Source organism: Pseudochaenichthys georgianus, chromosome 9 (assembly GCF_902827115.2).
Source record: "Pseudochaenichthys georgianus chromosome 9, fPseGeo1.2, whole genome shotgun sequence".
Classification (NCBI taxonomy): Eukaryota; Metazoa; Chordata; class Actinopteri; order Perciformes; family Channichthyidae; genus Pseudochaenichthys; species Pseudochaenichthys georgianus.
In genome coordinates, this window is record NC_047511.1 from 29,740,054 (window position 1) to 29,880,646 (window position 140,593).

At 40.1% G+C, this 140,593-nt stretch overlaps 4 protein-coding genes and 2 long non-coding RNA genes across 15 annotated transcripts in view; 4 read left to right on the top strand and 2 right to left on the bottom strand.

The window, feature by feature from the left end:
• Positions 1-4,745: 4,745 nt before the first annotated feature.
• On the top strand, positions 4,746-60,369 carry LOC117453084 (uncharacterized). Of its 5 annotated transcripts, XM_034091941.1 has the most exons (19): positions 4,746-4,999; positions 11,604-11,705; positions 14,842-15,044; positions 15,531-15,697; positions 17,567-17,701; positions 18,293-18,381; positions 26,497-26,646; positions 27,947-28,278; positions 28,400-31,990; positions 53,996-54,084; positions 54,358-54,579; positions 54,698-54,877; positions 55,069-55,168; positions 55,445-55,576; positions 56,255-56,341; positions 56,666-56,764; positions 57,097-57,138; positions 58,437-58,469; positions 59,731-60,369. In XM_034091941.1, the coding sequence occupies exons 1-19, from the start codon at positions 4,961-4,963 to the stop codon at positions 59,759-59,761; spliced, it is 5,823 nt and encodes a 1,940-aa protein (XP_033947832.1). In that variant the 5' UTR covers positions 4,746-4,960; the 3' UTR covers positions 59,762-60,369. The 5 variants fall into 5 exon arrangements, with proteins under 5 accessions (XP_033947832.1, XP_033947833.1, XP_033947834.1 ...); XM_034091942.1 differs by lacking the exon at positions 58,437-58,469; XM_034091943.1 differs by lacking the exon at positions 57,097-57,138.
• On the top strand, positions 36,742-38,339 carry LOC139434424 (uncharacterized). Its single transcript, XR_011643775.1, has 3 exons — positions 36,742-37,459; positions 37,701-37,751; positions 38,065-38,339. It is a non-coding gene; the product is annotated as an uncharacterized lncRNA (long non-coding RNA).
• Positions 41,081-43,882, bottom strand: LOC139434425 (THAP domain-containing protein 3-like). 2 transcript variants are annotated; one of them, XM_071204270.1, is made up of 4 exons: positions 43,705-43,882; positions 42,792-42,924; positions 41,882-41,968; positions 41,081-41,517 (listed from the first exon to the last, which is right to left on the bottom strand). In XM_071204270.1, exons 1-4 carry the CDS (start codon positions 43,767-43,769, stop codon positions 41,509-41,511), a joined length of 294 nt encoding a protein of 97 aa, XP_071060371.1. In that variant the 5' UTR covers positions 43,770-43,882; the 3' UTR covers positions 41,081-41,508. The 2 variants fall into 2 exon arrangements, with proteins under 2 accessions (XP_071060371.1, XP_071060370.1); XM_071204269.1 differs by having other exon boundaries at positions 41,864-41,968.
• Positions 60,370-65,991: 5,622 nt separating the features above from the next.
• On the top strand, positions 65,992-71,509 carry rfk (riboflavin kinase). The gene is made up of 4 exons (XM_034091209.2): positions 65,992-66,557; positions 67,477-67,628; positions 69,352-69,454; positions 69,778-71,509. The coding sequence occupies exons 1-4, from the start codon at positions 66,476-66,478 to the stop codon at positions 69,948-69,950; spliced, it is 510 nt and encodes a 169-aa protein (XP_033947100.1). The 5' UTR covers positions 65,992-66,475; the 3' UTR covers positions 69,951-71,509.
• Positions 71,510-72,621: 1,112 nt separating this feature from the next.
• pcsk5b (proprotein convertase subtilisin/kexin type 5b) overlaps positions 72,622-140,593 on the bottom strand; it is an 85,874-nt gene continuing 17,902 nt past the window's right edge. The window contains exons 6-37 of one of the 5 annotated variants that reach the window (XM_034090517.1): positions 138,483-138,571; positions 137,670-137,842; positions 134,162-134,374; positions 132,549-132,649; positions 128,570-128,673; positions 128,054-128,171; positions 123,633-123,821; positions 122,938-123,074; positions 122,308-122,436; positions 121,942-122,044; positions 118,494-118,687; positions 116,214-116,298; positions 113,272-113,375; positions 113,018-113,156; positions 111,583-111,698; positions 104,954-105,056; positions 104,409-104,545; positions 97,072-97,272; positions 94,407-94,475; positions 90,453-90,513; positions 90,214-90,359; positions 89,902-90,108; positions 89,555-89,638; positions 79,579-79,765; positions 79,272-79,486; positions 78,311-78,553; positions 76,397-76,630; positions 76,129-76,309; positions 75,821-76,038; positions 74,870-74,970; positions 74,478-74,691; positions 72,622-74,082 (exon numbers count right to left, since the gene is read on the bottom strand). In XM_034090517.1, coding sequence (XP_033946408.1) covers positions 73,661-74,082; positions 74,478-74,691; positions 74,870-74,970; positions 75,821-76,038; positions 76,129-76,309; positions 76,397-76,630; positions 78,311-78,553; positions 79,272-79,486; positions 79,579-79,765; positions 89,555-89,638; positions 89,902-90,108; positions 90,214-90,359; positions 90,453-90,513; positions 94,407-94,475; positions 97,072-97,272; positions 104,409-104,545; positions 104,954-105,056; positions 111,583-111,698; positions 113,018-113,156; positions 113,272-113,375; positions 116,214-116,298; positions 118,494-118,687; positions 121,942-122,044; positions 122,308-122,436; positions 122,938-123,074; positions 123,633-123,821; positions 128,054-128,171; positions 128,570-128,673; positions 132,549-132,649; positions 134,162-134,374; positions 137,670-137,842; positions 138,483-138,571 — 5,017 coding nt within the window. In that variant the 3' untranslated portion in view covers positions 72,622-73,660. Of the gene's footprint in view, positions 74,083-74,477; positions 74,692-74,869; positions 74,971-75,820; positions 76,039-76,128; positions 76,310-76,396; positions 76,631-78,310; positions 78,554-79,271; positions 79,487-79,578; positions 79,766-89,554; positions 89,639-89,901; positions 90,109-90,213; positions 90,360-90,452; positions 90,514-94,406; positions 94,476-97,071; positions 97,273-104,408; positions 104,546-104,953; positions 105,057-108,071; positions 110,270-111,582; positions 111,699-113,017; positions 113,157-113,271; positions 113,376-116,213; positions 116,299-118,493; positions 118,688-121,941; positions 122,045-122,307; positions 122,437-122,937; positions 123,075-123,632; positions 123,822-128,053; positions 128,172-128,569; positions 128,674-132,548; positions 132,650-134,161; positions 134,375-137,669; positions 137,843-138,482; positions 138,572-140,593 lie in introns of those variants that run through there. The other 4 variants (XM_071204379.1, XM_034090516.2, XM_071204380.1 and 1 more) reach the window with 4 other exon arrangements.
• On the top strand, positions 82,064-83,231 carry LOC139434492 (uncharacterized). Its single transcript, XR_011643843.1, has 3 exons — positions 82,064-82,173; positions 82,524-82,615; positions 82,997-83,231. It is a non-coding gene; the product is annotated as an uncharacterized lncRNA (long non-coding RNA).

The following is a 140,593-nucleotide window of genomic DNA, read 5'->3' on the forward strand; positions in this document are numbered from 1 at the left end:
ACGCTCCAGAAGATAGTTAGGTAAAGTTTGGGGCAGGATCTGGGGAAGTTTGTAAATAAATAAATAATAATATTTGTAAGTAGCCGTTGCTAAAGATGGCCTTTGTGTTGGAGCAGTTTGTGGCCAGTCCTACTGTGGGTCAGCTAGACGGGTGCAGGAAGGTTGATTTGCGGTTAGTTGCTGACCATTATCATGTTTCTGTCTCTTCGGCTCTGGTAAAAAGTGAACTCAAGGCTACTTTGATAACTGGACTAGTTGAACAGGGGTTTTGAGGCGGCCTGCTTTAGTGGGATCTCCTGGCACGGTGGTTCAGAGTGCTACGAAACAGGCAAACATTTTCACCACACCTCAGTTTGACTCGTTTTCGGCAGGATCCTCACCTACGGGGTCTAAAGTAGATGCCAGGGTAAAAGTATGTATGGCTCGTCTCCAGTGTGAGAGGGAGGAGCGTGAGCGAGAGTTTCAGCTCAGGAGGGAGCTGCAGATCAGGAAGCAGGAGCTGGAGATCAGGAAGTTGGAGGCAGACACTGCTGTCCGGATGCGTCAGCTAGAGCTCCAAGCAGCTGTGGTGGGTGATTCTGCAGTTACACCTTCTGGTCCTGCTGCCTCCTTTGATGTGAGCAGGCATATTTATTTGGTCCCTGTGTTTCGGGAATCAGAGGTGGAAGTCTATTTTGGTGCATTTGAGCGCATTGCTGCTGCACTGCACTGGTCAGAAGACGTGTGGGCTATTCTATTACAGTGCAAGCTAGTCGGCAAGGCTCAAGCGGCTTGCTCTTCTCTTTCTGTCGAGGATAGTTTGGAGTATGACAAGGTGAAAGGTGCTATTCTCAGGGCATATGAGCTTGTGCCTGAGGCCTACAGGCAGCGTTTTCGCGGCATGAAGAAAGCTGCTGGCCAAACATACGTGGACTTCGCGAGGGAGAAGAAAGTCCTCTTTGACAGGTGGTGTAGAGCATGTAAAGCGGATGACATCGCTTCAGTATGTGAGCTGATGATGGTAGAGGAGTTTAAAAACTGTGTACCGGAGCGTACGGTAGTCTACCTGAATGAGCAGAAAGTGACTACCCTTCAGCAGGCTGCCACTCTGGCAGACGAGTCTGCGCTGATACACAAGAGCGGTTTTTTTCAGCGGGACACTTATCGGAGAGCTCCTGATAATTATGTTCCCTGTGCCAGTGTTCCATTGTTAGGTCCCAGGATAGACAGAGCTTGTTATTTTTGTCTTGACCCAGGTCATATGATAGCAAACTGTGCAGCTTGGAAGCGAAAGCAGGCCACCACTATGGCGGATGAGGAAGGGCTTGAGCTATCACACAGTGGTGTTTTGGCTCAGAGCGATTCTCCTCATCGTGTTGGTTTCCGGAAAGCTCGTAACAGGCGTGCCACACATGCTCATTCTGCTTCTCTTCCAGGACCCAAGAAAAAGAGATTGTGTTTCTTTTGTCTTGATCCTGGTCATCTAGAGGCAGAGTGTGTAGCTCGGAAGGAGCAGGTGGCAGCTGCTCTGGAAAAGCCAAAAGACCGGCACCCGGTTGCGATGCGACAGAGTGGTGAGTTGCAGTTAAGTTCTGCATCCATCTGTGACAGTGCTGCGGGTGTGGGTGTTTCCGTCTCTGAAGCGGTGGGTGTGGACCTAGCTCAGAGCGATGTGGATCTGTGTTCAGTGAGTGGTGTGTGTGTTGTGTGTGTTCCATGTGTTGCTCCGGTGTTGGCTGCTGGTGAGCAGTATAAGGTGTGTTTTATGGGGGGAAGTGTTACATGCCGTAGTGTGTGTGTGTGGTTATGTGTGTGTGTTTTCCTCTCTCTCCCTCTGATTTGTCCCCAGGTGCAGCCTCTCCCCAGGTGATCCTAATTGACAATCAGGGCTTCCATATAGGACCGGAGGAGGACGGCAGTGAGGCCCCTTCTTTCTCTCCTTCTCGTCTGGCTGCATGTGTGCAGCCTGTCTCTGTGTGCGACCCAGCATAGTTGTGTGTTGTTTATTGTACGTTTGTTTTGTAATTTGGCTGGTGAGCCGCCTTACTTATTGACGGATTAAAACCTCACTTAAACTCCTTCAGCATTCAGTTTCCTCTCCTCTTTCTCTCGTCCGGCTATCTTGTGTGTCGCTACTTCCCTTGGTACCCCTAGCTCTACAAGGGAACGTAACATGTAATATAAAAACAGTGATCGAAACCTACATAAAAATAGAAATGCATGAAGTGCTGTAAAAAAGTGTTACAGTAGCTTACCTATTTTCGTTCCTGAAGATCCTAATAATGGATGCCACTGTTGATCTCCGTATATTGGCCTGACCCCTTTGGCCAGCCTCACTGAGGGACATGCCATGGTTTATGACGGGGTCCACAATAGTTGCACAGGTGTTGTCCGAAACTACTGTTCGCATTGGTCCCCTTTCAACTCTTCCACCACGCATACGTACAGCCCTCCCTCTTCCTCTGTGAACATCAGGGTTCCCTCTTCCTCTGTGAACATCAGGGTTCCCTCTTCCTCTGTGAACATCAGGGTTCCCTCTTCCTCTCTGAACATCAGGGTTCCCTCTTCCTCTGTGAACATCAGGGTTCCCTCTTCCTCTGTGAACATCAGGGTTCCCTCTTCCTCTGTGAACATCAGGGTTCCCTCTTCCTCTGTGAACATCAGGGTTCCCTCTTCCTCTCTGAACAACAGGGTTCCCTCTTCCTCTGTGAACATCAGGGTTCCCTCTTCCCCTCTGAACATCAGCCCTCCCTCTTCCTCTGTGAACATCAGGGTTCCCTCTTCCTCTCTGAACATCAGCACTCCCTCTTCCTCTCTGAACAACAGGGTTCCCTCTTCCTCTGTGAACATCAGGGTTCCCTCTTCCTCTCTGAACAACAGGGTTCCCTCTTCCTCTGTGAACATCAGGGTTCCCTCTTCCCCTCTGAACATCAGCCCTCCCTCTTCCTCTGTGAACATCAGGGTTCCCTCTTCCTCTCTGAACATCAGCACTCCCTCTTCCTCTCTGAACAACAGGGTTCCCTCTTCCTCTGTGAACATCAGGGTTCCCTCTTCCTCTCTGAACAACATGGTTCCCTCTTCCTCTCTGAACAACAGGGTTCCCTCTTCCTCTCTGAACAACAGGGTTCCCTCTTCCTCTCTGAACAACAGGGTTCCTTCTTCCTCTCTGAACAACAGGGTTCCCTCTTCCTCTCTGAACATCAGCCCTCCCTCTTCCTCGCTGAACAACAGGGTTCCTTCTTCCTCTCAGAGCTCCTCTACCTACTTGATCAGCCATTTTGTTCACACAAACATCTTACTGAAATGAGGGAGGTCTTTTATAGGATTCTCACTAATTACAATTACTATAGGAAAGTCATTGATATCAGCTAACAGTAACATCATTACTGTAAGGTATACAGTACATTCCATGCAGTTACCTTTTTCAATGTGATTGACTGATAACAAGTGTTAATATTTTGCACATCAAGTGTCAATTAGTGTAGCTATGGTCTAAGTTTATGAGGAGTAAATGTTATCCACTGTGAGAAGATTATTTTGTTTTGTAGACATGAGTTACACAAAAGATTTTTGATGTTTGTGTAGAGAATTGTAACTTCAGTTAGAGAATTGTGTGATCTGTTTTGCAAAACACTGCTTAGCATCTGCATTTTGTGTGATATCAATGATACATGGTATACTGTTGTAGAGAAATGGTTTTCTGTTTCGATGGCTGTGCTGTTGGTTTGATGAAAGGAATTTTGATTCTAATTAGTGGGTTTAGCGATTGAGAAAAACTGTATTATTGAAAGGTTGAACTTGTAGTTTAACCAGCCTACATGTCCTATCTTGCTGGTACTTCAACAACGTTCCTATATCCATTGTAGGTACATTAGTTGAATCATTGTGTTGTGTTCATGTTTGTGTAGTAACCTTTCAAACTACTAACAATTTTGGAATTTAATTTAGGATTTAGGAATTGCATGTATAAATATTTCTACCTAATTTAGTAAATGTTGCTGTAATTAAATGTATTAAAGTCTGAAGTAAAGAGAGAGGGAGGCATAAAGAAAAATGTAAATCCAGAGACACCCTGACCAAATGATAAATGCCTTGTCCATTTTAAATATTAAAGTAAAGTTTTAGGGCCAGCTGTCATAGTGTGTACACAGTATGCCTGTGTGTCTGTGTGTGACACAGAAATAGAGAGAGCTTCTCTGTTCGTGTGTTTTCTCTGGTTGTTACTCACAGGTCATCTTTCAGATTAATTAAAGTGCTTCCTGTCACACACACTCCCAACACTAGGATATTGCAGTGCACTCTGGTTCTGACAGTGGTTTTGATATTGCGGCAAAAAGGGAAAAAAGTGTGAAAATGGCTTCAAATCTTATAATAAATACGCATTTCAGTAATATATTCACCAGGAGTGTGATGGTGCTGAAATCAACACTCAGGCCACTGGCAATGAACGGGTGCTGTCCGTAGTGCTGAAGCGCTACTATTTAACATTCACTACGTTTTCTTCATTGATGGACGCTGTGTGTGTGTGTGTGTGTGTGTGTGTGTGTGTGTGTGTGTGTGTGTGTGTGTGTGTGTGTGTGTGTGTGTGTGTGTGTGTGTGTGTGCGTGTGTGTGTGCGTGCGTGCGTGCGTGCGTGCGTGTGTGCGCGTGCGTGCGTGCGTGCGTGGATACGTGGCGGCGATTGGGGGGTGCTCGGCTGTATCACCGAGCGCGCCACCGTCGGATCTCCTCTTCCTGCCGTCACACCCACTGCTCGGTGTTGTGGGTTCACCCCGTAGAGAAGGGGAGGACCGACGGCACACACAGCAGCAGAGAGTGCTGCAGTGCGAGCGCAGCGGGGGACTCGGAAGCGGAGGGGGGGAAACACACACACACATACACACACATACACACACGCATACACACACACACGCATCCAGCCGATTGCCGAAACTTGGTCTATGGCGAGATCTGCAGCGACGCTGTAGCGACGCAGACCGAGATGGACGAGTATTTGTGGAGGGTCCAGAGCAGACTCGGGGTGAGTTGAGCCATCAGCGGCGTTAACACCAGGTTGTGGGTGAAATGGATGAGACCATGACGGGAAGGCTGACGCTGGTGTGCTACGGGCTGCGTTCCTGTTGCTGAAAAAGCGCACAGCAAAAGCCTCTCACGTCCCATCGGTCCCCCAAGCACCTGTAGATCGACATTTAAGCAGTAAAGGGGAAAACGTAAGGCGTGTTTGGCCCCATACAATAACCTCGTTGTGTTTACGGGAACAGCAGTGTGTGACGAGCTGATTTCTAATGAGGAGGAGGCGTGACATCAACAAGTGTAGCCAGAGGCTGTCCGTCCCTGCTATCTGGCTGCTCTGCAGATACTGACTCGTGATTTGCATTTGATCAAGGAATGTGTCTGATAACACTTGAAAAAAGCCTTATGCAAATACTAACAACCACATTGATATAGACTAAATGGTGAGCCTATGGGGCACACATATTTGCATATTGGTATAGATCATATATGAGTTGTATAATTATATAATATATTGTTTTTGTATGTACCATCCATTGGCTTGTGTAGTCTGTTAGGAGTGTCCTGCGACCCTTGAACATGTTTGCATCACCCTTTAATGCCTTTAATGGATGATGCACATGCCTTGAGGCCTTTAGGGCCCATAGCAGTAATACTGCTCTTTCTACTGTATATATTCTTGTTTCAGGGGCATGACCATAATATCAGTTACAGTGCATGGCCATGAAGTATAATATTTCAAGAGAATTGTTCATGATGGCATGATTGTTGCCGATAATACATGACTTGTATTATTTATTTTATTTCTGAGATTAATATAGGAAATATCCCTGCACACACACCATTGATCAGTGACTTAATAAAAGTATATTACTCAAACAAATGCAACATATTTATTTACGTGTGTTTGTACCTTCACAAACCTGCACACTTGTTTTATTTATGTTTTCTTACCATCAGATCGATTCCTTAGAATACAATTCTCTCCCATTCCCTTCATCCCAGTTAGCAAATCCCACTCTCTGCAGGCATCTAGCTGCATGGTGTTTACCATAGTTTACCTAAGTCATTGTTGTAAAATAACATACATTCTCACATATCCTCTTTATTTGTACTTCAAAGTAGAACTGGCAATATAGCAAAAAAAAAATCAATATTGTGATATGAGAATAGATATCTTCTTAGGTTTTGGATATTTGAATTTGGCATTGCTGTCTTTTTCTTGTTTGAAAGACTTGAGTGTGCTAACCAGACTGTTGTAGTTGCTTTAATATTCTCAATACATCCACATTACTGATGAATGTTTTTCAAAACTCTCAGTGAAGGCACCAACCCTATTATATTATCACAATATCGTCTTTGGGGGATTTGATTTAAACATTTTGTGATGTGCAATTATTCTCCATAAACCCGTAGTTTGAGACTGAGCTTTAGCTTTCCTTCTCACCGTAATATCACATTAGGTGGCTTTTATAGGCGCTTTCATATCACATGACCTTCATCAGGCAATCAATTCATAGTAAATAATAGCAAATCTTGCTTTTGAAGTTTGTAAATGCTAATGTTAGAAAATGGAGAGTAATATAATGTTACTACAGTTCACACATTGTTGATATTATCCACAAAGACATGCATCTACTTTTTTCTCCTAATTTATACAATGTTCAACCATACTACATTCTTTAGAGTATTCAGTTTATTCATGTTAGCAGGTGTCTGTCGGCACAATACAAACATGCATAAGGACCGCCTGTTTGGAATTCAATTTAAAGAGCTTTTATCTGGTGTGTACTTCACATAAACGTAGGGGAAGGCTGAAGAGAAGAGAAGATCAAAGAAGCAAATCCACAGTTCAGAGCACAGCAGGGCAATTGAGTGATAAGGAGGGCAACTGATGAGTGTCATGGAGGTTGCAGATAAAGTGTAACACATATCAAGATTATCAACCATGTCTCTAACATACACAAACACATATTCTCGCACACATTCGTGTATGTCTCTTTCCCAGCTCTCTATTATGAACGTTGATGGTTCGCTATTCTGCTGACCACTCCCTGTCATTCCCCCCCCCCCCCCTCTCTACTCTCTGTATGGCCACCGTCCAGAACATCCATACCTCTAATTGGCCTGGCACTTAGCGCTTACCGAATCTTTCTTTCTTCCTCACTTTTTCTCTGTGTGTGTAACTCTCCCTCCTTCACTCTCCCATCATTTGGCATAGAGCTGTAGCAATGTGCGGAGTGAACTTCCACCATCTGTCCTTCTCAGTCACACACACACACACACACACACACACACACACACACACACACACACACACACACACACACACACACACACACACACACACACACACACACACACACACACACACACACACACACACACACACACACACACACACACACACACACAAAGACCAATCTTAGTACCACAATTACATACAGCACAACAAATAATGTTTGACACGTAAAACAAGTTGGCAGAATGCGAGAAAGAAGTCCATCCATCACTGCCTTTCGAGACACTCCTGCTGTGAAAAGGAAGGTTGGCTATAAAAGTGCAATAACTTTAAAAGCACAAGTTGGCATGACTGTACCGAATGGAATATTACAAAAAGAAAACACAGGCAACTTTGACTGACATGTCCTTAATCCGAATAATGATACCATCTTTAACAAGTTACTGCGTTGGAGTCCCCTAAACTTCCTGAAAACATTTACTGTTCTCTTTGTGTGAAGAACATAGGGAGTTGTTCACTGAGCATATTCGACACACATCACTGTTGTCTTCCTAATATAAAGAGTGTACACCCTACTGCAAGGCAGACATTAGACGTCATGACCAATTCACAAAAAGTGTAAATAGTTTGTTGTAAATAGTGGTATTGTGGTTCGGTGTCAAACACAGTCACCACACAGCAAAATAACTTGCCTCTCATTCTCAGTCCGTGTCCTTCCTGTGTATTCTTGCTTTCTGCCTTGTTAAGAGGGTTTCCTTTGGGTGCTTCACTTTTGTGCATTTTTGATGAAATTGAGACTACCATAGTTGAGATGTCTGTTTGTGATAGACTGGTGACATGTTTTCTTGACTTCAATATATAATACTTGGACAAGCTCTAGTTGCTCCAATGGTTGCAAACACCAGATCATGTAAACATTTACTGTTTGACAATTAATTTAAAGGTGGTATTTGAACAGCTCCACGGCTCCTATGCATAGAGCAGTTACTGTAGGCGAGTACATCTTATCATCGTAGAGAGTAAATTGGCTTGGATAGAATCGGAGGATGAAACCCTCTTTATTGGTCACACATACATGCACACAGCACACACAGTGACATTTGGTCTCTGCTTTTTACCCATCCTAGTACTAGGAGCAGTGGGCTTAAATACAAACTGAGGAAGCAGCGCATTTAATACAGATTCACAATATATTCCAAACCTGGCCTAAGATAAGGAGAGAGGAGCGGAGAGGAGAGGAGATATATGGTGAGAGAGGGTGATAGAGCTCAGAGGGAGAGAGCACTTAGATTGAAGGGTATCAGATGGTCAATGCTACTTGTGCACACACACACACACAGTCACGTACATACACACACATACACACCTACAGTATGTTCTCTTGCTGCAGTAAAACAGACACTGAGTGGCCTTTTCTCCTGCTAATGCATCTCTTCCTTTCTCTGGCTAGTATTGATCTATTCTCTTCTCTCCCTCCTATAAAGGAACTGGCTGCAGACCACCCCCTCTCCTTCCCTCTCTCGCACACCATCTCCTCTTTCCTCTCCACAGTGCTCTCTCCCTCCATTCCCACTCATTGCCTCTCGTCTTCACTCCCTGTTATCTAATTTCTACCTCCTTCCTTCTCTTTTTTCTTTCTTATCATGTTTTCCCACCCGTCTATGCCACATTTTCTCCTCTTCCTTTCCCCACCATCCCCTTTACATGTCTGACTTATCGAACACATTCCAACACCTATATTTCAGTCTCTGTATTCATAAGCCTCTTAGAAGAACTTTACCATCCTTCATCCAATTTCACTTCCTGTCTCTTTCTCAGCCTCCCTCTCTGTGCTTTGGTCTGTAATTTCTTCTCCACTAATTTCATTTATCCATCTGGCCATATGAATCTGGTAAGGCCCTATGAACAGAAACAAGACACCACCTCCATTCTGTATGCATTACTACCGGTACTTTATTTCTGCTATCCATAGCATAAAGCTCCCTTAAATCACCGGACTCCATTATCTATTTTACCTGTCAAATGTACTCAGCATCAAGGTGATATTTGAGAATGTATCAACCACTTGAAAGTAAGTAACTGTAAGTTATTGCAGTCTGGGGAGCTTAGCTACACATTTATATTCCTGCTGACCTTCTCCAAAGCACACCATATGTTGCTAGACTGATTTTCTACTTTCAATGCAGCGATTTACTTTCATTGATTGTGTCAATATAGTCAATCTATCGCAGTTAAAGGTGGGGTAGGTAATTTTTGGAGAAACCAGCTAAAGTGCGCTAGAATTTGAAAATACACAACCGGAAAAAATCTGCCACTTCCTTACAGAGCCCCTCCTCCAACACACACGAACGCGCACATGACCAATGAGGGAACGAGATAAGTTTGTGCACAGATGGAAGGCTGACAGGCAGGTCGGCCATCCAGTTATTTTAGCCGGGCCGACTCAGATGATTGGTCGTGCTTTTCACAGTACTACGGCTTCCACAGATGATATTTTTGTATGGATTTTTTGTCAAAGCATTATTCATTGCTATTGTGATGTTAAGAGAATTCCATGGAATATAACAAAAAATGTATCTTGAGCCGGTTTCTCAAACTTACCTACCCCACCTTTAACATTTAGTCATCTTTGTTTTTGGATGAAAAGCGTATAATGGAACTGGTTTTTAAGTCATTACTGTTTGAATTCTCATGCAATAAAATCTGGAGATTGTCCACAACGGAAAAACATGTCTACCTGTTATCTGTAACATGTATAGGACATGGAAGTTATAGCAGCAGATTACATTAGGCCTGAGTTTTTTGTATTCCTCTTCAAATTTATAAAAATATTTTCACAACTTTGTTTGATATCCAGGGCTCATCCATACAACAACATTGCTTGAATATGATAAATCTCCACTGTTCTGCAGGAATTACCTGTTGTGTAAATCTTTGCAACTGCATTTACTTACAATGATGATGTTCTTAATTTAAAAAAAGAAGAAATGAAAAAAAACGTTGATGGAATGTTTAGCAAATAGACAAAACTATGGCTAAGGTGACGACAAGAACACAGAATTATAAAAGTGGAACCCCTTCAAATACACATTTGATGGACTTCTAGGAGGTTTTTTGGTCGAGGACAGCAAGACTAATGTTGGGAGATGCTAAAATACAAACTCTGCTTGTGACTTGTGGGTTGCCAGTCTGGGCATAAAAATGCCAGGAAACACGAATAATCAAAGCTTTCTATCAGCGTTCGTAACGTGCTTCCTCCCTTCCACCGTGCCATCCTCTCCCATCAAAGCATCCTACAAGCCCATTAAGATGAGCTATGATAGACGGGATATTCATTGTATCCACATTTTGCTTCTTGATTAATGGTGCAGGCTGCAGGGCAGGCTTGTACTATGGTGAGTCAGCTTATCTGTGTGAGATAAAACATTTCTGATTGATGCAGAACACCCAGTGCATTGTGGGGATGTGGGTGAGCGTCATTTGATCCCAATTATCCAAAATGATAACTTTCAGTAAGCATATGAATTAGGATGTCAATAACAGAAAGCCTTAGCAAATACTTTATTATTATGGTTCAAATTCCATAAAAATATGTACTTTTCACATTCTCACAAGCAGCTGTTGAAGGGCCAGACACTTGACTTTTGGATGTGTGCTTCAATGTAACTCTATGTGCATATCTGTATTTAAAAACCAAGGCTGGAATGCCATGTTCAATTCTAATACAAAGAGTCCCAGTCAACAAACGTTGGGAGAAACTTAATTTTCTGCCTTTTTTACCTAATCTCTGTGATGGAGTTGTCATTACAGTAATGTCCACCTAACCTAAATGTGGAGTGTCTGTCTGCATTGTTTAGTGAAATTAATGGAACACATCAGTGACGCTGGAGTGACGCTCTGAGTCAGCAGTGAAAACGTTTATCATTATTATTTCGAACATTGCATCACCATTACAACTGATTTGGTCTCCAGTGTATTGCATATTGACTACTTTCTCTTCTAAAAATGAGCATAACCTTGCAGTATCATGATTTTATTATTAATAAATACTGTTGGTTTCTAAATGCTGCAGTAGTCATATGCTGGTTCAAGGAGTTTCAAGTGACAGTTATATCAGCCATCCAATCAAACAATGACGTACAGTACTGTGTGTGTGTGTGTGTGTGTGTCTGTGTGTGTGTGTGTGTGTGTGTGTGTGTGTGTGTGTGTGTGTGTGTGTGTGTGTGTGTGTGTGTGTGTGTGTGTGTGTGTGTGTGTGTGTGTGTGTGTGTGTGTGTGTGTGTGTGTGTGTGTGTGTGTGTGTGTGTGTGTGTGTGTGTGTGTGTGTGTGTGTGTGTGTGTGTGTGTGTGTGTGTGTGTGTGTTTCCAGTCAGATGCATCAGAAGATACCATCCATGCTGTTTTAGGCGGACCAGACCCAGATGTTGATACTGTGGCTGCAACACTGTGCATAGCACTGCATCTCAGCCAGGTAACACAAAATACGTCTGTTTGTGAGAATGTGTCTCTTTTTCTACTTAAATATATATGCTAGTCATCATAGGATACTGTTTTAGTTAATATACAATTAATCAACATATAAACCATTTTATTTCCACAGGAAATTAATCAATACCTGCAAGATTAGATGTCAAGGAAATTGTGACTTTTGAACAGCCGATTACACTTCACAAATAGACATCAAAATATTTTTCTTACACTTATTCTATTTTTCCTGGATCTGAGTGGAACTGTTTCATCCTTAATTTATTTTAGTTGTATTGCAACTGTGAGCAGCTCCTCCATTTTCCATATTTAAAATGCATCCTCCATTATTTGAAATTATTTAAATAGTTATCAAATGTGCAAACAAAATTGTACTCATGCATTGTTGTATGATTTGTGTTATTGTTTCCTGTATAGTTCCTGTATAGTTGAGCTTTTTTAATTTATTCTTTTGGTCTCATTCAGTCCGTGGCTGGCCAACACACGAAAAAGGACACACTTTAGATTTAGTATTATCGTTTGGACTGCCTGTCTCTGTGGATGAAATATGTGCAGCAACGCGTATCTCAGACCATTTACCGGTTCTGTATACAACTTCGATCCCTTCCGCAGGAGTCGTATCACGTGCCCCTGCGCATCGTCTGCGTTCGATTAACCCCTTGACTGCCTCACAGTTTTCTGATGTTTTTAATGCTTCCCTGATCTGTAAATTAGAGGTGAACTGTGCTCTTAGTAGGGATGGGTACCGAGCCCCGGTATTAAACGGGCCCCGGGGCTGAATTATTAAAGACCGTGGTACCGTTAAGCTCCGACGTTAGCGGCCTTTTTATCGGTACTGGAGACATGTAAAAAATATATGTCGTAGGTATTATTGCTACACAAACATTATATTGCAGTTTTAGTGTCGCCAACTCCGTTTCTAATACGCAAAAAGACTGCAAAATGAGTCTATGATTATCTTTAGTATTTTCGATCTCTCTCCCGTCTGTGTGCGAGGGGGCGGGGCAGTATACACACACGCAGTTTACACACACGCAGCTGCTACATGCAGCAACACGCACGCACACACACACACACACACACACACACACACACACACACACACACACATGGAGGAGATGGCGGAGAGAACGCGCTCCGAGGTGTGGTTAAACTTTACCCGTCTCGATGTGGACAATGCTCGTTGCCTAAAGTGCAATAAGAGTTTAGCATGTAAGGGCGGAAACACGAGCAATTTGTTGAAACATTTAGCAAAAGTGCTCCACATCCAGACGGAGGAATGCACCGGGTTCGACTGTCTTTCTAGCAGCTCTGTAGCCCCATCCACGAGGAACGTTTCCACGTCAGGTGTTGTGTATGCTAGCAGCAACATACAGAGTTAACTACATTATACAAACACGGGTTAATGATTAGAGGTAACAGAGTTATTTATTTTGTTAAAGTTTCAGCTATTCTGTTTACAGTTCTGTCATCAGACTATTTAATATGATTTGTTAAAACGTTGTTGTTTCTTTTGATGTGAAATATTATGTATTAATTTAAATAAAAAGCAATGTTAGTTTTGTTCACAATTTGTTAAGTTAGTTTACCTTGTTTTTTTCTCCAAAAGAACCGATAAGTAGCCTACCATTAAAAGACCGGACCGATAAGCGGTATCGATAAAAGTAGTACCGTTAAAACCTTAACGATAGCCATCCCGAGCTCTTAGTGCGGATGAGCTGATCTCCATGTTTGACTCGACATGTACACTAATATTGAATTCTGTTGCTCTTTTTACGCTTAGACACACCAAAGTTCTCTCAGAGCCGTGGCTCAATGACTGTACTCGTGCTCTCAGACGCACTTGCAGGTGTGCAGAGAGAAAATGGAAAAATGATAAACTCCATGTCTCCCTAGAAATCCTTCGTGCTTGCCTTTCCGACTACCAGACGGCAGTCAAAGCAGCCAAAACAGAGCACATTTCTCTGTTAATCTCCAAAAACAGCTTACATTTTTTATTGAAAAAGTATCTGCTCTTAGGCTAGCCCACACTAGCTACCCCAGATCCTGCTCCTTTTCTGTGCCCTGCTGTCCTCGACCACTTTGAGCCTGTATCCCTCTCTTCTCTCTCGGATGCAGTCAAGCACCTGCAGCCAAGCCCGCCTTAACCTGCCATCAGGCCCTGGGGCTGAGGTTTTGTAGGCCCCCTATTTATACAACAAATCAAACTCATCAGAACTCCTCCATCGCTACACCCAAGCCAGAGCTTTAAGGTCTGCTGACCAGCTATTGCTGATAGTGCCCAAGACCAGGCTCAAAACCCGAGGTCACCGAGCCTTCGCAGCAGCTGGCCCTCTCTGGAACACTCTGCCCCTCCATGTGAGGTCGGCCCACACCCTAGGGTTTTTTAAATCAACACTAAAAATTCACTTCTACTCCCTGGCCTTCTAGTCAGAGCGGAGCACGACTCATGACAGTTCCCTGTGTTTGATTTTTATATTTGCTGTTGTAATTTATTGTCTTCTGTTTGCGATTGCAGTAATGTGTTTTTTATTTGCATGTACAGCACTTTGGCTCGACCCAAAACTTCATCTGAATCATTTGAGAACTAGCAAGATTGTTATGGTTTATCACAATGTTACAATAATAAAACAGATAACCCTGTTGCTTTGGCAAATATAAAAATATGCTTAAATTGTGCAGTGGCACCATGGCAGAAAATGCCCACAAATCAGTCAGAATTCATTAACTACAAAAATGGCTTTCAGTTTGGTTTCAAGAGAGAGAGAGATCAATCTGTCCCACTTAAATGCTCCTTACTTTGATTCACTTGCCTTTGTTTGCCATATAGAAACATACACTTTGTTATAGTACAACAACTTAGTTTAGGTTTCAGGAATCTTAAATATTAAGATACAATTTTTTGAAAACTATTCAATCAATGTTGTAAAATATTGACCAAATTATTCAGATTTTAACACTTTTTCGTGCTCTCATAACATACTGGACTTACATTTAAAATGTTTATTTTATAAAATCAAACTTAAAAATTGCTTAATTTAGTTGGTAATTGGGTTCTAATATGTTTATTTTTTTCATTTTTACATCTGGCTTGATTTTCTCTGTGTGTCTGTGTGTTCCAGAAGGAAACATCAGGTGGGGTGTGTGTGCCGGTGCTGTGCCGCCCGCACTGTGACGCTGCGTTGCCCGAGGAGACGGTGAGGTATCTGCGGAGGGTGAAAATCTCTCAGAGCTCGCTGGTGTGGAGGGAGGATGTAGACCTCGTAAAGCTCCAGCACACCGGAAAACTCTCACTCACACTGCTGCGAGATGGACTGCTAGATAGGTAAACACACATTTATATATGCAGACACATTGCGTCAAAACACACACACCAGGTCGGTTTTACTTCAACTGATCTTTAACTGCTTTAAAGATGAGACTCTCGGGGAGTCGTTAAAATCTTACCTGAAAGGGGGTTTAGTGAATTAAAATGAGGTTTATGTATCAATGGAGCAACAATTATTGGCACACACACACACACACACACACACACACACACACACACACACACACACACACACACACACACACACATACGTTCCCATTTAGCTCACAAACATATCCGGACACAGGGGGTTCTGGCTCAGAAGACTGTATTTGTTGATGGAAAAATAAAATGGAGAATGTGTTTGGAGTGCATTTCAGGCCTGCGTGTGTTCATCACTCATGACCCAAAGGGGAGTTTTATTTATGCAAATGCCTCACAATCATGGCTCCTTCCCCTGCAGCCATGCACATCGCCTTCACCCCCATGTTCTCACTCTTCCAGCTCTGAGTACCACACCTTGGAGTCCAGCATCCTGCGAGTGGTCCATCATGGCGGGCAGCAGGACGCAGGGGATAATCGGGCATCGTCCGCGGTGTCGACAGTCGCAGGAGAGATTCTTCAAGAGGCATCAGAGCACATTGGAGCAGCGCTGGGGGAGACTCTCGGAGGTGAGGGAGGCGCAGGCGCCCCCCAGGGGGAGTAATGGGGCGATGAAGGAGGACACACACAAATCCCCTGACATGACTCGCTTAACACCCACCAGGAGAGATGGAGAAAGAGAGAGATGAGGGGTGGTGAGTGTGAGTAAGGAAGAGTGCCCAAAGACACACAGACACAGTCCTGTAATGTGACTCTTTTTTTATTCAGGTTAGTGTCAGTTGCGTTGTTTCTGTTTTATCAGGCAGTCACATTTCTTACACTTAAGAAAGAAAAGTTGTTGCAGGAAATCAAAGAGAAATCAATGAATGTTTGAAACTAATAGAAAGCCAATTAAAAAACTGTAGAAAGAGAGGAGGTGAGAACAACGTATGAGAGTCTTGCAACGTAGTACATAGAGTGTCTCTGTGTGGGCTTGGGTACAATGATATTAACAAGTAACAATATAGGTACTAGTTTACTGCATCGTATCATATTAGTGTAACCAGTTAGAGCTGCTTTCAAATACATGTGAGTGATTTGGCAGAACAGAGACAGGGTAGTACCTTTTGGTGTGTGTGTGTGTGTGTGTGTGTGTGTGTGTGTGTGTGTGTGTGTGTGTGTGTGTGTGTGTGTGTGTGTGTGTGTGTGTGTGTGTGTGTGTGTGTGTGTGTGTGTGTGTGTGTGTGTGTGTGTGTGTGTGTGTGTGTGTGTGTGTGTGTGTGTGTGTGTGTGTGTGTGTGTGTGTGTGTGTGTGTGTGTGTGTGTGTGTGTGTGTGTGTGTGTGTGTGTGTGTGTGTTGTTAAGTCAGTTACAGCCTGCCAAGCATGTACTCACGTTGTCAGTGGTAAGCAGCTGTGTAAAGGTCGGTCAGGAGACATGACTGATCCTTGTTCAATAACGCTCTGCTGCTTCTCTTCTCTGTCGGATATCACGATTATTTACAGAAAGATGGACAGGCTAAGGTGGATAAAGTGAAGGGAAAAGAGCTAGGTTAAGCTCAGGGAAACAGATAGAGTTATGTGTGTGGTTTAGTTCTTGTATTTCTCTCTGAGAGCTCTTTGGACACAGGCTCATTGATTCCTAAAGAGGCAGTGGACCAGCTGTATTCCTGATTCTTATAAACGTCTTCTTAAGAAAGATGTTACCAGAGGGGCATGTAATAGTTTTTATTGGTTCATAAATAGAACTGACGGTTAACAAGCAACTTTCTTTTTATTTTTTTCATTCTCTTAATAGTACAGTAAATGTTAATGTATAATTGTACTGCAGCTTTTTCTATAAACTGCATATTTGGAATTTTTCTTGATTAAAATTATTAAGACCAATTGGAAATATGTAGTGTTGCATGCAAAGCAAAACATATTTTAAACCAGAAATAGTACAAAGAAATATTCCAAAAAGATTGTTGTTGCCATTCATAAAATACTGCAGAATACTAATACTTCTAGTGTGGCACCTCAGTGATAGCCCTGTGCACATACAGTACAAGAACAACCTTTCCTTGGAGTTTTGAGATGACACATTTTGGTCAGAAGTTTTCTCCCTGGTCGTGATGGCTTGAGTGTGGTTGAAAGATTACATTGTCAATCTGTCATCGTTTATTAAATCCTGTACAAAAGGTTAAAAGGGCATTCAGTAATCCATGACTTTTATCGATTCAGTATTATCAATCAAGGATTTGCTTTTACCAATCTCTTGAACATCAACATAAAAGTGCTGGTAAGTTGCCTTACAGTAGAAGTTCAGACAAGTTTCTGAAAGGCAGAAATGTATCATGAACCCGATAACTTCTATTGATCATCATCACTCACGCTGTTATTGAGCCATGATTTAATATACATTAAGTCATCCTGGACTCACCCACATTTGTTTGTGTGTTTGTGTGTGTGTGTCTACAGAGGCCTTACAGCTGCAAAGTGAAGCTTTGTGGATCAAACACGGCCGTCGTTCAGCTCAACTAGAGGAGCTCATGAGATCCTGGGAGCAATGGAGTGATGTCACTGCCGCTCAACATGATGTGGCAAAGCTGCAAGGTGCATATTTGAACACACAGAGATATTTAGGCTTTAATTGTAACAGAAGAGTTATACATAGAAGAAAGAGAGATGGGGCTTACAACTGATCTCTCTTGCATTTTGGGACTGTGTCTTAACTTGTGATTTGCAGTCCTTCATGCAACTCAATAATTACAAATAAAAATGGTAAAGTTCTCTATCATTCTTGTCATCATAGCTAGCAACAGGTGAAAGATAGGCCTTTTTAAAACACCTTTTAAATATTTATTAAAGAGCTTTTTTTACAGCAGATATTTTGAGTTGTCATAATAAGCATTAAACTAATTATGGCCCCATTCACTTGTAATGCCAACTGTCCTGAATTTGATTGCAAGTTCATTATTATCCAAAATGTTGAAAATGTGGGATAATCTATTCATCTATCTATCTAATCGTAACATTTAGCTTGATGGCACATTTTCCAAGTATTTCAACAACCTTTCAATTACTTCTCACATCTGGAGAGGGCATTCATGCTTGTGTTTCTTTCTGTCTGTTGTGAACTTGTTTTGTATTTTTTGTGTGTGTTTTATATAACTGTCAGTCTGTTTGTGTGCTGACTGGATGTAGACTTGGAGCATCTGCTGACTCTGGAGCTGAAGGAGTTTTCTGATGGAGAGATGACCATAGCACTCACTTCAGTGACTACAGATAAGGAGGTACGTTTTTATTGTAAAACTGAAAAAATGTTGGATTCCAATTACTTTACCATTTGTCAAATCAAAACATTAATACAAACCAATTAACAAACAATATTATGGATAATCTTTCTTTTGAAGCATGGTAAAAATCGTTCTTAATATTGGAAATTTGAGGGTAGTTCAATACTGGCATCCTTTAATTAAGGGAATAATGAACCCTGCTCTGCAAGACAGAAATCCCAATAAAGATGAAGTTATCTGAAGCTCAGTCGAACATGTTAACTGCGAGAGTATTAGTTTAAATAACCATTTCATGTCAATAACATTTAAAGACAATTTACAACTCCATTAAATACATTTCAAATGTGTCCATTTCACGCCATGATTACATGGAGACTCTTCTAAGTATATATCTTATGTGATAATAGGCTTGTGTGCAGACATATACATATTTGTTAATTAACACCCTTATTACTTACATTAATGGCCTCATTACCCTGACTGGTTCTTTTTAATATATCATGGTGATTAAAGTTGGATATAATGTAGTCCACTTCCCTCTGTTCGTTGTTTTTAAAACATGATAACATGCATAGTCTTTTGAAATAGAGAAGTGTGAGAAACATGTAGACATGTTGCCAAAAGTAATGTATAAATGAATAGACAATGTCTCCTTAAAAAAAGAAAAAGTTACTTTTGATGGCTTTTTGTTTTGGATACATCACTCTAGCGCTGTTGCATTTTTGGGAAGTATTGTTATGCATGTAGAGGAGCCCCTCTGATGTAATGATGTTCTGCATTTGGATGAGATGCAGATGCATCCTGAGCCTCACACACAACCAGGTATCACCTGGCTCCCCACTGATATACTAGAGTCCAACACACACACACACACACACACACACACACACACACACACACACACACACACACACACACACACACACACACACACACACACACACACACACACACACACACACACACACACACGCGCACGCACGCACGCACAAATACACATGCGCACTGAAACACACATATTTTAATACACAATAGTAGGATGATTATGTTCACTTTTCTCTTTCTATCTCTGTTGTTCTATTGTTCTTCCTCTTCATATTTGCATTCACACGGACACACACACACACACACACACACACACACACACACACACACACACACACACACACACACACACACACACACAGAGGGTGCTTTAAGCCCTGTAAGCCCCTTGCTTTTCTCCCTGCTGTAACTTCTAATGTGTTCACCCCCCTCCCATCACCAACACTACACCCGTCAAAAAATCATTCATTATTTCTTTTATATCTCCTTTTCACTTCCAAAGCCCATTTTTCTCAGCGGCTGCCTAGCGTGCGGTATTAGGCTATGTGTAAAATAAATGATGTCTGTAGCCGTAGGGGTATGGCTCTGCCTCCCCCAGAAAACTACCTAACGTCCAAGGAACATTAAACACCCAGATCCTCGTTTAGCGAATAAATAACCATTCATTTGAATGGCTTTGTCTGTGTGTGAGCACTGGACTCTCTGTGCATATTTTACCAGTGCTGTGCCTGCATGCTGTGTGTCAGGAGAGAGAGGGAGGAAGAGAGGGAGAGGGAGTGTGTGTGAGAGAGGGCCCATTAGAGACTTAATATAGAATAAATGGCCAGGGGCCTGTGTGTCGCCAGCGGACCCTCCAACTCCACAGCGTCATGGTGGGTTACTAATGACCTGAGATCGGGCTCAAAAATGAACTCCTTATATGCATGTCATTTGCAGTGTGTATATATTTATATATTATTTTTTAATTGTGTTTGAAAAGAGAGTAAAACGGTATGAGTGTCATTTATTGAGGGGGCTTAGGGAAGTTCTGCCTTAAATGATTCTTTCCAGAAAACTAAATAAATTAGATTCAATTAGTCTTTAATGGTTTATGTGTTATGTGTTTGTCAACGTGTGTTTTTTGTCTGTGTGTGTGTTTGATCGCCGTTAAAGAGGACAGTGTTGGATTTCGGGTTTGAAAAAATGTGTCTGTGATTGCCTAGTTAGAGGAAGAAAAAGCTTCAGTTTGGTGCAACGACAAGGACACATCGTATACTGACTAATGTATTTTTGTATACTGTACAAACATACATTAGTCAGTCTGTGTGCTCCTTTATTATGGAAGAGAAAAGTGGAAATGAATGGAGTTTCATTCTTTTAGAAGCACAGCGCCTGTCTGGATGTTTCTGTGTGTCATTTGTATCTGCTCATCAATGTGCGCTACATTTGAAGCCGTAAAGGCAAATATTTCCGTTCCTCAAACAATATTTTCATGTTTTGCAACGGCACAAAATACTGCTTAAGAACTATCATGAGAAAATGCTTTTTGTAATTCAGTATAAGCATAGTTGTATTGAAGGTGTCACATTGCATAATTGAGTGGAGTGTATAAAGCTGTGAAAGCCATAAGTAACACATTTGCAATGCAACCTTGTCAGCTTTGCTTCATTGCATATTGTAAATAATGTTGCTTTAGTTTACCAATTCTCAGTCTGTACCAGAAAAATAAGACTTTTCTAGTTGTCAGCTAAGAGCATTTGCTTGTTTGTCTGACCTTTTTAATTATTATTATTTCGGGATATAAGAACAAAACTGTGATTTCAATGTTGTGTCATAGGAGCCCAGACCTTTTATTTCTAATGTTGCCTCACAAACTATTTAGTGGCAATGACCAAGAGACTGATTTGGTAACTTAGTAAATAAATAAGTACCATAACCATTATGGAGATCAAACTTTATGTCTAATTTGCAGTGCTCAATAAATCCAATAAATATTGCATAATCTGTATACATTTGGAGAATACCGGCAAATACATACTGTAGGTTAGTCATTTGATTTATTGAGCAGATTTGAAAGTATTTCTAGAAAAAATTAAATTGTTTTTATACAGAATAAAAAATTATCAGCAGCTAGTCATTTCTAGTAATGTCCTAGTTTTACATTATTTTTGCGTGGCTGTTTCTCGTGTTGTGAAAGACATGTGTGTCTAATGCATTATTTAAGTGTCAATATTTGCTGTTGCTTCTGCCCACACAGAGGGGTGTGAACTTGTATGTGGTCAAGCTATTTTATTAGGGTCAACAATTTGTCCCTGTGTACAGTGTTTGTTATATTGTCTAACAGGCTGGTAGCAGCACTGTATCAGCTATGGAAGATTCACCAGTCAAGACCCTTGCTCAAGGGCACACAGTGTTTGTGCAGCAGCACCTGTGGATTTGGGAGACATGACAGCCAATAGCTAGATTGACTCAAGGTAACAGAGGAGTTTCAAATCTCTTCTTCTAATGTTTTTAAAAAGACTTACATGGAGCTCAAATGAATAAACACACTCAAAACACATTATTCACATGTTCATGCCAGCGAGTGTGTGTTTGTGTATCAGAGGTTGTCATGGCTCAGTAATTAGCGCTGGCAGATGAAACATTGGTCGGATAAATAGTTGTCATGCTGTGGAGTTGATGAACTGTGGGAAGGACAGGAGCCCACACACACACACAAACACACCCACACACAAATGCATGAATATGTGAATGATGTGTTTTTTGCATGTTAACATGGTCATTTAGTTAAAGAATATGTTTTGATGTTCTTTGCTTTCTCTCTTTTAAAATCTATTTGCACTTTTAAAGATTGAACAGGAAGAGCGATGAGAAAGTAGTTAAACTTTGTTATTTTTGTATGAGCTGGCAATACAAGGATTAGGCTAATCCAATGTTCAAACCTGACATCTGAATAATTGTGTTTTACGTTTTTTATTGTCGAAGGTTAAACACATCTGCTTATAGGATAATGCATCTATGACTTAAGACATTACTGTGGATTTGTATTCTTCCATTTATGTTTTATGTTGTTGATGTGCTTTTTCTATTCTTTCTGTGACCGTGTGTGTGTGTGTTTGTGTGTCCATCTCTCCATCTGAAGTATGCTTTAGGTTTCATATCGGAAACGTTGATTGTCTCTAATGTCTTGTTTGCTCACAGTCCTCCGGCCCTTCTGTTTGTTTATGCGGGGCCAGTTTTGCCCTACGCCACTTGCACAAATAATTATGCTCACTAATGAAGGGCCCCGCAGCCACAGCACTCTGTAAATGCCTTTCTGATGAGAGGCAGTAGGAGACAGCAGGTGCAGGGTGGGCCTCCCAGGGACTAAGATTGAAGACCAGGAAGTCAGGGGGGTCCGTGCCTCCACCCCTCTATTTTTCTATTCCTCTCTGACTTCCTGGTTATCTTTATTCTGGCTCTTCAGTGACTGTCTTTGGTGAGTGTCCTGATTTAGCCACTGTATAGTCCTTCTTATTCTAAATCTACATAAACATGACATCCTATGTACCGTAGTCTGAGATGAGCTAATTCCATGAACACAATAAAGCACATAATATACACATTTAATATATATGTGTAGTATTCTATATCTTAATAAGGGAATACATTCAGAATAATGTAACCAAAGATTAATCACTTTTCTCTGTTTCACTGTTGACTGTAACAGACATAAAGTTATGAAAAAAATCATATACATATTTGAACAAGTTTGGAAAACCACTTTACAAGTCGTTCATTGTTCTGTAGCTTAATTTAAACAAAAAATAACTTGCACTGATGTTGTTTCCTAATCATCTCCTCTGCAACCTCTCATTCTTTCTCTTCCCACATTTCATTCTCCCCCTGTGGCTTCCTTGGGCTATGAGGGCAAACAAATAAACAAAACAAAACATTTATAGACTCAGTGCTTGCATCTTGGCCCCAAAATCCCTGCACTTAGAGCTGAGCGAATGAAGCATGCGGAGAAGGCCCATATGAGAAAGGCAGACAGAAAGACATTTGGGCTCCTTTCTCTGCAAACTTTTACCCCCCTCCCCTTCTCCCTCTGTCTCTCCAAAAACTTCATAAGCAGTAATAGTCTTGTGTACGTGTGTGTGCACGAGAGCGTTTGACTGTTACTTTGTAGGCACATGCGTGAGTTTGGCTGTGTGTGTGTGTGTGTGTGTGTGTGTGTGTGTGTGTGTGTGTGTGTGTGTGTGTGTGTGTGTGTGTGTGTGTGTGTGTGTGTGTGTGTGTGTGTGTGTGTGTGTGTGTGTGTGTGTGTGTGTGTGTGTGTGTGTGTGTGTGGGGGAAGTAGTATATGTTGCACGTGTGTGCGCACATTTGCATGTGTGTATTTGAGCAGGGTGGTGTCAGCTCGCTCCTTGCCACCCCATTTGCTGTAGCTGTACCGCTGTGATCACAGACAGATGTATAAATCAAACCTCGCTTGATGGATTCATCAGGGTGGCGAAACGATCGCCTGAGAAGAACTCGCAAGTCTCTTAGCGTTCTGTGTTCTGACGGAAAGGGTATGCAAAGAGCCTAAATGGATGAACGCTTGATTAATTCTTTGCCGGAGATGTTGGCGACAGCAGGAAATGTGTTTTTGCTTTGACTGTGTTTGCACGGGAACCTACGCGCGCGGGGCGTGAGTTATGAGGCCTGAGTTTTGTACCTAAGGCTATTGTGCATAATGATGGCAGGTTGGGAGAACTGCAAGCAGCCGCTAAAGACTTGCTACCTGTGGAGCAAAGACAACCAAGAGACAGACAGACAGACAGACAGGGAGTGTGTGTGTGTGTGTGTGTGTGTGTGTGTGTGTGTGTGTGTGTGTGTGTGTGTGTGTGTGTGTGTGTGTGTGTGTGTGTGTGTGTGTGTGTGTGTGTGTGTGTGTGTGTGTGTGTGTGTGTGTGTGTGTGTGTGTGTGTGTGTGTGTGTGTGTGTGTGTGTGTGAGCAAAATATATGAAATAAAGTAATATAAGGGCTAAGTGTGAAGGAATCAAGAGACACGGGTGAGGGGGAAACGAATCAAATGAACTGTAAGGATTTGGTTAAAAAAAATATAAGATAAAGGAAATTATGCAATTAGAAAATAGATACACCCAAAGTTCAGTTAAAGGTAGAATAATTCCCCTTTGATTCACAAATTATCGGCATGTACATGAGTTCTGACTGTTTTGACCATTGACATTGGTGAGTGACTGATTCCACAAAGTCCAAAGTTGGATTTATCTGTCATTCATTGGGTCAATGTTCTTCTGCTGATTCACTCATCAGAGGCCATAAAGATCTGGTTGGCTTATGTTGCACTATCACCATCATCACAACAGATTATCTTTCCTTTCATTGTGTTTGTTAAGAAATATTTTGAAACCTACTGTAGAGATATTGCTTAAAGGTTTTCAGGGTTTTATGTGGTATTTTCCCTTACTTATATTACTATCTTTATGTTATGTTGCACGTTTTCTTTTCTTTAGTATTGCTATTGCAACATTTATTTTAGGTGTTTTTCGCTTTACTGTTATTGATGTTGAACATTTTCCAGAAAAATTAGCTTTTAAATAAAAAAGGACGTTTCTGAAAATTAAGAGTTTAAAAGGAAACTGTTGGGTTTTGATATCTCAGCTTACTAAAAGCTCAACAAATGATAAACAGGTTTCTTTGTCCGGATCCTAAGGTTCTTGGAGACAGTTAGCAAGTGGATTTTTATCGCTAACATGTTGGTAATTTATAAGAAAAAGCAATCTGTGTATCTGGGGGTGGCAGAAAGAGGGTGAACGAGGAGGGGCAGGCAATATGAGTAGTAATTTACTAAGTTAAGAGCCAAATGGCAGACAGACTGTCGCTCTGCGTGTTATCTCAGAGATTTGCACTCTGCTCGCTTTCTGACTATTTCCCTGCCTGTGTGTGTGTGTGAGAATGTGTTGTGCAGTTTGGTGTGCATATGCACGCAGTTGGGTAGTAGCTTTAGAATATCAGCATAATTTGAGCATTGCTTTGTTGTATTGCAAATCATGAAGGCTTTATTGCTTTAGCAGCGCTCATATGTGTATGTAATGGTACATATTTGTTCATACACTGAGATTACAGTAGACGACTGCAGGCGGATTCATGTGTGTATCTGCATGTGTCAGGGTTACATGTGCATTTTCTTGTGTGTTTGTACTTATGTGAGTGAATATGTGTGTTTTAACAAATCTTGGGAAGCGTCATTGCACTCATCAGGATATCAGTGTTGAGAAATGGCAGTGTCAGTGAAGTGACAGTTGTGTGTGTGTTAGGATTGATGGGCCTTAGTCTGACAGCAGCCATATTGTGAAGAGGGAAAAGGATGGAGGGAGGAACTGAGGGAGGAGTATTGTAGCCCCCTCATCCTCACAGGTTAATATTGACACAGCCTGGGCAGATACAGTGCCTGCAGCGATCATCAATCACTTTCACTGGACCCAAACACACACATACACACATTCAAGCAGAGAGAAGCACCACATACACTGTAAGATACAGCACACAGAAAAGAATACAAACTTTTAAAGTCAGGCTGAATCATTCTATTTAGACACGCATTAATGTAATGTTTTTGCCTCTATTAGCTTTACTAAAACGACATTATCTCTTTTGTTTAAAAGTTCTACTTAAATAAGCACAAACACAATTTTGACAACTTTACAAAACAAACAGTTGTACAACAAATCTAGATTAATCAAGCAAATATGTTTTCAAAAGTATCACTTTGTGTGTAACCCAGCGTTTCAAATTATGGTTTCCATAAGATTGTTGTTAATCATTTCAGAAAGAAAGAAAAAGCAAGTTTCCTTGACAAGCAAAACAATTAATTAATGCAACTTTCCATCCATCAATCATTGTGTGTGTCACTGAATTACCATAATCTGTGCATGGTGGCTGTTTTAAGAGCAAACAGTTAATTTCAAAACAATAAATCACAAAGTGTCTCTACCCCTCTGTGCATTTTGACAGCTTCGTCTCTCATTGCTACAGATGAAGCCTTACTTCAAACCATTTCAGTTTTCCTAAAATGTTTTAATCATATGCGCAATGAAAGGCAGGGGTCTAACAAAGTTTCCCATACAGCTGTAACCAAAATGTCTATTAATCACTTTGGGAATATTCAAATAAAATGTAATAGATGCTTTTTTTCATAATGAGTTCATTAATACTATATTTTTTAAAAAGTTGCATTGGCCTAGTAATTACACATTTAAGATATTGATTCTTGCCCCTTCTTTCTGCTTATTTTTGTCTTTTTTTATATAATCTCCCAGGACTGGCATGGTTATGTGGACGGGCTGGAATCATTCAGCCATCGCCATGGCTATGATGCTCTGGTGGGTCTCCTATCCACCAATGATACAGTTCACCATCCCCGCCAGCAGGTGGCTGTCTACTCTAACAACACAGATCTCCTAAACAAGGTAAATCACATTTACAACCACCAACACAGCCACGCACACACATGTCAAGAATAATGGTGCTTCTTTTATAAACACACCCCTATGAATAACGTTGAGGAATTAAAATGTGCATTGTGATGTGTTTTATTTCTTTTTCAATTTAATTAATCCTTTTTGGAACCCTAAGTGGAGCATAGTACAACCTGAAAATATTTTCAGGGGACTTATACCTATAACTTTTACGAGAGTTTTTGTCTACGTTTAAATTGTAAGATGAAAACACAGGAAAACCCCAGGCATTACAACGCTGTGGTAGCAAACTTTCCATCAAAAAGTAGTCACTTCCAAAGCATACTCTTCTTAGCATTGTTTAACTGTAAATGGGTCCATCATTTAAAAAATGAACATAATGTTTACAACGTTTAATAATTTAATAAATCAAGTGGGATTTCCTATCAATATTCCCATAGATTTATATACTATCAAAAATGGTTTGCAACCAGAAGAGCAGCGTCCACGCGTGCGTTGAAGTTTGCCGGTGAGCTTGTCTGAAACTCGACCAACAACCAATCACATGAATCTCCCGCCCCGGACACACAAGCACGCGGTTTGATTGGCTAGAGCATAATTTTAGAAAGCATGCATATTTACGGCTCGTCCACACGGCGGCGTGTGTTGAAGCTTCAACGCTTCTGCCCATTCACTTTAAATGGGGTGACGTCACGCTTTGCAGAACTGCATTATGGGAGCGTTGCTTCGCTTTGCTCGCGTTGCTCGCTTCAAAGGTTGAGCAATGTTCAACTTTTGAAGCTTCGGCTGAAGCATCAGCCAATCAAATCATATGCCAGTACAAACTCTAGCCAATCAAACCGCGTGCTTGTGTGTCCGGGGCGGGAGATTCATGTGATTGGTTGTTGGTCGAGTTTCAGACAAGCTCACAAGCTTCAACACACGCCGCTGTGTGGACGCTGCATTAAGGCTTTTCTGTATTGGCTTCACTTTTCAAAACCAGAGGTATAGCTAGCAAAAAAGCAAACAAGTTATTTTCTCTCGAATAGTTAGTTTTTGAGGTACTGGTAGGCAGATTGTGTTACTTCTACTGTAAGTGGAGTTTTGTAAGCTTCTCCCCTTGTTTATTACTGTTAATCTTAGTTTACCAGCTGCCTGTTGAAGCCTCATTTACTGAACAGTTATTAGAGGGGTCGTCCACAGTTTTATTTCTCCTAACCCTGGGAAGGAAAACAAATAAGCTAACTATTGTTTTGAAGAAAATACATTTAGAATAAACCAAAAAGTAAAACATAATGGCTTTATATTGCAGATCTGCTGTGAGTTGGAAGAGTCTTCCAGCTGGTCTCTTTCTGGTGAAATGGAGGCCAGGGGGGGTCTCCAGGTCTATCACATTCCTATAAACACCTGCTTAACTTCCGGTACTCCTCCTTTGCTGGTAGAAGAAATAGAGGGCCTCCTCAGGGACTTTGTCGATCGGCGGAGCTCTGTATTAGCCTGCCACCCCAGCAGTAGGACCTCTTCCACAGAGGGAGTGGCAGGCAGTGTCGAGTTCTCCCAGGGATCATCTGGTATCAATGACATGGATGGCTCTGACATTGAGAGAACCGAGGGAGGCAGTGGAGATGTGGTGCCAATAGCAAGGTACTTAGATGCATTGCTGTATCATCCAGTATTGGTTCAAATCTCATATATATCTTGAAAAAACGTATGGATAGAAATCGACACAATTCAGTGATGGTGTTTGTTTTATCTTTGCACATAGAGTGATGACTGATGGAGAAGAAGTCACAGGAGGGGTAGGTGCTGGTGCTGGTGGGGAGCTTGTGAGCCCCGACAGTGGTATGACCACCATCCGGAGCAGCCGCTCCTCCAAAGAGAGTTCGGTGTTCCTCAGTGATGACAGCCCAGTCGGGGAAGTTATAGCAGGAGGAGGGCCAGCTGCAGGACCAGGAGGACTCTTCCTGAGAAACCCTTCTCCCCTTGGAATGTTATCCCTCTCACCTCCTGTTCCACCTGAGAGGAGGAAGAACCACTCCGGCAGAAATAAGAATGAAAACTTAGACCTGTTTAGTTTTGACCCACTAAATAGCAGTGACCAGTCAATGAAAACAAGAGGAGAATCAGCAACTTCTGGAGCGAGAGTAGATGAAGTAGAAACAAGAGAAGGTAACTCTAGCTTATCAGAACTTGATGAGCTCAGCTTGTTGGATTTCTCTGCTTCATTAGGTGGGCTTGACAGTAGACATTTTTCAATTGACGACCATGGTCAAATCCATGGTAGTGACATGACTGACACTGTGGTTCCTCCAACTCCAGTCAACAGCTTGGTAGGTAGCCGTCCACCCAGCAGTTGTGGGGTCCGGTTCTTTCCAGAAGATGTAGTTGAAAGGATTAATGGCCTGCAGCACAAGGACAGTGTGTCATCATCATTGTCAGAGACCTGGGATGAACTTGGCTTTGAAACACAAGGAGCAATGTCCTTGAGTGACAGTAATGCCTGGAATAGGACCAAAGGATCTGAGAGCCCGCTGAATATCATAGAGGAAGATTCACTTGATGATATGACTGAACAAAACAGCAAAGCAGAGATCTTAAAATCCGAAAATGCCCTACAGAGGGGAAAGAACCTTGAGCCCCAGCTTAGTCTGATCACTGAGCAGACTGAATCATACGACACCTGGAACCCAGAGTCTGTAGGTCACGATAAGTGGAACCCCATTACCTTACATAGTCTGCAATTGACACCACCAGAGGAGGAATATATTGGAACATGCAGGGCTGGTATCATTGGAGTGAAAGAAAAAACATCCTCATTGTTGAGAAAGAAAGCAATCCTAAACACTCTAACACCAGACACATCTAAAGAAGATGACGAAGGGGTCCAAGGGAAAAAAGGAGACAGGCAAATGGAGCTCCTAGATTTCTGGACATACTCAGCTCAGAAGGGATTTCTCAAATCAGATAGCGGAACCACCACGTCTTACCCTGAATCCCTAGATTTGTGGAATTTGACAATCAGGGATGACAGTCTATCGCCTCTCACGACCCCTGACAACTTGTCTGGAAACTCAGGTTCTTTCTGTGGGGTGATCCCAAACGTTAAGACTGGTGCATCTGTGGAAAGTCCAGAAGGATTCCCTGATGGTGGAATGGTTATGTGGAATACTACCATACAGGAAGACAGCTCTTCCACAGTAACAAGCCCGGAAGGACCTGAAAATGGAAAGAACCTTAGTCACATGGGATACCTGGACACCAGTGATTCTCCAGAGACACATGTAAACAAACAGGTAGAACAAGAAACCGCTAAAGGGGAGGAGAGAGGTATGAATAAACTACTTACTCAATCACCTGAAGAAGTGGGATGGAAAGGTTACGAACACAATGTGAAAATAGTTATAGAGGCCGCAGAAGGTACAACACAGTGTGAAGAAACAGGCGACGATGAGTTCCAGAGTTTTCAGAGCCAAGAGTGTGTCTTGCAGGACTTAGCATCTGAACGTTCAGAATATGAGACTACCCCCCACCAAGGGACTGACATGTGGGACCTACCTGTGCCTGGCATGGTCACCTCTACTTCAGAATATGAAAATGTAGGAGCTGGCCCTTGGAGCCTTCCATCCTCCCCTGAGGCTCATTCTAGCCCCGCAGTAGACATGATACAGCTTGAGGAGCAGTCTAGCCCTTTCATAGCTGTGACGAGACCTAATCAGATAGAGGAGCCCAATCAATACCAGAAGGCTGACCCTCTGGGAAACACTAAATCCAGAGCAGATCTTTCAGACAAAGAACAGACGACCAACCAAGTGTTCCATTTTGAGGTAGCTAGTGAGTTGGATCACATGATTAGCAGTGAAGTAAGTTCAAATGAGAGTAATGAGGACCAAACAACATCAAAGGAAGCTGATTGGATTGAGCAACATAGTGATCATTCCCCATTTGTCCTGGTGGACTACTCCACTGTCACTCAGACCACTTCACCTAAACATCATTCATGTCCAGGAGAAGCTGCTGATACTCAAGTGCAGTGTGACCAATCATTAGCCCCAAGTCTTGTTGACAATCCTGTTTCGAAAGATCATGCCACTGAAAGTGAAAGTGGTCATGACAATGAGAGCAATGGAAATGCAGTGGGAAAAACTACAGAAACCATGTCCTTAAGCTCCAGCTCTGGGGGGGATAGAGACACGCTGAAATATAGCCCCGACAGCCTTCACCCAGGTAGTCGAGACGAGCTCCGATCCAATTCAGATGGAGATTCATCATCAGGCCTAGAAATGGATTACATCATTGTGTCTGGCACAGTAAAAGAAGCTGAGAGAGAATGGCACGATAGGCCTAAACAGTGTGTCAGTCAATCAAAAGGTACAAGAAAGTCCATGGAGACATTTAGCATGCTTTCTTATGCTGCCACTGTTCTACAAGCCCAAGCCAAAGCTGCAAACAGAGAGCACCAGGAGAACCCAGAACAAAGTATACAAAACCAAATTATCAGAGGTACTGACAGCACACTAAGCAAAGTAACAGAGCAAAGTCAAGCTGTCTCATGCCCACAATACCAAGCAAGTCTTGATATTACCACTGAGCATCACATGGTGCCACAAATAATCAGTCCTAGCCAGTCAAAAACTAACTCTGAATCTTTTCATCAGTCAGATTCAAGATCAACAGAATGCAGTCCAACACAGGTAGAAGAGGGCAACTATGACGATAAGTCAAGCTTTGTGGCCAGAAGTGTGTCCCCGTCACTTAGATATCCATCAGACCACTTCCTGAAGACCAGAGAGGAAGTTTATGTCCATTCACAGATTTCAATGGAAGATTCAGACGAGGGTGGGCAGTCACCCTCTGCACCTGCACAGTGCCCCACTTCTTTGGGAGACCTTCAAGGCTGGGGGTCCCAGTTAGTGGGACAGGATGCACCGCAAACCACATGTGAACCACAATCACCTATACTTACCAACAGTTCAGTCTCACACACCAGCTCTTTGCTTGGCACCCCTTTAAGTGAATCTGGCTATTCTACTCAAAGAGGACTTGGATTACCATTTTCTGGAGATTTGATGGAGGATGAGAATGATGAGGAAGAGCTGGAGGAGATAACTGATAAAGAGAGCACAGAAAGACAACACTCAGGATCTTGCGATCTGCTAAGTTTCACTGAGGAGCTGGTTGGAGCTTCATCATTTCAACAAACGGGTTTACTAACTCTTGAGCTACAGAGGCTCCTACCAAATACAGTGGATTACTATAATGGCCAACCTGTAAGGACTGTTGATTGTGATGAATGGTTGACTGAACAACACGTTGGAGATCATCAATCTTCTCAAGATCGCTTTTCACCTGTTTCAAGGTAAGCAACGTCTTAAGCTCTGTTCTATTCTACCTTGGACACACTTATAATTATTCAAAAGTAAGAACAATTATGTCATACCAAAAAAAAATGAAGATAGATATTCAAGTTGAAAGACAACATACTCACCCTTAAAATATTTGTTAAACCAAACTACATTAAAAAAACACAACATCATTTTGTCATATACATCTGCTGTAGCCTTGCAAATGGTTATTGTTTGATTTCCAATTTTTTTAGATATCCGTACTGAGACTTCTAACTCTACACTAGAGAATAAATATGCCTGTGCACATGTATTGGTTCTGCTCACACACACACACACACACACACACACACACACACACACACACACACACACACACACACACACACACACACACACACACACACACACACACACACACGTGCCGTGCCAACCACCCCTTCCCTCACGCTCCTTTAGTTCTCTGTTCAGTGTTTTAGTCTCTACAGCTTTCACAATGGTGTGAATGTCAGAGGAATATGGGAATCACTGAACAGACGGTCGGAATTGAGCTAGAAGGCCCTCGTGAGGAAATTAGTGTGTGTGTGTGTGTGTGTGTGTGTGTGTGTGTGTGTGTGTGTGTGTGTGTGTGTGTGTGTGTGTGTGTGTGTGTGTGTGTGTGTGTGTGTGTGTGTGTGTGTGTGTGTGTGTGTGTGTGTGTGTGTGTGTGTGTGTGTGTGTGTGTGTGTGTGTGTGTGTGTGTGTGTGTGTGTGTGTGTGTGTGTGTGTGTGTGTGTGTGTGTGTGTGTGTGTGTGTGTGTGTGTGTGTGTGTGTGTGTGTGTGTGTGTGTGTGTGTGTGTGTGTGTGTGTGTGTGTGTGTGTGTGACTAAGATTGACAGTGAGGATGTGAAAATGAATGGTGGTGTGAGTGGTGTGACAGAAACTGATGTTGTGTCCGTCTGTGTGTATGTGTATTGTTAGCGCAAAACAAACTGCATTTGTATAAGTATTTCATGTGATTGTCAGCAAGCTTTGATCTGCAGCTCTGTGTGTGTTTATAAATCTGTTTACGCCTCATTAAATATGCATTACCTGCCTCATTACAGCTGGAGCCCCACCACAGCTAATGGAAACATCTCCCCTAGCTCTGTTAGAAGGTGTGGGTGTGAGTGCATGTGTACAGGACTGTGTTTGAATGTGTGATTAGGTAATACCCAATGTATCAGTCAATAATAGTTTGTCCGTGTAGTTTCAATTTTACATTATCAATGATTGAATACAATAGCCTCTTTGTGTTTTTGTTTGCTTTTGTTGAATTGTTTTTGATACTGTATGTGAAGTGGACTCATTGCTTCAATGTTTGTTATTCTGGACAAGGGTTTCCGGGAAGTAAGTTAGCATATTTAGCACTTCGTCAAAAAGCAATGCATTTTCTCCATAGGGTTTTGGAAAATAGCTCGAAATAAGGTCTGTGGTTGACACAAATTTAAGAGATAAATCACGTTTTGTTCTACGACATTAAATACATCAGCAGTGACCCCACTGGTGATTTTTGAAGAGTTTACGTGTCTGAAAAACGATGGTTGTTACCGAGTGGCTGAATAGGACTACAGAAATTGTCGAGGCCGTTGTACGTCATTACGCCTAACACGTAAACACTCCCGCTAAATTTGTTTTCCCCTGTGTTCTGCTTGAAAGCAAGTACCTGGCTATCTTTAGTATCTGTATATCTGACCATTAGAATCTGTATTTTTGAAATTGTCGTTTTTAACACCGTAGTTTTACAAATTATAGAATAATTAATTACCAGTGTTTTCCAATTTTACTCGGCAGTTCGTTTCGTTAGCTAACGTTAGCTAAAGCTAGCGCTACTAGTTATTTCCGCAATGGTTTTTTGCTTTGCTCCGGGTTGCAGCCACAGGTCTTTGCATGAAACGTGCTCGTTCTATCGTTTCCCAGCCAATGTTTTCCAAAGGAGAGTCTGGATTCGTGCTATGAGGTAAGCTGGCGTTACATTTTTGTCCATGTCACGGTGAAATGTAAATGATGGGTAGTGACTGTATATCGCCGTTTTAGAGATGGCGCTGCTGAAAAGACCGCAACATAAGTAAAGATAATGAATACATCCTATTAAAACCTGTGTGGCTTATATGATCAGTCTAATTAGTACAAGCAGCATAACGTTTCACCATGTAACTAAAGATTGTAGTCAGGGAAATCAGTTTGACATATTGAACCAGTGATTCCCGCAGAAATGAAATATACTTTGGGGGAACGACTCGGGGGGGAAAAAAATCTCAACATTTTTTTTCTCAATTCCTGCATTCTAGTGAGGATTGGCGAACCCGTTGGCAAACTCGTCTAAAGACGACCTAGTAGTAGTAGTCCTTGATTGGCTCAAATTCACACCTTTTTAGGGGCGGGGCTAGTGATGTTGTCCCGGGGATGCTTAGGAGTTGATAAAGGAGATAATCCCACTGACGTCATCATTTGATTCCAAAAGTGGGTCTGGACTCGCGCCCATAGAGGCTGTTTACCAGTATAATTAATGGCTCCCCACAAAGTATAATTGATGGGTGGCTCCCCCCAAAGTATAATTTATGATTTTTTAAGTTTTTTTTACTCACTGAGCACTCATTGCCACCAATGCAAATGCAAATGAGTGCTCACTGAGTAAAAAAAAACAAAAAAAAACACACAAATTATACTTTGGGGGGAGCCATTATACTTTGGGGGCCCCCCAAAGTATTAACATGCTGTGGGAATCACTGTGAACTAATAACAAATCACCTCTGGCTGGCAGAGAACTCTCTGCTCCATAGCTTCTCTTGGACGTAAAATCACATGTACATTTATATTCAATTTAATATTCCATCCCTCACATACTTTTGTATATATAATAACTTATATTTAGTTTTTCTTGTTATGCTGCTGCAACACAAACATTTCCCAAATTGGGATCAATACAGTAATATCCTATCTTAATTAATTAAGAAATATAACTATTATAATTAGTGTAGCAGCTGACACCTATTTTCAATATGGATTAATCTACCATTTATTTCTTTAGTTCAATTTTCATCTATAAAAATGTCAAAATAGTGAAAATGTTCACGAGACAAAGTGCAAGGTTATATCTTTAGATGTTTTGTTTTAGCCTATGTACTGTATGTCTTAATGCTCTTATATGTGACGGTGTGACTTCCATGAAACTAATATTTTATATCTTCCCAACAGACGAGCTGACAGGAAGCCTAACACTCTAACAACCACAACATTGCAAAGGCGAGTAAATGTAAATTAAAAACGATTCACAATTTTTTAATTTCTTCTTCTTTCTTGCAGTGAGGTGAAGCTGACCTTACACTTGGTGCCAGTAAGGATGTTCCTCACGCAGGCTGAATGTTTCTCCCTCCTTACTGACACAGAAGCTCTTGATTTGCAATGCTTCACTAATTGTCATTTCTCTGGCTCCGTAGGGACACTTTACCTCCAGCACAGCGGAAGACCCTACCAGACCATCTGGAGATGCCCCCAACACTCCTGATTGGGAGAGCCACAAACCTGACTCATGGACCTGCATCTGGGTTGCAGTGGTGAATGCCCTGACACCCTCACATTCATTCATAGTCCCCCACTGTACAGACAAAACACCATCAAGGGCCTGTTGTTGCCCTAGCACCCTGGCACTAAGGGAAGCAGTCACACGCTTTGACCTCAGGACAGCTCCAAAGTTGCTGGCAGTCAACCTTCCTTTCCTGAACAAATGCCAGTTTGGGTTGGTTCGCTGACCAGTGGTAGCCACCTGAATTGCCCTCTGTTGCTCCTCAGACAATGCCATGCTTGCCACAATTGCCTCAGGTCCCTGATGCCCAACAGATTTGAGAATTTCAGGAACAATAAGTGTTTCCAAGCTGTAGTGTTCCTCTTCTGGCTCGGGGGAGAGAAGCCAAGATATTCCTGAGAACCTGCCCCCGAGTCTGTCCCTCAGCCAGTCACGATCTTCGGAGGTGGGCTCTCTTGTCAGCGGGTTGAATGAGTTATTGGTTTGAGGAAATAGCTCCTCCACTGAATGCGTACGTTTAGCTGCCTTTGGCTTCTTCCACTGACAGGGGGTGTCAGTGCAGCTGAAATTGTGGATGGCAAAGATGGCTAATGCAGCCGCATGACTGCATTTCCATTCTCCACATGGGCATTCACATTTTGTGGAGAGAATTCCCTCTTCTCCTGTAGATACCTGTGGTGGTGGGATTGTTTTATTATTTAAAATATATTTACATTTGTAATGCCTTCCGAATTATCCCTTTAATTGTTTATAGCCTATACTGTATGTTTATTTCATGGATATTTCTGGTGTGTAATATTTGTAATCTTGGGGCCTCTTCTCTTTAACGTCTACATCAGTGACCACCAACTGGCGGCCCGCGAGCCACATCCGGCCCGCCAGACATTCTCATCCGGCCCGCACGACGGGGGTGACTGTGGCGTTGGCGGAGTGGTTACTGCGGCCCAATCCCAAACCACTCCCTCGACCCTACCCCTCCGTGATGGAGTGAACTCCGTCTGTAGCCACACTCGCAGCTCAACGAGGCTCCCTCCTGTCAGATGGAGGGAGTAAACACAGCAGCAAGCTTTGGGACGGCCTCCCCTCTCTCCGGCAGAAACAGGAAATGCCGAAACTGTATCTAACAACGGTTTAAAATCAGCATCTCTTAGACAAAAAGTTTAAATGAATAACTCAAATAAAACTCCAAACATCTTTCATTGTGTTTCAAAGCTCTTTTAGTTTTAAACCTGATGTTTATAAGCTTCTTAATTTTTGCAACGGTCTGTAAATATACACAACTTTATAATAAAATGCACACATTTACCTTTTTCTAGACTAAACACAGGTTTGATCCTAAGTTAAAAACATATGAGGTCATCATGAGGTTGTTAACATAGCAGTTTATCAGTGGATATTTGCTGGAACTACTTGTACACAGCGTGTTTCCTGACGGACACACACAGCGTGACTCCGGTCAGGTAGAGACCTGTCTCCAGTCAGCACCGATGCAGACTCGCTGTTTGAGGGATTGATAGCCCACTCCCCCTCCACACCGCTCCACACTCGTTGCTTTGGAACAGCCCTCAATATGGCGGAGCCTCCGCGTGAACCATAGACTGTATATATAAATGGACGTAGGGTCCGTGACGTCACCCATAGGATTCTGCAGAGTTGCCGTGAAGCCCTTAGTAGGCGGAGTCGGCCACTAACGGCTCGACAGCGACGTCAGAGTCTAACTCCCGCCTTCTCCCGCCTGCTCCAAATAAGGGCAAAGAGGCGGTGCTGAGGCGGAGCCGAGGTTGGACAGGGCGGGACCTGCTGCCACCGAGCGTGACGTTCCAGACCTAGCTCAGGCTAAGAAGCTAAGCTAACATGCTCTATTCAGTATTAAGCTAACAACCTATGCTAACAACACAGGTTGCGGTCACTGCTCCTCGTTCCCGGCATATTCTGAAGGTAAGATACCCTGTAACTTTACAAAACTTGTTCTTTTGATTTAAATGTTCTTGAACCTACACAATACAATTGTTTTTTAAGTGCTTCACCGTTTTTCAAATATAAATGTCATTTGTAACTAAACTTTGTAAACTAGCAGAGATATGGCCAGTGTTGCGTGAATTAAATGTGATTAATGAAATATGACTGTAGAAAAAGAAAGGTGCTTTTATATTGATTAAACCATTTTTATTTATTTCAGCATTAAGAAAAATGAAGATGGCAACCTCCTCCACGCCAAACTGCACAACCTGTAAGTTGATGGTCCTGGCTTACTTTACATGACTTCAGATGGTTGACATTACACACAAACATACTATACATATACATGTGTGCACAATTGTAGATAAACAGCACACAGTATATAAATATATATATATAAACTGTGTGCTGTTAATCTGTTTTTTGAGGTTTTGCTCTCTTGTTACTTTTAACCATACAGGTGTGATTTCATAGTTATTTTGCATGTTATTGTCAAAGGAACAAAATGAGAAACCCTTTATAATTGATTTGATATTCCTCATGATCTGAAGCATTTGTTGCTCTCATTTATTTTCCTCCCATAGTGACTGTATGGATAATCGGAGACAGCTATGTCCGGCATGGAGCCCAGAGAGCTACAGAGACCATCGGCAGCAACCTTGGCCTCGACCTGAGGGTGTGCTGGTTCGGTTGGGGTGGACTGCGCTGGAGAGGTGTCCTCCCTTTCTTTTCCTACTCCCTGCGAGGAAGAGCAGTCCCGGATGTCCTCCTCATCCACTGTGGCGGCAATGACTTGGGGGATGTGCCCAGTGTTCAGTTGCTGAACCAGATGAAGGAGGACCTGCACCAGCTTCACCATCGGCACCCTGGCATGAAGATCATGCTCTCCCAGATGAACCAGAGGCGCCGGTGGAGGGCTGGTGCAAATCCTGTCAAAATGGACAAGGCCCGGAAGTTTGTTAACAGTGTTATGGCTACTTTTGTTCATAGCCTAAATGGTGCCATTGTTGACCACTCCAACATTAGACATGACAGTCCTGGGCTGTTTTTGCGAGATGGAGTTAATTTCACCCCTAGGGGAAATGATATTTTTTGTAAAGTCACTAGCCAATTGCCTGAAAGACCACCTCCAAAGACTGTGAACTGCTAAAATGTCAGAATCACTGTTTTTGGATTTGGCCTTTAGAGTATGTATTCTAAGGCCCTTGCTAAGCCCAGACTGTCATGGCTAATGTTGAGTTAGATATTACATCTGTAGCCATAACACTGTTAACATGGCTGCTCTTCCTCTTCCCCACATCCCACCCCCCCCTCTTCCCCCAATGGACTCTGCAGCTCTCCACGCCCATGCTGGGCATGGCTGTCTGTCAAACCTTTTATTTTGTATTTGTTATGATGTTTTTTGTTATTTTATTTGTTAAAATAATTATGTATTTATGTAAATATTGAAAATAAATTACATTCATATTTTCACTTCTTTTGTCTACTGCTTACTGAAAATGTTAGCTATCACATCCAAATGGGACTATCAAATGAAAGGATAAGCTTACCATACAATACAGAAAACATTACACATTAAGGCTCAAATCTTTTCCCAAGCCGGAGCAGTCTGAAAAGAGTCCCAAGTTTAAAAACACAAAATCTTGACAATGAATACTGCACTGTCATTTGTCAGTGACAATGCAAACAACAGGAAGGTCTCCCCTAGTCCCATGTATGTTGGCATCAATGTCATAAGCATACCATAGAATGTAATTATGAAGTGCAACACCCACAATCCCTACAGGGTCGTACCGTCACAGAAGATAATACCTTTTAGAGAGTTTCTAAATTGTTCAGTATGCAGATAAATATTTGTTTTACAATAGAACATTTTTTCTCTATAAATGTTCCCACATGTTGTGAGCATCTACTTTAAATCTTTTGTCAACAAATAAAAAACATCTTAATTTCCTTTAGGACAACATTTTGTTCATAACACCACTACATTAACAATAAGCATAGGAAAATGATAACTGTCAACATTTAAGATTGTGCTTTTACTCTTTATTTAATCAGATCTATTTACATTGAAAATGTGATAAATACACAAGCCACATTGAAAGTTACATCTTGCATTTTATGAAAAGTAAAGGTTTCGAATCATTGTATGACTTAAAGGCATAGTGGAAATCTGCGAATTTTGGGTTTAACTTATGTATTTTTATTAAAAATAGTGCGCCTAGTTTCATTTTATTTTCAATTTTACTGCTCCCGACCACGCCCTCTCAATGAAACGAAATACTTCGGGAATCTTCGGGTGATGACGAAAACAAAGGAAGACGGGCACAAACATTGGACGAGGCACGAGTATTTTATTATGTTTTCTGGCTGATTTAATGCATCATTAGCCTGTACCATTGTGTACAACGCCATTTATTGCCTGTCGATTAGGCGACCGGAGGCCTCGTCATCCGATAATCCGGTACACAGTGTCGAATGTGTACACTACAGTCATCATATAGACATGATAGACTAACAGTACTGTGAGTACAGCCTACACTTGACAGGCAGCCTGGCTAGCCTAGGATTAGGACCCTACTACGTCAAAAGACCGATTGGCTCTAGCTGTATATCATGCTAGTATACAATTCATTTAAATGTATTCATGTAATTAATGCCCATAAGGCTGTTACATATACAATAATAAATGTGACAAGATAATTTATGTGAACCTGACCCTGGTATGTTATGAAATGTACCCTACATGCAGTCATCCTCGGGCATAGCCATAGGCCTACAGTGCATGCATGCCAACTTTTGCAATATATAATATAGCGCCTAGCGTGAGCTATGCTTAGGGACCTACCAGTCAAGATTATTTGTGCGTAGGGGTGCATCATCTGGCGCCTGGTCCTGGTCATCCTCGCCATTGCCCATGCCGTGAACTAACTCCATCACCTCGGGCTCGAACAAATAAGGACGTAATGGTCCATCGTCTGGCTCAATATTCTCACCATCGTCGCTTACTGAACCGGATTCAGATTCAGTTCCTAAAACTACATTTTCGCAGGAAAGCCGAGAGGATGTTTCTGACTCGCTATCATCACTGGATACCTCGTACAATCCTTCTTCTTTGTCTGGTATATTTGCCCTTCCACGTTCATTCTGCATAGACGCCATGGTTTGTTGTTTCGTCTTCCTGAGTTTTCCTCACTTCCGGTTTGGCTGACTCGATCATTTCGTTTCTAAAAAAGTTCGGGGAAGCTGCAATAAAGTGCTTCTAACATGCGTAAGGCAATTATTATATTTTTTTAATCAGGTGTGATTGTTTTGGTACGTAATTATGTTTGTATATAAGTTAAAACGAAACTATTTGGGGTTCAATTTCCACTATCCCTTTAAGTACACTACAAAATAAATTAAAGATGTGCAACAACTGTATCAGTAATTAAAATGATATAACTTATGCACAGGCTTGGGAGGGCTACTTGCCAAAAACACAACCAGTAACTTCATGTGAGTATCAAGATATAAAAGTAATGTAAGGTGATAACTTTCTTTTGGTTTTGGATTACTTCAATATCAAATGTAATGCAAATAAACACAGGATAGAAGAAATATGAATATGATTTTTTTACTTAAAATGTATAATATAATACCATAAAGCAGATTCAGGCAGTAGGTGTAGAGATTCACAATTAAAGTATTATCCTCCAGAACAGTACGGCTTCCAGAGAAGAGATACCATTTGATCATTTTACAACAACCACTATCTGCTCTTTTTAGGTTTTGAATAAGATTGTAATCCTGAGTTTCCCTATTATTAAAAAAAAGTAAAACTAATCCGATTACATCTCTTCCTATGTAACTAAGGATTACACTTTCATTTTTTTCTATACGATCTTGATTCGTGTTCGATGTAATCCATTACTATCTAAGCCAATACAAGTCATAACTTTTGGAAAATTGTCTCAAGTTATAAATGATGCCTTCAATCTCTTTCACGTGGAGAAGACATCCCATTGGCCGAGGCGTTGCAACTTCCCTCAAGCGTCCTACATGAAAGAAAGATCACATGTTAGAAATGTGTGCACAAACTATTCAGTATGACCCGTCTTGGTTTAAAGCCCAAGTGTAAGAGTGAACAGAGGCGGAGTCTGTGTGTTTTCCAATTTGTTTTGTTTGTTGGCTGCTGCTACCCAAACCAACACCCTCCTCACAAGCATTGACTGTTGGAATGTCATTATGCTCCACATGTGGAACAACAAAGGCTTCTTCAGGCGTGCCTTGTATCATAATGATATTGCTCTGATCAGCAGCAAGACTGTTTTCACCACTACCATGGTCGACATCTGCAACCTCCTCCTTGCTGTCAACAGTCGAACTAGGAGTGTCACTTACCTCGTCATTGTTACTCACCCTGCTTTTCCTTCCAGGCTGTTGTTCTTTGCCATTGGTGAAATAGAAAATGGTGGGCACTGCAGTGTTTTTCAGGCATCTCCTTCCCTAATAAAAATAATAAACAAAAACACATAAAATAACTTTTTGAGGTCTGTAGATATTCAACTTTCTTTTGAATAATGTTGTTTTAAATGTAAGAGTGCATTATAAAAGACAATAGAGGGCCAACATGTTAACTATGCAGTTAATCCATTCAACAATTACGTGTTTCCAAGATTCAGATTCAAAGGATTTATGTCATAGCACATAGGCTACAGTGTGGGAATGGCAATGAAAATCATCTGTCCCGAGCTCCTCCAACAATGCAACAGTTTTATAAGACATAAAACAATAAAAGAAATTCAAAATTAAATTAAGAATAATAAATTAGTGCAGGCAGAAATCTATATACACGTAAATATAATAAGACATATGCAAGAACAGAATGTAAAGATAAATATTGTATAGTAAAATTAAATCTTTTTTTTTTTACAGTGATAGCTGTTAAGATAAATAAGTTATAAGATGACAACAGATGAATGAATGTTGCTATTAAAATAATGTAAAAAAAAAGGTAATATAATTCATCTGTTTTTAACATAGAGTATGTGGGGGAAATGGCAATTCTCTATCTATGATAAAGAGTCTTTGCATAAATTGAAGAGAAATGTGATGGTTTGCAAACAAATCGATTTCTATTTTTCTTTACTTAACTGGCAAAATCTTAATTTGGCCTTTAATAAAAAGAACATTACTCATCACTGATGTGCAAGCTGTGCCATAGCAATTATTTAGCATTGTATAATGTATAACATGTATTTAATTAGTAACAACAATTTACACTCACAAATGGAACCAAGTTATTTTGTTTTAAAAAAAGGATCTGTACCCATGAGTCCGTGCTGAAGGGATGACTCTCAAAGTGTGCACTGCACAGGCGAGAAGAAACGTTGGGGGTCCATGTATTCCTCCGGATGTTCAGCACCCACTGGTCCAGCCTGTCTGGATCACCGAAAGGAAACCTTTATTCAAAAATACATGAAAACCGACCCAAAGACAACAGGAGGGTTAATGCCATATTCACTTGGTAACGCATGAACAACTTTTACAAATAGTTCTATATAGTCTGTGTTGGTAAATGTAATCTAGGTTGCACATTTCCTGCTGAAATACATGCATGGGCCTACCAAGTTACTGCGTGGCACTTTGGTTTTGATAAAACAGTGTAGTTCCACTATATAAACGTTAAATTCATAATCAAACGAGACAATATGCAAGATAAATAGCTATTTGTTGTTATTCTTAATGCTTGTCATTCACACGTTAATAAAATAAAATAAGTACCGATACATAGCAGAACAATTGTGGCGATGTTCAGCTTAATAAGCCTTGTTCAACATCATTTCTTTAGCTAATACTATAGCGGGCTGCAGGCGAACCAAGTCCGCGTTTCGCTGCATTCCTTGATCTCAGTTATAACGCCGGGCTCCGCTGCTGGCCGAAGCTAACGGAGCCGCAAAGGGTGAGCTACGGCTCCGGATAGCTTCGGCGGCGGACTCCGGCGGCCACCACTGGGATAATTGGGTCCCCTTTTAACATTTGCTCCCATTTAGCATTATGGGCGTCATAGCCATAGACTATAAAAGTCTTACCCAAGGCTGAATCATAAACTAAACTGTATATATATATATACACATGCATAAAGGGTTACGTCCTTAGCTAGCTACATAACAAGCTAAGCTAACAAGCACACAAACACCTGCTAACGGGGTTAACATGTATAATATTATCATTTTACTCACCGAAAAAAGCTGTGAGTAGACTTCTTGGAAGTTCTGTTAGTACATTCAAGCGCACAGCACGACATCTTAATTGTCTGGTATATCACCACGAACACGGCTAAAGCTAAAGGGTCAAGTACAGTACTATGACTAACTAACGTTGTAGCCTCTATGGTTGTAGCCTAGCAGAGTGGACAAGTTGCTGTTAGCTGACAGTGAGGCACGTATCTGTCAATCAAAGTGACCACGCCCTAATGCATGCACAAACTTTAAGACCTAATATAAATAAAAGGGTCGCGTTAGAAAACAATTCACTCACAGATCCATAATCATGAAGGTGGAATCTAACTATATCGATAATAAAATGTATGGAGCCAGGGAGAGAAACATGTTTTTTTCCGCTATAAAGTTGGGCATTTTAACATGGGGGTCTATGGAAATTGCTCCTTTCTGCAGCCATCGCCTATGGGCCAATATATGAACTGCAGTGTGTGGCACTTCCGTATTGGCTTCCCGGCTCTTCCCCAGAGTTTGCCGCTTGGCGTGAACGCGCAAACGGAGGGGTAGGGTCAGGGCCGGCCCTGACCAATTTGCCGCCCTAGGCAAGATTTTAGCTGGCCTCTCTCAGTCTTTCAGGAGAGAGCTCTCTAAAGCTCTACCCCCCCCCCACCCCGCGGCCGCTTACACAGTAAATTCCAATGTTAATAAAAGCACCGAAAAGCACACAGAAGCTGTGTACGTTTTTTGGGAGTTTGATTTATTTTAAATGAATACAAATACAAAATTAAAACCTATAATTGCATTCTAAAACCATTATTTCAAAAAAAGAACAATTTCACATAAACCTCTGGTTTTTACTGGGACTGGGGCAGTTCAACTTGATTTTGGGGGGGGGGTGTGCCATAGTTTATGGGCGCTGTACGCAACATATACGTAGTTCTGTTAGTATAAGATAATAAGATGTACTTTGTTGATCCAAAATCGGGAAATTGTGTTGTTATGAAATAAAAAAAATATATATTTTTTCTATTTCTAACTTTATTTTTTTTAATTTTTTTTATTTTATTTTTTTTGGCGCCCCCTATGGGTTGATGCGCCCTTAGCATTCGCCTATACTGCCTATGCCGAGGGCCGGCCCTGGGTAGGGTGTAGGGGTAGGGTGTAGGGGGCGGTTTGGGAATGGGCCTGCGTTCGCCCTCCACCCATTTCTTTGTTTACAACGTCTCGTGAGTAAGGTGCAGTACCGGAGTCCAACAGAGAGGCAGCAGCTGCGGGACAGTAGACTGCGTACTGCGAAACCTTCCCTCCCCTGAAGAAGAAGTGATCCTTTGTTGTGAAGAGTGGTTAATGCGCTCCGCACCACAGTAGTAGCCCTGCTGCGACAGAGTCCAACAGAGAGGCTGGAGCTGCGGGACCGTAGCCTCGAAGCAGGGTTGGGTTGTAACGGAAAACATAACGGCGTTACGTAATCAGAATACAAAAATCAAGTAGGCGAACTGTATTCAGCTGGCGTTACATTTGAAAAAACGAGTAATCTGAGTACAGTTACTTTCGTAAACTTGAAGTGAATACATTTTGGAATACTTATTGGAATTATTGGTGGAAAAGTTTCCTCACAAAATGTAATATTCATTACCGGCAGAACTGTGTGCACACAGCGAGCGAGAGAGATGCAGCGTGTCTGTGAGGCCCCGCCCCCGCACTGCGGTCAAGCCAGCCTCCACTTGGGAAAACACAGTCAAGCCAGCCCGCACGTGATATTGGGGTGCGCGAATATTAGAAGCATTACGGTAAAATCCCAGCGCTTACTCGGTCAATAACAAAAGCACCTATAAAAACAAACCAAACCTATTAAATTAAGAAATATGTACTATATAATGTGATCAATAATTATTTAAAACAAACTACGTATAACTACCACGAGTAAATGTAAAATGTAAGGAGTTTCAAAATAAAAGTCCTTTGAAATCTCATATTGAAATCTCATATATGAGCTATCAGCCCTGTGTTTAGATAAGAATAAAACGAAATCTCTCCCTGATGCAAGACTCATCTCACTGCAGGGTGATAGAAGGACAGCCCATCTACTCACCCAGAAAAAATCAGGACATTCTGATGTGGAGTTTCAAAATAAAAGACCTTTGAAATCCCATATATGAGCTATCAGCCCTGTGTTTAGATAAGAATACAACGAAATCTCTCCCTGATGCAAGACTCAACTCACTGCAGGGTGATAGAAGGACAGCCCATCTACTCACCCAGAAAGAATCAGGACATTCTGATGTGGAGTTTCAAAATAAAAGACCTTTGAAATCCCATATATGAGCTATCAGCCCTGTGTTTAGATAAGAATAAAACGAAATCTCTCCCTGATCCAAGACTCATCTCACTGCAGGGTGATAGAAGGACACCCCATCTACTCACCCAGAAAAAAATAAGGACATTCTGATGTGGAGTTTCAAAATAAAAGACCTTTGAAATCCCATATATGAGCTATCAGCCCTGTGTTTAGATAAGAATAAAACGAAATCTCTCCCTGGTGCAAGACTCATCTCACTGCAGGATGATAGAAGGACAGCCCATCTACTCACCCAGAAAAAATCAGGACATTCTGATGTGGAGTTTCAAAATAAAAGACCTTTGAAATCCCATATATGAGCTATCAGCCCTGTGTTTAGATAAGAATAAAACGAAATCTCTCCCTGATGCAAGACTCATCTCACTGCAGGGTGATAGAAGGACACCCCATCTACTCACCCAGAGAAAATCAGGACATTCTGATTTGGAGTTTCAAAATAAAAGACCTTTGAAATCCCATATATGAGCTATCAGCCCCGTGTTTAGATAAGAATAAAACTAAATCTCTCCCTGATCCAAGACTCATCTCACTGCAGGGTGATAGGACACCCCATCTACTCATCCAGAAAAAATCAGGACATTCTGATGTTGAGTTCTGGGTGAGTAGATGGGCTGTCCTTCTATCACCCTGCAGTGAGTTGAGTCTTGCATCAGGGAGAGATTTCGTTTTATTGTTATCTAAACACGGGGCTGATAGCTCATATATGGGATTTCAAAGGTCTTTTATTTTGAAACTCCACATCAGAATGTCCTGATTTTTTCTGGGTGAGTAGATGGGGTGTCCTTCTATCACCCTGCAGTGAGATGAGTCTTTCATCAGGGAGAGATTTCGTTTTATTCTTATCTAAACACAGGGCTGATAGCTCATATATGGGATTTCAAAGGTCTTTTATTTTGAAACTCCACATCAGAATGTCCTGATTTTTTCTGGGTGAGTAGATGGGGTGTCCTTATATCACCCTGCAGTGAGATGAGTCTTGGATCAGGGAGAGATTTCGTTGTATTCTTATCTAAACACAGGGCTGATAGCTCATATATGGGATTTCAAAGGTCTTTTATTTTGAAACTCCACATCAGAATGTCCTGATATTTTCTGGGTGAGTAGATGGGCTGTCCTTCTATCACCCTGCAGTGAGATGAGTCTTGGATCAGGGAGAGATTTCGTTTTATTCTTATCTAAACACAGGGCTGATATCTCATATATGGGATTTCAAAGGTCTTTTATTTTGAAACTCCACATCAGAATGTCCTGATCTTTTCTGGGTGAGTAGATGGGGTGTCCTTCTATCACCCTGCAGTGAGATGAGTCCTGCATCAGGGAGAGATTTCGTTTTATTCTTATCTAAACACAGGGCTGATAGCTCATCTATGGGATTTCAAAGGTCTTTTATTTTGAAACTCCACATCAGAATGTCCTGATTTTTTCTGGGTGAGTAGATGGGGTGTCCTTATATCACCCTGCAGTGAGATGAGTCTTGGATTAGGGAGAGATTTCGTTGTATTCTTATCTAAACACAGGGCTGATAGCTCATATATGGGATTTCAAAGGTCTTTTATTTTGAAACTCCACATCAGAATGTCCTGATATTTTCTGGGTGAGTAGATGGGCTGTCCTTCTATCACCCTGCAGTGAGATGAGTCTTGCATCAGGGAGAGATTTTGTTTTATTCTTATCTAAACACAGGGCTGGTAGCTCATATATGGGATTTCAAAGGTCTTTTATTTTGAAACTCCACATCAGAATGTCCTGATTTTTTCTGGGTGAGTAGATGGGGACTCCTTCTATCACCCTGCAGTGAGATGAGTCTTGGATCAGGGAGAGATTTCGTTTTATTGTTATCTAAACACGGGGCTGATAGCTCATATATGAGATTTCAATATGAGATTTCAAAGGACTTTTATTTTGAAACTCCTTACATTTTACATTTACTCGTGGTAGTTATACGTAGTTTGTTTTAAATAATTATTGATCACATTATATAGTACATATTTCTTAATTTAATAGGTTTGGTTTGTTGTTATAGGTGATTTTGTTATTGACCGAGTAAGCGCTGGGATTTTACCGTAATGCTTCTAATATTCGCGCACCCCAATATCACGTGCGGGCTGGCTTGACTGTGTTTTCCCAAGTGGAGGCTGGCTTGACCGCAGTGCCCCCGCACGCAGATGAGAGAGAGAGAGATCTCTTTTAAAATATATTGAAAGTTAGAAACGGAGATGGTTAGATAAAATGTGCAAGATAACGTCTATGTAGCATTTCTTTATTGTCGAAATGATGACATTTATAACGGGATGAAATCAAAGTGAATGGCCTGCTGCTGCTGAAGGCATGGGGCAAGTGACTGGAAACAGTTTTAAAAGTTATTACATCGTTTCAGATAATAAATAATAATGATAATTCATTCTATTTAGGCGCACCTTTCAAAGCACCCAAGGACACCTTACAATTCATAACATATTCAAAGGAAAGGTTTTAAGACAGTACAAAGAATGCAGTCCGGGTGATGTTTTTTATGTGGGGTGCAGATGAGAGAGCTGTTCAGAATGACACCAAGATGTTGTATTTGTGCTCTTGATAAGCCATTAAAACAGTAAAATACGTGTCTCCTGTGCACCAAAACATACCCATCTGTTATGGAAAAAGAAAGTATTCCAAAAGTAATCTGAATACTATTTATACAATTCTGGGCTATATAAAAATCGCTGGCCCGCGATAGTGTCTATTGGTTACATTTCGGCCCTTGGACAAATGTAGTTAGTGATCCCTGGTCTACATGCTACCACTGGCTCAGATAATGAAAAACAACCAAATAAGTTACCATAGCTATGCAGATGACACACACATTTACGTAACAATTTCACCAGGAGACTATGCTCCAATTCAAACACTGAGTAAGTGCATTGAACAAATCAATGACTGGATGTGTCAGAACTTTCTCCAATTAAACAAAGATAAAACTGAGGTAATGGTTTTTGGAGCCAAGGCAGAACGTATACAAGTTAGCGCTGAGCTTCAGCCTGCAATGTTCAAAACAACAGAGCCAGAAATCTAGGTGTAGTCATGGACTCTGACATGAGTTTCAACAGTCACATTAAAACAGTTACTAAATCAGCCTACTATCACCTAAAGAACATATCTAGGATTAAAAGACTAATGTCACAGCAGGATTTGGAAAAACTTGTCCATGCTTTTATCTTCAGTAGACTGGACTACTGTAATGGTGTCTTTGCAGGTCTCACTAAAAAATCTATTAGAAAGCTGCAGCTGATTCAGAAAGCTGCTGCTCGAGTCCTCACTAACACTAAGAGAGTGGATCACATCACTCCTGTTCTGAAGTCTTAACACTGGCTTCCTGTGTGTCAAAGAATAGATTTCAAAATACTGCTGCTGGTTTATAAAGCATTGAATGGTTTAGGCCCAAAATACATTTCTGACCTACTGCTAAATTATGAACCATCCAGATCTCTCAGGTCATCAGGGACTGGTCAGCTTTCTGTCCCCAGAGTCAGAACTAAACATGGAGAAGCAGCGTTCAGTTATTATGCTCCAAATATCTGGAACAAACTCCCAGAAACCTGCAGGTCCGCTGCAACTCTGACTACTTTTAAATCCAGGCTGAAGACTTTTCTTTTTGTCGCTGCTTTTAATTGAACTATTCATATCTTAGACTGCACTGTAACTTTTATCCATGTATTTTTTCTTTTAATGTTTATTTTATTAGCTTTTCTTTTTAATGACTAATTTTAAATGCCATTTTCTTAATGTCTTTCATTTTTTGTAAAGCACTTTGAATTGCCTTGTGTTGAAAAGTGCTATATAAATAAACTTGCCTAATAAAGATTTCATGTGACACATAAAATGGATTTGTTGATGGGAATTAATGTGAATAAATTAACTCTAGGTTAACGGTACTCTTGCTATCACTACTCACCGACACTATAAACCTTGTCCCACATGCTAGCCCTGACAGGGTGCACTAGGCTGCACTGTTTTACGTGTCCTGACTTGTAGTGGTTCTCTCCTCTATCTACACTCTTCTTGTCATCTTTGTAAAACGATATCAGACTGGTAATTGACACAGCCATGACTTCTAGTTAAATTCAGTGTGGCTAAAATGAAAAGCTTTGTTAAAATATGCAAGCACGCGGAAGTCAAAGTCAGCTTTATTGTACAAAATTCTACATGTGTTATACATCCAGAAATATTGTTTCCCACAGTGTGACATGTAGCCTATACATAAAACAAAAAGGGCCTAGATAAACGGGGTATACAGTTTAAAATGTTAATATATTTAAAGTGTTCAACGTGCAGTTTCAGTGCAAGTCAGTTGAAACGATCCTATGCGTGCGACCCTGCTGCTGTACTGGCTTGTAGTTCGTTTATAGCATAACGTTAGCATTTCGCTTTTGGCGACTAGATTTATGATTCAAAAATTATAAAAGTAGGGTAGACATGTGGAGATTATCCGGCTGAACAAAACGTGATCCCTCTCTTAAATGTGTGTCAACCACAGACCTTATTTCGAGCTATTTTTCAAAATCCTATGGAGAATTTGCATTGGTTTTTCACGAAGGAACCGGAAGAAGTTTACTTCCGGGTTTTACGACGCGTCACTGCGGTTCTCTATTGCAAGATTTGTTTTTTATATTAATGAATAGCAAGCAGAAAATGATTATGGTTTGTGTGGATTTAAACACTGTTAAAAGTACCCTGTGGAGTTTTCTTGTAAACAAATGTTCTGTATAAATAGGTGTTACTCACCAAAACACATGTGTGTCCTTGAGGCCTAACTGACATGTTGAATGCATTTCCTTCTTCAGAAAACATTTGCAATACATCTTATTTGTAGCTTTTGCAACCTGTTTTTGCTGGGGCAGTTCTACATTTCCTTTGACATCTTTCAATTACTTATAATTGCAGGAATGTATATTGCACTTGCATTCTCATCTCACCACACACGTGTCTTCATGTGTGTGGTGAGAACATATGCCACACCCACCTGCAAACACCATGCTTTGTATTGCTACTAGTGGTCAAAAACTCCACAAGTTACCTTTAATGTAAAGCTAATATTAGGATTTAAACTCAACAGTGTTTTGGACAAGCCACAGAACAGCAATTGACCAATGAAGATCTCATCTTGCAATCCATTAGAATATAGTATATATATATATATTATAACATATAGAATACAGTGGAGCAGATCATGAGTGTATTGAATATAGAAATTTAAAGAAAAACGAGAACGCTGCTTACCAGTGGACAGGAACTGAGAATGTAACCCAGGGCCAAACACAATACGGCTACAGCTACCACCACATTGACCATAGAACTGAAAACCAGTGCGCCCAAACAGCCTGTATGGATGATCATGGTAATGAGTTTCAATATATAGCTGAAAGCCAGTATGGAGATGACTCCAACTCCATGTTCGCGTATGAACTCCAGTCCTCTCAGTATCTTAGCTGATGGCCAGAGTCGGAATGAGACTTACGAGTTTGACGGACAGCCTTTCTACCAATCAAATATCCACCCTGAGAGGGAAGATCATGCGCTGTATATGCCAGAGGAAAATATTTACTCTCTCCCATCAAGGTGAGCTTTCGCTCATACTGACTAAATGTTGCTCCTCAGTAGGTTCAACAGACCCAACACTGTGTGAAAATGTGGATGCTCTCATGTCCTTTTTGTATTAGACATCCCTTTTTCAAGTTAGCCTCCAAAAGACAATGTCATTTTAAATGAGATTTTCTTTCATTGTCTTTTCTTAAAAGCTGAAACATGATCATAGTTGTTTACTGTTCATTATAAATGAGGGAGAAAGAGAGCGCTAAGGATGTGCATAGACTTTCCACAGACTAAAAGCGGTACTACTGACTTTTACCACAAAGAGGCAGCACAGATCATTTTAACGCTGCAGTCCTTACAATATGTTGTACTTTGATGAACAGGTTCAAATATATTTACTACTATTTCAGTGCATCCTGTGACATGATACATAATACAAATTGTTTGAAGAAGCAGGATTGGGTCCATTTCTGATTTACAGAACTCAAAATGTACAAAGATGTGGCTGTGCTTAGGTCATGCAAAACATAATCTACCCAAATTAGCAGGAGTGAAATTTAAAAGAAGTGTCAGTTTTGTTTATAGAGACCAATACCACAATTTCCCCTCAATTAGTCCACACATGACACCCCCTTTCTTTACACCATCAATAAGGATTATGAAAAATAGAAAGAACTGCAGGAGGAGGAACTGAGGAGTACTGACTCGACCAGCGTATACCGATACAATATAGAACATCAAAGGGTGTTTGTCTATAAGGGACGGCCTTAAAAAATATGCAGTTGAGTTGCATTATGGGAAATACAGGACACATACTAGAGAACAAAAGTCAGAATGTCTTTTTCAAATGATTACTCACCAAACATGTATTTTTTTTGGCTCAATCAAAATTGGAATGAGTATTCAGTTAGTGTACATCAGGGGTGTCAAACTCAAGGCCCAGGGGCCAAATCCGGCCCGCGGCTTCATTTTATGTGGCCCGCAAGAGCTTGCAAAGAATATAATACGATTATTATACGATTACATGCTACTTTACAGTATATCTATATGTTCATTTTAATTAATTTCTTATTTTATAATTATTTCTTATTTTTATCTTTGATTTATCCTTAATTTTATTAATCTGTGTGAATCTGTGCGGTCTTGTTTTTCAATCTTACCCTGTTGCTGTTAAACTACCGAATCTCCCCACGGGGATTAATAAAGGTCCATTTTATCTTATCTTATCTTACAGAAGCATGTTGCCCATAAACTATATGTCCCACAATGCATCTCATTTTGTGACATGCGCACTGAAGAGACTTGCCCTAGACTTCTGCTTTCAGAAGTAGTTAATTATGAAGTTATTACCCTATCCAAAACAAATCCAATGCAGAGGCAATAATATAATACATTATTTATGGGAATATGGGAATCACTGAACAGACGGTCGGAATTGAGCTAGAAGGCCCTCGTGAGGAAATTAGTGTGTGTGTGTGTGTGTGTGTGTGTGTGTGTGTGTGTGTGTGTGTGTGTGTGTGTGTGTGTGTGTGTGTGTGTGTGTGTGTGTGTGTGTGTGTGTGTGTGTGTGTGTGTGTGTGTGTGTGTGTGTGTGTGTGTGCGCGCGCGTGTGTGTGTGTGGGGGTGTGTGTGTGTGTGTGTGTGTGTGTGTGTGTGTGTGTGTGTGTGTGTGTGTGTGTGTGTGTGTGTGTGTGTGTGTGTGTGTGTGTGTGTGTGTGTGTGTGTGCGTGCGTGCGTGCGTGCGTGCGTGCGTGCGTGCGTGCGTGCGTGCCCCACTTTGTAATTGTGATGACCTGCCCCCTCTTTGGGATGCACCACCCTCCCCTGTCTTGTACTCTGTGTGTTTGCGTGCATACACGGCAGACCTTTTCATAATCAGGTGGTCACATGACCTGATTGTGGAAAGAGTGGTTCAGTCCCTCTGATAGGAGAAGAAGGAGTAAGTGAAAGGTAGGTGACAGAGATTATTGAAAAAAGGGAGGAGGAAATGTGCGGGTGTCATTGTTGCTATAATCATGTGTACTGGTTTCTCAGTACTGCTTCCCTCTATTGTTAGCAGGCCTTATGTTAATCGAGTCTGTTAGAGGGGCTTTGGTTGGGGGAGGTAGCAACACTGCTCAGTATTGTTTCCTCTTCCCACACGTGCAGCTAGGGAATGAAGCAGTGAGTTTCTTGTCTGCTTCTGTTATCTTTTTATGTCCAAAGTCAAATGAACAGATTTGAAACTCTTTCTCATTTACTGTCATGGGAAAAGTTTTCTTTGTAGATGATTGTCTTTGTCTTGTTTGGCCCAATACTATTCGTAGCTGTACCTCTGGTGGCAGTGGTGATAGCGATGATAATTTATGTTGTGGCTCATTATTGTGTTTCTGTGCCTCTGAGCAGACACTCCCAACAGGGAGACGGTGCATCGGGGATTATGATGAAGACGGCCTCCAGTGAGGAGGCTGCTGAGGAGATGGATAACAGAGAAGGTAAATAAACAGCAAGATAAACTAAACTTCTCTGGTTTACCCTATCAAGGAATAATCTCTTTTCATTATTATGTTTTACAGACTTGGCATTATTTCCATAATATGGGGAAATTGTTTTCTTAAGGGAATACACTTTAAATGTACAACAATATACAGATATAAGACTAATAAAAAAAGAAAGTTGCATTGGGGGAAATAACAGTGATCAAAAACATTTCTCTGAAAAACATATTTGAGTCTAAGAATAAAATCAAACCATCTCTCTTTGACCAGATGCACCATCCTCAGCTGATGTGTCAGGGGGCTCCAATCAGAGGAGAAAGTTGACAGCTCCACCAATGAATGTGTCACTGGACCGCAGTGAGGGGTCTCTTCTCTCAGAAGAGGCCCTGGACACTGAGGACGATGCCTTGGATACTGGAGATGACCTGGATGTCAATGTAGACGAGCTGGACAGTCCTGATGAGGAAGACTCACTGGAGTTCAACAGACACGGTCAAACACCTCAAGACACAATACAAACATGCACACAGCCACACTGACATTACATATTGTCTAAAAAAGTATATTAAATAGTTATTGTCCTGTAAAATTGTCTTTATTTCACAAACAGGTGACTCAGAAGAGTCAAATATGGATGCAGGAGCAGCATCAGGTGATGCGATTGCAGCACACAGAGCAGCTGAGGAGAGCAGGGAAAACCGTCTGTGGAGGAGTGTGGTGATCGGAGAGCAGGAGCATCGCATTGACATGAAGTGCATTGAGCCATACAAAAGAGTCATTTCTCATGGAGGTACGCAAATACAAATGTTTAAAAGCTGTACCTGTTTCTTCATGTTTCATATCATTTTATCATATTGAGTCTGAGTCATATTCCCTCGTTCATGATTAAATTAACTTATAGTAAATCATTTCCAACTCAATGTTATACATTACTAAGTGGTGGATAACTGTGAAACCCATTGTCTCTTTTTATTTTGTCAGGTTATTATGCTGAACAAAATGCGATCATCGTGTTTGCAGCATGCTTCCTACCAGACAGCGACTTTGACAATTACAATTATGTGATGGAAAACCTTTTTCTGTAAGTATGGCTATGCTTCAGGATGTAGTGTAATACAAGCCAACATCAAATGATGTCTTGATTTGTTGCACAAAGATTTTCCTTCATCGGAGCATAGGGGCCACATCAAACCATTAAAAAACAGTTCCGACCAAAACGGCTCACTTAAATGTTAACTTGGAATTGATTATTTACTGTATTTTATACAATTCAATTAACTAGAAAAACACTGGTGTTGCTTTTGTAGCAGTTATTATGTATTATCGTCTTTACAAAGCATTTTCTATGTCTGCGTAGGTATGTAATAAGTACGTTGGAACTAATGGTGGCAGAAGATTACATGATTGTTTACCTGAATGGTGCCACACCTCGCAGAAGGATGCCGGGCTTTACCTGGATGAAAAAGTGCTACCAAATGATAGACAGAAGGTATGCAAACAAGGAAATGCAATGTATAACTGTTATTATTGAAGCACACAAACATTTCTGTTTTAATTATATAAGCAAAAGTTGATATGCATACAATTATGGAAGCTCTGCTAGGCCTACATTATTTTGTAAATACTTTTTGACGATCGCTTGTGTTGTACCAGTAGGCCAGAAGGGGGCGTACTAAACCATAGACTGTAGGGATAAACCTACTGCCAACCTTATTTTTTAAATGCTCAACAAAAGATGTGAGATTAACTCAGTTGTAGATTTTGTTTTAAAAGAGAATTATCTGTGTCAGTAAGTACTACCTAGTTCACTAAACCCTCTACTCCCTATACTGACAGACAGTCAGTTCACTTAGCTTTCATTTGAGACTTCAGACACTGAATGAATCATCAATGAGTGATCATTGAGGCAGATCTATAAATGCTCAGATACTTGTGCTTCATTGATGTATAATGGTAAAACTCTGTAAATAATGTCAGTGACAGAAATAAATCATAGGAGCTTAGTTCCCTGTGTGTACTACCTCTTATCTTCATTCTACTCCTATAATAAAGTATACTTTATAGCAGCAAGCAGGAATGATACACATGGAATACCTAATAATAAGTCAATATGGTATTAGTTACACCTTTACTAATCTTATTACACCACTTCTGCTTCTCCTCACAGACTGAAGAAAAATCTTAAGATGTTCATCATTGTCCATCCTTCCTGGTTCATAAGGACCCTGCTGGGAATCACCAGACCCTTCATAAGGTTTCATTTTTGTAGTAAACATTTAGATGACACATACACACACATCATCACAGTAGTTGACAGGAAGTAAAGCGCAACAGAGGTTTACATTTGTTTTAAATGTACACATTCCTCTTTTAACTTATATTCCACCAACAGTATGTGTTTCCAGGTTTTTATATTTAACTTTCTGCATCTATGGGTTTACTTTTTTAAGTATTAGCACTTGACAACACTACAAATCAAAATACAACAACCTATTTGTCCAAAATCACATTTTGTTTACATTGGAAACACAATATTTCACATTACTGATACAAACCCTATATGTTTCTGTCTCTGCAGCTCCAAGTTCAGCAGCAAGATAAAGTATGTGAACTGTCTGCGAGAGCTTGGAGAAATCATCCCAATGGAGTACGTCCACATTCCCCCCAGCATTGTAAAGTGAGTAAGCTCTTCTTAAAGTTTAACATATAAAACCACACATCACAAGTTGAAAACGATTACCCTTTCTTTTTTTTCTTGTGCAAAAACAATGTTTGTATTTCTTTGAGTTTTTGGAAAATGTACTGTCAGGAAACCCCTTATTTTTTGTTTATTGTTTTGGTAACAGCCTGACACCTTAATCCCCATGAATTGACAATGTAACCATTGTTAGTACACTTCTTTAACCAATGCGTCCCCCTCCTTAGTATATTCAGTTTAAATCCTCAGTCATAGGATCATTTCTTTTGGCGGCTGTTTGTGGACTAAAACATTTCTCACTCTGCCCCAAGGTATGACGAGGAGAGGGGTATACACAAATTTGCATGCATGAGGTAAATCGACTAACTTGTCTGTACTGAAATTTTTTGAATTTTCACATGCAGGGACTAACCTTTTACATTGGCTGCCTTCTTCTTCAACATAAAATGAGAAAGATTTTGATTTGCTTATTTCTCTTAGTTTGTGATGTGCCTGTTCCTGTAGCTCGGTTAATATTTTGTTAAATGTTAGTTGAGATCTAAAGACCACATACAACCTAAGTTATAAACCAACAAATAAACACAGTGACTTCCATACGTGGGGCAGGTCTTACGGTTTGTTTTCAATTTACCTGAAATGCATAATGTGACCGAATCATAGGAAAACATCAAGTTCTCTGTCGGTAGGAATTGTTGTAGGAATTGTTGCTGAGTTTCAGTCAACCTTACAGACAAGTAGCAGAAACTGGACTCTCTCATAATGGGCAGCAACATATTACCACAGTGTGAAATAATATGAGATACAGTATTTTAACTGCAGCTGGCTAATGATAGATTTCAGTGAGATGAGTTAAAACTATTAGCATTGTGTGTTTGAGACTGGGCACAAACTATTGGCCAGCAACCACAATAAATAAAACTAAGACATAAAGGTAGCTGTGTTAATTGTTCGGTGGGACTTTATTGGTACCTCCAAAGCAAAACACAGTAGTTGGTGTAAATCGCCAACACAATCTCACTCATCTTTGATACTTAGAGAACATTCATGTACACCACTACCAGGCTGCTATTCAAGAAAAAATAAACAAATTACCAATGCTGTTGTTTTCTTGTGGTGAGGGCCGTATCTCTGTGGAACATACTGTATATGTTTTATGATTTGTATATGTCTGTTTGCTGTTTGGAGTTATTTTGCAAACTAACACACGCACATGTTTGCTAGTGCTTTGATGAAAATAGAGCAATGCTGGGAACATGGAAAAATTAAAGCTGTCTTATGTTATACTTCATTTCTATTCATTATCAAAGGGAGGGTGTCTTGAGTCTGAAAACTAGAGACTGACCTAAAACCAGTTTTCGTGAAAAAGTGTACACTGTATAAGGGTACAATGTTCTTTGTTTTAATGTTGGTAAATTATCCTCCATATGCATTGCAGTGTATCTGGGGCTCCCTCTTTCAACCTTAAACACTACCAACTTAGAGAACTGATGCTTGTTTTCCATTTCTTTCATCCACCCTCCAATGGCAGTCTGGAAGCAGGCTACTAATCCCCAGCAACTGCATGTGTACTGACAATATGGTTGCTCCCTGTCAGCTGTTCACCTCCCTCACTAACCTTTGCTCTCTGCCCTCTAACTGAATGCTTAACCAGACTGGATACTGAATTGCAGGACACATCTGCTAAGTAAGTAGTGGGCCACTCTCTGTCAGCAAGGGAATTTAACAGAGACAAAGAAGGACATGATTGCTGAATCACCAACATTCGATTAATTATAAAACAAATAGGTGTTTACCCAATCAAACAGCACGTTGACACCGCAGAGATTAAGAGAGAATGAACGAAAACATGCTGAGACCACAACTTTTCTTTAATAGTAACAATCTTTTTTCCTGTAGTAATGTGCCAAGTCTTTGTATATTATATCTGTATTAAGCTCTGCCTCTTTCAATCATAGAATAACTTGACTGGCCAACATTCTTATCTACTCATCTAACTGCTTTAAACCCCAAGCAGGTCTTAGTGATAAAGTACTGATTAGCCAAGACAAGAACACATACAGCACGGATATGCCTCAAGAAAATAAAGACATTAAAGATTATATTGACATTGCACAAGTGTACTTTATATATTTCCCTGCAGTAGAACATTGAACAATTATGTGTCTTTAGCCTACAAAGTATGTGCTAGTGTTTGGCTGGTTTCTGAGGTAATTTATACTTTAGCAAAGCCGGTCTCCTGCTGTATTAAATGAATCGGTGTTTATAAGTGAAGAATGGAAGATAATTGATAAAGGCAAAGACAATTCAACATTTTATTTACAATCATTTTATTTACAATCAGTTCAAATACAAAGTACAATAATAAGACAGAATGGAGATGAGAAATAGGACATACTAATAAGCTATCTGAAGCTTGAGAATAGGGGACTATACAGAAAAGAAAAGGTATTTGAAATATATCTTACTAGAATTGTCTTGAGTTCATTTATTGTACAGAAACATTTAGAACCTACATAACAACTAACATACATCCTAAAAAGTATACTAATATAATTCTAACAACTAAATTGTCCCAAAAAATGTATTTGATTAGTCTATAGTAGACATAGGTGAGCATCATAGTTAACCTCCTGCAGAGCAAACGCATCACTGAGTTTTATTATATGCTTATTAAACTGTCTTTCAAAAAGTGCCACTGCGAATAAATCTAAGAGCTGGCCTGGTAACCAGTGTTAACAGAAAAACACTGTATATAATGAGATGTGCCGTTTAAATTAAGGTGATAATATATGTGCATCTGCTACAAGCAAGAAGCCCTTCTGTTTTTATTTCTCACATATCAGTCAGTTTTTGTTTGCCAATCCCCCTGCTATAAATGTATCATTCTAATGCCATGATGACAAAGATGTATTACAATTATTCCTCTCATCTTCTCCCCACCTCAGAGCCGACAAGAAGGGGAACTCTTTTGTCTGACAGTAAAAGATCCCGGACTGCTGCCCGTCTTCTCCCTGCATTATGCTGTACTCTGCTGTAGCATATTTGAATATAAGCTAGTCTGCAGCATGACATGTACGGCACATAGTTGTTGTTACAACAACAACAACTAGCAAATGGTTAGAAAAGGAAGATGCTGTGGTACAAAACATCAGGGAGCTGCTTGTTCATTGAGCAGAGTACCAACCTGAGGGTGCTGGACATAATACTGTATTTACAGTGCAGAGACTGTCACTGTGCTGAAGGGAAGATGCTTTATCTTGTATTACTGTACATCACACAGCACTTGATTGTGTTACACATTCTGTAGCTTTTATTTCCTTTGTCTTAATCATTAATTTGAACAAAACTTGTATTATTATGTCATTTACTTTGGAGAAATTACTAACAGGCTTATTTTTAATTCATGTATTAATCTACCCTGCCAGTTGCCATCTGTACCTTTTGTAAACCATGGTAATAATAAGTGTGGATTCCTCGAAGACGTAGAAAGGCTCATGACTTTTACCTTATTACCAAACACATGAAAAGACAAGTTTTATTACATCCCATCTGTTCAGAAATAAACACGTATTTTGCTTTGGCAATTGGTTATTGGTGTGGACTGTAATGTTAAGGGATACTCTATTCAGACCATAGTTTTAGGTATAAGGTTTACAAAAAAGTTGATCCAATCACAAAAAAATATTTGTACTGTAAATGTCTGGTATGTTTGTAATGGCATGAAACAAAATGGTCAAACTGTTGTGTGAATAGTTTACAATTGTTCAGATGGCTCCTGTCACAGTGAGTTTTATATTATTCCACCATCCCACTCAACATCTCTGGAAACTTCTAAAAGGCTGTCTCTCGGCTGTTCCACTAACACTGTCACTGTGAAAGTACTTGCACTCTTAAAGGTAGCAAAATAGCAGGGATCTATGATTGCCCTTAAACTTCAGTGCACTGCAAACTCAATTAAACACATGCAGAAAGACAAAACAAAAGAAAACTCAGAACCAAAACAGAACACAAAAGCAATTGCATAGATGCTATATATAAAGAACATAGGCAAATATAGAATGCAGATTTCACAAAGTTCTCTGTATATGCAATGTGATTCTGTATTTACTTTAGTTTGTCTTAAGTTGCAGTGCGTTTAGCTCTCGGGGCCATCGTAGCTGCAGTAACATGTTGCATGCTTTCGTTTGACTAGGTGTGTGTGTGTGTGTGTGTGTGTGTGTGTGTGTGTGTGTGTGTGTGTGTGTGTGTGTGTGTGTGTGTGTGTGTGTGTGTGTGTGTGTGTGTGTGTGTGTGTGTGTGTGTGTGTGTGTGTGTGTGTGTGTGTGTGTGTGTGTGTGTGTGTGTGTGTGTGTGTGTGTGTGTGTGTGTGTGTGTGTGTGTGTGTGTGTGTGTGTGTGTGTGTGTGTGTGTGTGAGTGTGTGAGAGAGAGAGAGAGAGAGGTGTGTCTACTTTAACATGCTTTTCTTATTATATTTGTATACACTTGTTTGTTGCTTGCAAGGTATTCATTTGTTGTTAAAGTTGTTTAACTTAATTAAAGATGTGTTCCTCCTTGGCATTCCTGTCAAAAAGTACCATATACAATACACTACAATAAACACAGTGCTTGCCTAATAATCAAAAGTGTTCACTGTTTTTGTTCTATAAGATTAAAACACAGATATTATCTCATCTATGTTGAGAGTGTCAGCAGTGAAGAGTTTCATTAACATCATTATTGTGTCACTCCGACTCCTGTATAGGTTTGGTGCCATTGTTTTTGCTGGAAAATAGATATTTTCCAGAGACACTGTTCTTTTGCACAATGTCTAGACTTCATATATATATGTATAAAATACAGATACCTGCAGTGCTTACTGCATGCTCCTGCTTTAATTATACAAATATCTGAAAGTAGTGCAATCACTCATAATGAATTCATGAGGTTGTAGTGTGGCATGACTAAGTCTTGTTTTAATGTACACATCTCAGGGAGGAAGTCATAAAAACCTTTATTAGTGTAACTAAGGTGGAGACTAGCTGAATTGCTAAACTGGCAATAGTACCAAAGGTTGCATACAGGACCTATGTCTACCTTTGTATGCAATCATATTAAAATAAACATGGAATTAGACACTGTATCAATTTAAAACCAGGACCTGGTTTATGTTAGACAACACAATTCAAAGCAGGATCATGGGAAAAAAAAGAATATTTACCAAACACATTGGCTACTCACAACCCACAAACTACTAATGTAGATGGACATTCAGGTTTTTGATAAACAATTACTTCAATGTCAATTATCCACTTCAATAGCAGAAGCCTATATGCTAACTTCCTCAACATTAAAGAATATCTAAGTCAGTTTAAGAACCCATTCAACATCATAGCAATATCAGAAACCTGGATCAGTACTGAGAAAGGTGTGGACTTTGAGATGGATGGCTACGAACTGAATTATACAAACAGAAGGAATAAGAGTGGAGGGGGTGTGGCAATCTATGTGGATAAAGGAATGAACTATAAGGTAGCGGAGAGCATGACAACAGCTGTTGACGATTTGTTTGAATGTGTTACAGTAGAAATTTGTATGGAAAAGTCTAAAAATGTTATTGTGAGTTGTATATACAGAGCTCGTGGAACCTGTATTGACACATTTACAGATAGGGTAGAACACATGTTTACTAAATCATTACAAAAAATTATGTTTATCTGTGGGGATTACAATATTGACCTGTTGAATCCAAATAAGCATAAAATGACAGAACACTTCATCAATACATTGTACAGTATGGGTTTGTATCCTAAAATTACCAGACCTAGTAGAATCACTTCTCATTCTGCTACATTAATAGACAACATATCACAAACATTATGGAAAACAATACAGAAGGCGGACTATTATATAGTGACATCAGTGATCATTTACCTGTTTTTATTGTCTATCACTGCAGTTCTAAGAAACCGAAAGTCGCCAGCCATTTCAAATACAAAAGATTGAGAACTGAAGATAACATAATTGCATTTAAGAATGACTTACTAAATCAGAAGTGGAGGGTAGTATATGAGAGAGACGATATTGACAAGGCCTATGATGAATTTCTAAACATTTTTAAATCACTTTATGACAAAAACTGTCCTGTGAAACAATGCGAGGCACAAACAAACTCACAGTGCATGGATCACGAATGGCCTAAAAAATGCCTGCAAAAAGAAAAATACACTATATAGACAATTCATAAAATATAGAACTTCAGAAGCAGAAAAAATATATAAGATTAAATTAACCCATATTCTGAGGATATGTAAAAAAGAATACTATAATAAAATATTAGAGAATAATATGAAAGGTTTATGGAAAGTATTAAATACTAGTGTCATTAGAAATGGAGTAAAAAGTGCAGGTTACCCTGAGTTTTTTGTGGACAAAAATAATGTTATTAATAATACAGAAGATGTGGTTAATGGTTTTAATGAATTCTTTGTAAATGTGGGGCCAGATCTGGCAGAAAAAATTAAAACCGTAGAAACAACTAAAGGGGAAGATACGGACCTCTGGAATGGAAACAATAGCTCTTTCTTCCTCACACCAGTCGAAGAAAAAGAAATCATAGATACTGTGCGGAAATGTAAAAGCAAATCCTCGACCGATTGGAATAATATTGATATGATTATAGTAAAAATCGTTATTGAAGAAATTGGAGAACCATTGACACATCTCTTTAACTTGTCTTTTCAATCTAATAAATTCCCAAATAAAATGAAAATAGCAAAAGTTATACCATTATATAAAACTGGGGATGAACACCATTACACAAATTACAGACCCGTTTCATTGCTCTCTCAGTTTTCCAAGATCCTTGAAAAGCTTTTTACAAAAAGACTTGACAATTTCATGGAAACACATCAGATGTTGGACGACAGTCAATATGGATTCAGGAAAGATAGATCAACATCTATGGCACTAATGGAATTAAGTGAGGAAATAGCAAACTGCATGGACAATAAAAAACAAGCAGTGGGAATATTTATAGACTTACAAAAAGCATTTGACACCATAGATCACAATATTTTACTGACAAAACTGGAACGGTATGGCATCAGAGGGGTGGGATTAAACTGGGTGAGAGATTATTTAAGCAACAGACAACAATTTGTTGAAATTGGTGAATATAAATCAGAATACATGAACATAACTTGTGGAGTACCTCAGGGGTCCGTGTTGGGTCCAAAGCTGTTCATAATATACATCAACGACATTTGCAGAGTATCAAATATATTGAAATTTATTTTATTTGCAGATGATACTAATATGTTTTGTTCCAGTGACAATTTGAAAGAGCTAATGGAAGTGATAACAGCAGAAATGATTAAAGTAAAACATTGGTTTGACACAAACAAATTATCATTAAATATAATATATATTGTGTTATTTATATATATATATATATATATTGTGTTATTTGGAAAACATAAAACAAATCCACAGGTGGAATTAATACTAGATAACATAAACATAGAAAGAGTATATGAAATTAAGTTTACACACGGCATCTATTGCACGTCTGTCCGTCCTGGGAGAGGGATCCCTCCTCTGTTGCTCTCCCTGAGGTTTCTCCCATTTTTCCCTTTAAACTGGGTTTTCTTCGGAAGTTTTTCCTTGTACGATGTGAGGGTCTAAGGACAGAGGGTGTCGTATTGTCATACTGATATTCTGTACACACTGTGAAGACCACTGAGACAAATGTAACATTTGTGATATTGGGCTATATAAATAAACATTCATTCATTGATTGATTGATTGATTGATTGATTGATTGATTGATTGATTGATTGATTGATTGATTGATTGATTGATTGATTGATTGATTGATTGATTGAAGTTCCTTGATGTGGTTTTAGACCACAAAATCAGCTGGAAACCTCATATCACTCATGTAAAAGCAAAACTGGCTAAGACTATCGCAATATTGGGAAAAGCCAGACACATTCTGGACTACAACTCATTGTATACACTATATAACACACTGATATTGCCATATCTGATTTACTGTGTGGAGATTTGGGGAAACACGTACAAAACCAACCTACAGCCGTTATGCACATTACAAAAAAGGGCTATAAGAGTTATCAATAATGTTGGGTATCTTGAACACACTAATGTATTATTTATTTTTGAAGTCAAACATATTGAAGTTCACTGATCTGGTTAAATTTAAAACGGCACAAATCATGTACAGAGCAAGACATAATCTACTTCCTAGGAAATTAAAAACATTGTTCATAGACAGAGAGGGTGGGTATAATTTGAGAGGAAATCTACATTTTAAACAACTCAAGGTCAGAACAACTCTGAGAAGTATGAGTATAACAATCTGTGGGGTAATTTCATGGAATGGTTTGGAGCAGGAGTTAAAACAAAGCACAAGCATAATTCAGTTTAAAAGGATGTACAGAAACACTTTTTTGGAAAACTATGAGAATGAAGAGAGGTGATTGAAGATGAGAAATTATTGTATAAATGTAAATGTAAGTAGGAATAACTTGCATAATGATTTAAAGGACAATCATTGATCAAGTAAGGGGTGGGAATTAATAAGCATTTGCTTCCTCCTACTCCCTTTCGGACACATATGATTTTTTTAAATTATTATTATTATTAATATGAAGACTTTTTTTTGTATCATGAATGTGGATAAATACAGTATTTTAACAATAGGCCTTAGTATTCTATTTTTTCTCATTTGTTATTTTTTTAATCTGTTCGAAATAAAGATTGAAATGAAATGAAATTAATGTGGAAGCATTTGAACGAGGCCTGAAAGCAATAATTGTTAAATTGTATTTAACTGACAGTCAATATTATGTCAATGTATGTTGCTCCCTGAGCCATGGTCATAGGCCATGGTTAGGGTGCCAGGGGAAGCATAGTCCACTTGTCGCCCTCTTGTGGTTTGATTCAGGAGACTACCAGCAAACCTAGCAGTTAAGTCAAGAAGCCCGGCTACCATCAAGACATTTCCAAAAACACAAAGTTGTATAGGAACGACAGTACACTGCGTCTCTCCTAAAACTCGCCGTGCGACCCGTCGCTAAAGGTGCAACACTTTATTTGTTATCAATTAATCATCCACATGAGAAAACCTGCGTCGTATTTCCACGGATGAGACTGTGAATGCCTCACACGTAATAGCTGTATTTCCTACAACACCTGAACACAACACGGTCCGCTTTGGTCACGCGGTCGATGACATCAGCAGCAGCGTTACTGACGTTGATATGTAACGATACATGTAATATTACACCACACATGCAATATGTCTACTACTTAATGGTCACTTACATACTGAGAGTGGAACTAAGCGAAACCGGGACCGTCATTTGTTGAGAACTCAACTCCCAAAAGCGTCGGATAAAACCGTTTCAGGAACCAGGAGTCTCTATTGAAGCTAACAGCAGCTAGCCTAGCTGGTGAACTTTTACCGTCGTTGCTCATTGACAATCAACGTTATCTAACTCGAGCAAGCTAACCAGGCAGGTATAGCTTCGTGCTAGGACGGACTTTGAACTGTACCTGGGGGAGATTCTGGTTTTGTTGATTGTCAGAAGAGTTGCTAGGTGGTGCTGCTGGCTGATTTACCAGTCCGACTTCCTTGTCTTGTTCGAGGTCATTCTGTAGCGCCAGCTGTTATCGGGAAGCTAGCGGTCATGAAGAGCCTTCCGTATTTCTGCCGGGGAGAGGTCGTCCGAGGCTTCGGGAGAGGAAGCAAAGAACTGGGGATCCCCACTGGTGAGTTTATCATCTTCCATTAATATATATGGGTTTTTAAGTGGCTGATAGCTCCCGTAGACAACGTTAGGTCAGTCTGATTGGGTCCAGACTCCAGAGTAACTTCATCAGAGAGAGAACCAGACTATATCATTAACATCCACAGTCTGTAGTTGTTATGCAACACATCTATATAACATATATACCCAAATGTGCACTCTGGCGATTCTGCAGGTACCTGAGTTATCATGTATAATGGTTTCAAAGGTTTAGTTACCGACGGCATTAGTGACCGCTTTTTAAGCAGGTCTCGAGTGCGCACCGTTTTTTGGACTCGGGTAAATGTCAGTTGAGTAAAATAACTTGACGGATGATGTAAACTGTGATACTTACCGAAATTATAGTTTATATGAGATGAGGAATGTTTCCAGAAACGCGTCGTGAGCGTGCAAATGAATGGAGAATAACTTAATAACATGACGCAGTAAAGATAATGTATCACTTAAGTGTAAAATCTAATGAAAATATTCTCATGTAAAATCATCAAAGCATTGAGTAATAATAAAGTAACACCTTTTAAATAATATAAAAATGATTAAGCCACAAGGTCCAAGAAAGAGTTTGTTTTGTTTTGTTATATGAACATTTTCAAACCGGCCCTCTTGTACTGTAAATCCTGTAAAAACACGTATTACTTCTGCCAAACTGCGACAGGTTGCTTGATTTATCCCACAACATTCATTACATTTTAGAATATATGATTCTTGAGCAATCCACATCAGATTTACAGAACAGTAGTATGTCTAGGCATGCAGGGTTTCTAAACAGTGAATACATTTGTAAATGTTTCTCCTAAAAGTGCTCTGTTTTAAATAAATAGTCAGACTTTCTAATGCTGACCGGTTCTGATTCTTCCCCCTCTTCGCTCTCCCATCTCCAGCCAACTTCCCAGTCTCAGTGGTGGACCATCTTCCTGCGGATATCGACACAGGGATCTACTACGGCTGGGCTTGCGTCGGTACCGGTGATGTCTTCAAGATGGTGATGAGCATAGGCTGGAACCCATACTACAAAAACACCAAGAAGTCCATGGTCAGTATTATTAGAAGGCAGTATTCACTGCAAACTGCTTGGTGTTTTTCAGTTTAAGAAAGTGTTCGCATTGCAAATCTATGTATAAGTTATCAAATCTGTTGTCTTTGACAAGGGTTTAAAACCAGTAATGTTGTAGTCAAAAAAGCTGTGGTCCTTCCACAATGGTAAATTACATATTTTTATTTTAAAATAAAGAAATAACTGCTCATTAAAAAAAAAATAGTAACTCATGTGTTGATAATAGCCGCGTTCACACTGCGGTACTTTTCCCACAAAGGTTCATGCGAACTTAGTTCATGATCGCGTTCACACCAAAAAGAGCCGGTACTAAAAGTAGTTCATGCGAACCTTTTTACCCCCTCGAAAGTCCCTGCTCTCTAGCAGGGACTACAGCGGCTCTTTTGTGAGAAAATAGCTATATGTCTGATTGGCTGGGCGAATTGCAAACCACGCCCCGTAAAACTCCCAAAAAGTTTTGTGAAGCTGCCATTTTATTATCCTCGCATTAGCATTATTAGCATTAGCCCAGCGCAGAAACGCAGAGAGACTAACTTATGGCAACACAAAAGAAAACATGGGAGCGGTGGAGATGAGGAGGTGTTGGCGTTCTGGCGATTTACTCGGAAGGCTTCAGTAGAAGCTGCTGGGAGTCCCAGCAGCTTCTACTGAAGCCTTCCCCAACTCCGGGGACTTCCGGACGGGGACTCCGGGCGGCAGTATACGCCGTGAAGTGGGTTGCGGCCTGCCAGTAAACCCAAAGCAGAAGAAGAAGAAGTGACGTCAGCGGCTTCATTTGCCTAATCCACCCCCAGGGACTTTTTCTGGTGTGAACGCAATCTGTACTTAGTTCATGCGAACTAAAGAGTTCGCATGAACTAAGTTCGCATGAACCTTTGTGGGAAAAGTACCGCAGTGTGAACGCGCCTATTGTAGAAAAGAGGCTAAAGCTGCTTTAATTAGCAGCCAAAACTGTTTAGTGGAAATAGGGATGTTTTCAACATGTTTTTATTATGACTATGATAGTACCGTACACATTGGACAGCCTCGGTACATTTTTCAGCATTTATTTTGCTCATCTGATTAATTTGAATGATTTCAGACGCAGGAGCAGGGCTGAATGCAAGACATTGTAATACATCCTGGTTTGTTAACACTGTCAGGGAATAATTCTGTATACATGTTTACCTTTCACCCTCTGACGCAGATGCCGAGCCTTGGGCAGCCGCTATCTCCCTCAAGGAGGGGCTGCCCTAGCATTTTGTTGTTACCAGTTTATGACTGGGCAACCCTCGGGCAGAGGTAGTTATTGTTGTGGGACACCTGGAACACATCCTTCTCGGGGTGTAGATGACCCCGAGCCATAAGCTACAACAAATGTGATTCAGTGTCCTCAGCTGTTTAGTCTACCTATTGAAGAATGTTGATTATTACACTCTGAACTAGTTAAAACCTGGAGCTACAGGAGGGTTCTACAGAATTGATGTGGCATCTCTACCGTGTGGTCAAACCGTGGCCCTGTGATATTTCTTGTGAATTCTCCGGCCGAAGCTCCAAATAAACCGTCAGTGTTTGCCATCAAAGCTCCAGCTCGCCTCGTGTCTCTGAGTCCTGACTCCAATGCTACAGAAGTTTCCCCCCACAAACACCACAACAGGAATGTGGTGGTACAACACATTTGACAGTAGAAGTTCTCTTGTAAACATGACCTTTTTTCTTATAGGAGACTCATGTGATTCACACATTCAATGAGGACTTCTATGGAGAGATTCTCAATGTGGTCATGGTGGGCTACATTCGTCCAGAGAGGCGCTACGACTCACTTGGTATGAAATCCTTCTCTCTCACGCACTCACACAGTGGAATTCAATAGATTTATTGGAATGAAAGTATAAAAACTATTTTGCAAAAGCATTGAAGTATAAATTGAACACATAAATAAAATACACAAAACCAATAATTTGAGCACTAACACAATAAAGGTAACAGTTTTCCATTTGGATATTATTATAACTCACTCAAAGATCTAAAATATAACCCGGGTCCAATTATCCTCTTTTCCCTCCATGATTTCCCACATCCTATACTCTCATTATTCTTCTCTTCGCACCTGACTTATTTTCTGCCTGTCTTCATTCCTCCCTAACAGAAGCGCTAGTTGCTGCCATAAACAACGACATCGAGGAAGCCAAGCTCAAGCTGGAGCTCCCGGAGCATCTCAAACTAAAAGAAGACAACTTCTTCACCAGCGTTACCAGCCTGTCGTCAGCACCGCCCCCCACCACCGCATCCACATCACAGACTATTATGAACGGTCACTAACAGCTGCTTATGACTGTAGCACTTTGTGCACACACATGTTCATCACACACCCCAGAACAACACAATGGTTTCTATTGACACACAGGTGTTTGCACTCATTAACATGCACAGCCTCATACTGATATCTCTAAGCTATCACCATGACTGTACATAATGGTACACCAACCTTCTTTTCTTTCTTTATTGTATTTTCTTTCACTTCCTCAATGTGTCTCAACTATTTAAGTTTGTGTTTATTGCACACAGCCAGTTAGATGTTTATTTGTATACATTCACACCAGATTGCCTCATATGCACAACTGTGTATGAATCTCTCGCTCTCACTGGTCCTGCTGTATATTTGGAATCTTGTATGTGAGAAGGTACCTATTGAGTCCTAATGAGGTCATTTTATTTTGATCTGTAAATACCAAGACACTAACGGCCTGTAGACCCAACTCTCGTCTCTCTCTCTCTCTCTGGTTAAAGACACACATACGATACATGTTATTTCAAATGTTGGGCATTATTATCAGTAAAAATAAAGAACTGGTCGTTCTGTTGGATGACTTTATGCAACAATGTGGCTAAATGCAATGAATAAGTGGAGCTTAAATTATACAATTATAATGGTATTAAAGTATCTTCTAGCTTTCTTCGTGAGAAAACTATTTCCCTTCCAGTGGGGCACTCACTCACTGCCCTAAAAATACGAATGACCCAATTACACTGGAATTACATTTTGATTTGGGGTTTTTGATGCATTATGCAGGAAGAATATCGTATTGCTATGGTTATTTGATAACTAGCAAAATGATTATTGTTTAATGGAGATAAAGTTTTGGCTTTAGCTTGGCTGATGCTCTGACCTACAGTCCGTGAGTCACAGGTTGTTTGTGTGTGTGGTAAAACATTGATGGATGATATGGGATAACGTATAGGGTCACAGTACCCGGCTCTGATCTGTACAAAGTGTAACAGTCACACAAATACACATTATATTCTTGATATATATATATATATATAACAGTGTTACCCTTTTTCCATTTGAATCTTTTATGTCAACAGAGACGTTGGAAAACAGTTTGCTCTGACAGGGGTTTTTGGGTCTGTGGGTGTGAACAACTGTTAAGAAAAAATAACTCGAAACATTCTAACATACAACTACAATTCTGTGTGTACAATTATTTGATCCCCTGTAAATATATGTTTTAAATGAAGTAGTCATGTGATTTTGGGTTTAAAATCTGTATTGCATTTATGTTATTTAGGGAGACATGACTGAAATGTGTGAATGTGGACATTCATCATGCCACAGTACCTATGTTAATTTCCAAACAAGAGCTTAGCTGTTTTCCCCTCTCTATTATTACTCTGGTAGTTTGTGTTTGTTGCTTTTCTCAGTTTAGTTTCTTTACTGACAGGGAATGACAGAATCAACACGGGAAGCAGTACTTTAATCATGTCGACAAAATGTCTGCTGTATAAAGCGTTCGTACATAATGAATGCTACATTATTACCCATAAATTCATCCTCTAAAGCACTTAATGTACAGAATAAACTTCAGCGCAACTGTCAATTGTGATGTGCTTCTTCTTCTAACCGGTCGAAGATTTTAAGAGGAGCGTTTTCATTGCATGTCTGGAGTAAGTAAGGCCTCATTTCTTGCAATTCATTATTGTAGTTCCTCTAGTACACATGCACCAGGAGTACTGTGCGTTCTTGCTACTGCATTTGTTGTTTTGGCAGCCAAGTCATAATGATGTGACACCATTGCCTAATGCCCAGCTAAATGCTGCTAATTTCTTCTTATCCACAGATTTAGTTGTATTTGAACAATTTAATACAAATTATACAATATACAACCCCCCTATATTTATATTCTCCCCTGCTGCTCCCTCTTTAAACTACTGTGTATTCAAAAACTAGAAGATAAGCAAGTCCTTCGACTCCTTAAGGGTCCCGTTTGTAGAAATGTGATATGTACAGCACAAGCTAAAAGGAAGTTGGTGTTTACAGTAAAAAAATATGTTCCTGTAATTTCATTTAAGAGCTGATTCTTAAAGTTTTCCTATTACTGTTTTTACTGACATTTCAGTCCAAAGCATTTAACATGTTATGGCTCAAGAAATGAAGGCCATTGTCAACATAAAACACTCAATGGGGAGGGAGGTACCGTGGCAGATGTTCCTGAGTCAATGTTGTGTCTATTTGTTAGTCTGGTATCGGATAAGACTCTGGACTCAACCTGCTCAGGATAAAGAAGGTTGATCATGAAGCTTATGAATTAGATCACAACTTGGAACCTTACAATCTGTCTTTTGGTAATACGTTAAGACTTATAACTTGGGTGCCTTCATTTTAAGTTTGTGTGAGAATACAGTTCTTAACATTAAACAGACAACAATGTGATCTGATAAAACCCCCATGTGACACAGATAAGGAACCAGTTTAATAAGGACCAAGGCTCAAATGCAACCATATTAGTGTACTAAGCTCAACCATAAAAGGGAACAGCTAACTGCATGCACCTGAACTCACCTCTGTACAACAGCAGACAATATAATGAAAATGCACACTCTTAACACAACTTAAAATCCAACTTTATTATGAAAGAACAATTCACATTTAACCTCAACCAAGCACAGAGAAATATCCTAGTTATTTACTCTTCACACACTGGGTGGGTGGGTGGGTGAGATGAAGACCTGTTATTATCTCAGGGAGACAGCCATTAAAGGCAAATGCACAAACCTAAGCTAAAATATCTTTGAGGGAAAAGTCCTCCAAAAATAATTTCTACTGCAAGCTTCTTCCATGTTTTGAGCAGTAATCTGGAAGCACACACAGACAAGCAGATGCCAGGATTGACTGAGGCCTAAACAAGATAGAAACCTGTGAGAAAGTGTTTGCTTTCTTTGTAAACAAACCTGAACCCATCCAAACAGTGCAAGGTTACAGATCAAATTGTGCTTTTGTGTAAAGTTTTCTTTGAATTATGAGCTGCCTCCTGCTGTGCGATATGGGTGATACAGTCCAAGTTACAAAATCAAACAACAACTCTAAAGTTACAACTGTGACTCAATCAAAGCTTTAAACTAGATAACGTATTTCACATTTATGTTCCCAAGTAAACTGTGTTGTTAATAACATAGACTAACATTTGTAATGAAGAAATAATGTGTGAAGTTTTATCTTTCAAAAATCAAAGTTTTGTTTATTTAAATCTAGCTCTGCCCATTTTTACTAATTTGAATGTATAATTGAGAAAGGTTGTCTTAATATTAAGCAATATTAGCGGACAATAACTATTGTGTACATATACAATATTTTCTTCAAATACAATTATTTATTCTATTAAAAAAATGTAAACAAAAGCATGAAATGAATAAGATTGTCAGCACGCCTGAGGTTCTGAAAAATACATCTAATTCCTCTTTCCAATAAAATGAATAGGTTGAATTATGTTGATTAGATAGCATTTCAGTTCCAGACATTATACATGTTTTATTATGTCCCATATTCATTGGTAAATAGCTAGTATAACTTAAATGTCTTGAAAATGAAATGTAAAGCTATTGAAAAGCATTGATGTGTGCTTATAACCCTCCCTCAACCACGTCTCCTCTTACTGCTGATTGAGCTCAACGTTAGCTCAATACAAAAACAGGCATGGTGAAAAACTATTTAAAGGAGGAGCCATTTCTCTCCAGTCTTTTGTGTCCTCTTTTCATTTGTATTGGTAGCTCTCATCATCATACTCCAACTCAATCTCATCTTCATCCAAGAGTCCGTACTTGAACTTCCGGTACACTGTCCCATCTTGTCCCATGTACACAATATCCTCATCATCTTCGTTGTCTTCCTCGTCACCCTCACATTCAACGATTCGGTCATTGTACTCCCCATAGGAAGAGGTTGTGGGTTGTGAGGCAATGCCTACTTGGGTGTCCAGTTTCTCATAGCCTCCAGCTTTGGTTTTGGGTATGATGGCGAGTGTTTTAGATCGTGCGTTGAGGAAGAGGAAGACTCCTCCGCCCACAGAGAGGATAATAAGAACACAGACCGTGATAAAGAGTTTGGCAGTGCTGCCCTGAGCCTGTAACTCTTCTGCTTCCTTCAAAACAAAGTTGACACCCTTGATGCACTCCACTGAGAAGAAGGAGATGAAGCACACAATTAGGTTACAAATGTGATTTGTATACTGGGTAGGCCTATGTGTTTTTGATGAATCCCTCTCTAGCACAAGTGTGTTATACAATGCTCTTGTTTTGCTGGAATGCAGGGTTGTTTGTGATTGCTAGAGGCCAAAAGAGCTGGGGAAATTACTTAAAATAGGAACTTATTTTCCATGATTATCAAATACAGGAAACCCCTGTTAGGCAGGAAGATACAACTCGTGTTTACACAGTGGGAAGGCCACCAATTACATGAATTATACAGGGTAACCTGACTGATGACGCACACACACACGCTAACTATATTCCAGGAACAAGACTCAACACAGTTTTAATCTGTGTGTGCTTTGTGGGAAGGTTCGTGTTTACCTTGTGAGGCCTTGCAGTCACAGCACTCCCAGGGTATTGGTTTGTTGTCATGGTGTGTCTCATTTCCACAGCAGGACAAGCAGCGGCCATCTTCAGACAGGATCTGGAGTGCGGGACACACTGTGCAGCACCACGCGCCGGGACCGCGGCAGTCCAGGCAAGATGGGTCACATGCCTGGCAGTTTGGCTCATTGCTCGTGGAATCAGACCCTGCCTAGAGCAACATATGAACTCTGTGTCATTTGCATTTAATCTCTTACTACTGCTTCATGACTTACAGTACAAAGCAGCCTTGTGTAAACTGCAGCTATCACTTTATTCTCAGGCAATTGTGATAGTTAGCTGAATAATAAATAACAAACACTATGATATAACAGTCACGCTGCTGTCACCTGTGGAGCAACGTAGAAGCCTAAAAGACACTGGGATGAACAGATGCCTCCCATAAACGTGTAGCCTTCATAGCAGGACTGACAGGCAAGAGCACCCTCATCTGGAAGGAGAGGGACACAGAGAAAGAGAGTTAGAAAGTTAGAGAGGGATCACACAACAGGAAATACTGTCAAATGTCCTCACATGGTTGAAGGGGAATTTTCAGATTAAAAAAACATATACAAAGGAGCAGCTGAAATCAATATAGCTTCAGGGGAAAATGTGATTGATAAAACATTTATTCTAATAACACATATTATACCAAATAAATTGTTCTGGTGTGTCCTGGCTTTTAGGGGTTTACGAAACGTCTACACAACAATTAATGCTCAATTATCACACAAGAACACAGTGGCGAGATTATCACATTCAAAGTTGAATAGATTTTCCTAATCTATAATATGCAGGGATGTGCATCTTTGGTGTTCAGGGGGACAGAGATAGAAATAAAAAAATAAACATAATTGTTTTATCTTTTGGCACGTACTGTAGGAGTCACCACATCCCCCAACTTTTCTCTATGCAGAACCTGGTGTAAATTCTAAAAGTGGAGACAATCTTTCCTTTGGGGGGCATCCTGAGAAAGTAAAATCCACTTGGGGTCCAACAGAACAATAGTTTATAAATGAAAGACTCGATCTATTGATTCCTCGAATATATGTTCTCCTTTTCTTTCCCAAATACCCTCCTGCATTTCATTGATTTAGTTTGTTACTGTTATTGCTCGTCTGTGAACTGTCCTGTGTTTGGCAGTGGAAACTGGATGGTGGAAATAATTAAGGTGGATAAATGTAAATAAATATTATGTGTACAGTGTAACATTGTGTTCTCCGTGTTTCTGAGGAGAAAAAAAGATACCAAAAGAGAAAAAAAACACATGGCAGAAACAGGCCAAGACAGGCTTCCTTTACCGCTGCAGGTCTTGCAGGTGGGGTGACACTTGTGACAGGTTTTAGACCGGCTGTGTTGGTAGTAGCTTGAAGGGCAGCTCTTCAGGCACTGCCCGAACTGCCTCAGGTAGACGTAGCCTTCCCGACAGTCCAGACAGTTTCTGTTTCCACGACCCCAACACTGGGTACACGAGGGGTCACATCGCTCACAAGCCAAGGTGGTGGTGTTGCCAAAGTGACTGAAAAGGAGAGAAGGAATCTGTTTAGTTGATGATGTTATTTAAAGGAACATTTTAAAAAGAGACTGTATTTCAGTCTGTTCTTCTAACCTCTCTGAGCAGGTTTCCACGCAGTTGCTGCCCTGCTTGAAGAATCCAGATTTACAGTCGTTGCACTGCAAACTGTGACGGCCCACACAGGACTTGCAGCTGAAGTGGCAGCGCTCACACACACGTTCGTCCCTATCCTCTGCATAGTAACCCACAGGACAGTCCTGCACACACGTGTTGTCTGATGGACACAAAGTTAACATTTTAAGAAGGAGAAGATCCCCTTTGCTGGACAACAAGCATAACATTTATCATTGAAACTACTTACTCAGGAGGAAGTGTGTCTCGCTGCAGCTGAGGCAGTGGTCATTGTCCGGCCCTGAACAGCGGTGACACAGTTTGTGACACTTTTGGCACTCCTTGTTATGGTCCAGGTATGAGGTCAGAGGGCACTGCATGAACCCCACACAGTGTCCGCTGGCATCTTTCGTCATGTTGATTTTGCAGCTGAGGCAGGATGAAGGCTCATGGCCTGAGCAGGTCAGACAGGACCTGTCACAATCTGGGGAGAAGGAGAGCTATATATCTTTAATTGAATAGAGTAGTATTTTCATCTACACTGAACAAAAATATAAATGCAACACTTTTGTTTTTGCTCCCATTTTTCATGAGATGAACTCAAAGATCTAAAACATTTTCTATATACACAAAATAACCATTTCTCTCAAATGTTCACAAATCTGAAAAAATCTGTGATAGTGAGCACTTCTCCTTTGCCGAGATATTCCATCCCACCTCACAGGTGTGGCATATCAAGATGCTGATTAGACAGCGTGATTATTGCACAGGTGTGCCTTAGGCTGGCCACAATAAAAGGCCTCTCTTAAACGTGCAGTTTTGCTTTATTGGGGGGGTCCGAAAACCAGTCAGTATCTGGTGTGACCACCATTTGCCTCACGCAGTGCAACACATCTCCTTCGCATAGAGTTGATCAGGTTGTTGATTGTGGCCTGTGGAATGTTGGTCCACTCCTCTTCAATGGCTGTGCCAAGTTGCTGGATATTGGCAGGAACTGGAACACGCTGTCATATACGCCGATCCAGAGCAGCCCAAACATGCTCAATGGGTGACATGTCCGGTGAGTATGCTGGCCATGCAAGAACTGGGATGTTTTCAGCCTCCAGGAATTGTGTACAGATCCTTGCAACATGGGGCCGTGCATTATCATGCTGCAACATGAGGTGATGGTCGTGGATGAATGGCACAACAATGGGCCTCAGGATCTCGTCACGGTATCTCTGTGCATTCACAATGCCATCAATAAAATGCACCTGTGTTCATCGTCCATAACATACGCCTGCCCATACCATAACCCCACCACCACCATGGGCCACTCGATTCACAACATTGACATCAGAAAACCGCTCACCCACACGACGCCACACACGCTGTCGGCCATCTGCCCTGAACAGTGAAAACCGGGATTCATCCGTGAAGAGAACACCTCTCCAACGTGCCAGACGCCATCGAATGTGAGCATTTGCCCACTCAAGTCGGTTACGACGACGAACCGGAGTCAGGTCGAGACCCCGATGAGGACGACGAGCACGCAGATGAGCTTCCCTGAGACGGTTTCTGACAGTTTGTGCAAAGATTCTTTGGTTATGCAAACCGATTGTTGCAGCAGCTGTCAGAGTGACTGGTCTCAGACGATCTTGGAGGTGAACATGCTGGATGTGGAGGTCCTGGGCTGGTGTGGTTACACGTGGTCTGCGGTTGTGAGGCCGGTTGGATGTACTTATGGTAGAGAAATGAACATTCAATTCACGGGCAACAGCTCTGGTGGACATTCCTGCTGTCAGCATGCCAATTGCACGCTCCCTCAAAACTTGCGACATCTGTGGCATTGTGCTGTGTGATAAAACTGAACATTTTAGAGTGGCCTTTTATTGTGGCCAGCCTAAGGCACACCTGTGCAATAATCATGCTGTCTAATCAGCATCTTGATATGCCACACCTGTGAGGTGGGATGGATTATCTCGGCAAAGGAGAAGTGCTCACTATCACAGATTTTTTCAGATTTGTGAACAATATTTGAGAGAAATGGTTATTTTGTGTATATAGAAAATGTTTTAGATCTTTGAGTTCATCTCATGAAAAATGGGAGCAAAAACAAAAGTGTTGCATTTATATTTTTGTTCAGTGTATTTAGCATTATTAAAAACATTTTCAACGTCCCTACCTCTGCATTCATTGGTAGTGGCATCATAGTAAGTGTTGTCTGGACAATTAACCCGACACTCTCCGTTGTGGCGCACAGCTTTCGGGTTGATGCACACATCACAGTCATCAAAATCCGGTCCGTCACAAGAGGCACAATCGGCATGGCAACGTATACACTCCTGTGACACCTCGCTGGCAAAGAAGCCATTGGGACAATCATCCTCACACTTATCCTTATGCAGGAAGTAGTACTTGGCACATTCTGGGAGAGAGAGAGAAAGAGAAATAAGAAGTGGAAGAAGCAGTGTTGTTGGTATTGATGTAAAACAATGAAACAATGAAAAATATGGTCCGGTGACAAAAAAAGTATTAATATTGCAAACTGGACATTATGACCTATAATGAGTCAATGTAACAATTTTTTCGTCGATTAGTCAAGGGAAGCCCTCATGCTCTTATAAACAATCTCATCACATCAATCCGGACTCAGATATGTATATATATATCATTTTTCAATTACATTTTATCTTTAATTGTAATAATCTTTTGTGAAAACTGTACGTTCGATCTCTCTCTGTTGCTGCTAAAGCTCCTGAATCTCCCCACAGGGATTAATAAAGATACATTTTATCTTATCTTATTCGAAGATGCTATTATTAAAACTACTCGGATCCTGACTAATGTTGGTTTTGTCTGTTTTATCTTTCCTATAATAATCTTTTCTCTTCTCTCTCCTGTATTCCACTACCTTCTTGTCATGTGATTTTCTCTATGTCCTTTATTCTTCACCTTTCACATTTAAGCTTCATGGCTGAAATATTTGCAGTCCAGTGAGCAGAGAAGGAGCTCTCTGCATTTTCTCTTCATCTTCCCTCTCCTCCTAGTCTCCTATGTCACCTTTCAAAACAGCACCTCTCTTTAATTCTCTTCTCCACATCTTCCTTTTCTCCCCCTTCAAATTCTATCCTCAGCTTACTTACTGTTACACAGGCCATCTTGATTGCACTCTGTACACTGAGCTGGACAGCGATAGCATTCTGTCTCGGTGGCGTAATATCCCTCGAGACAGTGAGACCTGCATGAGTGCTCCAGCAGCAAGAAGTGTTCCTCACAGCTCAGACAGTGAGAGGAGTTCCCCCTGCAGGACGCACACTCTGTGGCACACGGCCAGCACACAGCATCTTGAGGAAACCCTCTAAACAGAAACAGGAAAGAATATTGTAACATTGATGTATTTTGATTGTGTGTATATTTGCAAGCCCAGAAATGTGAGAACAGGGAATGCACCTCTGACAACTCGACACACACGCTTCGTCCTGGAGGAAAAGCCCCCTGTGGCAGCGCTGGCAGTGCTTGTCGTCCTGGCACGAGAAACAGCCTGTCACACAGTCTTCACACTGGCTGGACGCCTTGTTGGAAAACGTGCCAGCTGGACAGCGAGACACGCAGGTCTGATGAGCAGTCAAAAAACTACCTGATGACAGAAGGAAAAATCACACAAAGGTACAAGAAAAGACTCTCTGTGGTCAAAAGCATACAACAAAAAACACAACTCTACACTATTCACATCACTGTTTTATACTGTACATTTCTATGAAGGTAGATATGGTGCAAAATGTGAGAGCGTGTAAAACCTGATGTGAGCACAAGCAGAAAAAAAATCTGAGTTTGTGTGCTTACATTTACACTTGTATAAAATATCCACGCAACTGTGAACCAAATGTACACTTGTATAAAATGTCCACGTAACTGTGAATCAAATGTACACTTGTAAAAAACTATCCACGTATCTGTGAACCAAATTTGAAGTCACAGAAGAAGAAAAAAAGTTTTGTAGCTTGTAGAAAAAAAATGAACTTAGAGATGAAATGTTCACTTGCAGAAAAATACATATTTTTTAAATATATTTTCCATTACAACTGCAACTTTATTTATTACAACCTCTCAAATCAGTCATTACAACTTGACGAATCTGCTCTGTGGCAGTATAAATCGACGAATCTGCGGTCTTGACTTTTGCTACACTTCTTGCGATAAATGTGTCGCAAAAGTAATTTTCACCTGTAGATGTGGGGGGAGGGAGGGGGGTTGGAGCCATAGATATATATAAACACTAGATGACTCACACGCGCTGCTGGCCAATGGAGACCGACGTTGCCACTTGGCCGCCATCTTGCTACAGGCAGTGCTCTCATTCATAACATTATGGTTTACTATTTAAATAACCATAGCTTGCTCAATTTTCAACCGATTTTCAAACGGTTTGGTTTTTTATAAACATCAAAGATGTAGTTATGATACTGCATACTCATGGACTTTCATATGAAAATAACATTAATCAGATAAAGCAATAGCTATCAAACGGTAGCAATAGCTTCCATTTATTTTATTATATTGTCAATATTTAAAATAAATTATAAATAAATTATAAAATTAAAATACATTTATATTTTATATATAAAAATCGGTCTCATGTTACCACTCTGTAAACCAAGAGTTGTTAATTGAGCAATGCCTTAGCTTGAAGAATAGGGACACAACTAATGACAATAGCATATGTTGGTATATTATTTAGATATTCACACCTTTATCAGAAGAACCAAACCAACATAAAATGTGCTCAGACAGGCCAGTTCTGTCTAATTTATCACAATTATTTTTGACATGAGATCTTCATATCATCCTAGTTTTGTATTTAGTTTCTAGATTTGTAACAAATCCAGAACCTTTGAAATATGTTATTGAAAAAAGACCAAGAATAATATAAACTGTACCATATGTCCTTCTGTAGTCCATTTGTGGTTTGTCTTGACTCACCCCGGCTGATATATCACACAATCCACTGTTTAAATTGTTCCCTATATTGCCCCTATGCCCCTGTAAGGTGTCCTTGGGTGTTATGAAAGGCGGCCCCCCAACATAAATGTATTATTATTATTAAGAAGAACAACTTGGTGTGGTGTGGAGGGGATGTAGGAAGCAGGAGCAGGTGGGGAGAGATGGGGCTTCAAGGTTCGAGGTTATTTGTTTTAAATGTGTCTTGCACACAATAAAATAAAATACAGTATACCACAACACCAATAAGACACACAGTGACACATGGCACACTAACAATCAATCATCGTCCAGCCTCAGCTTTGGTATTCTTTCACAACCATGTTATGGGTTTATTAGACTGAGCAAACATAAACATATGTGGTGATCCCACGGGTTCTTGTTTGCAGACAGCGGCGATTGGAGCATCCGTAGGCTGCACAAAAGTCCGGCATAGTCAGGTACTTCTGTAAACACAAAGCCAGCAAATTCCTGTATCAATGCAAGATGTTTTTAACAAGCCAAACCACGTGGAAGAAATCATGTGTAACTTAAGTTTTGTTGAAAAGAAAGACCAGTTCTGCCTCTCCCACTGGTGTAAAGTTGCTGGGTGAACTTTGTAATACTAGGTCTCACTGACAGCCTCTTGTTATTAGCCAGCTAATAAATACAACCACATACACAAAGAAAAGCTGCAATTTCAACATGTCCAAGCATCCTGTATCATAGCCATGCTAATTATGTTTATAATAAACCAAACCGTTTGTAAATCAGTCAAGATTTCAGCGAGTTAAGAGTATTTTTGTGCAGATCACTCACCTTACAACAGCTACCATAACGCGAATCAGAGTAACTGTTGACTGTAGCAAGATGGCGGCCGGTCAGCTACGCTGGAAAATCTCCCATGAGCCATCTAGTGTTTATATATATCTATGGTTCTGATACCTCCAACCATAGATATATATAAACACTAGATGGCTCATGGGAGATTTTCCAGCGTAGCTGACCGGCCGCCATCTTGCTACAGTCAACAGTTACTCTGATTCGCGTTATGGTAGCTGTTGTCAGGTGAGTGATCTGCACAAAAATACTCTTAACTCACTGAAATCTTGACTGATTTACAAACGGTTTGGTTTATTATAAACATGATTAGCATGGCTATGATACAGGATGCTTGGACATGTTGAAATTGCAGCTTTTCTTTGTGTATGTGGTTGTATTTATTAGCTGGCTAATAACAAGAGGCTGTCAGTGAGACCTAGTATTACAAAGTTGACCCACAACTCCACCAGTGGGAGAGGCAGAACTGTTCTTTCTTTCAACACAACTTAAGTTACACATGATTTATTCCAAGTGGTTTGGCTTGTTAAAAACATCTTGCATTATGATACAGGAATTTGCTGGCTTTGTGTTTACAGAAGTACCTGACTATGCCGGACTTTTGTGCAGCCTACGGATGCTCTAATCACCGCAGTCTGGAAACAAGAACCCGTGGGATCACCTTTCACGTGTAAGATATGACAATATTATGACTAAAATTAGGATAATCGTTAATTACTTAGTGGATGTATGTACATTACAAGTCCTGCTACACAGGATCAGTGGGGCTATGTGAGATAATAGTATTGCAATATTGTTGTTGACCCAGCCTCTTTAGAATATGTTGTTACCATTTCTTTACACAATTATTTAATGTTTCTATTGGACACCTTTTTTATTACTCTTAGTGTGGTTGTCTTATTCTTAAAGTAGGCTATACATACATGCATACATACCAAAAATATGATAATTTCGGTGTGTATTTTTGTCCTACCCTTAATGTTAAAGGAAAGAAGGGAGGAACATGTTGACAATAATTTATATATCTGGCTACCTTTCTCATGTTTTTAAGGTTTCCCAAAACCAAAGAGAGGAGGAGGCAGTGGGAACTCGCCCAAAGAAGGGACGGTTTTGTTTCCTGTGACAGGACACTGCTCTGCAGTGAGCACTTCAGGAGTGAGGAATTTGACCGGACAGGAGACGCAGCACTATGTTCCCCACATATGTTTATGTTTGCTCAGTCTAATAAACCCATAACATGGTTGTGAAAGAATACCAAAGCTGAGGCTGGACGGTGATTGATTGTTGGTGTGCCATGTGTTCTTCTTAATAATAATAATACATTTATTTTGGGGGGGCCGCCTTTCATAACACCCAAGGACACATAGGATAGTTTATGTTTAAATTGTTCCCTATATTGCATAGGGGCAATATAGGGAACAATTTAAACAGTGGATTTTGTGATATATCAGCCGGGGTGAGACAAGACAAACCACAAATGGACTACAGAAGGACACAAAAGGACACATGGTACAGTTTATATTATTCTTGGTCTTTTTTCAATAACATATTTCAAAGGTTCTGGATTTGTTTACAAATCTAGAAACTAAATACAAAACTAGGATGATATGAAGATCTCATGTCAAAAATAATTGTGATAAATTAGACAGAACTGGCCTGTCTGAGCACATTTTATGTTGGTTTGGTTCTTCTGATAAAGGTGTGAATATCTAAATAATATACCAACATATGCTATTGTCATTAGTTGTGTCCCTGTTCTTAAAGCTAAGGCATTGCTAAATTAACAATGGCACATCAGAATGTCCTGATTTTTTCTGGGTGAGTAGATGGGCTGTCCTTCTATCACCCTGCAGTGAGCAGCCTGTCCTCCTACAAAAAACGACCAAATAGGTCGATTGTTTAAGCACCAGATTACGACCCATAGCCACGTTTTAAAGTGTAGCACCTCTAGTGGTCGTGTAAGAAACAACATGCTCCCGTTTATTTACAAATAACCCTCTCTGGAAAATCCTAAATTGTAGAACAGTTTGGCCATTAAAATGCTTTTTGATTAGATTTCTAGCGAGAAGTGTATATTGTACTTTTATAATCCACGTCCAGTGGAAGTGTAGGATCTATAGTTTGATAGATATTACGAAGATGATTTGAGGTCTCGCCAGGATAACGTGTATATGCGGCAGCTTCCATGTAAAGTTAGCGTGGGTGAAAACAGTATTTCCGGTCTCGAAGTTTTCATAATAAAACCGGATATATTCCCCTCACTGTCAAATGATTACACAGTGATATCTGCATTACTCATCCACTAAAATACATCAGTTTATCCTTGTTAATTACACAATATTGATTGGTTTAAATGGTGTACAATGCTTTTGTGTTTTTAACCTTCGAGTCAGAGAAACAAATAGTTTTTTAGGAGTTTAGACACTACAGTTTCCGAAGACACTACACTACCCAGAATCCCCAGCTATCGTTTGGGACTACAACATCCGCCTTGCTTTACAAACCCCGTGATTAGTCATCAAGCCCTGTGATTGGATGTTGGAGTGGCAGTGCGACAAGGTTACGCTGTCAAACAGCTCTTTGAAATGGAATGGAACCACGGCAGACTTTCCAAAACTGGAATTGGACGGGTCCAGCCCCCGGCTCCAGCTTCCCTCCCCCCCCCCCAGAACTACACATGCTGGCTATTGTGTGTTTCGCAATATATGGCACGTCTCTTTATAAGACGTTTTCGTATTTCCCACAATTAGAAGTTGGCAGTATTAAACGTGTACACCCTGGAGGTTTAGGGGATACGAAACACAGTGGTGTTATCAATTGTAAAACATATAATTAATAAATGGTGAAATAATATACCCACATGACACCTAAGGTCAGAAGAGCTTTATTTAACAGATGGTTTTATGTCTACCCCTCCTGTTGTTCATTGATAAGCCGGAAACATGCACTTGTCAAGGTTCAGAGGCAAATTTTGCAAATATGGCAGTAGCCATCGATCATCTTAAGATAAGATAAGATATACTTTATTGATCCCAAGTTGGGAAATGTTTTTGTTACAGCAGCATGTACTACTTTGTTCTACTCCACTACAATTCAGAGGTTAACCTGGTATTTTTACTCTACTACATTTATTTTTGTTACTTTGCAGATTCTGATTAATGATGTGAAATATAAACAACCCTTAAATCAGACTTTAGTTACACCTGAGTAAAATTCAGCCTTATCAGTTTGTCTGTTTTGCACATCCTCCTGTTAATATCTTTGGACGTCCTGCACTAAACTGTTTTATTGTAGAGATCACTACAGTATCTTCTAGATATTTTCCATTCTATATTTCTATCATTGACCCCTATTTTGTATGTAGGCTACTCTTAATATTTAAATGTTTTCATCAATGACTAAATAAATATAACTTATTCAACAACTACATTCAATAACGTGCTTTAACCACTAGGAGGTGCGGTTTAGACCAGTGGTCTAGTTAATAAAACATAATAATATCGTACATAATATGATTATTCACTTTATTGTGAGTTTAAAACAGAACGGTAAAGGAAAATACAGTTTCAGTCTCTCGATGTGAAGCTTATGCATTGTACCATGAACCTGTATAGACCTGTAACAGTCAACTGCATGATGAGTTGGAAAGGTAGTTCAGAAAATCAGTAATATCTTTAAAAAGCTGTGCACCGTTATGGTGTAAATACAGACTATCTACTAATTGGATCAAATATAAAAGTCAGCCGAATTAGTGTTGATACTGCAAGGAGACGTATTGTGTGAAAAGAAATGGAAGATGTTGTTTAATTGTTGATATATTTATGGTTCACGTCACGTATTCAGTTTTGGCGGCATCTCTTCCAGTTTGTCAAAAGGTCTTCTGATCAGGGCTCTATAAATACATATCTAGGGCAGATATGTAATATTTAATGCAGCCGCACCGTGTATTACAATGCCGTTATGTGATGACCTTCAAATAGAAAAGCAAGAACACTCGGAATAAAGTATTATTATTATTATTTTTAATGTTTTCCGATTTCATATCACATAAACACCATATCCCGACGTGCATTGCGGCGTGATTTTAGCCAAACCTTTATCAAAACCTCTGAAAAAAGAAATGTGTCTCTCAGAATCGAAAGAGAAAAACCTATGGGAAAAACACAAAAGCATTGTACACAATTTAAACCAATTAATGTCGTATAATTAACTAGGATAAACTGATGTTTTTTTAGTGGATGAGTAGTGCAGATATCACTGTTAAATCATTTGATCATTGGTTTTATTATGAAAACGGCGAGACCGGAAATACTGTTTTCAACCCGTAACTTTACATGGAAGCTTGCCGCATATACACGTTCTCCTGACGAAATCTCAAATCATCTTCGTAATATCTATCAAACTATAGATCCTACATATCGACTGAACGTGGATTCTAAAAGTACAATATATACTTCTCGCTAGAAATCTAATCATAAAGCGTTTTAATGGCCAAACTATCCTACAATTTAGGATTTTCCAGAGAGGGTTATTTGTAAATAAACGGGAGCATGTTGTTTCTTACACGACCACTAGAGGTGCTACACTTTAAAACGTGGCTATGGGTCGTAATCTGGTGCTTAAACAATCGACCCATTTGGTCGTATGAGTTGGAGGACTTGTTGGCAGTGAGATGAGTCTTGCATCAGGGAGATATTTCGTTTTATTCTTATCTAAACACAGGGCTGATAGCTCATATATGAGATTTCAATATGAGATTTCAAAGGACTTTTATTTTGAAACTCCTTACATTTTACATTTACTCGTGGTAGTTATACGTAGTTTGTTTTAAATAATTATTGATCACATTATATAGTACATATTTCTTAATTTAATATGTTTGGTTTGTTTTTATAGGTGCTTTTGTTATTGACCGAGTAAGCGCTGGGATTTTACCGTAATGCTTCTAATATTCGCACCCCAATATCACGTGCGGGCTGGCTTGACTGTGTTTTCCCAAGTGGAGGCTGGCTTGACCGCAGTCATCTGAAGAACGAACCCAAACCTTGTTGTTTTTATTAATTGTATTACAAATTGATATCAAATAAACAGTAAGCATTGGTAACACAATTTCTAAAGTTACAGTAAAATAAAAAGGACCCTGACTCGGACAATACACAATCCAAAATGTTCAACAGAAGAGAATCAGTTATATTGTTTGTACACATGGTACTTTACATATATATATCTGTGTGTTTAAAGTGTCCAGGTGATGCAGACAGGCTGGACCAGAGAGTGAGAGACAGAACTGGACTCCTCACAGCAGTGAACTTCAGCAAAGGTACTAAGACTCTTTTTTCATACTGTACACAGAATCAAGAAAGATATTGGTTTAAATGAATCCTAATATTCATTACCGGCAGAACTGTGTGCACACATGGATGTATAATAAGAGTGTGCACAGCGCAGCAGCATGTCTGTGAGGCCCCGCCCCTGCACGCAGATGAGAGAGAGATCTCTTTTTAAATATATTGAAAGTTAGAAACGGAGATGGTTCGATAAAACGTGCAAGATAACGTTTATAGCATTTCTTTATTGTCGAAATGATGACATTTCATAACGGGATAAAATCAAAGTGAATGGCCTGCTGCTGCTGAAGGCATGGGGCAAATATAAGTCCTTTGCCTAATTTATAAAGTAAACCTTAGTATCTCACTAGCAGTGGCAACTGCAATCAGTTACAGCCGCCCTAAGTCTGTAGCCAAGTCTAATAACACCAGTGTACACGTTGCTGTGTCAATACAGATATTTATTTGTTAATTATTTGTCTTTACTAGTCATAGGCTACACCTGGTTTATCGTAGCAAGCAGTGGAAACTCCCCTCAAGAAGCGACAATTGCCAAGGGCGTTGCAACCCTCACTTGCCAATATGTCATCATAAATATAGCACGTTTGTTTATTTTAGCAAACCATGCTCCAAGTAAAATTGAATATAAATGATAATGTATAATCTTTTTGAAAAACAGAGATCGCACATCAGTCCTGTGTACAGATCAGTTCGATAAAGTCATGCCTAAACAGCGACATTTTACACGATAAATACGGGTTTAAATAGCAGCGTTTGCCACGGAAGGCGAGTGGCAGCTACAGTAAACCTTCTCTTACTCTGGCATCTTGTGGCAACTCCCGTTGAGCAGCGGCAGATGCCTCGGAAAGTTGTGGCATCTGTGGCATATGCCGGAAGGACTTGCCACAGCTACCACAGAGTAGCGGCCTCTGTGGCATATGCCGGAAGTACTTGCCACTGCCTGCAGATGCCACGAAATGCGCTTGCTGTCTCTCGTTGACTGTTGAGTTGCTCAGTTTTTTTAGATTGTCAATACTATTACATACTGTATAACTAATATCTCAGGTTAAGAGGCACCTTCAAATAAAGATTGGTCTTTAAATACAAGTCAAGGATCTAGAACTGGTACTTAGTTTTAATGATACAGTCTGGTTATTATGCTGTTTGGAGGAGGCATCACAGATAAGAGCACTAACTAGCTGTACACATGTAACACATGTACCTTAGCTTGACTTAAATGTATTAAACGTATAGTTCAGTGATGGCAAAATATAAATAACTAATGTCATGCAAAAATATTAATATTTGCTTGATTCCAGAGTTGAATATTTAGCACAATTGCATACAAACGTTAAGGGATTTTAAGATTCTGAAGTCTTCGTTCTAAATAGAAAATAGCATGGATAATTTACAAAGGCTTTAAAAACACAGCAGGAGCCCAAGACAATTATAAAACTTGTCATTATTTCAGTACAGTTCAATTGGTTTTATTTTCATAAATGGTTATCAACCGTTAGTGCCAAAGCAGTAGGCTATAATATATGAATTACTGCTGTATAGACTACAACCACTACTTGTTTAGCTAGCATAAACTCAACAAAGCTAGCGTTAGCTGGCTGACTGACGTTATTTCGCCGCTAAACTGCACGATATAAAACGGTGGTCTTCAAAGCGGATTTTATCCTCAATCACAATAATAATATTCAAAGTAATACTGGGCAAGTAATGGGCAAAACTTACCGTTGATTGACGCGCCATGTCAGCGGACTGGTGGCCGTTAGCCCCGCTGTCATCCGGTTCGACCTGACTGTGACTGTGACTGACCCAAGCCTCGTTGTTCTGATAGCTCCAACCCCCCTCCCTCCCCCCACATCTACAGGTGAAAATTACTTTTGCGACACATTTATCGCAAGAAGTGTAGCAAAAGTCAAGACCGCAGATTCATCGATGTATACTGCCACAGAGCAGATTCGTCAAGTTGTAATGACTGATTTGAGAGGTTGTAATAAATAAAGTTGCAGTTGTAATGGACATTTTTTTTTTTTTTTCAGCATACATGTGATTATTAATATTCAAAACAAACTGTACATATTTGAATATAAACATTTTAGGTATTTTTTGTTGATATACTTTATTCAAATCTGACATTTAGGGTAGTATCCTTTTCATCCATATTGACAGCGAAAGAAAATCGCAAGTTATGTGTCAAAACATAGAAGACAAGCCGAGTAAACATATTTTCAGAGGCTCAGTCTTGTTGCATACTGACAGCAAGATTTTACCTGAGTAGCAGCTGTTGCAGTCCTCCTTCCCCTCAGCAGAGCACGTCTTACAGGAGGAGTGGCACACCTCACATTCGCCCTGACCTGATGGTTAACAGCAAACAGAAACCAGGACATATGTAGACATGATTGACATGGAATAGAGAAAGTAATGAGAGGGGAGGACCCCACCATGGGATGAAAACTAGAATAAATGAGGTATTATTGGCTACCCTAATGATACATGCTTTAGTAGTTGACAATAATACTTTTCTTTTAAGTCTGGTCTGGTTACAGTTTACAAATAAATGTAAAGACAAGTAGCTAATGTTTAGTAGCATACTGAGATAAATAAAAATGTTCCGTACTGTTTCTGAACTGTTTCTCTGGACAGGAAGCCAGCTGTCGGCTCTCTAAACACTCCCCGTTCTTCAGGGTGAGTTCCTCCTCGCAGGAGTCACAGTCGTCATACTGTGGCCCTCCACAGGTACGACAGGCGCGGTGACAAGGCTCACATTCCCGGCTCTCCTCATCCACATAGAAACCTTCCTTACAGTGATCCACACACTTGTCGTCTGAGGAACACAGATTAAAATCCGATGCAAATCACAGTTTACCAAGAAATATATCCAGCTGATATTCACAGCATAAACCGAAATTGTAAATAGTTGACATTTTACCAGAGACGTAGAATCCCTCTTCACACCAGTAGCACTGAGACGGGTCACAGATCACACACTGTTTGTCTTCACACGGAGCACACACCATGCTGTCCTTCTCATTGTAGGTCCGATCTGGACAGGACTGATGACAGTCTGAGCCTAACCTGACAGACAGGCAGACAGAATATATTAGCCAATTAATATGAGAACATTATGAATATGTGAGTGCAAAGAAACTCTCAATCTAGGAGACTTACTGGTAGTAGCCATCTTCACATTTAAGGCACACAGTCCCCCGTGCCTCGTCTTTTGAAACCTCTGTGGTGAAGAGCAGAAATTAAATTATTAACAACAGATCAAGCATTGTGTGATTTCTGGACTTAAAGGCAGGGCAAAAGAGAGCCTAAAGTATATCAGTTGTTGTAGCTTCTGCTAAAATCAGATATACAAAGTTGTTTTTCACACTGTTTGCACTTACAAAACGTTCTCTCCATAATTAATCTCATCTACCTGCAGCGAAGGCAGCATGGCTGTTTCTGTTTTAAAAAAACTGTTTCCTTAAACACCAGCAGGAGGCACTCTGACAACACACAATAAATGTGTTGAGATTCTATAGAGTTGAGTGACACTCCTGGATCAATGATCCTTGTGAATGTGATCAATGATGAACTAGCAAATAAATCTAACATGGAAGTGGTCAAACTTAAGTAAAAGTCAAAGAGTTTTAGTTTACATCAATAATGACTGTTAGTTTCTCTCATATACGAAAAAGTCAGAAGGCATGATGCTCTGTTGTACTGTGTGTGTTTGGGTTTTGTCTGTGTGTGAGTGTAGGTGTATACAACTCAAATAAAGTGAGTGAAGTGTTATGTAAAACAGTTGCATATTTGCTGTTGGTGTTGTTGTTTTCTGTGATTATAGAGTTGAAAACCTATGCAAGGGATATAAATAAGTAATCCAGGTGTTTTTGAGGGGCTGTTTTGGTTCACACCAAGGGAGGAAGTTCATTTTCCTTCCAAATTATGAATTCCTGCTGTCAATCAAAATCATCCAGCTGGTAACTGATGAAGCGCCACCTTGTCATCCAATAGTCCAAAGATGTCAAAACATCTCCAAGGACTTTGGGGGCGAGAAGGGGGGCAAGAGGAAGAGAAAGATAGGATCAGACAGGAGCCGAGATAGAGAAAGACAGAGAGAGAGAGAGGTGGAAATAACTACTAAAAAAAGCCCCTTCTCCAGACTTTCCCTATTGACATTCATGCTCTCCAGAAAAGCCTCCATCGACCCCCACACCCCATTCCTCTCTCTGGCTTCTTCCAGCACCTATAACTTAACACTGCACTGGTTTGCACTTCAATGCAGTCGACAAGCCACTACCTGCAAAAGCAATTACTCATACAGAGAGAGATTGGGACAAAGGAAAGGTGGGAGGGACAGTGGAGCCGGAAATCATGCCTCCAGGCTGTGTCTATGTGAAGCGAGAAAATAGCTCCTGCATAAATATTAACTGTGAAAGCCAGGGGAGGGGGGGATTTCAGCAGAATTTAAACTGGCATACACATCCTGGAGTATGCACTTGTGGAATGTGCAACTCTCACACACACATTTAGTCAACATGCACTCACAAGCTACATCTGGGGCTTTCACATAATGTACATGAATATGCATACAATCACACATGTAGGTGATTAGCACCCAGTGTCAGAAATATGAAGTGCTACACAGTCAGGAGTGGGAATGGATGAACGTCATACTACTATCACAAATCATCGCTTCTGTGTGAGAACGTGTGTTTATCAAGAAGTGTTTGATGAGTTGATTGCTGATGAGGATAACACAGAAGCATTGTGAGAGTGTAGTGAAGCAAAACATTCATGAGAAAGGCAGATTTTGTCAAACACTGATATGAGCCGCACCGCTGAGAGCTGGAGGTGGGATGAGCTTCAGCATGCCGACGGCCTCTGAGCAGAAAGAGTACAGAACCAGAGCGAAGGCTATTTTTTGAACTGAAGATTGATATGACTAATACAGATACAAAGTAGTACATATAGAAACAAAGTCAACAAATCACACTGCATTGCACAGGATGCGTATAATCTTGTCTTGAAAACTACCTCATCAATGAAGCATATTAAGCTGTTGTAAATTAAGGAATGAAAGAAGTAAGGGCAAAGAACCCCAGAGAAGAGGATTGGTAAAGTTCAGAGTAAAGATGAACTCTGAAGAGCACACAAAACTGCAGCGGAAGATATGGAGCCATGTGACAGGAGGGCATCGATAATGAAGGTCTTCTTTTCAGATAAAAACTATTCTGGTGGATTTACCAGCCTGGTAGAGCTCTTACGGTTGGGGTATTAGGCAAGTGCAATTCTCTAAGTTACTCAGTGCCAAGTCAAGCCAATTTATTTGATGTAGCCAATATCAAAATTGCAAGGTGCTTTACAATCTGATAAGCTCATGACACCCTCTTTATGAATCTGTTCATTTGAAGGAAAGCTCCCCTCTAAAACACTTTAGCAGGAAAAGACAGGCGAAAACCTTCATCCTATGTTTAAGGAGGATGGGTAATAATAACTGATGATGATTTAAAAAGAAACCCTGAAGATATTTGAGGGGAGGAAGAGCTGAGGAGGGGGCTGCTGGTAGAGACAACTACAAACTCAAAACAGTCCATTCACAAACGTGTCAACCTAACCTCATAGTAGTTCACCCAAAAAATAGTCAAAAGCCAAATCTCTTGTGCAAATGTTTGGCCTCAGAGAACATATAGAGTTTTTAGTTTTATTAGTTTTGGTGCCTTATTGAAACCAAAATGTGTTGCATTTCTCTAAAACCATGCCTAAAAAGATGATGATACCATTTAGTGGTAAACTTTATATAAATACAAAACGCTGTATGTCTTTATTCTAACCATATGTAAACCAAAATGTAATTAAAGAACTACACTTTAATCCTAACCGCAAACTAGACCCACAAAATGTGGGTGTCACCCAAAACTGCCTTTATTCCAAACATGTCTTTACAGTCATTTTGCTGGCTTTCATGCTTAGAAATGCAGAGTGAGGACGTACTGTATTATAAGCATGCACTCATAAGCTTCCAGACACTACATGTTTGTTTCATTTGTTTCATCATGTTTCCTCTTCACTTTAGCCCGCAGCATCACGTCGTCACAGGGCCAATCATCGCAAATCTCTAATCTGCTGACTGACTTATTTAGCTTGGAGAATTGTGATCACTAAGAGAGGGTGGGTGGCAGGGAGGCTACGGTGGGGGTGGGGGTGAGAGTGAAGACAGATATTCCACCCAGAATTCATAATGACATAATAACCCGTCTCCACCTCAGACTAGTTCAGCACAACAACAACTTTCTATGGTATGTCGGTAAGAGTTTCTGGGAAAAGGAAGTGCTCTGGTCTTCATGTGGCTTGGTCTGACAGGGTGAGGTGAGAGAGCATAAGGAATTCAATTTATGGTGATTTAATACTGATTTACTTCATACGTTTTCACATTTCACACTTTCAAGAAAATACAACGCATCTTAATCACATCACCATTTTAGAAAAAATGCCTTTCAGCATCCTGTTTAGCTGTATATTGATTTTGATATGTATTTAACATAGTGGAAGGAAACAGCAGTGAAAGCACAAATAATTACCGGCAACATCTACCTCTGATGTAAATATTCTGGTAGTGTTCCTCCTGCAAAAAGTGCACTGCACCTGTAAGAGATGGTCCTTCGTTTGTCTAAATGACTTCCCTAATGAATGAGGCTTATGAGAATAAACAAAATGCTCATTAATTGCAAAACAAATTGTATTTTAATAACCAAGCTCAGTTGTTAGGACTTATTTAAGTCCAATAAGGATGATTTATCTGCAATGAAAGAGAGAGGTGCAACAACGATCAGTGGCAGCATCATTATTAAATGCAGTCAGCCCACCTGACAGTTGTGAAAAAGATTTAGTACTGTAAACAATCTTCCCTTATCTCTAACTGTATCTCACTCCTAAGGATTACAATAAAAAGTATTTAAATGGGGAAAACATACAACATCTGGCAGTGACTATGTCTGCCAGATGTTGTGGTGTGGCATACAGTATAGCTGCTGCTGAAGCTATAGTGTATTTCGTTTTAGTCCCACACCTGATTGATGATGAAGGGAAAAAAGTGAGACAGAGGGGAGTGAGACAAAGGTGAGGTCTACTTACTGCGTTCACACTGCTTGCAGCCCACGTCACAGGGGACACAGTCTTCTGCGTCTGCATCTGCAACCTGACCTGAAGGAAACACAAAAGAAAATAATGATGATTAAATAGCATAAGATAAGATAGAACTGTATTGATCCCAATTTGTCCCAATCCCAGCATATGTCCATTTGTGAAAAGTATGTGAGTTCATGTGAATTGCTCAATACAGGAAAACACAGTTACCTTTTGTCATTAATTGTTACCAGTTTACGGTGCTTGACTTAATTCAGAATAACTTTCCCATCTATTTACATTTGAGCTTCTTTTTGTGATGTTTATTTGTTATGTGCATATCACATATATCAATGTGGTGTCATGGCTCTGCATAAGAGAAGAGAACAAAGGCAGGAGGAGAGAAAAGCAAAACTGCCAAATGAATAGCTGTAGTTATATATTACGCATACTGAGTTAAAGCTGCCTATGAAGCCTGTTGAGACCTGCCTGCTACATATGAGGAGAATTCAGTCTCTTCCTGACACTCATACATTTTATATCCTCACACACAAACTTTCATCATTAACCTTCAACTTCCTCTCACATTAAATGCTGTGAAGCTGGAACTCTCTTCACCTCTCCTCTTTATCGGAAATATCTCAAAACAAAACGAAACATCTTGTTTAAAGCGTTTCAGCTTTTTTTCAATCCTCCTTTGGCTGGCCTTCATATTTGATCTCATACGATGAGATAAGTGTGTTTGACTTTCACGATCTGCCTGTGGATAGTAAACAAATTCAGTAAAGCGTCTTTAGTTGAACAGATAACTGTATTTGTCAAATCTTGAATTTTCTTTTGTTCCCTTATTAAATATGTTCTTTGTTTTGTATTTAGCTCAAACATTCAACATCACATAATAAATGAAGATTGCTTAATTGCTAAACTTGATCCTTATAACGTTACAAACTATCTGTTATCCTGAGGAGCTTAAAACCCTACATTTTACCATGTCTCAAATTCAAAGAAGCCCAAAGAGCCCTGGGTTTTGGCATATTTTCTTTCGGCATATTTTGTATTTGAATTTGAATACTTCAATTCTTAAAATGAGGTCACTGTGCTGCATGTTTGGCCCAGCTCTGTGACAGGGGTGCTGAATAGTGGCAGAAGCTAAAATCATGCTCAAAATCTTTATTTAGTCAACATTGCTGAACTTTGCTGAACTGGTTCCCACTCGCAGTAGGAGTCGCAAAATATTTACAGGGGTCGCGAAGCTTGCTCTTAAGGGGTGTAAGACAACTTTGTAACAGTTGGCCTTTATTTATGTATTTATTTCATTCCTCTCTCACTTCACTTCCTACTCTTAAAGGTCTCCTATTATACTATTTTTAGGCATATATTATAGGTCTCATATATATAAAAAACATGTCTATTAATTAAAGGGGACCTATCATGCAAAATGCATTTTGTACGTCTTTTATACATGAATATGTGTCCCCGGTGTGTCAGGGAACTCACCAAGTGTCAGAAAACACAACTCTGTCTCTTTTCCTCCATACCCAAATCTCTAAAAACAGGGCTTTAACGGATCTGATACAGATTGATACAGATTTGAAATTGTTCTGACGTCAGAAAAGGGGTGCTCCGCCTACTGTATATGGGCAACTCTCCACCTATCAGGGGAATGAGAGGTTGCGTGGCATGCTAACAGCATGGTAACAGCATGGTAACAGCATGGTAACAGCATGGTAACAGCATGGTAACAGCATGTTAACATGACACTCGTGCCTCGCCCCCTCCTTTGCAGGGGGGCGTGGTAAGCTGCAGCGCATTTGCCACAGAATCAGCCCTTGTGAAGACAGGGCTGGAATAGAGCAAATAGAGCGAAATGAGGCATGGCTAAAATGCATGATCTGTTTGGTATTTTGAAAAAAAACTTCACAGACATGTTTTGTATAGGTATGGCCCTACAATATATTATTAAAATATAGCATGATAGGTCCACTTTAAGTATTTTGCAGATCACCCATAGCCATGCCCTCTATTTCAGCCCTGTTAGAGAAACGCTGATTCTTGCTCTGTAGAAAGAGAATTCTACCCAGATTCTCAGCTAAATGCTGCTGTGTTTAAACGCCACATCAAGCATTATTTCTGAAACAGTACGGAGCTCAAACTCTTTCTCTCTCGCGGGTTTACCACAAGGTGAGTACATTTGTATATCCGACTGCTTTACACATACTCTCTCGAGTACAGCGATAGCTCTGAGTGTTAGCGATGCTTGCTAATGTAAACACAGACCATATTACTTCCAAAACAGTCGGGCATTGTTTCTGATACAGCGACGTTTCTGATAGTGCCGTGGGTGTAAAGCCAGCCCACATTTTTAATAATGTCGTCATGACCGCAGCAAATCTGGATCAGCTCCATTGTACCGCTGTTTTCTTTTCTTTCTTTTTTTTTGTATTTTCGGACACTTTGAGAGTCACCTTACACCCCGGGGACACATATTTATGTATGTAAGACATCTAAAAGTGCATTTTGAATAATAGGTGACCTTTAAGGGAGAAGGTTGGATACCACTGACGTAACTGGCATTCTTTTTCATACTTAATGTGTAATACAACATTACTTAAATACTGTGCTGTACATAGTTGAGTTAGTCAAAGAGAGTAAACAAAGTGTGTGGCCCTCTCACCTGCGCTGCACTCCAAGGGGACGCACTTGCTGTCTCTGAGCTGGTGTCCTGGGCCGCAGTGGAGGCAGTGATCTGCGGATGAACAGATGATGCAGTCTGCGGGACAAGCCTCACACCGTCTCCATCGTGAGTGGAAGAACCCCTCTGGACAGACATCCCGACACTGGTTGTGGAAGAGGTACCTTGCCACATTAAACTTATCTAGAGGGAGCAAAAATAGAAGAGGAAATCAACAACAAATGAGCCAGTCTAACACATACAATTACAGAAACACCCCACTAATACACATGTTGTCTGTTATTCACTATATAAACATTGATTGACAATGTTACAGCAGCCACATTTTACTGCAGGTAAACATTTTTTTTAAAGACATTATATAAACATGAGCTTTTTTGAAAAAATACATATTCACAGTGAGGCAATGTGAAAGAAACTGAGTAGAAATTAAGTATGGAAGCAAACATTTTATAAGCAACCACTATTCATTATGTTAAAAATGCTATACCACTTAATCGATAAAACTGGTGTTTGTACTTTAAAACCACGCACTGTATCTGGATAAAAGTGGCTTGAATTCCACTCGTTGACATTTCTAATACGTCTCCTTAAATCTTACATTTAAAAAAAAATTGAATTATTTTTCTTTAGGTTTATAATTCCCGAATCCATGGTTTTCATATTGCTCGTGTGAACTTTTCTCTCTTGATTATGTTCTTTTTCCTTCTTCTGTTTTATTTTTAGAATAGATTAAATTAATTCAGACATTATTGCTCATCCTTAGTGCACGTTTTATGTATGAATTTGAATTATAATCTGATTCTGTGACTCAACTTGAATTTTGGAAGAGATGAATAAACAACAGTGTGAGCAACTTAAATATTCATTATAGAATGTCAAACACATTCGGTCTCAATGTGTGAACGCTGGAAAGCTTTTATTATTGCACATATTAAAAGGACTTGGCCATTTAAATTAGTACAACCCCAACTACATTAAGAACACTCAATACATTTTGACTGATACTTTAATGTCAATATCAACTGTTTAGCAGTGGTTTATCTCACAATTACAGTATTCATTTTCTTCATAAAAATGAAACTAAAATGTCTCTATGTTATCTCTTTTCTTGTTCTCACCTCTTCCCTTGTTCTCTGTAATGCAGTTATTTCATTCTTCCCCTCCTCTAGAGACAGAGGAATTTAAGACTCCAGATTACTATCAAAAGTCAGTATCAAATGTGTGTGTGTGTGTGTGTGTGTGTGTGTGTGTGTGTGTGTGTGTGTGTGTGTGTGTGTGTGTGTGTGTGTGTGTGTGTGTGTGTGTGTGTGTGTGTGTGTGTGTGTGTGTGTGTGTGTGCGTGTGTGTGTGTGTGTGTGGTGTGTGTGTGTGTGTGTGTGTGTGTGTGTGTGTGTGTGTGTGTGTGTGTGTGTGTGCAACACGTTCTCACTCCCATCCCGTCACATATTGACGGACGGTCAGGGCCCCTCCCCGTCGCTATATTACGTACAGGGTACCCCTTGCCCGTCAGGCTTCTACGGGCAGGGGCGTCCCATAGACCTTCATTGCGGACAGCGGACCCCTTGACCATCAGGCTTCTACGGGCAGGGCGTCCCATAGACCTTCATAGACCACGTGATCAACAACGATGGCCAACCTTCGTGTTATTCTCGGTGGAAAATGCCTATTTTAAGGTTCATTTGGCCATTAAAATGTGTTTTGATGTCATTTTATTGCGAGTAATGAGTTTTTATTTCTGATTATTTGTGCAACATGTACATGATGTTTAGTTTGCTAGTTATGACGAAGATTACTTCATGAATGTGTACACATTCATGGTTGCTAAGGTGGTTGCTATGGACGCTGCAACAGCTCTCAGACCAGTGATCAACAACAATGGCCAACCTTCGTGTTATTCTCGGTGGAAAATGCCTATTTTAAGGTTCATTTGGCCATTAAAATGCGTTTTGATGTCATTTTATGCGAGTAATGAGTTTTTATTTCTGATTATTTGTGCAGTACATGTACATGATGTTTAGTTTGCTAGTTATGACGAAGATTACTTCATGAATGCTAACATTTTTTTGGTGGAAATGTGTTTTTTCACAGCAAATTTGTCACCCTCTGTACTTGGACTTATTGGGAGAATCTAAAGGCAAGAACATCCCAAATATTCATTTAGGTCTTTATTGTAGACCTTTAGTGTTGCCGTCTGTGAGGAAAATACATGGGGCTCAGAGCCTCGTATTTTTAAAATCTTTTTTTCCTTCTAATTTGTTATTCTTTTCAAAATAACACACTGTTATTTACTCACCAATAACACACAATTATCCTTGCTTTTATTTATTGGTTTAATTCCATAATCTCGGTCTTTTTTGGTGTTCGTCAGGAACTGAATTTCAAAATAAAAATAACCGGAAACAGACGTAGGCCTATAAGGGACATTTCGAGCATCATTGCGATTGTCAACATTTTTGAGTTTAGGATGGCCGAAGACACTCCACTACCCATAATCCCCAGCTATCGTTTAGGACTACAGTCCCCGTGATTACTCTTCAAGGTCTGGGATTGGATGTTGGAGTGGCAGTGCGCCAAGGTTACGCAGCGTCAAACAGCTGTTTGAAATGGAACGAAACCATGCCAGACTATCCAAAACTGGAATCGAACGCCCCCCAGAACTACACACTACACTATTGTGTTTCGCAAAATGTTCTATGGGACGTCTCTACTGAACGTTTTCGTTTTTCCCACAATTAGAAGTTGCCAGTATTAAACACATTGGTGTTATCAAATGTAACACATATCATTAATAAATGGGTGAAAATCGCTGTCCATAATGCGCAGCATTAATATATAGCATTAATATATACCTACATGACAGCTCATTGATACTTTGTAATTCTACTCCACTACAATTCAGAGGTTAACCTGGTATTTTTACTCCACTACACTTATTTGAGTTACTTTGCAGATTCTGATTAATGATGTGAAATATAAACAACCCTTAAATCAGACTTTAGTTACACCTGAGTACAATTCAGGGAAGGTGATTGTCAAGTGCCAACAATCAGGAGAGATATTTGATAGTTGGTGCTTGAGAAGACTAAACATGTATCTGCAATTGACATTAATGGAAACGAGTAATAAAGTATATTAATTACTCGTTATTCTCTACTAATAGTTAATTAAAGACTGTATATTATGGCTATTTTGCACATCCCTTTCAAGATTTCAAGATTTTAAAGGTTTATTGACATATCATATACACAACTACGGTGTAGTTATGAAATGAATGAAAAATTTGGGTGACAGGTCGACCGTGCATTACAAGACATCTATCAATATGTGTGTACCTCCACCATTAAACTGTCATATTCTGCACATTTCTTATTCTATCTACATACATAAGAGTATAATCCATATGTATAATATCAGTTAAAATAAGTGCTTCAACATAGTTAACATTGCAGGAAAGCAATATATTAGACGTTAAGTACTTTGTCAGGCTTAATATTTATCTGTAGATAGATACCCCCAAAGTTTTTTTCTTATTTAAAAGAAGACCTTAATCTGTTATTTAATGTTTAAATAAAGGTTAATTCGTTTTTCTGTTTTGCACCTCCTCCTAGTAATATCTTTGTACATCCTGCACTAAACTTTTTTATTGAAGAGATCACTTATAGTATCTTCTTGATTTTTTATATTCTATATTTCTATCACAGACCTTCTACTTTCCCCCTATGAAAGTATATGTACTCTTAATATTTGTTTAATCAAATATAACACACAAAAACAATAATTCAATAACGTGCTTTAACCACTAGGCGGTGCACACAAGGTACACACAGACACTTGTATGTACAACATCTGAAGATGTGTAGTTTTATTCATGCTTTCACATAATTTTACAGCATATTGCTATACTATTTCAGACTCAGTATTTACATTCTTACATTCAAAATTCAATCCAATTCAAATCAGTAATATCTTTAAAAACTACAAGTCCTTTTATATCAGCTGTGCACCGTTATGGTGTAAATATAACCTATCTATGAATTATATCAAACGTAAAAGTCAGCCGAATTAGTGTTGATACTGCAAGGAGACGTATTGTGTGAAGAGAAATTGAAGATGTTTTTTAATTGTTGATATATTTATGATCCACGTCAAGTATTCAGTTTCGGCGGCATTTCTTCAGTTTTTCCAAAGGTCTTCTCATCAGGGCGCTATAAATAAAGAACTACGGCAGATCTGTAATATTTAATGCAGCCGAACCGTGTATTACAATGCCGTTATGTGATGACTTTCAAAGAGAAAAGCAAGAGCACTCGGAATTAAGTATTATTTTATTCTTTTAAAATGTTTTCCGGATTTCATATAACATAAACACCAAATCCCAGCATGCATTGCGGCTAAAACATCCAATCAGCGTAGCTGAGAATCTTGGGTAATCGCTCGAAATGCTACGTCTGTTTCCGGTTATTTTTATTTTGAAATTCAGTTCCTGACGAACGCCAAAAAAGACCGAGATTATGGAATTAAACCAATAAATAAAAGCAAGGATAATTGTGTGTTATTGGTGAGTAAATAACAGTGTGTTATTTTGAAAAGAATAACAAATTAGAAGGAAAAAAATATTTTAAAAATACGAGGCTCTGAGCCCCATGTATTTTCCTCACAGACGGCAACACTAAAGGTCTACAATAAAGACCTAAATGAATATTTGGGATGTTTTTGCCTTTAGATTCTCCCAATAAATCCAAGTACAGAGGGTGACTTTGCTGTGAAAAAACACATTTCCACCAAAAAAACGTTAGCATTCATGAAGTAATCTTCGTCATAACTAGCAAACTAAACATCATGTACATGTACTGCACAAATAATAAGAAATAAAAACTCATTACTCGCATAAAATGACATCAAAACGCATTTTAATGGCCAAATGAACCTTAAAATAGGCATTTTCCACCGAGAATAACAAGAAGGTTGGCCATTGTTGTTGATCACGTCACTGGTCTGGGAGCTGTTGCAGCGTCCATAGCAACCACCTTAGCAACCATGAATGTGTACACATTCATGAAGTAATCTTCGTCATAACTAGCAAACTAAACATCATGTACATGTACTGCACAAAACGCATTTTAATGGCCAAATGAACCTTAAAATAGGCATTATGAAGGTCTATGGGACGCCCTGCCCGTAGAAGCCTGACGGTCAAGGGGTCCGCTGTCCGCAATGAAGGTCTATGGGACGCTCTGCCCGTAGAAGCCTGACGGGCAAGAGGTACCCTGTACGTAATATAGCGACGGGGAGGGGGCCTGACCGTCCGTCAATATATGACGGGATGGGAGTGAGAACGTGTGTGTGTGTGTGTGTGTGTGTGTGTGTGTGTGTGTGTGTGTGTGTGTGTGTGTGTGTGTGTGTGTGTGTGTGTGTGTGTGTGTGTGTGTGTGTGTGTGTGTGTGTGTGTGTGTGTGTGTGTGTGTGTGTGTGTGTGTGTGTGTGTGTGTGTGTGTGTGTGTGTGTGTGTGTGTGTGTGTGTGTGTGTGTGTGTGTGTGTGTGTGTGTGTGTGTGTGTGGCCTAGCATTACTATACTTGTGGGGACCTACATCTGTTTACACAGTCACGTGTGGGGACTCGCCTCCCTTATGGGGACAACATTGAGGTCCCCATGAGGGGAATCATTCATTTTAGGGTGAAGACTTGGTTAGGTTTAGGGTAAGGGTAAGGTTAAGGGTAAGGGTTAGGGTTAGGCATGTGTTGGTTATGGTTAAGTTTAGGATAAGGCTCCAGGAAATGCATGTAAGTCAATGTAATGTCCCCTGAAGTGATGTATACATGGTGTGTGTGTGTGTGTGTGTGTGTGTGTGTGTGTGTGTGTGTGTGTGTGTGTGTGTGTGTGTGTGTGTGTGTGTGTGTGTGTGTGTGTGTGTGTGTGTGTGTGTGTGTGTGTGTGTGTGTGTGTGTGTGTGTGTGTGTGTGTGTGTGTGTGTGTGTGTGTGTGTGTGTGTGTGTGTGTGTGTGGTTGTTTTCTTTGAGAAATGACACGGGGAGTGACAGATGGAGGGTTTCTCCATGTTATTATTGTTATGTCTCATTGAGCCTCAGACAGACCTGCAATTAAATGGAACCACATTTGCAAACACAGTCTGACAAACTTGCAGCCTAATTAAGAGTGTGTGTGCACACGTGAGGGGGAGAGAGAGAGAAATCTGGTGTTAATCTCCTCCTTGGCGGTGTGTAGGTGAGTGCGTGCGTAACAGAATCTCCCCAGTGTAAATACATTCACTCTGACAGCCATAACACTGTCTGTGACTCTGTGATAAACACCGTTTTTACAACCTGCTGAAAGTTGATATTTCGACAGCTGTGAGCCTTTAATCATCCGGGTTTTATAATAAAGTTTTTTTTCACACTGAGGAACAACTTTTTTTTGTCTTTTGATCCTCAGCAGGGTTACAAACCTTAGCAGAAGGCGAGAGGATGTATTAATTGACGTGAAATCTAAATGCAGCTTGTCTTTTGACTGAGCTTCACCCTGAGAGATGTGCAGTGACCTCGGTATGAGGATACAAAGAACAAATGAATGATTTCCCTTTTCAGCACATCTATCAGCAGGCCTCGGCTGAATTACAGCTTTAATTACATTCATTTACCTTCAGAGGATAGATTGGTGGAGTCTGGCATAAATGAGCCGAGGCTTGATCCATGTGATGTCACGAAAAAGCACGATTCACTGACACTGCAGCTACAGCTAGATGAATGTGTTTTGAACACTGTGCACCTTCTGATAAAAGCAACCTGTAAGATAAAGCTGGTAAAGCTATATATTAACTACCGTCAAATAGTTACTGTGAACAATGAGTCGATAGTTATCATTATATTAACACACTATTAATTGATAACTTATTACTGAAAATGCTATAATTTCGATGTATAATTTAACAGTTTGTGTAAATTATATATTGTATTATAGCTGATACGAGACGATACCCATTACATTTTGATTTATATATCTAAATAATGTTTATAGATGCTTTACAATGTATTTATTAATAATTGAACAAGATGTTATAATCATCATTTGCAACTTTATAATAGACATGCAACTAATGTCAAGGTTTACAAACCAATTATCAACCATTAAGTCTGATTCACGTAATGTGTATATAGATGTTTTACGAATAATATGGTTATCATTACAAATATCTTGTATCGTATTTTAAAAAATCCGCACTAACTGATCCTGTGTAAGGAAAATCGTCACGGTGTTTTGGTTGTCTGAGCCTTTCATCATTTAAAAATAGTGTTTTTAATTCTGGACCAGGTAAGGTACCTGTGTCGCAGCTGGTGCAGTGTTCAGGACCCTGGTCAGAGCACTCTTTGCAGGTGTGGTGACAGAGGTGGCACTGCCTCTCCATGGCATAACGCCCCAGCTGGCAACGGATCACACAGCTGCCATCATCGAATAACCTAAAGGAGGGAAGGAGGTTAACAATGAACATGAAAAATCTGCCTCAGCCACTGACATTAGTCAAATAAAACACATCATTTAGGTGCAACTGTTGTCCTTTTAAATAAGAAGCAGCACTGAATAGTAGGTATGTCTTAACGCAGTTATCAGTCCATTAAATGGCCATTATCAATTGGTTTTGTTTTAATCTGCTACTAGGTGAAGCAGGCCTCTTCTAACCCATATCTAGGAACTGATAACCACTAATATCAGCTGATGTTCAACTTAAAAATCTCCCAGTGGAAAATCAGTACTTATAGTGATTAACACTGTGCCGGTGGGGTTTCTCTAATAGCCTACGTTGTACTGACAAGATAAATAAGACTTCTTCTCTTTAATATATGTGTTTGCATGTCAGAGGTTGTCACCGTGTTGCAGGGCAGCTGGAGCAGTCCTCTCTCTCCGGACCCGTGCACTGCAGGCAGGTCACAGAACAGAAGTGGCACGATCCATGTGGGCTCATGTACTGTCCTACAGACGGAGAGCAACTGTGAACAAATTCTGCCTCAAGTTCTTGTACAACAATTATAGAACCATCTTTTCAAGGGAGACCTATCCACACAGTTTTCTTATAGAAATTGTCATTATTTGTTTACCAGCTGTGTTATGTGTTCGCTTCCACACTTCTTTCTTTTTACTGGAGCGACTCGATGTGATGTGCAGCAATTATAAGCAACAGTCAGTTGTTATTGTTTTGGTTTCATTGAAGGTTTAGCTCATTATCCTCTGGATTCTGACAGGTGTATCTCCTTTTGTTGTCTTCTTCCTCTTGTCCTGTTCTCATACTGTGTGCAAATACACTTCACAGGTTCAAAAACATCTCTGAGAATGAAATTATTAAACATCATTTAAAAATGTCCGTGAAGCAGTAAGAATTCTTTCTAATAGTGCAATGTTTTTACAGTAAACAGAGATATGATGTAGATCTGATCCTTGTGAGCGAAGGTAAATATTCCCAAACCAATTCAAATGTAAATTATGAGGGATTTTCAGAATGCAGTTACACAAATATGTTTATATATATATATATATATACATATACATTGTGGCTTTAAGTTTGTTATTCTGCTGCCTTAAAGCAGAAAGCTCCTGCATGGGTTCAACCCTGTGTGGGCATCAGATGTTTTCTTAATACTGAAGACATGAGGTTCAGGTGAACATACATTTAAGCCATCCCTGTGGAGATATAAAAGATAATTTATCATATCATAGAGATACAAAAATTATAATTTGCTTTTGTATTATTCAAGAATGAAATGGGCCTGTAGCCCACTGGCCACAGCCTCCACTGTAGAGGATGTAGAAAACGTTTGTAGGTTTGGAGAAGTCGGAACGTTTTTGTTGCATAACGGAGCTATGAGGGCCAGAAATCTCAACACCTGGCGTAGCAATTGTTGAGTCACTGACATTTATCAAAAGCACTATCACTCTATACAGATATTTCATCGTCATTGTGCAGTACGCAGAAGTAAAAGCATACTTATCAGACACATACATTATAAATAAACCCTCTCGACCAAATCATCTTTTTTCCCAGCCTCATGAATACACAAACATCGATCACAACCCCCCAGGTAACACATAGGCTGATATGCTGTCGTAAACAGTATGGAAAGTTTGTATGCTATTGTGTCTAAAGTTGCTAAAGAATTGAGCAAAAAGTTACAAACCAAAACGCAACCTTGAGCTTTACACTTGGCAACACTGAAAAGAACCAAAACAAAAGAGAAGTAAACATTGTCCCAAATCCCACCTTTGTATTAGACAAAGGTGACACAGGCATAAGGAAAGAGCTGTGTGGTTTTCTCTCTGTGTGTGTGTGTGTGTGTGTGTGTGTGTGTGTGTGTGTGTGTGTGTGTGTGTGTGTGTGTGTGTGTGTGTGTGTGTGTGTGTGTGTGTGTGTGTGTGTGTGTGTGTGTGTGTGTGTGTGTGTGTGTGTGTGTGTGTGTGTGTGTGTGTGTGTGTGTGTGTGTGAGCATCCTTCACGGCAGCAGCGAGGTTGTCTGTGCTCTCTGGCTTTCTGTGAAAAGCTCAATTGTTCCTTTTAAAACAAAAGAGCTTCTTTGTGTACAAACACAACAGGCGGTGGCTTCCCATTCAGTAGAGCTCTGCAGAAACCATTCAAACGGCCCCCGAATAAACACCGTCACTCTCCCTCACACACACATTTTCTCCCTGTCTTTCTGTTTGTCTCCCCCTCACTCACGCACACAAACAACCAGGGGAGCCAAACTCTAGGGACGGAAAGCTGCACAACTCTACTCAGCAAAAGCAGACACGTTGGACTCCCACCGCCAAACAGAAAAAGAATGGTAGGGAAGAAAGAGAGCCTGTCACTCAGGGGAGTAAAACTTTCCCTCTGTTGTGGACTGGGCTGACTTTGGGAGGACATTGACTACTCTGTCAGACGAGAACAATCTGCTGGCAGACATCACACGGACATCCACCACATCTGGCCCTGCATCCCAATTCCATGGCCCTTCCACCTTCTGAATCTGATACCTCGCTGTGAGAGCAGATATATTACATTCACCAGGTGGTCAAGAGAATATTAACTACATCATGAATCTGACAGTATTTATTACCACAGGGAAGGATTCTTTCTACTTGGCCCAAGTTAAGTTGGACATGATTAATCCCCCAGAGGTCATTTGTCCTCAGTATTTCAGTTATGCCAACTATTCAGTAACCCAATGCCTTGGTCAAGGGGAATGTCAGGATTATTACCTAATAATTCCTTTTGGGATGGGACAAAACAGACATACTGATGAACATGGAGCCACAGTACAGCCCGCGCGGCGCAGGAGTTACAGCAGGATGAACTAAGATTTCTCATGGCTGCCCACATGATTCAAATGCCAGGAGACTCCAAATGAGCTCTGGTGAAAACTCAAGCCATGACAAGAAGTGACTTCGTAATTAACAAATGAGAAAAAAAGAATAAGGACAGGGGAAAAAACATGACTGGTAGGAATCCCAGAGAATTGTGAGGGATTAATCAAATAAATTAGAACAATAATTTAGGGTTTACCACACAAACTCCGTCATTGAAAATGTGTCTATCAATCTAGATACTGGTCACAGTTGTATTGGAATATCCTATATACTGTAAGTGTATCAAGACTAGCATTGACAAATGTATTTTGGGTTAAACTGCAATTACTCTGGGAAGTTGTTATCCATTTCCTCAAACAAGGCTGATTTTGGCCTTGGAGTTCTTTCTTCAAAATATGATTTGTACGATATTAAAAGCTGCAGTATTGAAAGAAAAGATAATGCAGAAAAGGGTTAGCAAATCTAAGTGCTGCACCTATAATGAAGCAGCAGCACCTGCTACTGCTAATTTCAATAATGATATTACCATTCATGGTCATTTGTAAAATAAAATAAAACGGGAAGGGAGAGGTTGAACAAAAATACTTAAGGATGATTTAAACAGATTAAAACTCTGAAACATAATCAATGAAAAATAAAAATAAAAACATGAACAGATTAAACATTTTAATAAGAATACTTAAGTAAAAAAAAAATGATTTTCAAAACTAGGACTTTGAGTAACATTAATAATGCATTGTCACAGATATGTCACAGGTACACAATAAGAACAGCTTTTATACGAGGGGCGTGTGTGTGTGCCTCTACTACCACACAATCTAAAGTCAATTCAAGTCATCTTAAACAATGACCAGGAATAAGTTTTTGTTAACCAAACAGGGGAGTCATCAATCTTTATTACAAATCATCAAGAACCATAACCAGTTGACAGTACAACAATTCATCTAATACTGTAAATGCTCAAGCTGCGGGTATGAAAACCCACAGAAATAGAATAAGAATCTTAAACATTATAATTGCGGCTCTTTATTAGAAACCAGCACCACCAGAATAACCTTTGAGTTTCACCAGGTAAGGTCCGGAGACAGACAGAAGGGAAACAGACAGTCTGCCGACCTCAGCACATCTACAGTTTTAGCTCAATATGATTCAACATTTCAGGCACACGATGCAGTCAGTACACTTTCGGTTAAAATGTAAATACAAACAAAATGATTTACTCAATGTTTATTTTCAGATTTCTCGTGGGTTGACTGAAGCCAAATGTGTTTCCATATTGAACATTTCGCAAAATCCAATTTCTAAAATAACACAGCAAAACGGTCACAGCTCTGGTTTGCACCTCAGTCTGTGTGTCAGAGACCTTACCTGCACATGAAACATGGTAACGACAGAATATTTCCTGTGCCGTTTATTGACCTTCTTTGTTGAAAGTGTAGAGCAAAACTCGTTGATATGAATTGCCATTATATGGAATGACGAATAGTAGAAACTTCTAAAACTCTATTTTATTTGAGAACAGTAACATGTAGGGATGCACCGATATACAGATCAAATATTACTATTGGACAAAATTCCCTTTTATGGGGGTTACATATGGCATCTGGGAAATCAAACAGACATATAAAACAATTGCAGTTCCCTGTAACAAATACGAGTTATATTTTAATTATTATATCCAGTGACAACAAAGTAATGATGGAGCTTCAAATTGTTCTGTCACAGTAATGGATGGCATCAATACTCAGTTTTGGGCAAATGTAAGAATCCAGGATCTGCATCATGAGTGAAAAATAGGCATCTGTGCATCCCTCGTACCACAAATTCATTATAACTCACTGCAGCGTTTCCTTCCCTGCAGAAAACTCCGGAAGGAATGACTATCGACTCGTCTTGTAGTACCTCTGGAATGAATCAATGCTGTCTGGGCTTACATTAAGAATTAATGGCATTCACTAACGCACACCAATAAAGACAAACACACACACTTTTCAAGGGCAGTTTGATGATTTTAAATAAACAAAATGAGGTGGTGATTTTGGTTAACGAGACATTGTTGCATCGAATTTCAAGTGGTGTCCGAGTTCATGTTTATTAGAGTATGTGTGAGCTACATATTCATCTGTCTGTGTGTGTTTGTCTTCCCACTCCTACACAGCCAAAGTCAGCCCAGACAGACATTATTTTCACATTACCGAGTTAGCTTCTTTTTTTTTTCTTTGACATATATTTACAGGCAGAAAAACCAGAGCCTTTCCTACTGTATATTCACTTCCCATCTGTTTACCGTTAACACGGGAAAGATAGGAGGAAAAAAAGAGCCAAAAAAACTGCACACAGATGTATTCAGACACTAAGTGGCTCCTGTTTTAAGCTATGCTTCCTACACTGGCAAAAAATAGAAGGTTCAATTATTTTGGCATCGATGCTTTGGTCACAAAATACCGACACTTTTATTATTTTGTTTGTTTTCACTTTTGTTTTCATTTGCTCGTTTGTTCTTGAAATAAGTCCCAGTCATTTTACACCCTGACCACGTGTGTGTGTGTCCCAGTACAGAAAAAGGTAGGTTTGTTGTAGTCCTGCCATCGCACCTCCGATGCAGTCCCTTTAAGAGGCACAGATTCTCTTATAAATTATGTGACTGTGAATGAGTGGGCAGGGGGGTTTGACAAGGAGGGGTGCCCCCTTTGCCCCCACTGCACTCCCTTTACGCCCAGTGAGTACGTCCCGTCAGCCCTTCTGCGAACACGTTCTGCAGCACAGCTGCTGCAGCACTTTCCTCTGGCAGAGATTGTTCTTTTTAACGAGCACACAGAAACTACCTTCCGCCCAAGATTCTTCATTTGCTTTCCCCAGACCAGGAAGAAGAGATAAGAAGGAGGTAGAGGGAAAACATGCACACACATATACAAATGCATGTGGAAACACACAAAAAAAACACACAGGGGAGAACCATTAGAAATGGTTGAATGGCAGGCAGAGCCGTATGATTGGTCAGGTGACAGGAAGAGTTTGTTCATCCAATCACAGGTGATGTTCATCGAGGTGGAAAAGTATTGTTGTCCAGCGGGGTGATTGTATCCACGTCGAGAGAGAGGTAAACATGATCAAATTTGGGATTTGGGAGAACAGAGAAAAAGAGAGAAAAAAAACAAACGTCACAAGATTAGCAAATTGAAGATTTTCACAACTTGTGTAATAAAGAAATCTTAAAGTGGACCACCAGTCTTTAAATGCTTAAAGTCAATTATTTCATTTATTAGCAGCACTGAAACATACCGCTTTGGTTTAGAAAGGTCGGAAACAGACTGGGTGTGCACTTTAAGTACTCATCATTAACAGAAAGGTCACACATTTTCCTCCTCAGAGCTTTCTGGCCATGGGTTCATTTGAAGTTAAAGGTCATGACTAGAGCAGCAAGTCGCACACTGTAGTAGAAGCCTTATAATTAGACCATCACCTCAGCCAGTTAGTGAGAAGCAGGAAGATTTAGGCTTAAAGATCTGTAAGCCAAACATGCATTATTCGGAACTGAAAGAAGGGAAAGAAATAGTTGAGTGAAATAAAGAAGGAGAAAGTAAATGCCTCAAGAAATGTGTCAGCCTATGCAGTCTGACTTTATCAGTAAATAACGGGAAGAGTGTTAGTTTGTGTTGCAATAAAACAACAAGAATGTGAGTGTGTCTTCCCAGAGAGATGTTACATTAGTATATTTGCAAAAGACATTAAGTTAAAGAGCAAAGCAAGATCAGTCCACCCTTTGCCTCGAAACAGTTTGATGCAAGGAGTTAGTGCGATGCTCAAATAAATGTAAAAAAGGTGAATGCTTCGCAGTTGCTCAATAATTATACCTTCTGCTTTCATTTACATACCCTTTGGGTCATTACTTAATTGAATCTGGAGATGCAAATTTGTCTTGGGGAGATTTCAGATGTAAAACTTTGGCTCTTTGATTAGGATTGTTCAGACCAAAATGTGTGTACTTCTTCGAACATTCTCTGTCTCTGTCCATTCAATAATCTAACTGCTACAAGACCTTACATGTTATCTCCAGACCATAGTAATGTATTGTGAAAATGCACTGCCTGTGAGAGGCAATGCAACAGGTATAAAGAAACACTTTGAGGTCATGTTGTAGCTAAGAAAGCTGACAACTCACCATCTTTGCAGATGGTGCTGACCACACAGGCTCCTGCCTCCAGATTGTATCCACTGACACAGCTGCTGCAGTTCCTCTCCCCGGGCCCCAGGCACTCGTAGCAGCTATGGTCACACCTGTCCATGGTTGTATGAAGAATGAGTTACTGTATGTCAAAGTCTATGCAGCACTATGCTGTACTCGCATATCCTCTTTGAAATGAGAACTGTTTTTTAAGAATAATCGACTATCTTTCACTAGTTTTTGCCTATAGTTGTCTAATGTCATTCCTTTTGTCCCTGCAGAGCTTTCACATGTCTAATCTGCTTCTTTCCAATAAATGCCCAAAAAACGAAACAATTAAACATATCATGTTTGTCCTGGTGTACATCATAACTTGGAAGTGGATAAATAGTCAACCTACAAAAGAGCGGATCAACACGCATATAGAAAATCCAAATTAAATGCTATGTTGGATTTACTTTAACATGACCTCTGCACAAAACTCAACACCATCTGCTTTATTCATCTAAGCTTTTCATTTATAAACGGTAGTTCAGTGTGTGTTGGTGGGTAGCTTCTACAAAGGACTGAAAGCAAATAATCCTTTAGAAGCAAAGGGTCAATTAAGGCAACAAAAAGCTATCCTATTAAGCGTGAAAATGGGTTTTTATCAAAACGATTTAAGCAGGAGGGAACTAACAGCAAATTAAGCAATGTAAAAGGTCAAGTATGCAATAAATAGGTTGAGGTGGGAGAGAGAAAACAGGGAGGCAAGTTCACTCAAGGAAAGATAAGCAAAGCCGACAAGATGTCTGCCTGTGTGGAGGAGGTGGACTGTGGGTGGGATAGGAGGCAAAGCCGTCATCACACAGGAATATGAGCAGGTTAGCACGGTGAGGGGTGACGCAACATGACTCACAGCTTTAAGATGAAATCAAGGGGCAGCTCAGCTTGTTTTAATAACATCAATTAATCATTCAAACAATGAGAATCCAGTTCCTCAGATGAACATGCAACCATGTGTTAATATCAACTTAATGTTAAGGGGATTAAGTACAAATGCCATATGCAGAGAATGTTTTGAAATGTGCCGACTGAGGACAAACAGATGACAGGATAGAAAAATATCTGAAACATGAAGCATCACTAATATTGTGCAGATAGATGAGCTCATTATGGGGTGAAATAGTCTCAATGATACGGATCATACCGTTTATCCTGCCGTTTTATTATTTCCTCACAGGTGTTGGACTTCACTTCAGAAAATGTTCTACTTTTATCAGTAATTATAAATATGAGCACATATCTAAAGCAACCTCTGCATGAAAATATGTTCCTGGCACTGTAGAGAGAAAATATAATGCTAAAAGAAGTTATTTGCACTGATGTCCTTGTCTATCTTTGCTGACCCATCTGCAGGGTCACTGAGGTGTTGGCAGGTGTGCTGACTTACTTCTTACAGGACCTCTGCAGCTGCCCGCTGTCTGAGGTCTGCTCTGACAGGTAGTACCCAGTGCTGCACGTCAACACACACCGCCAGTCCTCCAGTAAGTAGCCCTCGGCACACTTACTGCACGCCTCTATACCTGTGCCTGGAAAACACAGAGAACCACTTCAGAAATCTTGTTTCAAGTATTCATCATGTCTGCTAAACAACAAAAGAGCCCGCTGACCTAAATGATAAATATAAATTGTATGACTTCCTACCTGCGCAGGTGGCACATGCCCGATGACAGGGCTCACAAGTCCTCCTGTGGCCGTTGTAATAAGTCCCCGGGTCACAGGTCATCTGACACTTGTTTCCTTGAAGGCTTAAGAGAGAAATAAAAACAAATTGACATTAAAATCCTAAATGTAGTAAGTAAAAGTTATAAATGTATCATTAATAAGCAACATACATTCCATACAGGCGGCAGGTGAGTTTCAAAAAAGTAAACATTTGTGAAAACACTTTAAAGTTTCCCCACCAGTTTTAAAACAGTCAAAGTTTGCCTGTTAAAAGCCAGCAGATACAGAGCCATTCTCTTTCTGGGCAAGTATTTAGGAAGAAGAAAAAGACTTTCAGCAACATTAAATACACGTGGGCGTTCACAGCAGCTGGCCTTGGTCCTTTTAGCAGGTTTATAACTTCTGCAAGACTCAATTGTCTTTAAAAAGGGAATTTGTTGTTATGAATAGTATATACAGAGATTAACATACATATAGAAATATATTTGATCAGATGTAGAGGTCAGTTAGGAAGTAGATTTGGAGGATATTTAGTCGGCTCTCTGAAGTCACATTGAGGACAGGTTGGTGAGCTTGACGCACTAAACTGAAAAACAGCTGGTCTGTGTTAGCTAACGTTTCCCAGAAACAATCTCGTCTGTTCCTCTCTTCGGCTCCTAACTGACCATGAATGGGAGACTGTGTGTGTGTGTGTGTGTGTGTGTGTGTGTGTGTGTGTGTGTGTGTGTGTGTGTGTGTGTGTGTGTGTGTGTGTGTGTGTGGTGTGTGTGTGTGTGTGTGTGTGTGTGTGTGTGTGTGTGTGTGTGTGTGTGTGTGTGTGTGTGTGTGTGTGTGTGTGTGTGTGTGTGTGTGTGTGTGTGTGTGTGTGTGTGTGTGTGTGTGTGTGTGTGTGTGTGTGTCTTTCTGTGGTCTCACTGGCATTAAGAGGAAATTATGGCTTACAAGTGTCCCCACCTCCACCTCTGGCTACCCTGAACACTGAAAGCCGAGTTCAAAACCGCAATATGTTTTAAGCGCTTCACAAGTGTTTCCTTCATGACCTATCAGGAATTCCAGCACTTTGAAACGCCCTATTCTTTGTCAGGTCAAGTGTAGTGGTGCGGTTTTGGAGAGGCTGCTGCAGAAGAGAACATAAAATGAACTGCAACATGTCTGGGTAACTGAAATGCTTACAGTATATCAGAGGTTCTTCAGAGTGAGGACCACAACTTAAAACAGCTCCACTTCTTGTGGGTCTCCGCATGATACGAGTATATGCAGGCTTTTAAAAAGGCCTCGGTCACAGGGTGAAACTCTGTTTACCCAACACAAGGTCCCAAGTGGGACGCATTTGGGAAGCCCTGTGTCACCGGTTCATTCTGCGACCCTAAACCACAGGGCAGATGTGCTCAAATTAGCAACACTGTCTTCCTGCTGCGTTAGAGAGGATGAACACAAAAGGTTTTTATCCTGAAACCACAACACTGATATCTAAGGCAAGGTAAGGCTATTTATATAGCACCTTTCAACACAAGGCAATTCAAGGTGCTTTACAAAAATGAAAGACATTCAGACAAGGCATTTAAAATCAGTAAAAGATAATAAAAGAAACATTAAAAGAAAAAATACATGAATAAAAAGTACATGAATAAAAAGTGACAGTGCAGTTTAAGATATGAATAGTTCACACAGAAGTTCCACTTTACTGATGAACACAACAGCTCAGTTTCAATTAAAAGCAGCGACAAAAAGAAAAGTCTTCAGCCTGGATTTAAAAGTAGTCAGAGTTGCAGCGGACCTGCAGGTTTCTGGGAGTTTGTTCCAGATGTTTGGAGCATAATAACTGAACGCTGCTTTACCATGTTTAGTTCTGACTCTGGGGACAGAAAGCTGACCAGTCCCTGATGACCTGAGAGATCTGGATGGTTCATCATTTAGCAGGAGGGCAGAAATGTATTTTGGGCCTAAACCATTCAGTGCTTTATAAACCAGCAGCAGTATTTTGAAATCTATTCTTTGACACACAGGAAGCCAGTGTAAAGACTTCAGAACAGGAGTGATGTGATCCACTCTCTTAGTGTTAGTGAGGACTCGAGCAGCGGCGTTCTGAATCAGCTGCAGCTTTCTAATACATTATTTAGTGAGACCTGCAAAGACACCATTACAGTAGTCCAGTCTACTGAAGATAAAAGCATGGACAAGTTTTTCCAAATCCTGCTGTGACATTAGTCTTTTAATCCTAGATATATTCTTTAGGTGATAGTAGGCTGATTTAGTAACTGTTTTAATGTGACTGTTGAAACTCAGGTCAGAGTCCATGACTACACCTAGATTTCTGGCTTTATCTGTTGGTTTGAACATTGCAGACTGAAGCTCAGCGCTAACTTTTATACGTTCTGCCTTGGCTCCAAAAACCTCAGTGTTTGAATTGGAACATCGTCTCCTGGTGAAATGGTTATGTAAATGTGTGTGTCATCCGCATAGCTATGGTACCTTATTTTGTTGTTTTTCATTAACTGAGCCAGTGAAGCCAAATTAATACCAGAAGTCAAAACCTGGGCTATTTGTGCTCGTGTGACAGAAGACTGACTGTCTTCATATGATTAATACCAGCAGGTCTTGTAGCAACTGGCTCTCAGTTAGATTTCATTTGAAAGGCTTTTTCCTGGACAGCACACCACAGACACATGGACACAGAAACATTATTTCTGAAACTTGATTTTAATGTGATTGCAGCATTTCTAACCATACCGTTGATTTTAATGTGATTGCAGCATTTCTAACCATACCGTTAGTATGGCGTTTCTAAGGTGTATAATCCAAAGTTAGGTAGCAGCAGACACAGCCAGACTTAAATCACTTTCTGTCAAGACACTCAAACGATCAACTCTATAAACTCTTTTTAGTGTGACTTGGGAGGTGCTCAGCGGTCTTTAACTCACCTCATCCCAGGTTTACATTCTGTGCAGATATTGAAGGAAGTGCACTTCTTACAGTTCTCTGGACATCTTCTGCAAATGTTGGAATCTGAAAGAGACCATCATAAACAGTGAGTAATAGGAACCAGAAGTCTGGCTGCATTTGAGATTAACAAAGGGAGCGGTGGAAGAAGACAACGGTGAAGGAAAGGAAATGTCAAAAGGCTCGAGCTGCAGGGATGAAAAGTACATTGTAGTGTTGGTGAGGGAGGAGAGGAATATAGATGAATATTTCAAAAGGCAGACTCATGGCAATGAAACGCTTTGACACAGTACACATGGATACTGATGAAGATTTCTAAATAAGAATTGTGTATAAGGTGATTTATTATTCCTAGGGAAGCTATTGAGTAGACTGTACTATTAATCAAGACTGATTTCTAGATTTCCAAAAAGCATTGCATGACATCCTTTTGGTTTTGTTTGGGAAGTCTTATGATCAGAACTAAGTGGATATTCAGGAATCTGAAAAGCATTAAAGGGAGGAGGAAGCATTTGGACAGGTCACAGACAGATTGATGTGAAAAGAAAAAGGCAATTTCGCTTTAGCTTTCAAGAGAACTGGAGGTAAAGAAAATAGCTGAAACGATGAGTTTATTATTAAAGTTAATAAAAAAAGATTAAACTAAAATGCGTCAACAATTTTCAGTCTTTATAGAAATTCAAAACAGTTTAGCTTCAGGGCCGAAGGTTGAATATCTTTGGATTTAAGACAGTTGGTTAAACAACACAAGCAAATCTAAAAACTCCAGCTATGGCAGTGGGACTGTTAGTGATTTAAAATGGACTTTTAACACAATACTTACAATACAATAATTTTCATTCTGTTGATACCACACACAACATATTGCTTACATTACATTTTCATTCATTAGTCTGGCATATCCTTAATAAGAGTATTTTGACCTGTAATCAAATCATTACATGGAAGTGTCCATGCGTTGACAAAAGGCAGGAATTCACCTCGGCTTGCTGTCGGACTAACAAAGAGAACATAAACTCCTTTAACACAACGCGGTGCTCCGCAGTGAAAACATTTCAAAAGAAAAAATATTCACTACATCTTGGCCCGTTGAAATGTTTTGATTGAACTTGGACTGGATCACATCAGATCTGCTGCCAGAGACTGTACGCTGCCAGGACTTACACCGTTTTGGCTGCCAACCAACATACATAATTATAAGATATACATAGTTTCAGTCTCTCATTTCTGCTTTACTCTCGGCCAGGCTGGCCTACGTCTTCAACATAAGACAAACCAGTAAGTATATACCAGCAGTAGACACTGAATGTAAACCCCTACTGCACTACTGTTTATTATAAACCCGAAAACAAGCTGACTTCTCGTGAACATTTCACTATGGATAAAAAGGTTTTATCCTGACTTATTCCACTTTTGAATAAATCTACAAGCAGAAACTTTTCAGTCCCGTTTGGTTCAGCAAGTGCATGATAATAAACAACTGGCTAGACATAACGTCAAGCTCACAGATGTTTCTATAAGTCCAGTTTGTTTACAGCAGTGCCAGTTACAGGACTACAGTTAGAGTACGTTGTTATTCTAATTAATTATGAACTTCACAACTACTTGAGAATTGTATTCATTGGCAGCAAAAACAAATCATTGATGGTGGAATGCGCTCCCCATTGACATCAGGACAGCAGATAGCTTACACACCTTCCGGCGCAGACTGAAAACTCATCTCTTTCGACTCCACTTCGAGCGATAGAATGACTAACAAAGAACTGCTAACAGAGCACTTATATACTAATAAAGGACTGGCTTATCTAAAGCCAGTTGAGTAGCACTTGAAATGATTGGCTCTATAAAACCTGATGTACTTATATGATTCTGTTTTCCTCAAGGTTGTGTCTTCCTGGTCGAATGTACTTATTGTAAGTCGCTTTGGATAAAAGCGTCAGCTAAATGCAATGTAATGTAATGTAATTGATGCTTTGAGTGATCATGGGCTGAGCCTGATTTTTGGTTGGAGGAGGCATTTTGTTGCAGCATCTCCAGAACTATTACGTTTTGTTAAGTCTACATGTTTGTTTATGAACTACAAGAAAACAGATGCAGTGAGAAAAGAAGACGGCTTATTAAATCCCCAAATGGGAACAAGGAAAGATGACTGAGGAGTTTTGGGAATATCTTTTGGGCTGCATGATGTGCCATCAGGTGTGCATTAACTAGTTGAGAAGGTGTGTACATTGTGGAGCCAGTTGGGCCAGCAGGGAACTTACCAAGGTCGAGGTAGAAGCCGTCACCGCAGCTGGCGACACATGTGTTGAAGCCCTCGTTGAGGTGGAAACCAGTCCTGCATGTGGTGCACTGGTCGCTACGGCTACCAACGCAGGTCTCACACAACGAGGAGCACTTCTTGCAGCGCTTCCTGTCATCACGGAAAAAGCCACTGGGGCACTCTGACACACACATCCTGGAGAGGGGGATTGGAGGGACAGAAAATGATGAGCACGAGGTGAAAGAAAGCGTGAAAAGAGGCAAAAGAGGAACACAAATTATATATTATGTATTTCTTATAAATATATTCAGTTTATGCTGTGCAACATAATAAAAACCAAATCATACTCAATGTTCCAAGATTAACACTCGCTATCACGCAGCTCAGTTTTATGTTAGCAGGCACAAAATGCAAAACATTATATCAGACAAAAAACATGAGCCCCTTGAGTAAGGGTATTATGAGCATTGTGTATTCTGTGCGATGATAAATATACGTTTAAGTGAAATATCATTTTATAGCACTGAAGCATAGTTATTTTTTTCACGCACTGTAAACCACAACTACTTTTTAATGTCCCAATAGCACATAATGAGTTAGGACAAGCAGAAGTAGAGGGACAAAGTGCGTGCCGGTGCTATATGGCGAACAGGTGTAACATCTGCTGGATAACTTCACAGCCCTCCGTCACCCCCTCATTTCAGCCTGAGGCTCCCTTCTAAGGTGAAAAAGACTCCAGAATCCCACACACACACACACACACACACACACACACACACACACACACACACACACACACACACACACACACACACACACACACACACACACACACACACACACACACACACACACACACACACACACACACACACACACACACACACACACACACACACACACACACACACACACACACACACACACACACACACACACACACACACACACACACACACACACACACACACACACACACACACACACACACACACACCTTAAGCCTTGTTCACATACTGCAGACTTTTCTGCCAAGAAACACACACTGCATGTGTGAAACGAATAAGCCGCATGTGCACGTATAAACTGCCATGCGTTTGTCCAGCTTCAGTACCGTTTCTCTGCTGTGCTGAAATGACTATTTAACTAATAAAGATTGTAAAAACACTTTAATGCACCGCCTACACCAAGGACACCACTAAATGTGAGAACAACTTTAAACTGAATGTTCCTGAGCACACTGTCAGCAGATGGAAGTGGTTGAGACCTTGAAACCGTACAGACAGGACATTGTGGTAAAAGACATTTAAACAGAACATTTCACGTTTTGTTTTTCAACATTCATTATTTTTGTATTTATTGCCAAGATATTTGAATGTAGCCGTTTCTTTTCTATAGGGCAAGAAACACAAGCAGTCAGGGAAACACCAGGTTTGTAAGTCACTTTTGGTGAAGGTGAAATTAAAAGTGTTTGTTAGATTTCATGCCAATAAAGCAGTGATCAATACATTGAAATGAATTGATACTTAAATATATATTCCAATACATGCGCCTAAAGACAGTCCTCAGTATGCTTTCCTGCTAAGAAGTCTACACGTCATAACTTCATTTACACGGAATGTGTTACGTTTTAAATTTTAAAAAACACCTGCATGTACAAATACAGAAAGGTCCAACCTACATAGTTTCAAGGAGCCACACAACTTTGAGTGAGTCTAGACCTTCAAACACATGTAGGGATGTAATTAACATTAAACACCACCACCATCCCTCCTCCTTCCTCCCACCACTCCCCCAATCTTTATTCATCAATTGCTCCCTGTGGTGGCAGAAAAGGGCAGCACACCTCTAAAGTGTGCTAATGATAAGGCAGCGCCTCAGCTCACACATTCTCCTGCACCTGCATCTGTTGTCCTTTTATTAGTGCAGAGACCCGCCGACAAAGGCAATTACAACAGACTTTGATCCTAATGGGATCCTAAGGGCACACCTACACACACACATACAAAGACATTCAAGGTCCCACACACAGACACTTACACAACTGTTAAAAAGGGGGATGGGAGATACTGATTGTAACATGACTGAAAGGAAACCGCAGTTATCAGACTGAAAAGGTCAAATAATCAGGTCGCCACCTGCGCTGTTTTCTTAACCTTTTTCACATTAAGCTCAACAAACAACAGGGGCAAGCAGTGTCCTTTATGGTGGCAAAGGGGACGTCTAAATTATCCTGAGCAAGGGAGTTCTTCAAAGAGGTTTTATTTTGTGACTTTCTAAACTTCAGAACAAAAGCTACAACTAACACATGGCATAAGGTCATGTAGTTGTGACACATAAAAGAAAAATGGTACCGGGCATTGACTTGGTGCCTTTGACATGTTGGCTCCTACTGTGGAAACTCTTAAAAAGCAGCACAGGACCCAACTGTTTACACATTGTTTCTCTGCTTTATGTTTTACAAATTTGAGCATTTGCCACCTTGCTGTTCAACAGCATCAGAAAGGTTGCTTGCTTGTTGCGTTTCCTACTCTTCATAGAACCATCTACTGTATATCCACATAATTACCCGAGTATGTTTATTTTGTATCAACATGTCAAGAAGACTTATGAATTTTGTTACATAGAAAAACATGCAAAGTTTCATTTGAAATTAAGATGATTAATCAGTTCATGTTGTTACCCAAAAGCATGAACAAACTGAAAAACAGCTTTTAGCTGATTAAATCCAGTTGGATTTGGTATGCAAAGACTCTTTCACTTTCTGACTGAGACCCTCGGCTAATATTGATCCCTTTCTTCATGTGCCTGTCTCTGAACTCCACATTCTTTAAAACAATCAAGAGAACAACAAGAATATGTTTAATAACCGTATGAGCCAGATGTTTCTTCTATCTGAAGCATCGTAGCTCAGGTTCCCTTTTTAATTTAATAGAGGACAATTGGATCTGGTGAAGTCCACAGAGAAATAGCTTTTATATTTTAATGTATTCTTTGAGGATCTATAGACTGTCTATAAACATGAGGGAGTCCAAATGTAGGAATAACACTTAAATGTTGCTATCCATAAACTACATATGTACATATGTACATTAAGTGCATTGATTCACTCCTTCACTTAATTCACACTTTATATACGCGAGTACACAACCTTACCATACGATGGATAGTCAATTTAACCTGGTAACACTTGAGGTGTTTGATGTTACACGAATATAAAATGGTTATGTTGTATCTTGAAACCATTTAAAGAAAATACTACAAAATAACATCAACATTTTTTTGTTGTTTCTTGTTTTAATGTGGAGTTTTTTAAGTTTTTATGTCATAAAAAAAGGTGTTTTTATTACAATAAACGTTCATGTTGTAACGTGATACAGATCCATTTTCGGCATGGCAGCAATATACAGTCATAATGTCTTAATTGATATCAAGTTGATATTACTGACCTGGTGTTGTTCTTGAACTTGAGGAAGTAGTGGAGGCAGTTGATGCAGTTATGGGGTCCAGGACCTTCACAGCCGTTCTCGTTGCATTCAGAGTCACAGGGGCCTGCAGGAAAATACACGTTACCAACAGCGTAAAAAGACCATGAATGTAAGGTTTTACAGTCTAATAAATCTTGGTCCATATTATCTTAACAGAATTATTGATTACATTATATTGCACATTTTTAAATACCCTTATTCCTTTCTGTGGCAGTATAACCTGCCATCATTGTGACCGGACATTAAAAACACAGCTTCCATAGACTCATGTTACTTTGTGATGCTGCTACTGTGGCGCCACTGTCTGTGTACAGATTTATCACGTACCGATGTACTCCTCTGTGAGCTCCTCCTCGGTGGGCCCCACCATCTCTGCGGAGCGGGTCTTGTCGCTGCGCAGAGAGTACGGGTGCACAGATGTGCCGTACAGCACCAGGGACCACTCCTTCAGCTTGCCTGAGGAAACAGAATCTTTGTAAGAGTCTCGGACACAGATCCACTTTAGTCCATCAAGCAGCTGAATTTGATATTTGATGTGAATATTTAATACAGAGAGTTGTTTTAAAAAAACAACAACAACTGATCTTGCGATCATCTAGTTTCCGTTCCGTTATGTCAATTTGGGGACAGCAGGTCAGCCATCTTTAACCTTTTTCTAATTTCCTTTATATTTTCAGCTACCCCAAGTAGATTACATTATATTAAACAGTTTATAATACACGAGAGAACTACGCAGAAGTGACATGGGAGGATGGTGACCCACGTAACAGCTTGTTACTCTCCATTTGAGACTTTATTATGCTGTTATTGGTGGGTCATTTGAGCCGTTAAGTTCACTGCCTCCAGAGAAACATGTGTGCTCGTGCTTCTCCTACACTATTTACACTATGTCTTTCAATTCAATCATATAAAAAAAAATTATATTTTATGACAAAGAAAAGAGCACCGATGTCATACCAGGCACTTTCTGGCTGCGGAGTTGAGAAGGTGAATCGTAGATCTCTAGGACCCAGTCGCCGGCCGCCTTCTCCCCCCAGCAGTGGGTGGTCATAAACTCCCAGTTCTTAAAACCCTCCATGGAGTGATCAAACAACCTGCACATCAAAACACATGCAGGCAAACACACACACACACAAAATCACACAAAAGATATCAGATGGGGAAACAGCTTAAGTACCACAAATACTTGAACAAACAATCTCAACCACTCAACCAACAGTGTCTAATGAGCCATGGGCAAACATTACATGACTGTGGTTTATTTGAGGCGAATAAGCCCAAGGTAATGTACAGCCAGACATACACTTAGAATCAAATTGCCTAAAAGTTACAACATTTTCACTCTTTCAGCACAGATAGCTATTCCACATTTTAATACAATAATGCTTATGTATTTAAATACAATAAAACACATCTAATTTAGCTTCTGTAAGTATTTTAAATTTAAAAAGCACCTTGACTAATTTGAACTCAAAGCAAATCATCTTTTCTCCCCTTACTTCTTTTTTTTTTTTTTTTTAAATATACCCAAACACTGGTTATTCTTTTTAAATATAACACATGGACATAAGATGATCATTTTTCTGGTGCATTGTCTTGCCTGTTTATGTGGTATTACAGTGCAGAGAAAATCTCACTATGCGTTTCTTTACCTGTTGGCGAGCAGCTGAGATTTGGTCCCTGAGGGTGAGGTCAGATTGATTGACAGGTCCCCACGGCGAGGGTGTGTGATTGTAATACGGACGACCACGTGCTCCAGGTAGATCACATGATGGTTGGGGTTGTCATTGCATCCGGTTGCCTTGTACACTGACCGAACAACATGCTCTGGTCGGATAGTTCTGCAGGAAGAGATGGGACCAAACATAAGACATGGGGAGAAAAAAACTGAAATATCCACAGTTTGGTATTTCTGGGAGAATTGAATGTTAAACATGTGATCAATGTAGTCTGAAATCAATTGTATTGATATGTCCACTGATGAAAACAAGAATGACACACCAAAATCAGCTCCATTGACAAAGGCTGGGGAAATCTATGGACAGTGAGAATCACTAGTACATTTCATTTTTAGCTAAAATCATCAGGGACAAATCACATAAGATACTCGGGAGAACTCTGATTACAATTCAGGATATATTAATCTTTCAAAATGAAATATTTTTTCCTTTTAAGTAAGTAATTTTTTGAAAAACAATTTGAAAAATTATTTTCACGTCGATTTATTTGCAGGTTCATTTATTGGTGATTGTTTGGTCTGTGAAATGTAAGAAAATGGTGAATGGTTCTCGAGTCCCAGGGTTTAGCTGCTGAAGTTAACTCCGCGTTCCCTCAGCCGTAACGTCCGTTTTCTCTACCAGGGAGAGAGGTTGGGACGGTGGCTGCATCCCAACTCTGACACATTCAGTCAAGCCTCACCAAGAATTCTGCTAGTGGCTGAAACAACACTCAGTATCACGTTTGAATACACTGAGGATTCCCTAAAAGCAATCAGGTGTACTTTGATTCAGCCTCCCTCACAAAACCAAGAGGATATTAAGGTTTTCCATTTCAACCGGCCAAAAAAACCAAGAAGCATGAGCATGATAAGAGAGACCAAGAACATTATCTGTTCTGTCTGCTATGCACAGTTTAGCGGCAGAAAGAAATCACCAGACAGCCAACCCAAACAGCTGATGACCCTTGAATAACTTCTGTGGTATGATCTAATATAACAGCGGCACAATGACAAACAGTGAAAACATGGACAGGTCCAGTTTTTTTTTTTTATTATAGCAGAGCCATGACAACATAATACCTCACAGAAGCACTGCATTTAATGCAGGGTCTGTTCGCTGGAAACTTGAACAGAGCTGGTGAATTACACTTGCTAGCAAAATTGCATATAAAACAAATTACTATAATTATTTTTTGTATGGTAGAGTGTTGAAATTATTGCCAGTGACTTGGGCCGTTTGATCCTGTATTGGAAACGGTTTCATTATATACCCTGTTGTCAGGGTTACAATGAAAGTGATGACATGTTTAGGGCCTGATACAGTACAGATGTTTATCATTAAAAAAAGGGAAAATTACCACAGGACAATTATCGGCTGGTTAAGACCGCCATAAGCTGTTGCAATGAACATTACGTTTCTTTCTGGGATCAACATATTACTCAAACTTGGCTTAAGGATTAACTGAGACAAAGAGCAATACAAGGGTGTATTCAAAAACTAAGTTTTCTCTTTTGCGATTCAGACCAAATGTTACCAATACCCAGAGGGAGTTCAACTACAGTGATAAATACCAGGTCTGAAATTATGAGAAAGCGATGTGTTTATTGTCTGTGCAGTCTATCGAATATTTATTAAAGCTAAATATCAATTTGTTTGTGAAAGGCCAAAACTGGCTTCCATTGAGGAGTGTATTTAAAAAGTATTAATTTTAAACTGCTAAGATGGATGAGACAAACTCGTCTGTTTCAATAAAATCACCAAATTAGTATTGAATAGGTCAAATTGGTGTATTGTTATTAAAAGCAGATTGTTATTAATACAAATTGTTTTTTCCAATGACCAGAAGTTATTTTCACAACCTATAACAATTTCTTCATCTGTCCTTTGACTCCATCTGTCATCACTTTCATAATTCTTCAGGGACAAATAGTCAATAGAAACATTTAACATTAAAACAACTGAAAACAGAGAAATACGCAAGAAAATTGCTTGAGATCCAGCAGACATGATGGAATGAATAGCCGAGAGAAAACACAGATTGTCCATCGTAAGTGCTCGATGATGGTTTGGAAGGCGGACAGCAGTAATAGCTGGGGAGTATCGGACTGATATCACAGTTCTGGCTTCTCCATAACACAACACAGATAAATAAACCGTACGCATGGGAGCGAGCGGAGCAGATGCACAGCTGAGTAACAGCAGCCTGCACTCAGATCAGCCAGTTTTCCAAGTGGATTGAGGCGAGCGATTGCAGACAGACATTACCGAACGCAGTCCGAGGGGCCAGCCAGAGGGTGTGTGAGAACGCAGCAGTGAGGTGAGGGCTGCACTTGTATAGCGAGTTAGGGGCACAGAAAAAAACTACACACACGTGCAGATGAACCAACAGAGAAAAAGAGTTGCATATCGACCGTGTAACAAACCACATCTATGAAAAGATGTTCGATGTTCGTGATCCAAGTGAGCACACAGATGTTTACACATAAACTTGTGAAATAAAGTGATTTCAGACTTTTGGGGTGGTTTGGTACTGTGCTGCACACTGCACTTTCATAACCTTTGCCTTTGTAAACTAAATCAATCCATGTCCAGGTGATTGCCTACTTCTACTTCTTTGCAGGCCTGCCATTTAATTTTGCCGGGGGTGATACTGTTTATGAACAAGGCTTAAGCTACTGGCCAAATGTGTTAGTGACCATGTCACACAACCCTAAGACTGCTCATAAATTCTCTGCACATGGAAAAAGAAAGCTAAAAAGACGGTATTGGTCTTATTTATTTCATGCAACGACATAATCTCTCCATGAGCCAACAGAAATTACACAAGTACTGAGGTGTGAGCACAAGCCGGACTTTACATAAGCCTCATGAGGACTGACTTGTTCACTGGAGCAGAACAGACAGAATGACACTGATAATGCTGCAGTCGCTAGACACCGAGCCTGAGACTGAAAGCTAACCAGTTCAGGGCCCAAGTTCAGCCAGCCTAACACAGAACAGAGCTCCGGCTTCCAGCTGCATCAAGAATAACAAGCTGTGTGTGTGTGTGTGTGTGTGTGTGTGTGTGTGTGTGTGTGTGTGTGTGTGTGTGTGTGTGTGTGTGTGTGTGTGTGTGTGTGTGTGTGTGTGTGTGTGTGTGTGTGTGTGTGTGTGTGTGTGTGTGTGTGTGTGTGTGTGTGTGTGTGTGTGTGTGTGTGTGTGTGTGTGTGTGTGTGTGTGTGTGTGTGTGTGTGTGTGTGTGTGTGTGTGTGTGTGTGTGTGTGTGTGTGTGTGTGTTAAAGGTCTTATGTGAGAATCACCCTGCCAGAACTAATGCTTGGCCCCTATCAAGGTACAACTTTCACAACTGCAATCCCAAACACATGGCGGTGCATAAAACACAAAGATGAGGAAAAGGAAAGCTCTTTTGTCATTTCTGCCGATCTGTTCCGACTAAAGAATGACTGAAGCAGCAGAGAATGATGATCGTTTTTAAAGTAAACTAAAGCCCCAGCTTTTTAACCTTGCTCTTAATTGAGATTAATGTATTTATCTGTCTTACTTTGTATTGTATTTGACCTTTGTTTGTCTTATATTTGAGCGTTATTTATTTATCTGTCTAATAATTTATTGTATTTGACCTTTTTAGTCTTACCTTCAATTAAACCTTATTAATTTACCTTTTATTTTTTCATTGCATTGGAGCCTTTAGTTTTTAACTGAGCTTTATTCTTTTTATCTGTCAATGTATGTAGGTGTTAAGTCTGTTTTGCTTCTTGGTTCATACTAACTTGGTGTATATATGTATGTTTCCTGGCTAAATAAAGGTTCTACTACTATGGTGTATATTTGTATCCGTCTTATTCTGCCTCTGGTGTTTTCTCTCTGTACATTAAGGAATAGCCTTTATGTAGGTCATGATTCTGTTTTTATTGAATGTTGTTATTGTTTAGTGCTATATTAAAAATAAAAATATATAACACATAAAAAGTAAATATGATAATGGGCGTTGTATTATTGTGTATAACACTTTGTGTTATATTACACTTGCATAAAAAAGGTGCTAAACAAATTAAGCATGATTTGTTGGATAGCCATCCATTATTGAAGTACAGCGGATGATTCCCAGAATTATTGGTTCGAGGAACCCCCTTCCCCCTTTAGCCAAGTGAGTTTTAGTGTGGAAGAACCTGCAAATCAAGATTTAACAATGACATTTTGGTGTAATGTCTGCTTGTCCATATCTTTTCAGAAATGTTGAAAATGCTAAAGCAGACTGATGGTTCTCTGGGTTTTAAGAGGAACGCGCACACTTTAAAATCAATACTTGTTATTGGCAGGCTAAGTCAGGACATGTCTGCGTTTGTTTGTTTTACCTTATTTGTCGGTCTGCGGTCTCCACACAGACGTGCTGACTGGGAACGTGCGTCCATCGCTCCGCCTCCATCACCATAGCCTCAGCGTCCATCAGGCCGAAGCCGTACAGGTGGCTTACTGTGGGAAACAAAGAGAAGTCACAGCTGAACAGACTGCCAACTCTACGGTCACCACACACACACACACTTTCAGATTTGTGAACATTTGAGAGAAATGGTTATATTGTGTATATAGAAAATGTTTTAGATCTTTGAGTTCATCTCTTGAAAAATGGGAAAAAAAACACAAGTGTTGCATTTATATTTTTGTGCAGTGTAGATAGATCTAAAGATAAACTGAGTGTGTGTGTGTGTGTGTGTGTGTGTGTGTGTGTGTGTGTGTGTGTGTGTGTGTGTGTGTGTGTGTGTGTGTGTGTGTGTGTGTGTGTGTGTGTGTGTGTGTGTGTGTGTGTGTGTGTGTGTGTGTGTGTGTGTGTGTGTGTGTGTGTGTGTGTGTGTGTGTGTGTGTGTGTGTACCATTATAACCAGCAGCATTTGTCTTCCAGTCAGGGGCGCTTAGATGTCCAGCTCTAGAGGTCTTTACAATGATGTGCTGAACATCTCTCCATGAGAGACGGGCACTACGGTGGAAAAAAACACACACAATTACATTAGGAAAGCATAAGTGAGCAAGAACAAAGTCGCATTAAGAAATGCTTTTTCTGCGCGTTTACTTAAGCACACATACATTTATACATAAATCACATTTAAAGCAAGACTGAGGATTTAAATGCAGACATTATGAAAAAAAAATGTAGTAAGTCATTAGGCACAAAATCTTCCTTATGATGTAAATTCAGACATGAGCAAGAAGGAGGATGGATAGATGAAGGAGGAACATTAAAAGAGTAGGATAAAAGGTGAAAGAGGTTAAAAATGCAGCGCATGGAGGGGTAAAACAGCTTAAATGTATAACAAGGTAAATAAAACATAGTAATAAACAGTAGGTGGAAGATTACTGAGAGAGAAAATTACAGAGAGGCATAGATGGAGCGCATAGATGCCCATTCATCCGTCACTAGTCTCTCAGATCTCACGTGAGATCCATTACGAGATGGCAGCCATGTGCCTCGACTGCTTTGATGTCCAAATGCTACATTAAAAAGGAAAAACCAGTAAGAAGTGGGTCACCAAGTTTCCTGGGATTCCCTTCCATCTCATATGCCGACCAGATGCTCTTTTCCCTCCCATCAGGTCACTCCCTCCCATCCCAGACCTCCACAATCTGCACTACATAAAACTAGTTTTTAGAGTCAATGGGTGCAAGGTTGTTGTTTTTTTACACATTAGCTGTCAAATCATTCTTGGATTTTAATTAAACTAATCAAATGAACTTTTGGAGTTATCCAGGTTATATTTAAGACAAACTGCTTTCTGATGTCAACAGTAATTAAGACATAACAAAGTCTGTAACACGTTCAAAATTAACTCATGGCCTGAATTTATAATCAAATCCAACTAGATACATAGATTTAATTGATGCAAAAAATATCAAGTGAACTTAATAAAAGGACAATAGCACAGTTACTCGTAGAAATTCAGCATAATTAATATTCGGATCAATATTAATAGGCTTAGCTGCCACTGTGTGATTGAGGTTCCATACATGTTTTATGGTCATTAATTAAAAGTAACTTTGGCAACGTTATCTAGGCCACCAGAGTCTCCCATAAACAAGCCAATGCTAATTAATGGAGTAGCATCCATACTGGGAGAAACCAGCAGCAGATCAGTGTGCCCAATATAGGTTACTTGGTGCTTCTTTTACGTGTAATTATGGAAAAACACACATGGGTAATTTGCAGAGAAAAAGCTAAATGGGATGTATAAGAGAAGAATTAAGACGCAAAATGACAATGGTCCATCTTCGTCTTAACTTGATCCATCTGTAAGATTACCCACTAAACTATAGTCTGCTTTTTTAACACAAAAATCTGCCTCTCTAGATTAATATTTAAATTTGACAAATGTAGAGGAAATCAAATGTTCTTTTTAGCTGCGTTGGTTGCTTAAAACCTCCCAGTAAATTAGATTCTTATCCCTACTCGTCTATGTTTATCCCTCCTGATTTCCTCACTGAAGTCCCCTGTCTCCATTTTCACTTTTCCTATTTCTTCACTATGGACAAAGGGAAAGAGGAAAGAAAGGAACGTTTCTGAACTTCAAAAGCGTTGCCACTTGCCGTGCTAGACTGACGCTCATAAAGGGATACATCACGGGCTGACTTAAAACATATTAAACTTGGCAAAATGGCAGAGAACAGAGCATGGGACACTTTTTTAAGTAGGGAAGGGAAAGACCTGGCAATATAAAATTTAAAGAAGTCTAGCGTAATGGCACCTCCACAAGTTTATCATGAGTTTCCTTCACCAGATAAAAGCAGATACGATCGGTATCGCACAGAGTTTGTCTAAACGTTTCCCTTTCATCCGCTTCGCCCACATGTGGATGCATGCAAGTTTATCTATGTTCGAAAGCCAATGAGAGGTTAGAAGGCAAGGAAAATTGTTCGCATTTAAAAAAACAAAAAACTCATGATGGAGGTGGAGGCATCGCATGCATGACAGAGAAGACACGAGAGCTAGCAGAAAAGAAGAAAGCAGACAGGCAAGAAGCACCGTGTGATAATCTTGCAGAGGAAACGGGCTTATGTTCACAGCACTGCCTGGAAACCGAGAATATTTTCAATTGGGGAGGATTTGGATTGGATCATCTGGGTTAAATGAAGTGACCTCTTCTAACTGAGCCGCTCAACATGTGATGATGAGGTAAAGCCCAATTCAGAGTCTCTGCACTCTTCCAATTAATTCATTTAACACAAATGAAGCACATCAACACGTTTTATAAAGGGTGGGGAAGGGATCTCTGGTCTCTCACACTAAACATCAACCAAGGACAATCAAATAAATAGTTAATTGAAAATAAAAAATCTTGAAAATAAGTCTTACTTTTCAAATGTTCTTAACTTATATCACAGTACACACTTTGAAAGTTGGCACATTTGACAGAAATGTTTATCATGAAAGCATTTTAGCCCCAATTGTCTATTGGTAGCACACAGCACGATCATGTTCTAAGCATTACATCAACAAGAAATGAGGAGAATTGGGTTTTAAATTATCATCACACCTTTTCCGCAATAATGATGACATCACTATCCAGGGGATTGTGTTTTAAATAACAGAAATATCTTAAGACAACCATTAATACATCTGTGGCCTTTACACTGAAACACTTGTTTAAGAACACGCACTAACCAGGAACATACAGTAGTCTATGCACGATCTCATGAATAGACTATTGTTTTATAGACATGGACTATTTTTATAGGTGTATAAACATGAGATAAAACACTGTGTACCAGAGTGCCATCATTGGGACAACCGTAAACTGATAGAAAGTAGATCAGCACAGAGTCCAAACACCCTGGTCTCTGAAACTCAGGACCCTGTGACACCTTTTAACCACAGAAGTTATCATGTTTTCAGCTTTGTCGCAGGGTTTTTGTGCCGCGTGAATGAAAAAAATGTATTCCCAACCGGCAAAATCATCAGAAACAGCTATAAACGTTTTGTTTAAACACTAAAAGAGATCATATCTTCTTTGCTCATTAACATAGTCATGGAATGACTTTCCAACTCTAGAAATGGGACCATTCAAACAGCATGTGAATGCTCCATTAGCCTTAAAAGGAGGTCAGTTCTCTTTGAAGGCCATGCTTTGCAATACAAATTATAAAATCAAATGATATGTCCCAGCTTAGGTAAACAGGGGCAGGGATTCACCAAAGAAAGTAGAGTTTCCCATCACATCAACACACTGTTCCCATTGATGTTAGCCTTGAATCGAGAATAATGGTTAACAATTAACAGCTGATGACTCAGGCTTTTCAATTGTACCATCTGCACAGCTAATAAAATGATATTTGTGACCAATCTGCTTTGGACAAACCAGAAGGAGTCCTGTCTTTATACAGCCCGTTAAGATAAGGCATTACATGACATGTTATTTAGCAGACCCTTTTGAAGAAGAACCAGTAAGTGAAAACATCACTCCTCAGAGGCTGTTTAAGTGCTGAAACTCTGGACTAACCGGATTCTAATGTAAGATACTAAGATAATATGCTCTAACATTTACATTCACAAGCCAATCATACAGAAGTACAATTACTTGTGTTGTACTGCTCGAACTAAAAGCAAGGAGCTGAGTGTCTATGAAGAGTCAATGTATAGTTTTGGTATTCCGCTGCAGAATTGTTGTTTGGGTTACTGACTTAAACAGAGTCGGCTTTTCAAAGTATTTAAATGCATCTCCGTGTGCTGACTTGACAATGGAGTATTTGTGAGAAAGTGCTTCCCCTTATAGATCAGTGAGGCCAGGGGACAAGAGGGCATTAGAAGGTAAGAAAGGGACACAGGGACAAAGGGATGAAGGGATGAAGTTAAGTGGATCATACTTTGCCTCCAGGGCCAGAGCAATAATGGCAGCAGCCATGGGAGCTGAGGCCGATGTCCCTGTGTGACTGTCTGTACATCGATGCCTCAGGTCTGTTGTGATCTGAAGACAGAAGGAGAGGTAAGACAAAGTTAGACAGGGGACGAAAGTGAGATGAAAACACATTACAGGTATTAAGTAGAAAAATGGGGCAGGGAAGAGACCGCAGATGAGAAAAGAGTAAAAGTCAGAGACAGAACTCAAAAGGAAAAGTTTAAAGAAGAGGAAGAGAAGACTGTTACAGTGGTGGCAGGAGGAGAATGATAAATAAATAGAGAGAGAGATAGAAGTCGTGAGGTTAAGGAGAATATGGAAACTTCTGTAACACCAGAAACTCACATTCAAACATAAATGACCAGTTTCCCCAAGAATTCAAGGAATCAATTAAATCCACAATTTAGAGCTGTACTGAACCTTTGATTACAATTCTATACATATTTTTAAACCAGATACAGATAAAGATTAGACTACATTTATATTATTTGTATTGTACTATTTTAAGAGTTACATTCTAGTGGTGGCTGTGTAGTATTGTTTCACCCTTGTTTGATCCAAACATGTTCTAATAACCCCAGGGGGTTGTAAAGTAAAAAAAAGCAGAATTTTTTTTTTTTATTCAATCCTGTAAATCGTTTTATACAATCGAGGATTTTTTTTTAAGATTCATTGTTAAATCATATCATGAAATGTCATTCAAAGCTTCAATGCAAAACTTAAATTTGAAGAAACTTTGAATGTAGAAAAATGCCCTTCAGTACAGCTCCTCCCCGAGTACAATTCAAGGACAAAGAGTACAAAAGAAGTAATTAAAAAAATGTTGTTAAAGTGATTTATGTACGCTTTAAATTGTATGGACTTTAGACAGCCAACTAGTCGGACAGCTTGGCAGTCAGTAAGCCAAGAAAAGCTTGGCAAACTTCCAGTTTGAGCCCTCTTCAAAAAGGACCATTCCTTGAGTTTGAGGGATCGACTGAAGACGCACACAAACACACACAGACAGTGAAACTGTAGAGTAAGACGTGAAATGGTCCAATAGCATTTAGTAGACAGGACATTGTGTGCTCAAAAACATTAGACTGACATTCAGATATATGACGTTCTACTGTAAGTGTACAAAGCTGGAGGGAAACTGTAAAGGGTGTGTGTGCGTGTGCGTGTGCGTGTGTGTGTGGCATCAGTACAAGGAATGTAGCAAGACACTGCTAGACCAGCTAGTTTACAAAGTACAACTGTCAATGTCCATCCCAGTGGATTATGGGAGTGGTTTTGTCAATTCGGGTGAAACGAGGCCACACAATTCGACCCTCAAGTACTTACAAACCAGGCCAAGTTATTAATCATGTACCTTTAACAGAAATGATATGGAAACCAAATGAAACTTCCCATTCCACATATGGGCAGTTTCAGATGTAAATCAATAGTTATCTAGGGCAGCGAGGCGTACCTCAAAGAGTCCTATATTTGAAGACAGGAAACATAAATCTCGTCTAAATTGGAAATTCATTCAGCATAATATGATCAAATATAACACACACACACACACACACACACACACACACACACTTCAGTCCTTACAATCTTTCGGTCGTAGTTCTCCCCGCTGCTGTAGGTGGTGGTCAGTGTGGACGAGCACTCCTCCAGGTACCAGGGTTTGCGTCCGCTCTCTGCTGTGCTGGAGATGGAGATGGTGTAGATGGAGTTGGTGTAGCCGTCGCAGGAGCAATGGTCTCTGCTGCGCCCGCCGTTGCCTGAAGCCCAGACGAAGATGGAGCCACGACCTTTCCTCCCCTGCAAGGAAAGAATGCAGAGAGAACACAGTAAGAGGCTGCAGATCTGTCTCAGTATTTAGAGATGATTATTCCTCACCAGCCTTTGTTATAGGTTGGTTTTCACATGATCTTTAAATCAAGAGGCAGAGTATCAATGTATGTGTTTAATGTGCAGAAATCACTGTATAAATAAATTGGGGATGACGGTGGGGTTGAGCTGCGAACATCAGTTGGGGTATGATGTTAGCACTCAGGATATTGTTAGTGTCTGGCAGCAGGTCTGACGTGTTTTGACACAAGTACATCTTTTTAATTCAACTGGGCAAAAGACATTGGTGGTTTTTCTCTCTTTTGAAAAGTTGACATTGGCGAGTGACTTAAATTGTTTGTTTTCCCCATCTGAGACTTTTCCATTTATTCTCGCATAAGTAGCAGAAAAGACAAGTTAGGATATTTACTCGCTGACATCAGACTTTATTTACTACCAACATGGTCCTAGTAGCGCTATAAGTCAGGTAACGGACATTATTTAAAAAGTGGTTTTTGGGGAAGTACATTTTTAGCATCAGGTCTTGTGCTTTAGTTTAGGTTTTTTGCCCTTGGTTTTTTAGAGGGAAGATTGTTTGCACATTGTATTGCAATAAAGGGTTGAAAAGAATAAGTCGGTTCCATTCCCCTTATTGTTCTTATTTACAAAAAGTATATGTTTTTTTTTCTTGAAGTATTTTAAGTTTTCACCAAATAAGCGTGAGTGTTTTTACAATAATTGAACGTTCGTGATTTGGTTAAACCATGCACCTGTATTGAGGCCCAATACATGTGCAAACGGGCAGCTTTTTAATATTCAAATCAAGTTTTCCAGAAGTTGTTACAAAATATATTAAAACTCATCCCAGATGTATTCAAAGGATCTTGCTATTTTTCGTTTTAATTGGAAACTTTTCACTGGAAGGCAAAATTAATTGTACCATTAGGTTAGACATTGTCAGTCCAAAGTTGGCAGAGTTGGAAATAATCTAAAGCCCGCCCTGGTGGAGCCACACTGAGCTGGTGATGTCCAACTGAAGTGTGGAGGCAGGGTTCAGCAGGGAGTCAGCGAAAAAGACATCTGACAAAGTGAGTGACACTGAGATTCACAGGGTTTGTCAGGGCACACTCAAAGAACACTTGTGCACACACACACAAAATATATAAAAGGTAGAATAAAGTTCTTCAAAAGGGGACTTCTGTCAGGCAGCGATAAGCAAGTGGAGCCCCTCTGAGTGAGAGGGGATCAGACAAGAGCAAACGCTGACAGATGAGAGCAATGGCGCTTTGAACGGATAAAGAGGACAAAGACTGAGAGGGAACAGTGAGTAGAGAGGGGGAGAGGAGGATGAAGGTCAAGAGAGGTACATGTGAAACTCATAGAGCAATCAATGAAAAGAGAGCAATGATTACATTGTTATTGTAAATCAAATATCTCTGGGTTTTGAACTTATCAAAATTATTATTGTTATCTTGGAGTTGTGATGCTCGTTTTACATAACAGTCAACCTGTGTGTCAGAAAATAGGGCCGATTAATCAACAATAAAGAGGATACTAAGTTTAAGTTTTTTAATGTCCTACTTTTGGTCACTGTTTGGATTGAAAGCTAAATACACAAAAACAGGGTTCGCCTTATTAGGGAAAGGAAAGACAGACGTTACACACAGAGTTACAGAAACCTGAGTACAACCCTCTCCACATCTGTCAGTGAAATCCAACACCTCAGCTCTCTGTGATAAACTGTCTCTTCAGAGTGTCACATAGATACCTGTAACACTCACAAGCATGTCATGTCCACTCAGCTTCACAAACACAAACACACAGTGTGAGGGCTGAAGACATATTCACACGCCCAACTCTTGGCAGTTGGACAGATGTCTCCCTCACCTCTGTTCTCTTTCAAGGCCAGCCTGTCAGGAGCCACGAATACTTTCTTTTACTCACACTCCCCACCTGTCTGTCCCTTTTTTACTCTCTTTTTTGTAACATGCCACGCAGGGACGTGCACAGACATTTGGAGGGGCTATTGCTCTAAACTGGAAAAAGGGCCCGCCCCAAAAAAAACATAAGACCTTTTGAAAATTGTAACGCAAAAGGTTCATAAAATAAAACACTGTCATTGCAAGTGACTCAATTTACTTTTATGTCCAACTGCTAAATTCGTCATTCAGGCAAATCTTTTGTTTTGCGGTCCATATCTCATTAAAATATCTAATGTTAGTAACTATTAAACAAACAATGGGGACAATCCTGTTTGAATGTAGTTTGCCCATTGTAACTGCTGTGCAGACATACTGATAAAATAGGGCTTCTATAGGCTAATTACTTACTAATTAATGAAACCAGTTCAATACGCATTATTCTAATCATTCTTTATGAGCGCAGTGACGGTAAGGAATCTAATTACTTATTTATTTAGTATTCCATAACTTCATAACAGAGATGCTCAAACTAAAGTAGAGACATGGCAGAAATCCTACAATGAAGCGGGACAGGGAAGTGTTCACCCGTGAGAGGGCGATCAAGAAAAGAGAGAGAGCGGCCCCTTACGGAGCAGAGTAAAAGACACAGAAAGACAGAAGCACAATAACAAGTATATTTGCTGTGAGACGCTACAATACTAATTGTGGGCTTATCATGTTGATTCGGCCACAATAGAAAACAAAAAAACTCTCGCTCTCTCCAGAGGGGCAGGTCAGACAAAAATGGTAAACGGGCTGTTGCTTGGGCAACAATAGCCCTTACCTGTGCACGTCCCTGTGCCTTCAAGCAACAGTTTCTGTCTCACCTTCTCGAAGGAGTACATCTACACGACCAAACCTCTGTGTGTGTGTGTGTGTGTGTGTGTGTGTGTGTGTGTGTGTGTGTGTGTGTGTGTGTGTGTGTGTGTGTGTGTGTGTGTGTGTGTGTGTGTGTGTGTGTGTGTGTGTGTGTGTGTGTGTGTGTGTGTGTGTGTGACCAGTAAATTACATCGCCCCTCTTAACCTCTGTTATAGCTTTTCCACTCCACACAGCCACCAACACAGCGGCAGCTTGTCGTTATGCAAATGAAGCGATGAATATGTAAATGAATGTATGCTAATAGTAATGTCCGAAGCGTCACAGGTAGAGGTAGCCAGGGAGGACTTTGGGATACAAGTAAATGAGCGTGAAACACACACATCTGTGCAGTGCAAACTTTTTTCTCAACAGATGGATACTAGAGTCTAAGTCTGAGCGGAGCATGAAGCATATGTTCAATTATACGATGATGTTCTTGTAATTGTGTATGCGTGCATGTGCCCACCATACGGATGCCGTTCTCAAAGGCCTGCCTGGCCAGAGATGCCGGTCCGTCCACGGTCTTTCCGTCATCATCAGGTCCCCAGCTGGCGCTGTAGATGTCGATGTGCTGTGGCTGGAGGCTCAGAGACTTGGCCTCCACCATATCTGTTACATCGCCATCCAGCATTCGCACACCTGAAACACACACACACAAATGGATTGTATGGTTTTCCACTGAACTACCTGGTATGAAAAAATGAATAAAGCCAGTTAAGCTTCTATCATTATAATGATAAAAAAATGCAGGAAAAAGTGAGGAAAAAACTGTCATTAATCAAATATACATTAGTGAGCAAGTTTTTTCAGTATGCTGGTCCCACATAACCACTGAGGTGGATGTCTTCAGGAGACAGGTTGTCATCGTAGTGTGCAAAATTAAGTGGGTAATCAGATTTGAAAAAAACCAAATGTGGCGTAATGAGTAAATTACTTCAGTTTTATCGCAAACGTGAAACTTAAAGTGTGTTTTGAGTGAGAGAGAGGGAAAGCAGGGTGGATGGATTCAGAGCAGATCAGTTCGAGGCCAAAAGGAAATTAGCAGTAAAGTTGTCTCCGGTTAATTGTACACACACTGCTGAGCCTCTGGTTATCAGGGGAAGGTTTCAATGATTCCACCTCCTATGACATATCCGTTTTTAGTTGGTGCCGTCACAAGAATTCGTGTGTGCAGAAGCAGTCTGATGTATTGATTAGAATTCAGATCAATCAGTTGTAAAAAAGACAATCTAATTACACAGAGTACATTTTAGTTAAACCAGAAAAAAATATAACTCACCTCCTATTTTGGCATTGTAGGCAATTCCCACAATGCAGTGGGAGTTGTTTGCGGCTGCAGCAACTTCGCCCGCACACCGTGTCCCATGCCTTAGGAAAGCGGGATAAATGAACATCTTATTACACAAAGCTAAAATAAAGGTTGTGTGTACACAGAAAAGAGAGCAAACACAAACTACCAGATAAACACGCAGCTTTTGAAGTGGAAAGCAAGGACACTTTCACATCAACACACACAAATAGATGTGCACATTCCTGTAAATGCAATCCTAAACTAAATAGTTTTACAGTAATAAGTGTTACAAATGTAGCAACCACTGTAAATATTTCTACTAAACTTGTTTATTCCTCATCCCTATTTACTCCTCACCTAACAGAACAGAAAAAGGTAACATGTTGGGAGTTCCTTATGCCAATGTTGTGTTGGTATTAGACACACAAAAACAACAACATCTATAACAAGGCTAAACGAGATAGAAAACACGAATGTGTTTTTTTGACTGATATTGCAGTCGCGACATGATTCATGATATTGGTGGGAATCATCTATTTAAATTATTAATCTATTTTGCAGTAAATAAGATAGAAAATGATCATGGAATGAATTATCTGTGAGGATCTCCACCAAATTATGATTTCTTTACTTCCCAGATTTGCAGGCCGTTGTAGGTAAGCTTTCACTTAGAAATCAATGTGTAGTCCAGATATTTCTGCAGCACCACAATGCTAAATTTCAGAATTAGGACAAATAGTTTGTCAAACATATTTCTCCTCCTGTGATTAAGATAGGGTTAGATACAAGTTACTAGAAGGGCTGCACGATGCGGGGGAAAAAACATTTAAAATAATGTTAAAAATTGCAAGATAATTATAGTGTTCTCTTTTAATCAGGATCTGTAACAAACACAAATGTTTTGCCAAGTCTGTAGAATCAGATCTGTAGGCCGGAATAACTCTGAAGCTCCACAATACTTCATTCAAAATGGTAATTTAACATTTAACCTCCAACAAATGTTGTGCTTCCTGAAATTTGAATATATTTTTGGGGAAATCGCAATTGAATCGCTAGTGACTAAGATAAGTGGTAGTTGTTCAGCCGTAGCTGAAACAATATCCAACACATCCGTGATTAATCTCATACCAAACACACACACACCACACACAAACACCCACACACACCAGGGTAACATTCCGCCAGTAACTGCAGTGGTGACAATCGGCCCGGGTCAGCAACCAGCGTAAACAAACATCACTATGTTTGCGTCCGCCGCCTCCTCAAAAACACCACGTTCTGGATCGGCACAAATGCACAGAGACACACACACCTCCTGCAGAGAACATCTGCAACACAACACCCCCCGGGGAAACTGCTGACCGCTGCCATGGAGACCAAGCACCTAGCTTTCCAAACCCCTGAGGAACACAGACTTTCCTTTGCTTCCCTGGACCTTTAAACTTTTTACTAACTTAATGATTTCAGGTCAACATTTATTTACCTTGATCAAATGTTTGAATATTTTTTAATCATCACTGTCCTCACTTATCTAAGATGTATACTGCACTATCCATTACATTACATGTCACTTGTTAGACGCTTTTATCCAAAGCGACTTACATACTCAATACTGTGGGCAATCCCCACAGGAGCAATTTGGGGTGAAGTGTCTTGCCCAGGGACACAACGACATGCTGACTGCAGCGGGGTTTGAACCATGTTTGGATCCATGTTTGGAACATTCTTAAACAATGGTCATTTCTTTCTACTACCATTAAATTAAATATTCTATAATGTATGAATTTGATATCTCACTCTTTACTTTTCTCCACCCACAATCTGCTCCAGCATTTTATAATCCCCTACAATCGTGCAATACAAAACAAAGGTGATTCAAACGTTTTGAGAACTTTAATTGAACCTATCATGAAATTAAATTAGTGAATGTTTTTCAACCTTTTAAAATAGAAAAAGGGGTAAACTGCTAGACTGCCAGTGTCCAAAGGTAACAACATCAGGCCAATCCAGTACAAGATATATATCATTTGTCAATATGTGAATTCAAAAGATAGGAAGATTAACATTTGCCCGAGCGAGGCTAGCTGTTTCCCTTGGTG

Coding starts and splice junctions, on each gene's coding strand:
- LOC117453084 (XM_034091941.1), top strand. CDS start 4,961: ATGGACGAGTATTTGTGGAGGGTCCAGAGCAGACTCGGG. Junction 5,000..11,603: donor GGGTCCAGAGCAGACTCGGG/GTGAGTTGAGCC, acceptor GTGTGTTTCCAG/TCAGATGCATCAGAAGATAC. Junction 56,765..57,096: donor ATTCCCCCCAGCATTGTAAA/GTGAGTAAGCTC, acceptor CTCTGCCCCAAG/GTATGACGAGGAGAGGGGTA.
- rfk (XM_034091209.2), top strand. CDS start 66,476: ATGAAGAGCCTTCCGTATTTCTGCCGGGGAGAGGTCGTCCGAGGCTTC. Junction 66,558..67,476: donor AGAACTGGGGATCCCCACTG/GTGAGTTTATCA, acceptor TCCCATCTCCAG/CCAACTTCCCAGTCTCAGTG. Junction 69,455..69,777: donor GAGGCGCTACGACTCACTTG/GTATGAAATCCT, acceptor CCTCCCTAACAG/AAGCGCTAGTTGCTGCCATA.
- LOC139434425 (XM_071204269.1), bottom strand. CDS start 43,769: ATGTCGTGCTGTGCGCTTGAATGTACTAACAGAACTTCCAAGAAGTCT. Junction 42,925..43,704: donor TCTACTCACAGCTTTTTTCG/GTGAGTAAAATG, acceptor TTTTGAATAAAG/GTTTCCTTTCGGTGATCCAG. Junction 41,969..42,791: donor CCTTCAGCACGGACTCATGG/GTACAGATCCTT, acceptor TATTTTTATTAG/GGAAGGAGATGCCTGAAAAA.